At 36.4% G+C, this 121,896-nt stretch overlaps 4 protein-coding genes across 22 annotated transcripts; 2 read left to right on the forward strand and 2 right to left on the reverse strand.

Annotated features, from left to right (window-relative positions):
- The first annotated feature begins 6,281 nt into the window (after positions 1–6,281).
- EndoU (Endoribonuclease U-specific) lies at positions 6,282–15,134 on the forward strand. 3 transcript variants are annotated; one of them, XM_067779770.1, is made up of 6 exons: positions 6,282–6,433; positions 6,527–6,966; positions 7,048–7,219; positions 9,478–9,683; positions 9,762–9,994; positions 14,762–15,134. In XM_067779770.1, the coding sequence occupies exons 2-6, from the start codon at positions 6,843–6,845 to the stop codon at positions 14,999–15,001; spliced, it is 975 nt and encodes a 324-aa protein (XP_067635871.1). In that variant the 5' UTR covers positions 6,282–6,433; positions 6,527–6,842; the 3' UTR covers positions 15,002–15,134. The 3 variants fall into 3 exon arrangements, with proteins under 3 accessions (XP_067635871.1, XP_067635878.1, XP_067635863.1); XM_067779777.1 differs by having other exon boundaries at positions 6,360–6,426; XM_067779762.1 differs by lacking the exon at positions 6,282–6,433 and having other exon boundaries at positions 6,444–6,966.
- Positions 15,135–22,326: 7,192 nt separating this feature from the next.
- Positions 22,327–56,702, reverse strand: LOC137248977 (serologically defined colon cancer antigen 8 homolog). 10 transcript variants are annotated; one of them, XM_067780044.1, is made up of 9 exons: positions 56,247–56,702; positions 50,238–50,452; positions 49,987–50,180; positions 42,874–43,108; positions 39,288–40,733; positions 39,136–39,220; positions 35,169–35,286; positions 26,606–26,819; positions 22,327–23,992 (listed from the first exon to the last, which is right to left on the reverse strand). In XM_067780044.1, the coding sequence occupies exons 4-9, from the start codon at positions 43,096–43,098 to the stop codon at positions 22,562–22,564; spliced, it is 3,519 nt and encodes a 1,172-aa protein (XP_067636145.1). In that variant the 5' UTR covers positions 43,099–43,108; positions 49,987–50,180; positions 50,238–50,452; positions 56,247–56,702; the 3' UTR covers positions 22,327–22,561. The 10 variants fall into 10 exon arrangements, 8 of the variants coding, with proteins under 8 accessions (XP_067636145.1, XP_067636112.1, XP_067636119.1 ...); XM_067780011.1 differs by having other exon boundaries at positions 48,346–50,180; XM_067780018.1 differs by having other exon boundaries at positions 48,346–50,180; positions 56,619–56,680.
- A 5,050-nt stretch (positions 56,703–61,752) lies between these two features.
- Fbxl7 (F-box and leucine-rich repeat protein 7) lies at positions 61,753–120,998 on the forward strand. 8 transcript variants are annotated; one of them, XM_067779803.1, is made up of 7 exons: positions 61,753–62,437; positions 62,533–62,665; positions 75,464–75,689; positions 116,799–117,517; positions 117,619–118,455; positions 118,613–118,792; positions 119,102–120,998. In XM_067779803.1, exons 4-7 carry the CDS (start codon positions 116,851–116,853, stop codon positions 119,635–119,637), a joined length of 2,220 nt encoding a protein of 739 aa, XP_067635904.1. In that variant the 5' UTR covers positions 61,753–62,437; positions 62,533–62,665; positions 75,464–75,689; positions 116,799–116,850; the 3' UTR covers positions 119,638–120,998. The 8 variants fall into 8 exon arrangements, with proteins under 8 accessions (XP_067635904.1, XP_067635923.1, XP_067635933.1 ...); XM_067779822.1 differs by having other exon boundaries at positions 61,753–62,260; positions 62,325–62,665; XM_067779832.1 differs by having other exon boundaries at positions 61,753–61,993; positions 62,325–62,665.
- On the reverse strand, positions 114,369–116,426 carry LOC137248890 (putative leucine-rich repeat-containing protein DDB_G0290503). The gene is made up of 2 exons (XM_067779865.1): positions 116,207–116,426; positions 114,369–116,148 (listed from the first exon to the last, which is right to left on the reverse strand). The coding sequence occupies exon 2, from the start codon at positions 116,097–116,099 to the stop codon at positions 114,582–114,584; it is 1,518 nt and encodes a 505-aa protein (XP_067635966.1). The 5' UTR covers positions 116,100–116,148; positions 116,207–116,426; the 3' UTR covers positions 114,369–114,581.
- Positions 120,999–121,896: the final 898 nt, after the last annotated feature.

Consider the following 121,896-nt stretch of genomic DNA (forward strand, 5'->3'; position numbering starts at 1 on the left):
TATCAATCAGTTTGGTTATTAAGCCAGCTAGTTGCAAAGTATAAGTGTTATTGTGAAGTACTTTAATAAAGGCCATTTTTACATTATTCAATATTGCAGTTATTTATTCAACAATTTAGCGATACGAACGTTAGCAGAAGATTTCAAATAAGGGGAATTGCAGTAAATTCGTTACAATATTTTTATGGGAGTGTTATCTAAAAATTATCGATATGTTATCAAAAAGTTATGGACTCCTTACTGAATGCTTATCGATATATTTTAAAAAAAGGAAAAAAAATTCGGGGGCTTAAAGATTATTTATCGGAGAGTTAATATTTTTGTATCGGTATGGTATCGATTTCTTACCGAAAGGTATAGATTTGTTATAGGAGTGTTACCAATTTTAATAAACATAAACAAATTAAACTTCAATATAAAATCTATACCACAGGTGTAACCCATCGATAACAAGCCGATAAGAAACCAATACTAAGACGATGATAACAAATCGAAAACTCCATGGTAATAGCCTGCTATAAAAATACTATAATCTGATGATATCGGTTGTTACCGATAACAAGTCCGACACTTTTCTTTATGATACAGTTACCTTTAATTAGGATTAACGTCAATCCCTGGGCGAGCTCTAGTTAACTTCAAATTTTTAGTTTCCTAGCCATTCTCCTGTATTTTTACACATCTAACTTCGCTAGTAGTTGGTACTCACGTCTTCTTCTTCTGTCCCATTTGTCCCGAAAACAGCTTAATAGTTTACAAAATCAGGAAGCCGTTTAAAAAAATTATTAAGCTGTTTTTGAGATGATCCCTGAATAATCTGGAAATAATTCCGATATCCCCCGGGACATTTATATGGCTTAGTGGATAGATGCATCGGCGTTAACACCAGTGTGAAGTATGTATGGTGTAGATTGCGAACAGCTACCGAAAAGCCAGCTGATGAAGAAGTGAAATTCGGAAATATGTCCTAGTAACCATCGCCGTGTATATGTTTTGTAATTTTTCCCTAATATCAATGATTTCGAATACCTTAATATAAGGGATGTTTTTTACATCTTCTTTCTATAAATCTTATAAAATGAAGTCGCTAAATACCATGTATGCACATAACTTCAAACATAATGCTCCGATTTTAAAACGGGTTTTTGCATTTGAAAGCCTAGTACGTGAGATGGTACAGTTAATATGATTTGAAGGTATATATTATATTATATAGTAAAAAATCATAAAATGTTTGTTTACACAGCTATAACTCATAAACGGATGGACGGATTTAAAAAATTCTACTTTTCAGTAAAACTTTGAAATATTTACCTTCGATCTGCATCAAAAAAAAATACTTGATTCCTTTCTTATATCAGCCAAATTGTTTAAACAAAAGTAACATTTTCACAAAAAAGTGCGTATGTGTGGTTGTTCGCTGGGAATTGTGCGCGCTAATTGCTTTTGAGTGAGGCATGATGCGACCCATACATACGTACATATATAGCATTCGCTGCGTTACTTAACTTCGGGCGTAGGTTTATAGGTGTGTATGGAGTACATCACTACATTATATAAAACAAAGTCGCTTTTTCTGTCCCTATGTCCCTTTGAATGCTTAAACCTTTAAAATTACGCAACGGATTTTGATGCGCTTTTTTTAAATAGATAAAGAGTGATTGAAGAGGAAGGAACGGATGAACATATTTGGCTGAATATTGGTGCAGGGGTAGCTTAGAACCAGGAGACAGACATAGGATAATTTTTATCCCATTCTGGATAGGGTCTTGAGATCAAAACGTGGACCTGGGTAATCCTGGGACATGTTTGTACAATATAGGTATAAAATGTAAGCTGTTTATGAGTACTTTGATACGGGTTATTTTTCGTACCTGCGGGTAACTAGGGTCTCGAGATATAAGCGAAAACGTGGACGCGGGTACCCCTAGAATGTGTTTATAGAATATGGATAACGAATGAAAGCTGTTGATGAGTGCTTTAGTACCGGGTAAGTTTCATACCTATTTGTGACGAGGGTCTCGAGATATATGCAAAAACGTGGATCAGGGTAACACTAGGATGTGTGTTTACATTATGGGTATCAAATTGAAGCTGTGAATGTGTGCTTTAGTAAAGGGTAGTTTTCATACCTATTGGCGACTATGGTCTCGATATATAGGCCAAACGTGGACCCGGATACCCCTAGAATGTGTGTGTTATATGGATACCAAATGAAAGCTGTTGCTGAGAGCTTTAAAGCAATTTCCATTGTTATATTCGATTTGGTCGCATCAACCTGGCAAAACTGATAAACACGCATGCGAAGCCGAAATAAAGACATGAGTTAATAATACCCACATAACTATTTACATACGTCCTATTCGATTTGCCTGGTAATAAGAGATGAAGAAGAATGGGAAAGAGAAGAGAAAAGATTGAAGGAGACTGAGAAAGAGATAGAGTGAGACGAAGATAGAGATAGATGAAGCGGAAAGACGGAGGGAGGAGTGAATAAAAGGATTAAGAAAAAGTGAGGGGGGTGGGGCAGAGTTGGACGGAATTGGAATCGCTGATACTCATTCATTTTTCTCAACAAGCGTTTCCGTGAATTTGCAAAAAAAAAAATGTTTTTCGTGTCTTATTCCAGTTTTTCAGCGAAATCTCCGAGGAAGTCAGCGTTATGTAGCAATGATGTGCAGAAAGGTGCAGACCTCCTCTTTGCAGCAATATGCCGTTACTAATAATCTAGTGATTATTACTTTCAAGCAGCCGTTCAAGGTTAAAAAAAATTTCTTTTTTTGATCGTTTTTGGAAATGAATGAATTGAAATTTGAAGTTATGACGCATAATGTAATTGTAAGCAATTCGAGGAGGACATTTTCACACTGTTTTGCTATTAAAAGTTTGTGTTACATTCTGTCTTCTTGAAGTTGCATCAATAGTCGCCCATCATGACCTGAGCCCAGAAACCTTCATACCGCTTTTCGATAGTTCCAATGCCCTGGTAAATTCTTTCGCCTTGTTCGCCGCTCTCAGCTACCATATTCGGTGGTAAAAAGGCCAAATGACTATTGAGCAGGTGCATTTTCAGAGACATTTTGTAAAATATTAAAAATGTTTTTTTTAATAAATATTTTAATCCATGCAAGGTCAATCGGTTTCTCCATTCGCACAGCTTTCCGAAAGGTAAACTGTCCAACAAAAGCACGAAACTAATGCCGATTATCTAACAGGGCAGGGAAATATATGTATCAGAGGTTCAATGTCGCTCAAGCAGTAACGCATTTTACCGACTGGAGATATTTCTGTTCCCCGTAAAACGTTTATTTTGATTCAGCATATGAATCAAAATACAATAGACCTTTTTGTGTTTTTTACGATTTTGGTAACATTCCGTTGATATGGATTAAACCACAGCAATGCTTTATAATTTATTTCTGTGTAGGTGTAAAAAAAGAAAACCTTAACGTTACAAATTCAACATTTTTCGTCCGATTATTAGCTTGACTTGTTTGTTATAAAATTATTTAGAACTAAAAATTGCATGTATCGGACAGCAAACTTTTTTATCAATAATAAAACGTCGATAAATTTCAATAATTTAAATAGAGCTCAAAAAATTTAAAATTTTTAACTTTGAACGGACTCTGTGGAATTAATAGTCACAAGATTCCCAATAACGGCACAATGCTGTAAAGAGGAGGTCTGAATTTTTCTAATACATCATTGCTTCATAACATCAACTTCCCAGGAGATTTCGTTGAAAAACTGCTGAAATCGCGGAAACGCTTCTTGAGAAAAATAAATGAAACTGAAAATTTGTAAACTAGTGTTATTCAATTTATGGTCCACAAATCTATAATTTTGTAAATTCTTTTTATACCCAGCTATATTGTATAATAACTTTGATTGGATAACGGTTGGTTGTATAGATATAAAGGAATCGAGATAGATATAGACTTCCATATATCAAAATCATCAGGATCGAAAAAAAATTTGATTCAGCCATGTCCGTTCGTCCGTCCGTCCGTCTGCCCATTAACACGATAACTTGAGTAAATATTGAGATATCTTCACCAAATTTGGTACACGAGCTTATCTGGTTCCAGAATAGATTGGTATTGAAAATGAGCGAAATCGGATGATAACCACGCCCACTTTTTATATATATAACATTTTGGAAAACACAAAAAACCTGATTATTTAGTAAATAATACACCTGGAATGTTGAAATTTGACGTGTGGACTGATATTGTTGAGACTCCTGATAAAAATTTTAAAAATGTTTTTTAAATGGGTGTGGCACCGCCCACTTGTGATAAAATCAATTTTACAAATATTAATCAAAAACCAAAAATCGTTAAATCTATCGTAACAAAATTCGGGAGATAGTTTGCCTATACTATAAGGAATGCTTTAAAGAAAAATTAACGAAATCGGTTAAGCACCACGCCCACTTTTATATAAAAGATTTTTAAAAGGGTCGTGGACGAATAAAATAAGCTATATCTTAGCGAAAAATAGCTTTATGTCAATGGTATTTAATTTTCCAAGTGGATTTATAACAGTAAATGGGGAAAAACTTCAAATTTTAAAAAATGGGCGTGGCACCGGCCCTTTTATGACAAGCAATTTTCTATGTTTCGGGAGCCATAACTCGAAGAAAAATTAGCGGATCGTAATAAAGTTGGGTACACAAATTTTGTATCAATAGAATTTTACTTTCTAAATTGAGTTATAACATTAAATTGGAAAACTAAAATTATTGAAAATGGGTGTGGCACCATCCCTTTTTTGTCTGAGCAATTTTCAATGTTACGGGAGCCATAACTCGACGAAAATTTTGGTGCACATGTATACCTTTTAACAGGAAATATTTTCAGTAAAAATGGACTAAATCGGTTAAATCGCCTTCTTTTATATACAAGATTTTGTAAAAGAGCGTAGATGCAGGTAGTAAGCTATTTCTAATAAAATTTGGAAAATTTCGTTAATAACCCTGCCCTTTTGTTTGTAATAACACTTTTTAGTACAATGGAACTTGTTTGTTTATGTTTGTTGTTCTGTTATGTATTTATTTTAAAATACACACTAGGAAAATCCCTATATCTGAAGGAAAACTGCATTATTACCCGGTCAAGGTCATTGGCGTTACCCTCTGTATCATTTTTGTTCCTTTTAAACTAAAATTAGTTCAGAATAGAACCATATAAATATGTATTATCGCACAGCCTTGTAACACTACTAAGCACACAAATCAGACAACAACAGCATTTAAAGTGTACAGCTGGGTATGTAATGTTCGGTTTCACCCGAACTTACACTTCCTTACTTGTTATGTGTAACTTTTAGTTGTAGGAGCTGATTGATGTGCTATCTAAAAGACATAGTATTACTAGACAAAAAAGTTGAAATAAATAAATATGAAAAAGTCCATATAACAAAAATTAAAAATGTAAGTCGCGATAACCTCCGAAGAGATCTAAGGCCGAGCTTCCTAGATGTTTTGTGCCGACTCCAAACGGCATCTGCAAGGCAGATGACTTTTCACTGAGAGCTTTTCATGGCAGAAATACAACCGGAGCGCTTGCCAAACACTGCCGAGGGGCGACCCCGCTTAGAAAAATTGTCTTCTAATTGAAAAACCTTATTTCTAAAATTTTGATGTTGCTTTGCCCGGGGTGCGAACCCAGGGCATACGGTGAGGTATATCATATATGAAATAATTAAGATACTAGCCGAACCCGTGCGCACCTTGCGCAACAAATATAAATGTCTAATATCAAATATCAACAGAAATCAGCTGTTCTGCCAATCAATCATCTATCAATAAAAACAATGGCGCTTGCACTGCCATCTGGCGAATGTTAGCAACTGCCGATAATGCAGTGTTAGTTCTAATCAAATATTCACAATAGCGCCATAGTACAAATAGATATTTCTTTGTGTGCTCACAATCTTTTATTCTTAACAAATTATTTTAATAAAATATAGCTAAACAAAAGCACTACGACCAATAATGCCCAAAGCTCGCTAATAGCACGAATCTCTATCTTTACCACCAAAGCTTTATATATAGATTTGGAGCGAAAAAGGGACCTGCACATAAAAACAGCAATTTGAAATAATATATAAGATTTTTTTAAATTTGCTAAATTTATCAAAACGCTCACTGTGCATAGCTGAATATACAAATTATATATAAGGGTGAGAGAAATATTGACTGCAAGAAACAGCCATAAGTAAACATTAAGAGCAACATAAACAAGCCCCCAATGTAAATAAATACCCATAAAAAAGCATGCGTGTGCTGCCAGTTTATAATAACCATTCAACCATATGGTTGAATAAATGAATTTAATAATCATGGTTCTTGAATCAGTAAGCATTCAACACCAACATCGATCAGTCAACAGCAGTTGGGAGATGCATACAAGCCGTATGGCGTATGGTGAGTTTTCGAAAATTGAGATCACTGAAATTTTACATCCACCCGCCTTTGCATATGTAGTTCGTATGATTGGTCACAGTTTAATTTTTATAGTACTTCAGCATTTTCTCACTAAAGAATTGATATCAAAAATGAGTAGCACAATAACTCTCGCAGTTTAGTCATACTCTTCGCCAAAAGTATTTTGCTCACACTTTGGATATGATCATGGTGAGACGATAAACTGGAAATCAACATAGTTCTTCTCAGACAAAAGAAGATAACGCGAAACGGACGGAAGTATGATAAATTTGAGTATAAAAATGGAAATGTCAAAATTATTTATGTAGAATGCCAAAATAATACTTAATATACCAAAATAAAGAAGAAAATAACAAAATAAAATTTTAATCATAATAATCTCAAGACAATGGCTGAAATAAATTCAAATTGTTCCAGAAAAATATTCGATAAAGATAAATGTGAGAAAACGAAACGTTTTATATTGGTTGGTGTGTTGGTAGTGCTTGGTATTGTGGGATGGCATATCTACGGTGAGTGGAGCAGCAAATTTTGAAAACTAATCAAAAGATATATAAAATACCTATTTTGGTTTTATTTAATTAATTTCGCAGAATATTTCTATGCTACTAAGGATGGTGATAGTGAAACTTTTGTTGAACATGAAATTATTGATCTCACGACACGCCTATTCGTTGATGAAGTGCGTCAAAATAGTTATCAATTTGAGGCGAATTTTCAAGGCAAAACAAAATCATTTACGCGCGATGATCGTGCCGCACAGCCGTAAGTACATATGCATCAAGTGGTTGAACTGATCGAGTGGACTGTCTGTTGTAAAGGGTTTTACAAATGGGGGAGATTGAATTTTGACAGCTTAAATATGAAACTCTTCAAAAAAGCTGAAGTCAACCGATTAGAGGAGGTTTGGAATGCCTACAGCTCTAGCTTTAACAATTAATAAGGCTGCATCGGCACTGCAAAAAAAATCATGGGATCAGTACTGTGAAAAGTTCAAGTCAACAAATGAGATATCAAGAGATCGCAAAATACTTTTTGGTTCATATTTTGCTCCAAGTAGCATAAAGATGTACTTCAATTTGTTTTGAGTTTCCAATAAGGTGGATGGTTAATGCATATTTGAACGATTTTACGTCATTCATTATAGGAGTTGGTTTGGCAACTAACCGATTTTTGGTGTGTCATCTGCAGTGTCCGTTTTCCGTCCGGTGCAAAATTTTACAAAGAATGGCGGCGCACCCTTCCGATATACATGATGGCTCATGGACTGTTTCTAACCAAGAATCAGTATGCTAGAGATCACGCTTGTTCCCCGCGGCGGGATCAGATTGGGTCATATCGATCCTATTTCAAGCCGCTGGTGACAAATCGAATTTCATACAAGATTTGTATTAACCAGAAGCCTGAAGAAGTTAAGAGACAGTTGGCAGTTCCAATGAAGGCAAACTTCAACGAAGCCAAATACTATAGGCTAATAAGCGTTTCTTCCTTTACCTAAAAACATTGGAGAAACTTATTATCTGCATAGAAGGGACAACGTTGAACTCCGCCGTATGGACGCAGATCAATACTTATATAGGTAATCCGAATCGGTTAAAAGCAATGGCTACTGGTAGTTCACGAAGTACTCGAAACTCTCAGTGCAAAAGGGATCAGGGTATTCGCATACATCGACGACTTAGTGATAGTGACCCAGACTCAAATTCCCTCCAATGACCAGGCCTCGTTAACGTGTTCTATACAGCGTACATTCATCCATGTAAAAGTGTTTCACTCCACTCTCCCGAGAAGTTTCATTTGCTCACAAGAGAATATGAAAGTGTTGAAGCTAGCAAATGGTATATTTACCTGCTCACAGAAAACTACCGGGACTAGCATAAATGTGAAGCTATATTTGGCAATTTTCCACAATGCCATCCCTCACATAACGAAGCTTTATAACAGTCCATGCCTCAACCATCTTATCTAAATTGTATATCTGAATATATAGCATTGCATTCTTAAAGCTTTTAGCAATGAAAGCCATGTCAAGTGGGTTCTACTAAGCTAGCTCCACAAAAGTTCCGCAGCTTTTCCCGATCGTCTCCCTACAGTGGTATAAGGCGACCTAAGCCTTCTTATTTCTATCTTATACAGCAATGTTGGCCGATCCCGTGATTTTTTCGGAACAATATTTTCTGTGATTGTGACCTCTCAGTCACATCGGCTTTTAACCGTGACTGTGACTGAAAAAAAAAAAAACAAATTCCACGCCAACAGGAATCAGGTTTGGTGATCTTATACGACGGCATGACACTGCTAATACGCGCCCAAAAATACCAAGAGAGGTGTCAAAAGACGCGTATTGACCTCGGCAACAATAATCCGAAGGCGGAAGATAAACATTTTAGCTCGCTGAAAAAATATTAACGAAAAACCGAAACCGGTTTGGAGACCAAGACTATGTATATCCGCGCAAAACACTTATGTTCACAATTTTTTTTGTAGATATCATATAGAATTACCTCAGTTTTATATTTTTCCCAGCGGATTGTGTTGCGAATAATAAACTCTGCGTAATTTTTTGGGACATCTACTGTTATTCAGTCGCAGCCTAAATAACTTGCTCATTGTATTGGTTCATAGCATAGAAGCGATTTGTTCCTGTGATGAGAGCTACATATGTTTGATTCTGTGATTGGTAACGGGAAATAAATGCTGTCACAGGCAAACAGTGAAGAATATTCCTTGTAAGCAGGTGTACTGTGATATTTCAGTAGCTGTGACAAAATCACAGATACACGGATATTTGCCAACTCTATTATACAGCGTTTTGTTCACTATGCGATTGTAACCCGATGAGAAACTACCAGTGCAGCTCCCTAAAAGAAAGTCTGCCTGAAAGCGGGTACCTCGCAAAAAGAACTAGTCCGCATGACTCTATTCACCAAAAAACTATGTCTAATTAGAAGCCAAAAACTTGAAGGAAACTCTGCGGCCACGATTTAGTACTTGTACTCTATGCATTATCTTCCTTTCTACAGCCTGTTGAAAATCGACGATGTGCTCTTTTTAGCCAATTCCTCATCCACCATAACTTTGTTACGCCGTCTCTTTGACAATTATGTGCTTGATGTGCACGCAATCGAGGAGACTACCGATTCAGAGTTGCAGGAAGAAATGGAGTTTCTTAATGCAGTACTCAAAACATCGATTATGAAGCATACAATGAAATTTTTACAACAAAAAGGTAAGTTAAGGTACATATCACATTTTGATGGATCGGTTTTATGGTTGGTTTTTTTTTTTTTTGTAATTTCACTCTTAGGTCTCGTCACGTCTGATCATAAAGCTCAAGTACAATTGCTGAAGGATATTTGGTTTACGCAGTATTCACGTTTTAAGGGGCGTATGGGCAGCTCGGCCTTCGAACATGTTTTTCTTGCCGAATTACGTGAAGGGACAGTTTTGGGTTTACACAATTGGATTTACTTTCATGAGCAAGAAACTCAAGGCTTTTTAGACTATAAAGGCTACATTGATAAATTACAATTGGATAAGGTGTGTATTGAATTGGGCCAGTTTGTATGGCAGGCATTATTGCTGGGAAACATAATAAAATAAATTTAGTTCATCGGGGGTAAGAAGCTGACAACTTAGCAAAACGTTGGCTCATAATTATGAAGAGTTTCTTGCATCAAAGCACTTTATTGGTAAAACTTTAGCCTCATTTCCATTACAAGAAAGGATTGATTTTTATTGTTCTATTTTTTCACGATTGAATTCAAAAATTTTATTTTGTGGAGGGGATATGTTTTTATATCATGAAATGTGAGCTGATAGCCATAGCAGCTAATTGCTGTCTAAACTGCTAGTCTTAAAATTTATTTTAAGCCTAAATATATAATAATAATAATAATAATATATCATGAAATGACTATCGTCTAAAAAAATTAGAATTTTTTCCAAAAACCAAATTAAAAGTTAAAAAATGTGTTTAAAGTTTTTCGCAAATAGAATTCAGTTCTTGTCCTAAAAAATAAGCCGACTTTAAACTAATCATATTTAACCTAAAAATTGCTCACATTTTAACTTTTCATTTAACTTTGCTTTATTGTTTAAAAGTAAGGGTTTAGCTTAGACATATATTTTTGAACTAAAGTCCATAGGTCAATTCCACCTTTAATTCTGATTTAAAAAATGTAAATCAAATTTTAATTTCAACTTAAAAATTTAAGTCAAATTTTCATTTTTGCAGAAAAATATGAGTAAAAATTTTCTATTGATTTTTTAATTAAAGTCTAAGCTTAGTTCTATAAATATGAAAGAAAAGTTAATTCTTACTAATAATCTTGATTTTAAAATTTAATCTAACTTTTTTTTTCAAATTTAAAAATTTACTTTTTATTTAAAAAATCAAATCGCATATTAATTTTAGTTTGAGAATATAATTAATGAACTAAAAAAGAAGCCTAATTTTATGTTTTAATTTTGGCTTCAAAGTTTAAGTCAACGTTTCGTCTTAAAATTTGAAAACCAATATTTATTTTGACTAAAATACTAGAACCAAGTTTTGATTTACCCTTTAATTTTCTTAATAAATAAAATCCAACTTATAAACTTTTGTAATATAAAATAAATAAGTCAAATTTAAAATAAAATAAAACTGACAAATTAGAGAAGCCAAACTTGGATTTTTAGATTTTACCTTAAAAATTAAAGTTAAATTTTAATTTTTAAATTTCACTTTAATAACTAAATTTAAGTTTTTTTTTTCACTTCAAAACATAAGTCAAATTTTAATTTTGTTTTGTGGCCTTGAAAATTAAAAGACCATACCTTTCATATTTAGCTTTGAACTAAAGTTTAAGTCAATTTTTAGCTTTTATTTTGACTTTGACTTAAAATTTAAGGTTGAATGCAAATTTCGAATTAATAATAAAGCTCAATTTAAATTTTTTATTGTCTTGAACATCTTGGCTTACAAATTAGGCGTTAAGTTTAAACTTTGTTTTATCTTCCTTCAAAGTGATTATAAGAAAAAATTTTACTTATTTTCAGATCAAACACAAGAGTAGGATTTTTTTTTACGAAAATTAAAACTTGACTTCTAATATTTTAGTGAAAATTAAAAGTTGACTTCAAAGTCAAAATTAAAAGTAAAAAAAATACTTAGTTTAAGCTAAAAGATATAAGCTTGAAGTTATATCTTTTGCTTAAACTAAGTATTTTTTTTACTTTTAATTTTGACTTTGAAGTCAACTTTTAATTTTCACTAAAATATTAGAAGTCAAGTTTTAATTTTCGTAAAAAAAAATCCTACTCTTGTGTTTGATCTGAAAATAAGTTAAATTTTTCCTTATAATCATGACCCTAATATTAAAGTTAAGGTTTTGTTTTGACTCAAAAATAGAACTCAAGTTTTATTTTGGTCTAAAAAAATTTAAGTAATTTTCCACATTTAGTTTGGAACTATTATTCAACTTTGAACTTAAGAACCATTTGAAATAAAATTTCAACTTTGAGTTGAAAATGAAAATTGAATGCAGACCTGTTAAATAATGATTACTAATGGTAATGATTAGCCGTTCCATTGATTATTTTCTTTAAACGCAATTTAATGATTACTTGTCATCATTTTCTATTTTTAATGATTACTTTTCAATTGATTAAAAAAATAATCGAAAAAAATTATGATTTTTTACGATTATTGAAAAAAAAATCAAAAATAATCAAGAGTAATCAAAAATCAATCATAATTAAAAATTTAACAGGTCTGGTTGAAATAAAAATTCTCGTTTGTTGCATGCACGGAATAATTTCTACATACAAGTACATTTTTGGATGAAATATTAAATCGTAACCGCTTATCGAGGCAAATATATAAATGCACCATATAGGATAAGTATATACACGTGCATAATTTGCTACACTCATTATCAAAAATAATAACGTTATGGTTCATCCTTAAGTAAAGCCAATTTTGTTTTGTATACAAAAGCAATATATCCACTATTTTGGATTACGTTATGGCTATGGACTGATTGTTTTGTACATACCAGAACATTGGAGGATGTACCGGTATATCGTGAGAGCTTATGCTCATACAATAGGTATGAGTAATACTACTCAGGTTGATAGATTCACTTCCAACTGGAGCGATCCTCTAAGTTGTCATTCATCATCATGATTAGCTGTCTAACCGAAGGTTGTTATGTCCCAGATAAATTTATTAACAGATGTCCATGTACATTAGATTAAAGTGTCTTTTTATTTCTTTTTGAGATTCCCGGGCCCCTCCAAAGCCCGGGCTAAATGACACCCTCACCCCCCCCCCCCCCCCCCACTCCTCAAATAGCATTAAACTTTAAACAAGTTTTATTAATGAATGGTATAACGGAAATTATGCAAACTAACGGGTATGAACCGTTACAGGAAAGTTCGAATTTTTCTTTCAACAAAGCAGAAAAATAATTAAAAATAATCAAAAAAAATCAAAAAAAAAATCAAAAAAAATCAAAAAAAATCAAAAATAATCAAAAGTAATCAAAAGGGGCCTTTTTTGATTACTTTTGATTATTTTTGATTTTTTTGATTTTTTTTCAATAATCGGAAAAAATCATGATTTTTTTTGATTATTTTTTTTAATTAATTGAAAAGTAATCATTAAAAATAGCAAACAATTGCAAGTAATCATTAAATGGCGTTTAAAGAAAATAATCAATGGAACGGCTAATGATTACCATTAGTAATCATTATTTAACAGGTCTGCTTTCAACAAAGCGGAAAAAAAATCAAAAAAATAAATAAAAAAACAATAAAAAATAATCGAAAAAATCAAAAATAATCAAATGTAATCATTTTGATTACTTTTGATTATTTTAGATTTTTTTTTTTTTTGATTTTTTCAATAATCGGAAAAAATCATGATTTTTTTTTTTGATTTTTTTCTAATGGTAATCAATTAGTAATTGCTTTTTTCGGAAAACAACTGAAATAATCATTAGCCATTAAAATAGGCATCTAATTAATTGATTACTAATGCTAATTCAAATTTAACAGGTCTGATTGAATGTAAATTTACAAAATAACGTTCATATTTTAATCTTAAAAAAAAAAAAAAAATTTTAATCTTAGTTTATTATTTTATGTAATTAAAGTCGGCTTTAAACTTTAATTTGAACTTAAAACCAAAATAAATTAATATCTTAAAGCAAAAAATTTAAATTGAATTTTCACTTCAAAAATAAAAGTCAAATTTTAGTTCTCAATTTTCATGTTAAGAATTCATGTCAAATTTTCATTTTCACTTAAAATATAGAAGTAAAATGTTAATTTTGCTTTGTGGTATTAAAAAATAAAGTTCAACCAGATAAAGGTTTGAATTAAAAAACAAGTCAAATCTTTTTTTTTAATAAAAACGTTAACAACGGTACACGAGGAGCCTAAACTATGTTTTAATTTCTATTTTGCAGGCCAAAATAAGCTCAGCAATAAAATTTTATGAAAATTCAGAAGCGCTTTTTGAGAAAATTCGTTTTAGTGCTTTTACATAGTTTGTTTACCGCAATTTGTAGGTCTAGTCGAGTACATGAACCCTACGTACTTAGAATTTCCAATATACCCTCGAACTCTGGATTTGGGGCCAAAGCCCCCGTTTCATATGTTGATTCATATATTGGCTTATAACCTTATTTCTCTTTAGTCTTCGAACCAACAATGAATAATTTGTAAATTTATATGTAGAGTATATTTTCACTGTCAAACAATGCAATTAATGATACATGATGTTGCACTAACTAAAGTGCAGTTCTCTCGAAGAGCGGTTGGGGAATTTTCGTAAAATTTTATTTCTGAGCTTATTTTAACTCACAAAATAGGAATCTGGAAAAAAATGTCAGGGGGTGTGATATTGAATTAAAAAATCATAGTTCAGACATCCCGTGTGTGGTCATATTTCAAATTAAACATTGAAGTGAAATTTTAGTGCCAATTTAAATAAGCCTTAAACTTTTAATCTTGGTTTGATTTTTTCAAATAATAAAAGCCACTTTAATTTTGAACTAAAAAATTAATTAACTTTAATTTGGACGTTACAAATTAAACTAAATTCGGCTCTCAAATCAGAAAACCAATTTTAATTTTACCTAATTGCTTTTAATTTTTAAAAATAAATAAAATTTTAATTCTGTTTAGAACTGCTCTTTTATGAATTTATGGACCTTCTTGTTTGGAAAAGTCTTTAATTTTTCCGTAAATGCGCTTACACATTAAATTGATTTATATCATTTATTTTTAACACCTTATACAAATTTCCATCGTCAACAGAATAAATATGTGCTGGCTACACGTTTCTCATTTCATAATCATGATAAACCCTACAACACATTGTTCATTGGCACATCGCCCGAATTTGAACTAAGCGTTTACACTGTCTGCTTCCTATTGCACGTCGACGAGCCATGTCCGGTGCGGATGGGCCATGCGAAATTTAATATAAATACACAAGTTTGGAATTGGCGCGGCAGGAAAATTTTGGCATCTTCATATCCGTCCTGGGAAAATTGAATTTGAACAAAATGTAAAAGGAGCGAAAGGTCTTTAGCCCACAAGCGAACTTGGTACCTATAATATTATTTATTAATTTATTGCTAGTTTATAAATATTTCTATTTTTTTGTTTAAATAAAAATATATTTATCTTAATATATAAAAAACACGTGTCACACAATTAAGGCCAATGGACTCCTAAACTACTGAACCGATTTTGAATTTGTTTTGCACCCCCTGTGTAGTTTGATCTAACTTGAAATATAGGATAGGTGACTGGGTGACTAAGGTCTCGAGATATAGGCCAAAACATGGACCCGGGTACCTCTAGAGTGTGTTTATAGAATATGGATATCAAATGAAAGCTGTTGATGAGTGCTTTAGTAGAGGGAAATTTTCATACCCCTGGGTGACTCGGGTCTTGAGATATAGGCCAAAACGTGGTCCTGCGTACCCCTAGAATGTGTGCATAGAATATGGATATCAAATGAAAGCTGTGGATGAGTGCTTTAGCAGAGGGTAATTTCCATACCCCTGGGTGACTAGGGTCTCAAGATATAGGCCAAAACGTGGACCCGGGTACCCCTAGAATGTGTTTATAGAATGTGGATATCAAATGAAAGCTGTTGATGAGTGCTTTATTAGAGAGTCATTTTCATACCCCTGGGTGACTAGGGTCTCGAGATATAGGCCAAAACGTGGACCCGTGTACCCTAGAATGTGTTTATAGAATATTGATATCAAATGAAAGCTGTTGATGAGTTCTTTAGTAGAGGGTAATTTTCATACCCCTGGGTGACTAGGGTTCCGAGATATAGGCCAAAACGTGGACCCGGGTACCCCTAGAATGTGTTTAGAGAATGTGGGTATCAAATGAAAGCTGTTGATGGGTGCTTTATTAGAGGGTAATTTTCATACCCCTGGGTGACTAGGGTCTCGAGATATAGGCCAAAACGTGGACCCGTGTACCCCTAGAATGTGTTTATATAATATTGATATCAAATGAAAGCTGTTGATGAGTTCTTTAGTAGAGAGTAATTTTCATACCCCTGGGTGACTAGGTTCCCGAGATATAGGCCAAAACGTGGACCCGGGTACCCCTAGAATGTGTTTATAGAATGTTGATATCAAATGAAGGCTGTGAATGAGTGCTTTAGCAGAGGGTAATTTTCATACCCCTTGGTGACTGGGGTCTCGAGATATAGGCCAAAACGTGGACCCGGGTACCCCTAGAATGTGTTTAGAGAATGTGGATATCAACTGAAAGCTGTGAATGAGTGCTTTAGCAGAGGGTAATTTTCATACCCCTGGGTGACTAGGGTCCCGAGATATAGGCCAAAACGTGGACCCGGGTACCCCTAGAATGTGTTTAGAGAATGTGGATATCAAATGAAAGCTGTGAATGAGTGCTTTAGCAGAGTGTAATTTTCATACCCCTTGGTGACTGGGGTCTCGAGATATAGGCCAAAACGTGGACCCGGGTACCCCTAGAATGTGTTTATAGAATGTGGATATCAAATGAAGGCTGTGAATGAGTGCTTTAGCAGAGGGTAATTTTCATACCCCTGGGTGACTAGGGTCAAGAGATATAGGCCAAAACGTGGACCCGGGTACCCCTAGAATGTGTTTATATAATATGGATATCAAATGAAAGGTGTTGATGAGTGCTTTAGTACAGAGTAATATATTATCCAGAGACGGACTGTGACTGGGATTAGGACTAGGACTGGGACTGAGACTCGGATTGGGACTGGGACAGGGACTGGAATAAAATACATACCACCTTCTGGGACAGGCAATAATGGATGCAGACAAATGAGAAGAAATTGAGAGAAGAGAAAAGAGAAAAGAGAGAAGGAGAAGGAGGTTGAGAAAGAGATAAAATGAGACGAAGATGGAGATAGATGAAGCGAAAAAGACGGAGGGAGGAGTGAATAAAAGGATTAGGAATAAGTGAAGCGAGGGGGGAGGGCAGAGGCAGACGGAAAAAGCTTATTAAAATGTATGCAGGTTAGCCAAATTTAGGGCAGGACAACGTCTGCCGGGTCTTCTAGTAAATAAATATAATAATCGACCTATTTTAATAGAAAGTCGTAACTTAAAAGTTTTGTTAAAAAAGACGTGTCTCAGATATTTTGTTAATAATAGTTAATAAAGTCGTATCTAGGGACACTCAATAAAACGTTGTAATTGAAATTAAAACAAGTAAGGACGGGACTGTCTTCGGCTGTGCCGAAGACTTCATACCTTTCGTGAATGGGGCTGAACAATAATCTTATCCCGTTCGTAATCTCCAAATAATCGGATGTATAAGATAAGATATATATAGAGAACAGATGTACATACCTAAACGATTTTTAAGATAAATATAAAATAAAAAATGGCAAAAAACCCATATATCTGAACGATCGGTTGTATGGGATATATGTTATATATAGCTCCGATCGAAATGATTTTTTCATGAAATCTTCTATGATTGGAAATTAAGGGAGAAATTACCAAAAATCTTTCTATCTGAACGATCGGTTGTACGGGATATAACTATATATAGCTCCGATCAAAGTGATTTTTTTATGATATCTTCTATGATATATTAGAATATATATCACCGAGTTCAACGTTTATACTTTCTAAAATGCGGCAGGAATGGCCAAAATCGTCTTATCTGAACGATCGTTTGTATGGGAGATATATGTTATAGTGGTCCGATCCTACCGGATCCGACAAATGTCTTATATAATATTAAAATACATCCTTGTGCCAAATTTCATTGAGATATCTCAAAATTTGAGGGACTAGTTTGCGTTCAAATAGACATACGGACGGACAGATGGATGGACGGACGGACAGACGGACATCGCTATATCAACTCAGTTCGTCACCCTGCTCAATTCGGTATACTTAATGGTGAGTCTATCTTCTATATTTCTCAACGTTACAAACATCGGACCAAAGTTAATATACTGTAACGAATTTACTGCAAATCCTCTTATTTGCAACCTCTTGCTAAGTTCGAATCACTAAACTGTTGAATAAATAACTTCAATATTGAATAATGCAATAAAGGTCTTTATTAGACTACTTGAAAATAACACTTATAATTCGCAACTGATAGCTTGCTTAAACGAAACTGATTTTCAAAATAATACTGCTATTGCTCGCTAGATAGTATCTTAAATCCAACTGATTCTCGCGCCTCTACTGTTGCTGCCTTTTATAGTGTTTGGTTTCCTCGTTGACATTTCTAGACGGTACTGTTCTAGAATCTACTAGTTGGTTATCTGCTATAATTATAACTACAGATGTACGTGAATAGCTCTCATATGCGCGTGTATTTGTTAGCGATACTTCCACAATTATAATTGCATATCTCAGATAAGATATCTGCGTGTGTTTGTGCGTTGCTTATCCGCTGCGTGTACGTACATATGTGTAGAAATAATGATTGAATTATTGACGTGCATACAGTCACTGATTAGCATCGGCTTAGAGATGGCAGTACCCCTTAGTGTTGCTAATATTCGTAACAATACCATTTCATGTTCATGAAAGGTATAAAAATGTTGACAGAAGAGATATGAACCATGGTTTAATTATATGGTTGGCTCATCTCATTAGCTGATTTTATTTATTTCATTGCATGGTCGATGAGATTGTAAAAAGGAGATGGCAAACTCAAAGTGAAACCAACACATTGGCAACATTTTCTTACACATACAAAAACTGCTAAGTTTAATGTTTCATTCCATACCATTCGCACCAACACCAATACACAGTTTTTGACAATTTGAACAGACATAATTTGTTATTGTACAGATGAGCCAACCATATAATTGAACCATGGATATGAACTAAATTCCATTTAAATACTTTTTCAATTTTTGAACGACACAATGCCAAACTAAATTATGGAAGACGCATGAATGCACATATATTCTGGTTTACCAATTTATGTCTTTTGCGAGTTCAGAATAGGTAATAAATTAAGATAAACTCGAACAAAAAAATTATTTTTTCAGTTACAATTTTTTCTTGAGATACGACTTTATTAACGGCTTCGCTCAGATATGGCATTATTAACAAGTTAGGACCTTTATATTGGAATAGGTCGATATGTAGTTATTGCGGTCAAATTTGAACAAAGGTCATTGATTAACATCTGCGGTATGGGCCCTTGGTACAGATCAGATCGAAAACATTTTACTGACAAAAACTCTGCTGCCTGCAATCGCCGATTTCATATTCTGCAAAGTAACGCGAAAAGCAATTGTGTGTATGCTGCTATGCATGAACTTGAGTTGCTTGCAAAGCTTATACAGCTTTGCCAAATGACGATGAGCAACACCATCAGTTTCGTGAGAATTGGGAAGGATTCCACAGAGCAATTCATCACATACAATGGAAGACCTTCGCACCTACGTCGTTTCTTTTTTCGACTTATTTATTTTTTCAAAGTGGTCGACTCTTTTCCATCTTGAAATACCATAAAGCTCCAATAAATCACGCACGCGTTGTTGCGCGTCATTATTTTTCGAGGTGGTGCCACAATCGTGGCAACGCTCCACTTATATTTCCGGGTTCGTTGGAAACCTAGTATCTTCGCAAAAGATTCCTCTCAATAAACAGGTAAGGTAGCTGAGTTAAGTAATCCACATCTGTCTCATTCGTTAGTAACTTCTCGACCGCAATCTTCCCTTGAGGAACTGCTCGCGCTGTCTTCGTTCGGCAAAGGCATTTATGTGTCATCGCTTTCACAAGGTAAAGATCCGATTCCATTTTTGAACTTCGTGGAGTACAACATCTCGAACACTGTGGTTGAATGACGTGATTAATATGTTTGAGACAGCCAAGTAGCTTGGTGTAATTTTTTAATGTTAAAATCTGGTACAACACATGACCAAACTTGGCGCCGCAGCGATAAACCTCAATCCGTTCTTCTTCATGTTGCGGAAGAAAGGCTCTTCGAATCTTTTGTAGAATTTTATTGATGTTGATCGTATTTTTCCAGATATTAATCCATGACGCTTCCGAAATTAGCACCCTTAGGAAGAGATTTGATGGGACCACGCGCTCCTGTGGAACTTGAGGTCACCAGGGCCTTGACTGCTATCTAACTAGGATTCGCAACGGGTAGGTGATGTGTACATATAGGTTGAAGAAACTTTAAGTTTAGCTTGACACCCCTTGAGAGAATAACCCCTAAATCCCATTTCAATTCACCTCTTCAAGTCCACCTCACCAATCCAAGTTTTTGTCGAAGATTAATGTTGTATTGAAAAAATTCGCCTTGGTCCAGATTGCGGAGAGTAGCTCGTTTACGTCATGAATGACAGTACTATGTGGCGACGTTTTTTCCCACCGTTAAAACTTCCTTTCAATTGGCTTCAAAGCAAAATCTTTAAACGTTTACCATGGTCGTCAACAAAAAAAAATGGAGAGGCTTGTTCTGATGTTCATAAAAACTACAGCCCCTAGACCCTGCGTACAACGCATAGTAAGGATTAGAATATTATTACGTAATTACATAGTGTGCTGACTTATGACAGACGCCCGCTTGCAGGCGCACCTCATGGAGAGCAGACGCTGTAAACAACGATGAACCCTTAGCACGAATTGACACCTTGGAGGTTCTCTAACTTTAGGTCGTTACCCTAGGTGTCGTAGGGGGTAATTACTGCATTGCTTGCCAATGGTAAAACAATGTTGTTTAAATGGCTTAGGTTAGGTTAGTTTGAACTGGCCGGTCCATGAGGACCTCACATAGACTGAATAAGTCCGTAGTGTTACCAGAAATTTGTTTAACTACCAAACTGAAAAACCCTATCAAAAACCAGGACCTATGTTATAAAATAACTCCGTCCTCTTGGAAAATATTAGAAGCTTCCTAGGACTTAAGCCACTTGCTGCTTCTAGATCTGACAGTTGTATCACTCCTAATAGCTGGAGTCTTAGCCCGGCAAGTGCAGGGCACGAGCACAAAACGTGCTCTATCGTTTCCCCCTCCAACCCGCACTTCCTACATCTGCTATCACTGACCAAGCCTAATTTAAAGGCATGTGACGCCAGAAGGCAGTGTCCAGTCAGAATACCCGTCATGATTCTACAGTCCTCTGTTTTTAATGATAGAAGCAACTTTGTTAGTCTAAGGTTGTAGGACCTGCACATAATCTTCCACACTTTACAGCCCCGCGCTTGAACCCACATCTTTCCTGCTTGGTCGATCACGTGCACCTCTCGCCTTCGCTTAATTTCGCCCAGTCTAATTGGCACGTCTACGGATGCGCCCTTTTTAGCTAATTCATCCGCTTTTTCATTCCCATCTATTCCCATATGCCCTGGGACCCAATATAGATGTATGCTTCCCTTGTCCTGATTCTCTCCAGGGACTGCTTACACTCTAACACGCATTTAGATGTTGTGGTATGCGAGATTATTGCCTTAATTGCTTGACTGTCAATATAAAATTTAACACGATTGCAGCTTGGGCTATTTTCATCCAGGGTTTCCACTGCCTTGGTTACGGCTATTATTTCCGCTTGGAAAACGCTACAGTAATCCGGCAGCCTGTAGGAACTGTTTATTTCCGGATCAGCACAGTATACCGCAGACCCTACTCCTTCCACTACTTTGGAACCATCTGTGTACACATGTATCGCCTCGCTCGTCATTTGAGCACTCTTGCGCCAACCGTCCGCCAGTAAATGGCTTGAGTTTTGAACATTTTCCTTTCGTTTATTTCATTAGCCATTATATGGGCTCGAGATTTTCAATTGGGTAATGAAATATTTTAAAAACATAGAGTTTTTTTATCCCGAATCGAGATTTTTAACATGAAATGAGGTGGGTCAACATGAAGCCAATACTTCACTGACCAAGTGCTCAATCCCAATTAATATCTGTAGGGGTATCTCACAGCAAAATGAAGCTCTTTTCCTCAGAGCCACAAGTGCTCCGCCCTCATTAAATATATTCGAAGGTGTAACAAGTGCGTTGCTTCCCCTGTTCTTCTAAAACAAACATAAAATGATGTACAGTTAACTTTATTAAAATAAAAAATAAAATTAACAACTCGTCCTCCGAACCACCAAAACTTAGATACACATCTTCGGAGTATTGAAAGGAACAGATCCCCGGGATATTTATGGCCCGTTGGCTTAACGTCTCTAAGCGATTTGGGAAGAACAAGTGGGGGATGACTTAGTTCGGCATGTTTTGTTTCTGGACGATCTCAATGTCCCAGGGTGATTAACGCAAATCAAAGATGATGATGAAACATTTTGCTGCAGTATGACCATTTTTCAATCAAGTCTTAGTTGAAATTATTTAATTCGAATTAACAAAATTTATTTATTTGAATTTGTGGACTTAATTTTACAGTGTGTTCTATGCTTATGGAGTTATTCAAAATTCTATGCTTATGGAGTTATTCAAAATTAATTAATCTATTAAATATTATATTTGTAAATGCCATTACATCCAAAGCAGATTTATCTCAAACAATAATAAGTACACAACATTTTATACAATTTAGAAACATAATTGTGAATGACTAGCTGCACGACTTTTTTAAACCACTGTCTCATTCGCCATTTGTTGCCTTCTTTTGATTCGCCAATTCACTTTCACTATTCCCTTTTACTGCCAATTCCTCTGTTTCAGCTTGCTTCACCGGTATTCTTCGAATAGCAGTTTGTGCCGGTGATATGCTCATTTCAGAAATCGAATCAAATTCTCCTTCAGTACAAGAACCCGAACCAAATGAACGCATCAAACTTGGACTGCTTATGCTAAACTCTAATTCAAAAGGATCATAGAGCTCGCTGGCAGCACTCACATTACCCAATACCCAATCAGCGCAACTACTTTTTGGTTGCGGACGTGGTAGACTGTTGTGACAAATTGGATTTTCCTCCGCTGATTGGTCCGCTGCCACCGCCACCTCCTGACCCCATAACGCTACCGCCCGCTCTCGATTGATTTCGGCCTTCCGTTGTTGTGCGGTCAGCATTGCTCGTGGAGATTCCATTGGTAAATGGCGCAACATTCGTTGAGGTGACTGTTGCGGATCCTGCTGCTGCTGCGGAGATGTTACTACTTGCTGCCGCTTTTGTTGTTGGTGGTGATTTCTTTGCGCCGGCGCCATTGTTACTGCCGATTGTCGTCGAAGTTTTGTTGTTTTCACTTGCAGTTGGCGCTGTTGCTGATTCTTCAGTGGTAACCACTGTGGATGCTGCTGCTGGTTCGTATTGATAGGCGGACTGGTCGTAATCGGTTGCTGTGTAATTACCGTAGCCATCTCGCCCTCCTTCGCTTGTATCGTAGGCACTTTGTCGGCTAGGATCGTACTGTGCTTCACTTCCATACTGCTGCTGACTAACCTCGTATGCGGATTGATCATAGCCGGTAACATCGTACCCCCTTGTATCATATTGTTGTTGTCCATAACTTTCATATCCACCATAGTCGGCATTGTAGTCACTGCTAGTGACGTCAATGGGTGCGGCGGCGGCCATGTTCGGGTCGTTACTGCTGTTGTTTGGTATGTCTGTGGCTGTGACACCGCCAGTGGTGTACTCTGAGTTACTGTAGTCTTTGTGCTGGTACTCTTTGCCACCATAGTCTTTAGTATAGTCATATTCGGAGTTTGTTGGGTCTCCTGTTGTGATTCTGTTGCTGGTGCCGGTAATGCCATTGTTTGCACGCCGTTTTTCACCTTCTCCCAATTTGTCTTTGATATTTTCGTCATCGGGATCGTTGAGACTGTACTTGCTATTGTTGTAAGGAGATTTGTAGTCATTGAGTGTATCGCCAGTGGAATTGGTAGTGGTTGTGGTGGGTGTGGCGTCATTGTTGTTGGTGGTGGTGGGGATTCCATAAACGTCGTCGGTTGTACCAGCCGACTTGCCGAGTATCGACTCGTAATTGTAGACAGAGGGTTTCGTGTAGTCATCAGCAGCGGCACGTTTGGTGTCGGTTGAACCAAATGTGGACGGCTTGTAGTCGAGAGTGGCTGTCGAAAAAGAGATCATACCAACATTTTAATTTTATGATGAGTACCTCGGAGAAGTAGAATTAAATAAAAAAGAGATTTCTGTTTAAGAGATTTGTAAATGTGATATGGTTTTGGTAGAAAAAGTAGGAGATAGGTGAGAGATTTGAAAGTAAATTTTTTATTTATATAATTGTGTAATAGATCATGGTTAACCTTTCTAAGGGGCTAAATATCAACAACTGCATGCCTTATTTAATTGATAGGGAAAAACGATATGTGAGGGAGCGCCCGGGGGGCTTTAACAGAGATGGAGAACAAATACGACTACAGAGCAAAATAGGTAAAAGTGCCCTCTCACAGTATTGCATAGCTAACTACTTCATGATTAGATGCTTGATATGCGCCAACGAGGCAGGAGAAAATCGACGGCGCTTGGAAAAAACCAGAGCTTTGCCAGGAGCAAGCCTCGAAACTGCCACTGATGTGCGAAAGGGGGAAGGATGCACCGAAGCTGAATATCCTGGTTTTATGAGCTAAAACGATACAGTTCCAAGACCGTGAGACAGGTGAAGCACGACGGTATAATGTGCCGACTTAAAGCTGTAAAACAAATGGAGGAAGAAAGTTAGTACCTCGAGAGCTACAAATCGGTAAGTTGAGAAGTCTTTAGAATAACAAACTGTGAATGTGCTGGAGGAGGGCAAGCTACACAATGATTCCGCAAGTTTTACAAAGAAACATTCACCACAGTAAATTGGCGTCGAGCGAACTCCTCCTAATTCTTGAAAGTAGCTTATTTGAAGTTGCACTGATACAGCAGTTATGGCTCTCGTCTTGACTTAGCGCGCTCGATCACTACGCGTAATCTGAAGCCACGGTGTGAGGAACAGTAATGGCAGTGAAACTCCTGCAACATTGATGTTTTCCACTTGAAGCACACTGATGAGGTAACGGCTTTAACTATTGAGCGGCAGCATGGTAAGGCTCTTATTCTTGAATCCGGCCAAGTTCCACAAACCAGTTATCCTTTTCGACTCCTCTCGGGAAGAGGAAGGGCGACTTGAAATAGGAGCGGATGTGAGTAATATCCCGTCAAGCTCGGAGCATGGCAGAAAAAAATATGATTGGAAGGACCTGCTATGGAATCGTAACATACTATCCCGGATCGAAAACTATTTTCACTCAAGCGATAAAAATTAGGCTAATAATATGTTATGGATCTAGTGAGTACACGTTGTCCCTAGTTCATATATTTCAATAATCCGATACACCATTTCGGAGCTATTGTGTTAAAAAAAACCGCATTCGATCACGGATCGAATGCTACGATTCTGCCCCTGGATATCCTGTACTTCTCAGACCATGCGTAAATCAGTTCCAGCATGCCCTACAAATTTAATCGGTCCTGAAGAAATAACTGGTTTCAAAAAGTGACTGGTTAGACAAAAAAGTGTAAATGTGTATATTCAAGTGTATGTGTTGTAACGAATGTTAGCAGCACTGAGCGATGCTATCGTCTCTAAGCCGATGCTAAGCAGTGACGTGAATGCACATCAATAATTCAATCATTATGTATCTACATAAACGAAACAATAACTGCGTCTACATTTATGTACCATGTACGTATACGAGCAGCGGAGTCAATGCACAAACACATGCATATATCTGAGATAATCCTATAAGTATGCAATGAGAAAAACTATAAAATTGTGCAATTGTAGTCAGAAGTTTGAGAGCTGCTGGACTAGTAGATTCTGGAACGCCTAGAAGATGCGAAGGTTGAAATTAAAGAGTATAAAAGGCGGCAATTGTAGAGGCGCTGGAATTCAGTTTGATTTGAGTTGTCAAGAGTTTCGATTAAGACGATATCTAGCGAGCAATAGCAGTATTCTTTTGAAAGTCAGTTTCATTTAAGCTATCAGTTTGGTTATTAAGCCAGCTAATTGCAAAGTATAAGTGTTATTGTGAAATACTTTAATAAAGGCCATTTTTCCATTATTCAATATTGGAGTTATTTATTCTACAGTTTAGTGATACGAACTTAGCAAAAAGGCAAATAAGAGGATTTGCAAGCAAATTCGTTACAGTTTTAACTTCGGACATTAAACTAATTTTGTAAATGAGAGTAAAATAGCTGGTTCCAAAAAACGGACTATTTCAGAAAAGTAAGCAGACCCGCTAAAAGTTATTGATTCCATTATAATAACCGGCTGTTTAAAAGTATCCGATTCTAAAAAAGTAGCCGGTTCCAAAAACATTTCCGATTCCAAAATAGTGTAAAGGTGTAAATTGTGATATAAAAAACGCAGTCTAGGATTTACCTTTGCCGCTTGATAGATTACCGTAGGAAATCGGTGTGCTTTCCAATTTCGCCATACGTTCGCTATTGGTAATGCGATTGCTTAAATATTCTACGTTCGACTGCAAGGTTGATATTTCCATCCTTTGAAGTTAAATTTTAATTATAAAACAAATAGTGAAATCCAAACAGGAGAAAAGAAAAATAATATATAGAAAAAGAGCGTATTAAAGTGTACGTATAACGAAAAAAGGAGAGAAAGAAAAAGAGAAGAAAGAGAGGAAAGAGAAGAAAGGAAAATATTAGTTAATAATATGCCCCAAAACAATTACCTTATTTAAAATATATGTGCGCGCTGAAAAATGCTCTTCGCCTGCAGACTCGGCGGTATCACTGGAAGAAACAAATTTTCCACTCATCGGCCGCTTCATACTCGGCGGCTGCAGTTTGTCATGCGCCGCATGCAATTCCTTATAGCTCGTCCATATTTGTTTTAACCGATCCAAAAGCTTCTCATTCGTTTCGCGTAAGTGCTTACGCTCTTCGCTATATTCAGAAAACATTTAATTGGAAAATCAATAAAAACAAATTGTTCTAAATTAACACTCTAACCCCCCCCCCCCCCCCCCTTTATTCATAAAGAAGAAAATAAATTAATACAGCGTTTTTTCAGTTATAAGTGCTTTATAAATCTACTAAATTTTATATGAATAAGGGGGTGCGTCTGTAAGATTGGGAGAGCATTATTCATTCACTAATAGCGATTGAGAGCATTATTTACACTTTGCGTAAACTACTTTAAAAAATACTTTTCATCGAGCTCTGAGTGGAATATAACCTTAAATCAGCTGCCATCTCAGAACGTTTTTGAGAAACGCCTAGTAACGGACTATTAAATTTTTTTTAAATATGCGATATCTCAGAACTTTTTTAAACGCCGCCCTATTTCAGAATTCGCTTAAAGAATGCCACATTAGCGCTGCCAAATATTTATGTACGTAGGTAGCAGCGTTTTTAAAGCATCGACTGAATGGTCACCGAAAACCGATTGATGATGGCAATCAACGGAGTTGACAAATATTGATGTGCCTCTGATTTTTTCCAGCGACTGAAAGGAGTCGCTCTGATTGATTGACGTCGGCGGAATCTGCGCCGCTATCGCAATGACACTTTCTCGTCACAGAACCAAGTATGCGCGGTAATAAACCCACAGTAAGTGGCAACTTACTTCGACATCAAGCAATAAATTTCGACTGGATGGGATTTGTGATTACAATTTTCAGTAACCCTGATTGTGAACTGCGAGTTACACCGTACTGATATAGCGTGTTTTTTAAATAAGTCCTGAGAGAGCGCATTCGTTCCTCAACCGAATCTAGAGCTTTCGTCAAAAAGTATCCAATATACAGAGTTTTAAAGAAAATCCTGAGATAGAGCGCTTTTGTAACAATGTCTGAAACATAGGATGCTTTTTAATGAAACTTTGTTATAAGGCATTTTTGAGCAGCCGAGAGAGTGTAAATTCCACTTAGCTATCAATATATAAATCATACATAATAACCGGAGAATTTAAAAGCAGCAGAGTCAAAGTTATTGTTCCTTATTTGGATTTTCCAGATCTTCCAAATCCAAAACACCAAGCTGTAAATCGGGTATCTCAATATCATACTGTCTATCGTTTACTTCCTTATCCGCTGCTTTAATTACGTTTTCGCCATCAGTTTCCAGGGTAGTTATTGCTTTTTCATTCAATAATTGTGCTTTATTATTTTCTGTTGCACTTTCTTCTTTAACTCTCTTCTTCTCTCTAGCTGGCTTGGGTACTAAGCGCACGTTTACATCAACTTTTACCGGTGGACGCGCTTTCTTGTGTAGTGCGACATCTTCCTCTCTTAAGCATTCATGTAATACGCTACCACCTACTCTCTCAATCGCATACGACTCATCACGACGAAGCAGTTCTTCAAAATAAGTGCGTGGTTTGTAAGTGGACTGTGTTGAATTGTGAGCGCCTTCACTGGTTGTTTTCCCAACTTTTGTTGGCTTTACGACCTGTTCTTTTGTGTTTGCCTTGCTTTCAGTTTGCGCCGTCAAGTGCTCATCTTGACTTGGGCTCTGACATGTATGACATACGTTTCCAGGTAGTTGCGCTAGCGCCCCAAGCGTTTGATTCAAAACTAGATGCTGTTGCAGCCAAGGCAACGGCTCCGTTTTGCAGTGTTTAATGTGACAGCAAGCGGTGCGCTCGCACGCGTAAGGAGAGCAGATGGTATCAGGTGGTCGTGAAGGTTTGCAGCTGTTACAAAGTTTTAAACCCATATCAGGGCTGCTACAATGCTGACTGTGACTATGTGTGTGCATTGTGCTCTTTACTGATGCAGTGAAGCGTTCTTTAATTGAGTCGTGTTGCACTCTTGGTCCAGTAGGAGAGAGAGCGTTAGTATCGGGACTACTTAATTTGCTGCGCGCTCTACAAGTCGTGGTGGGTGTCGTTGTTATACGCGCGCTGGCTTGCGCCTCCCAGCTATAGCTCTGACAGTTTTTATTATATTTACTTGTACTGACAACAGTGTTTTTTGTTGTTGCACTCCTAGCTGCTTGCGACGTTTTTATACCTGCCACGTCTGTGTCTACTTCCCTTTTTTTAGCTTGTGCGCCTATATAGTTTACTGCAGTACCTAAAAAATATTTACTGTGATTGAATTTCGGTGCATGCTTTTCAGTGCTTTCTTGTTTGTTGCCATCGTTGCCATTATTTACACCACAACAACATTTACAATTCAAAGTTTCAATATGTGTGCAACTCGCTACGTGCTTTATGCGTTCTGTACAACCGTATGGAGTGCGGTAAACTGGACGTCGCCCGCAACAGACACTCTGACTAGACGCATTGCAATCTTCTACACTTGCACTGCGTTGCAAAAACTCTGATGGCGTGCGCTCCAAACGCGTGCCACGTTGTTGACGGCGATATGTGGACAACAACATCTGCGGCATTGGTGGCATTTTGGCTAATTCACGTTCAAGACGTTCGTTACTTCTTGTGATATTCATTAGTATATCTTCGTCACTGCCATAACGAGAATGATGCGCGTGCTTTCCATGTGTTGTTAGTGCTGTTGTGCTCGGTTTGTGTTCGCCTGTTGTTTCGGCTGGCTCTCTCTGTTTGAATTCAACAGCCGCGGTGCTGCTTTTAGGCGGCAAAACGTACGCGTTTTCGTTTGTGCGCGCTAACTGTGATTTTGGCGTGATTTTTGGTGTCGCGCCTGTCATTTCCGGCGTATGCGCCGCTGTTACTGTAGTAATCGCTTTTGTGGGTGGATGCGCTGTCATACTCGCCGCCCCTGTTGTCTGGATTGCTGGCTGTGTTGTTGCGTTTGGCACAAACCACGCGATACCGCTCGTTGTTGTTGTGGTTGTAGGTACGCATGGTGAAGTTTGTGTTAGGTGCGCACGGCTTGTTATTGATTGCATTGGAGTGCCCGTGTGCATATTTGTTGTGATAATGTGGTCTGTCCGAGTCGCTATTGCTGTTGTGACCATTGCTACTTTAGTGGGAGTGATTTATTAATAAAGGTAAGGTGGTTAAATTTTTGTGATCAACAGTTTGCAATGCAATGTATTTTTTTGTAATCGTTTTAATTTTTTATAAATTTTTGCATTTCATTACATATGCATATTTGTTTTTGTTTTCGTCAGTGTTTTTTCACAAGCGGCAGCAGTAAAAATAGATAAGAATGGTGAAAAATGACAACGCATTAATCCAGCGTGTTTCTAATTTTGTAGTTGTTGTGGTTTTTTGTAATTTTTCAATAAAATTTTGTGTTATGATTTGTTTTATCATATTTTTTTTTTTTTTGATATTTCGATTGTGTTGTGCAATGTTAGTTAACGGTATTTGCCATTTAGTGGGGCTCTGTATACCCTAGAGAGCCTTTGGGATATGCTTTTGACTTTTGCGATACAGTTAGCATAAATTAAATATTTCCATATTATTTCCATATCATAAATTCGAATAACTTAACACGAGATATTCGAAAATATTCAAATGAAGAATAAAGCGGTGTAAAGAAGAACGAAAATATGTATAACAGATCTATTAAATACTGATTATAAATCAGAGTGCGTTCTTTCAGAATGCATTTCAGAACTACATACCAAAAATAAAATGTTTTTTACTTTCTTTACAATTGGAGTAAAATATGGCTTAGCAGTGACTTTGGGACACTATCGACCTTTCCACTATTGAATGTGCTTAAATATATGGATTGGGAATAGTAAATTATAAAATTCGACGTAGGCTTAAGAAATTAGATATCTATCAGGTCGCTTGTATATATAATCGATTATTCCAGTCTTATAGCAACTTTTGTATCGATTTAAAAATGAATAGCTGGTGTTCGATATCATCACAGCATGTAATCGATTTTCCGATACTCACGGTTTCAAAACTTGATTCTCATATCCTAAAAAAAAATAGCTTATTGCAAAATTAATTTCCGAAAGTTGATCTGGTCATGGAATTTATTTTCTAGTTTCAAGGATACCAAGGAAGCAAAGTGCAAAGCAAGAGAGCTGCGGATAGCACGCAATAACTCCACAACGTCTTTGGAAACACTTTCGATGGTAACACAAGATGAATAAAGATCAGAAGCTAGAAAAGTTAGTTTGTAATAAGGAAGTATGTGGGGGTATTTCACAGAATTTTTCTTCTTCTAGAACACTCGTGATAGTCAAACATGAATATAACAGACCAGGCCTTGGAAAATTGTGAAGCGCAAAAAAATTATAACTGCGAAACAATTTTCAGCAATTCAACAATTTTTTGATCTGCATAGCACTCCTAATTTCTTACGTATAATTTCTGAAGTCGCAACGCCGAGACTCCGAAAATGCACTGTCTCTTGCATTTACCACTTTTCTAACTGTATTTCAATACAAAATCAAATTAATTAGAAAACCACAATTGCATTTCAGACAACAGAAACAGTTCAGAAAAACTCAAGTATAATCCAAACAAGTAAGGAAAGCTAAGTTCGGGTGAAACCGAACATTACATACTCATATGGGATCTTTGGAGACAAAATAAGGGAAAATCACCATTTAGCAAAATGAACCTAGGGTAACTCTGGAATGTGTGCTTATGAAATGGGTATCAAATGGAAGGTATTAAAGCGTATTTTAAAAGGAAGTGGGTCTTAGCTCTATAGGTGGACGCCTTTTCGAGATATCGCCATAAAGATGGACCAGGGGTGACTCTAGAATGTGTTTGTACGTTATAGGTGTCAATGAGTACTTTAAAAGGGAGTGGGCCTTAGTTCTACAGGTGGACGCCTTTTAGAGATATCGCCATAGAGGTGGACCAGGGGTGACTCCATAATGTGTTTGTACGATATGGGTATCAAATTTAAGTTATTAATGAGGGTTTTAAAATTGAGTGGCCCTAAGTTGAATATGTGGACCAGGGTGACCCCGAACATCATCTGTCGGGTATCGCTCATTTAATTATATATGTAATACCACGAGCAACCACGAACAGTATTCCTGCCATGATTCCAAGGGCTTTTGATTTCGCCCTGCAGAATTTTTTCATTTTCTTCTACTTAATATGGTAGGTGTCACACCCATTTTACAAAGTTTGGTATAGAATTAAGGCATTTTTCGAAATTTTCGATATCGAAAAAGTGGGCGTGGTCATAGTCGGATTTCGTTCATTTTTAATACCAAGATAAAGTGAGTTCAGATAAGTACGTGAACTAAGTTTAAAAAGACATATCGATTTTTGCTCAAGTTAACGTGTTAACGGTTGAGCGGAAGGACAGACGGTCTACTGTGTATAAAAACTGGGCGTGGCTTTAACCGATTTCGCCCATTTTCACAGAAAACAGTTACCATCATAGAATATATGTCCCTACCAAATTTCACAAGGATAGGTAAATTTTTGTTCGCCTTATGGCATTAAAAATATTCTATATAAATTAAATGAAAAAGGGTGGAGACACGCACATTTTGAAATTTTCTTTTATTTTTGTATTTTGTTGCACCATATCATTACTGGTGCTGAATGTTGGCGTAATTTACTTTTATACTGTAAAGATATTAAATTTTTGTTAAAATTTTACTTTAAAACAATTTTTTTTTAAGAGTGGGCGTGTTCGTCATCCGATTTTTTAATTCTTATTTAGAACACATATAGTAATAGCAGTAACGTTCCTGCCAAATTTTATCATGATATCTTCAACGACTGCCAAATTACAGCTTGCAAAACTTTTAAATTACCTTCTTTTAAAAGTGGGTGTGGCCACGCCCATTGCCCAAAATTTTACCAATCTTCTATTCTGCGTCATAAGGTCAACCCACCCACCAAGTTTCATCGCTTTATCCGTATTTGGTAATGAATTATCACACTTTTCGGTTTTTCGAAATTTTCGATATCGAAAAAGTGGGCGTGATTATAGTCCGATTTCGTTCATTTTAAACAGCGATCTGAGACGAGTATCCAGGAACTTACATGCCAAATTTCATTACGATACCTCAAAATTTACTCAAGTTATCGTGTTTACGGACGAACGGACATGAATTTCTTTTTTCGCCCAGATCATTTTGATATCATTTGATATATCTATCTCTATTAGTTTATGCCGTTACAGGGTACCGTTATGCGAACAAAATTAATATACTCTGTAAGCTCTGATCAGCTGAGTATAAAAATCTGAAATGTTTTTCAGAAAATACAATCGTATTTTAGGAAAGAAACATTTTGTAGAAAATTCTAACATCAATAAACTCAAGCAATAACTAATTTGTGACTATGATTCGTGTTGTGAAAAAGTTAATAAGTTTTTATTAAAATTTAAGGGGATGCTACTGTTCGAGAACTCGAACCTTCATCAACAGATCGGTGATATAAGCACATTAGGTGTGCTATCGATGACGTCGCATGTCATTCAAAAAGGATAGGGCCGAAAAAGGATGAAATGACTTTTAATAAAGTGTACGAATTTAGGCAACTTTTTGACAAATTAAGTGATTCGCTGTTTTTTTACATCTATATACATATGCACTTAAACTATATATGGACTGTCAAGTGCATAACTTTATCTACACTTATGAAACGGTTGCGCATAAAAATTAGTACTGCTAAATGTCAGTATGCATTATACTGAGTTACAACTAAAATGTGTCTATTCATTTTATCTTTATACTGTTTTCACACAGACGGTTTATTGAATAATAAAGGCAGTTTTCTACATTAAGACGCCTATTGAGCTCAATCTTCCCTACAAAATTCGAATCTATAATTATTTCATTAGTAGCTAATCGAATGCCTAATGAAGTCAAAAGCACAATGCAACTCTATTGGGAGCGTTCAATTTCTTAGTTTTTGGTGTATTCAGTGCTTAAAAATGTCATTTGTCAAAGTAAATGTCATTGTCTGCACAGCGTAACGATACAAGGCGGCCACATCGATCCGCTGATTATAACCTTTTTATTTGATTTGATACATCAACTTCCGGCGCAGTACGATTTTGACATTTGTCCATCGAATTTACAAAAACAAAGTACATGGAATTCTTATTTATGTATGTAGGTATGTCACCATGCTGCCACCTTGTATCGTTCCGCCATGATTGTCTGTCATATAGCATTGTCATTGTATTCGCTTGAGATTTCATCCTTCATACTAATCGAGCAGTTACTTCTGTGTGAAAGCAAAAAATTTACGATTTCATTAGAAGGTGGAATGAGATCATTAAGTTTCTGTGTGAAAACAGTATTACACTATTTTTCACTTCTATGACCGAAAAGTATGTGTGTGCACGATTCATCGCAACCGATTCAGATATATGTTATACACTATGTCCAACAGAGGTCGTGTCGTTTTTTTAAAAAAAAGTTCCTCCACATTGATACACATTTAACGAAAGCACTTTTCTTAAGGAGCGCGTAGCTTATGAAGCTAAGAAATATCTATATATAGTTCGATTTGGCTACCACCCCATACTTTATCGAACTGCACTTCCTTTATATTAGTTTCGTCTGTTGTTTTTCCGCCAATTTCCATACAAAATTTGAGAATTTTGGAATCCATTTTGAGTAACTTCCATGAGATCTATAGTCTTGAAACTTTGAGCAGACATCGGAATCCAAGAGAGGAAGAAAACTTTCCTAGGTGGTCCAATGGTCGTGAAATCTCTAAAAAAACATTCGAACTTTGAAATCTTGCTTTCGAGTCTCAGAGAGCTGAAAGTTTGAGCGAAGATTTGGGCTTTATTACGTTGAAATGTTTAGGATAAAAAAGATTTCCAGATGGGACAGATATCGAGATATTTAGAATCCATTTACAAAATAAGCAATCTTGCGACCGCTATTTGAGTAGCTTACTAGACTTAGATTCTTAAAACTAAGAACATACTCGTACTTCAGAACCCCTAAAGCGCGCTGACAATGAAGACTTAGCAAATCTTCGAAATCTGCGAAACTATGGCAGGTGTCTGAAAATTTCTATCCTCTTTTTCAAGGTAAATAATAATTTTGCAATTTTACCCGTTAGTAATAACTTGAATCTGCTTTGCATCACTGATTTCAAAGCTTCTGTGAATTGGCGTTATATTTCTAAATCTTTATACATCATTAATAACAATTTAAGCCTCAGTGCTCTAATAATTTCTAAATATTTAAAAAAAAAAAATCAAGCCTAATGCCATAGGCACCAAATCATGTCTGAGGAACATTAGTTCAAAGAAGTAGCAAGGTTAAGGCAAGGTCTGATTATTTTGTGTTTTCAGTTTGAATTAGTATAGTTATTTTTGTAATAAATACTTCTTTACACCATTTCAATTCCACATCTTTTCAACTTAAATTTATTTAAGAACAAATTTATTTCATATTTACTTGTGCTTCAATGTTGTGTCCTCAAGTTTACTCGTCAATATTTTGCATTCGCTGGTTAATTTATCCATGAGTTGCTTTTGAGTCTGTATCATATCCTCAAGTTCATTTATTGTTTCGGCTTTGAAACAAAATATAAAGTAAATATTAATTAAGTGCAAATAAACAAAGCAATAATTATTACATTACTCTACAATTAGTTAAAAGTGCATTTCATTTATTCGATATTAAACTACTAAAGCAAACTCATGGATAAACTATTGACTTACGCGAACAAATTTATTTAGCCTTTCCAAATTTTTGTTTATTACATAAAAATGTTAAATAATGAATTTAATTGAAAGAATTCAGTTTTAGCTTTTGCGATATAAAAAATTTTATAATTAGACAATCACAAAAGTCAAATCAATAGCTTACCCAAGTAGGATCTGCGTAGGTGTACATATAAAATAATTTGTGTGCGGTGGACTAACTACTTGAGATAATGGTAATAATTTGGGATTATCTATACCAGAGGGCGTCAGCTAATAAAACAATTATTGGCGCTCACTTCGTACATATTGTTATACTCTTTCGTTTAGTAGTCGTAGAGCAAGCGTCGCACATAGGTAGATTTTAGACATTTAGGCGGCCATAATTGAATTTCTAAAAGTTTCCACAATTACAAAAAAAAAAGCACTGCCACCGAGTAAGAATAGATAGGGGAACAATAATTCTACCCCTTCCCAACAATCGCATATCTGGCGTTAGCTCTCCAGTAACCGGAATTTAGCTATTTCTGAAACTCGTGTTATGGCTTTTTTATCCTATGTGAAATCGCACGTTTTAACGTGAATATTTTAAGTTTTAAGACAATTGAATTGAGTAATTGTAATGGATTCTGATATTTCAGGTAAATAATAACATTATTAATGTTGTTTGTGATTTTTAAAAGTTATAAATTGATAAAGAACCTATTTTATTTAGGATGTTAAAAAACATTTTTTTTTTTTTTTTTTTTTTTTGATTTTTGTTATGTTTCCAAGTACGTCCAAGTGAAAATTAGTTTTGAACATGGCACTCGGAACAATTAGCTTGCCAACTGCATTAAATTTAGCTGCAGATACTTGCAGATAGGGGGTTAGATAGAGGGTTTGATACACCCTTGTTGCTGTACAACATGAAAAATAACCGCACTGCGCAGAAATTTTTTTGTGTTACAAAGTGTAATATCTATTTTTTTAATACAACCGATTAATTACACAAATTATTATAATTTTTCATTTGTTAAACAGTTTTAAGAAGATATAGGCAATAAAATATTTTTGGCCGCCTAAATCTTGAAAATCTACCTAGATTTAGATTTCTAATTTTAGCAATGTATTACATTTTAATTGCTTGGTAGACTCATGCAATAAAACACTATAATAAAATAATTTAAAAAAAGTTTTTAAGTTAAACGTTTTTATTGAAAGCAATACTTACATGAAGTAATAATAATACGAAAAGCTAAAAAATAATTAGGTAGGTCCTAGGTACTAGTCATCACACTCCTTATCAATCTATGGCGTTGATCAGACAATTAATAAAAGCGTTGGGCGCGTGAAATTTCTAAAAATGTGACTGATTAAGGTTCAGTTAGTTTTACTTATGACTATCAGTAGAAATATGACGCGTCCAACGCTTTTATTTAATTATCTGATCAACGCCATAGATTGATAAGGAGTGTGATGACTAGTACCTAGGACCTACCTAATTATTTTTTAGCTTTTCGTATTATTATTACTTCATGTAAGTATTGTTTTCAATAAAACCGTTTAACTTAAACAATTTTTTTTAATTATTTTATTTTCAAGTTTTTAGTCTTTATTTAATTGCCTATTATTTCTCATTCTATTTAGTTCATTTAGTGACTCATTATTACAAGGACTCTTTCCTGACAATTCGTTACAACCTAAGTCCTCAATACATAATCCTTCCAAAGACTTTACTCGACTCTGCGCCACGTATTATTGCATTGTCATCGGGTTCTGAACTATATTCCAAGTTTCATGCTTGTAGCTTATCGGGAAGTTACTTAAATTTCAATTACAAGATTCGTTCACAACGGCCGTGCAGCCGTGCATGCGGCCATGCGGCCTGTCAACTCAAGCTAAATAAACCCGTTTAATAATTAATAAAAATAGCACACTTACGCTATATTTTTTGAGAATTAACAAATGTGCGCGCCTATGTCTTGCCTCGTTGCTCGTTAATCAACGACGAAACCACTACCACTACAATGATTACACTCTTATCAACAGAGTACCAATAATGGCTACGGTGGTTGAATTAAGCGCGGGGTTTTCAAATTTAAATAACTTCTCTTTATTAGACCAACAGATCACATCACAAATACAAAGCTACTTGTGCCATACCGTGTCTCTTGAGTCTACTACTCCTGCAACACTGGTTTGTACGGCTTCTATGGGCAGATAAAAAGCTGAGAGGCAGCCATCATCCACATTTGTTTAAAGAAGTGCTACCTCCAAATCCAAAGTTTATTTCCGTATCATCTAACATCTCCTGTACCTCTCTTAATTGATTAGTCGACATAATAACTTTAAATGTCCTATTTAGGATGGCGCGAAAGAATTGAAGGAACCTTCCTTCATCCCTTTATACAAGTCTAAACGAGAATTAAAGAAGAGCATGGCCGCTTCTAATCAGCTAGTGAAATATCTGAAATCCGTTCGAAGTTCATATTTGAAGCTGATGACTTGGGGACAATGCGGTCAAGTGCGCACTCCAACGCAAGCCCTGCAAAAATCGTTGGATCATGTGGTCCACTGGAGTACTTAGCATTATACTCCACTGTAATTCAGCATTGGACCAACTCATGTTTCTATACGAACATATTGTAAGCCGATCATTGCATGTTTTTAACGGTTGTAATCACTACACGATGTTTATTGGACTGTGGGTAATCCATGGATTACTCTGATGTAATGCGGAACTGGAATATATGGTCCAGTCTTAGGACATCGCAATGTTAATTGGACCGTACGTTTTGTATGAATTGTGGTTAATTTTGGAGCGTCTCTAGCCGTCATGACCATAGATATTATGTGACACAACCAACATGCAATATAATAAAAGCGACGGGCCTCCAGAGCCCTCCATTGATAAGCTGAGTATAAACAGATTTCTGCGTCACCCCGAAAATTGTTCGCATTGCTGTTGTTTTAATGGTAAAAGCGCTATTGATATGGGCAGTGCTTTTCCGGATCCGGTTCTAGCGCCATCACAATGGCCTGCATATTAAAATAGAGAATATGCAGTAGGCTGTTCAGTCCTTGGAGGTGACCCAATCACGGCATATTAACGAGCTATATGTTATTTTGGCGTAAGTCACCCAACGGGGTGGGACGTTAAGCGGGACGAAAGAGCACCTACCTAAAGTATTAAGCTCCGTAGCCACTGCATCGTCACCAGCTCATCCATCCCACCGGCTCCGCCACTTGTACGCTCTCCATTGTATCGCTATTTCCCTTCCAACTATGGCCGTTGCCATCATCTTCGCAGGTGAGAGGGCCGCATCAGTTGTTCGGCTACTCCTGCATTCCTTTGCCCAACTGTTTCCGACTACCGACCATCACACGTAGAAGTTCGCCCCTAACTGTTCCGTTTGGCGTGTACTGCTAAGCTATATCAACTCGTGTCGCTACCCACTATATAAGGAAAGCTTCTACCCTCCTAACCCATCAAACTATAAAGACTTTGGGTTTATTCGTTGGGGAGTTGGTGGGCCTCTATTAGATCCCTAATTGACTAAGTTCAAAATTAGACTTCGGCGCAACCTGCCTCTTAGGTCTTGCCATGAAATATATAAACGTTTTAAAATCAGTACTAAGAAGTGCGAAAATGTGATTTGTTCCGTGATCTAAAGCTTGACTGGTGCAAAGGGCTACAATAACATTACAAAAAATTAGACAAAAAGCAAAGGGCTCACCGTGCTTCTCCTGCATATCCGAAATACGTTTGTCCAAATCCTTTTTGGTGGGACGAATTTCATTTTTCATTTCACCATAAGCCAACTGAAAATTGGACAAAACAAAACAGTCAAATTTGACGAATGTGGGTAGATATAATCGAATCTTTTACCTCTTTCTCCAAGTTGGCGATCTCATCATTCAAGCGCAGGACTTCACGTTTGGAATGCAACAAATCGGCATCACCACGATCTAAACGCTGGCGTAGCGATGAAATTTCCGCTGTTAAACGCGTTGCCTCAGTTTTTGCCTCACGTGTCGCACGATCCAATTGCAGGCGCACAGAAGTGATTTCCTGCTCTAATGATTGCTTTTCTGCGTTCACCTGCGCCATATCGGCCAAAAATGTGTTACGATTCGAACGCAACTCCATTTTTAGCTCTTCAATTTGAGCATTTCGTCCCGAGAGATCACGTTTCAAATCATTGGCATAACGCTTTTCACGTTCCAAATCCAATTGCAGTTTGGCCACTTGCTCCCACTGGCTACTCAAATCGCCACCCAATTGATCTACTTGCGTATTATAACGTCGTTCGGCATTCGCACGTTCATCGGCTATACGACGCGCCATCTCGTGTTGCAGTTCACGTACCCGCTCGTGCTGCCGTTCGAGCTCTTCGCGCAAATGTTTCACTTCCAGTTCTGCTTGAGCCCGTTCCATTTGCACAAGATCATTGATGTAGCGTTTTGAGGAGACGCTTTGATATTGCTGTGATTTTGACTCATCCAAGAGCTTTTGTAGCTGCCGCACGCTTCCCTCGAGCGCATTTTTCTCCTGTTGTAAATGTTCGATTTGCTTGCGGTGTATATCACGGTTAGTGGAAGAGTTGTTGGCGACTGTGCTGGGCGTTGTGTGTGCTCCAGCTAGCACCAGTGGGTCAATGTGTGCCAATTTGTGTTTGAGTTCCTCATTTTCTATCTTGAAACGTTTTAGATCGATATTTGCTTGCATGAGATCTGCCTCGAGTTCGCTAATGCGTGCCTCGTAAACAATGTTGGGCGCTGAAGCATAACGTGGGGATTTTACCGAATTAGGTGTATCTTTCTTGTTACGCGTTGTCGTTGTAGACTTTTTCTTATTATTTAGCTGCTGTTCATCACTATCTGATGACGGACTTGTGGTAGGCATTGTCTTGTCGGCACCACTTAAAGCTGCAAGTTCGTTACGCGCAGTCTCTGTAAGGTATGTATTCTCGTTTATAACATCCTTGACTTTACCCAATAAATTGGATAACTCATTGCGGCAGTACTTGGACTCTTTTTCCAACTGTTCAATGTAATCCTCTTGCTTTTCAATGAAGTTGAAGATTTCGACAGGCGCATGAACACCATCAGCTTCAGGTTGCTGTTGTGGTTTGTTGGATGAATAATAATCCAATGGTGCGGTAACCGTAGTTGTACTTCCGGCGTAGGGCATTTGAAGTATTAAGTTTTCTTTGGAGGATGTGTAAGTGTTGAATGACGACTTCGGTTTGATACGAAAACCTGGAGATAAGCGTGACTTTTGAGCTGGCGATAAATATTTCGAAATATCCGAATAGACTGGACGTTCGATGACCTGTGGCAGGAGAGAAAAAATAGTCAAATTTTTAAGGGAAAACTTATTTTTAATATGATGAATCTGATCTCGCACATACAACCGTTATGTCTTATGTTTCTTTATCAAAGAAATCTCATCTCAAGGTACCCTTGGGATTCTTAAGTTTATACATATATCATAGCAAAAAGGAGTAAATATGTCCTATGAGAGTACTTAAATAAAACTATATCATTCTTCTACAAGGAAGGATCGATTGGAGCTCACTCAGAGATTTGACATCTCAGTTTCCATGCACGCATCATAATACACTGTCCCAGCAGTAAGAAATTTCATGGCAGCCCGTTTTCGAAAGCCCCAAAACTGAAGAATGTTAGGAGCTTCTCAAACACATAAACTCTCCGAGAAAATTAATAAACTGACGATGCATTTCCTGGCTTTGGCGTTAAAAGAGCGCTGACATCTATAGAAATATGAAAATCTATAGAAAGGGTGCACATACCAAATGCCAATGTATGCATCATATGCCCAGGGCCGCACTCATGTAGTCTGTCTTATTTACGTTCTAGTCATATGGCCAACAATGTGGAAGCTCCACCGGAAGAATTCAAGAGCCTGTTGGATGAAGAGGGGTGCAAATCACGTGACGACATTAATAATAGAAGTGAGTCCTTATTTTGGTATATAGGTACTCCAGTTATTGGCGGAAAGAGTAAGAGTAGAAAAGGAGCAACTTCGATAACAGTAACAAAAACTGCATATTGCGCTCTATTTTCTAAGATAAGGTCACTACACTTCTATTGAAACATAGCGCTCGAAGGAGTGTAACCCATGCTACTAAAGTTCTCAAAATAGATCTTTTCTCTGTTATTATTACCGAAATGTGTCAATGAGCAACGTACGGTATCTTCTCTTTTTCAGCACCTTAGGTACTAGAGGCCTTACTACTCAATATTAATAACCGCAATCTCGGTTAAACTTCTTCAGAATCGTCAAGAATCCCATCGGGGCTGAAAATAAATGTATTCAAAATATGTGACATAAACCTGAACCAATATCTGCTGCACCTTCATATTTGTGCAACTGCAACAGAACCTGCCTTTAGACTGAGATTGTTTGGATGCTGAAAAACCGAGCAGCATAACCACAGGGGTATTCAGACTACATTTCGCCCTCCTTGATATTTGACATTAACTCTGAGAAGCGGTTTCCCCTGGGGAAGAATTTGGCTACAGAATTCGTCTTGCTCTACCTAAAAAGTTGCAAAATGGCCTCCTCTTGGCAATATTCAAGTATATAACATCAAAGATGAAACATAGCAAAATCTGACAGAACACTGGTTTCAAATCTGCAATAAAAGGATACAGAGGCATACCTTAAAAAGTTTCTGATAGGCTGCGAACACCAAATAAAAAAGAGAAAAATCTTCTTAGTTGAACATCAAGTTGCTACGCAGATGTACCTACGGCCCAATTGCGCCATTTACAAAAATCGCCTTCTGTACTTAACGAAGTGAACTAGCGTAACATGCCCGAGAAATCCACGTTAAGGGGCTGGCAAAGTTGACATTATCATAACGCCATAGTCATAACCATATATTTGATTAGCCATATCAATTGGCATCGGTTAATGATGCCTTAACCTAAAATATGTGCCAAATTCATAAGAGTGAAGAAAATGCAAAAAATGACAAACAGATTCCAAAAAAAATAAGTCACTTAGTCGAAATGTATCCAAAACATAAAATATCCAAAAAGCTAATAAATTCACCAAATGAAATATTTGTAGGTTATGGATATGGCGAAAACCCAAAATCCAATTGGTTGTTATGGTATGGTTATGGCTATTACATTATGGTATGGCATCATTGACCAATTATATTGATTTCCATAAGTTTGGTTGGATCAGCTGTTTTACATGGATATAGATATAGCAAGTTTGAAACGAGCTTCACTTGGCACAGTCATACCTTAGCTTATGTAAAAGACTAAACTCTCACTCATTGAATTTAAACCAACAAGCAATTGAAGATTATTCCTTCTAACCCCAATAGATAGCAATCTAGGTAGAATCCTCCACAAAAAAAAAAATTCTAACTAATTAGAAAAGTTTCAGCTAACCTAAATGCAAAACTTTTTCACTAGGTTTCAGTTTTACTCACCGATAAATTATCTAAGTAGTTATCTATGGAATCCTCATTCATGTGCCGCATATACGTCACTGATGTACCACTTAAGCCGCCTGTACTACCAACCCCGCCTCCTCGGGGCGGGGCATATGATTCAGCCAACATTAATTTTAAACGGCTTACGGCCTCATTATACGCGTAGTTTGTATAATCCATTGGCTTAGATCTCTTATTGCTTACACTCTTTGAGGACTTCATTGGTATATTCCTGAGTAATGATTTTGCACACAAAACAAAAACACAAAATAAAAATGGCATTAAATTTTTTTCTTTGAAAGCATTAGTTATCACATTTTTGTTAGAATTATTTTTTTGTTATTTTGTTGTATTTTACTCCGCATTCGATTTTTGTGCAACACAGTACGCATTCTAAAAACAACAACTCAAATATTTAGTAAAGACAAGCACGACTAACTGCATTGTACTTTATAGCACCAAATAGATATGAGTGGTTGGAAATTCTTCCGCCCCTAACAATTTTACATCAAATACATTTTTACACCTTCTTCGTTGTTGTTAGGTTTTGTTTATTTTTATGTCCTGTTTTTTGTTGACTCGTTGCTATGACTATTTCTAGTTAGAAATGAACCTGTTTGTAAAACAAAAAAGCAAGTGTTTCGGTTTTTTTCGTTTTGGTGGTTGTTTTGCAATCAATTAGTTGGTCCAATTTATTTTTGGGTAGCCTTAATAAGACCTTTTGGTTACGTCTGAATGCATAAGTAGACCACTTTAGTTAGTATAGCAATGACATTTTGTGTGATGTTCTACGTATGAGTAGCTTACAATATTAAAACTATATACATATGTACATTAAAGTGGTATGGTGTGAAAATATTAGCCGTATTTTCCACTAGTTCCACTAAGTATTACAGCTCTTTCAATTCAAATGAAACTTTTTTCAAAACAAATTAAACTTTTTTCATTTCAAATGAAATATTTATTATTAAATAAATTATAAATTAAAAATTGCTTCAAATTAATGTTTTCATACATTTAAAGTAATGAGGGTAATCCGCGCTTAAACTCATACAAATAGACAGCATTTGTTAATTCGTTGTAGTTCTATAAATAGAACAAAAGCAACAACACCAAGTTTCTTTGAAACCGCCTTACCAACGCATAACTTTGATGACATACGAAGTATATCCAGTGCATAAAGAAAATATGCGAAGAAAGCAATTGGGATAAGGTTTACAACAACTAAGGCATGGCGTGGCTGAATGCGTTTGTAACACTTCAACGATCGTAGGAGTGCGGGTTCAAACCCAACTCCCGGGAGAAAAGGCTTTGAAGAGATTTACAAGGTATAATCGAAACAGCTGTCGCCCTGTCTGTCCTGATGTCACGTTGTTTAAATTTTTCCCAAATTATTAAATAAATTATAAATTAAAAATTGCTTCAAATAAATGTTTTCATTTAAAGCAATAAGGGTAATCCCCGCTTAAACTCATAGAAATATTTTTTGGTTTATGAGATTTACAGCTTTCGAAACTTGCTTTTACATCCAAAAACTATCAAAAGTGTATGTGTATGGTAGCTTTCTATATCGACTGTTGAGTGGAATATTATCTATATCCGAAAATTTTTGAAAAACAATCCAGTTCAGATTTTTTTTTTTTTTCAAAAACGCTTTATTCGAGCATGAATTCAATATATTTTGGCGTGATATAAAGCGCTTATGACAAAAACTTTCATATAGTGCGTTCTGTATCCAAATTCTGAGGTGAGGCGTTATTGAAACAAATTCTGAGATTTGTATTAGGGTTTGTGTTTAAGTGATTTTAATTTTAAACATTTTTCTTTCATGTGTTTCATTAACCATTGAGTGTACTTGTATTTTTATTAATTATTTAACTAGTAAGCGCCATATTCTGAGGACATAGATTAAAATTTGTATCCTCAATAAGGTAGCTCGTAATGCAGCCAATACCTAAATTAAATACATATAAGATGTAAAAGCTGCTTAGCTGCTCTGTTCTTCTACACGAACAAAAAAGTGTGGATCAAAAAATTGTCCTAGGTCAAAATTCATGAGATTCCGGCGGATACCCATAGCGTTTTCATGACGAATCATGCATATTTTTTATTCTTCGACTTTTTTCAAAAAAAAAAAAACAAAATAAACTGGCACCTGTTTTTATTGGCCATAAAGTTTGATGCAATTGATGGCCGCGTCAGAATGAAGTTTCTCATTTGGATTGATTATACATAATGAGAAGATTGCATGTATTGTTATGGAGAATGGTGAATCGAGCGACACTAGCGCCATCTGACATGAAAAAGTAATCAACTTATGATGCAAGCAAAGCACAAGAAGAAGAATTCGACATTTGCTTTGCCTCTAAGTGCTCTCACACTTTGTAAGTAACATTTTTTTCCTACTCGGTTATACTTTTCTAACATTTCTCACAATTAAAAACTGCATTTTAACAAAAGAATAGGAGAAAAAATGCGGTAGCAAGTTGTTTTGTCGTATAGTGATAATGTTTATAACCAGTGCTGTTCAACCCCTATAAACTTATAGCACTTTTGATTTTGTTTTGCCCTGAAGAACAGATACAAATTAACCCCTTGAAAATAAAAATAAAATTCATAGCACTGCCATATGCCCTCATATGTATGTATATAAAATAGATTCAATGAAAGTGCCTGAATTTCATATGAAAGTGCAAAGAAAAAGCACTTCCATATAAAGCCAAGGCACTTCGGTATGATATTGATTTTAACACTAACAAATTGACACCGAACAAATTTTCGAAAATATTGTAGTACTGACCAGTGAGAAAAATTTTAATTCAAAACTTATTCTTTAAGGGGACCATCAAAACTCTTTAAACAGTTATAATAAGAAAACCATTAAAAATTTTAAAAAGTTTCAGTGTACATATAATTTGGTATATGTATTATGATTTGCACTTCAATATCAACAATGCTTTGAGGAATTCTTCAACTGCTAAGTCTGAAGTTATTTTATATTTACAAACGCAACATTTTGCATAAAATGGCATACAGTTCACCAGAATAACAAATAGTAAAATTATAAAAAAAAACTACTCGCTATCCAAATCACAAATGCTTAGATATTTCTGATATGACATTATGCCCAGTTGACTTGACTGAAAGCTATTCGAGATTGAAATTCAAGAAAGAAACATTTCATTTTAAATATGATGTTTTCTATTTTTTTCTTTAATTTTGTGATAAAGTTGATGTAACTCTGACAGTCCTTCTAGTGAGTCAAAATACAGAGCTTGATTGATTTCCAGTGTCATTTTATTTACAGAATTGCAAAAGTTTCCTTTGATTCGAAAGAAGTTTCTTTTGACTTGAAAAAAGTTTCATTTGGCCTGCAAATGCTATATATATATGTGACCCGGCCTATGGAAAGGTGCCTTATAACTCAAACAAAGAAAAACTACTAAGAAACTGAAGAAATGCATTGTTTAACTTTAACAGCTGTTTCTCGCAATTTCTTTTTTGAGTCATGAGCCACCTTTTCATAGGCCGGGTCACATATATAGCTACTAGAATGCAATTTTTATAAATTTATTCATTGCTCAAGGAAAGCCAAAATTAATACAAAATTTGCGAACGTATATTAAAATAATAAAAAAAAAAATTGTAGAAATTCAAATCGGAAACTGAAAATTGTCAGCACCTTCCTTATTTTTTCCAAGTACACGTTCGCATAGTTACTAGCACTGTTATACGTCTGCAGATTTGCAGCTAGATTGGTTTGGCGAAGTCGTTAAGCTAACCATTCGTTTACAAATCTTAATTTGCATAGGTCAAAATTTTCGGCACAACTTTCGTACGAGGCCTCTATAGAGTAGGAAAACAATCGATAACCTTCAAACTTTAAACTTTATCGATAACACAGGTAATAAAAATTACAAAAGTTTAAATATCTGGTAAGTGATTAAATTTGTTTGTAGTTCTTGCAGATCTATGGATGACTGCAAATAAGGCTACACGTAAGTTACGAGTAAGGTTAAGTTAGGTTGAATTGGCAAGTCCATGAGCAACTCACAGAGACTGAATGAGTCCGTAGTGTTACCAGAAGTTTATTTTACGACCAAATTGAAAAACCCTATCAAAAACCATGATCTCTGTTATAAAATAACTCCGTCCTCTTGGCAAATACTAGAAGCTTTCTTGGACTTATGCCACTTGCTGTTTCTAGATCTGCCAGCTTTATCACTCCTAATAGCTGGAGTCCTATCCTGGCAAGCGCAGGGCACGAGCACAAAATGTGCTCGGTCCCTAGATAGAGCCCTCTACGCGATATTAAGCTGGCTGATTTTGCGTTAATTGACGCAGTTTACGGGATCGCTTTTCTTGTGGATTGGGCAAAGTACACTTCCAAGTTTCAATCTGAAATTCACGCATGCTCGGCGAGTATTTAGTCATTACCTGGCAGGGTGGAGAAGTGTTCTCTCCACAACTTAAGTACACTATATACGCCAGTCACTAGGACGCCATTATCGTTCCTGCAGGAATCTGCCCCGATCTTGAAACCTTCTGCCATTCGCGGGATTTTTCGTTAGCATTTTCAGACATTATTCCTCCTCGCACTCACGCCGTTCTGCTTCACGTTTGCGTAAATAATTTTTTTTTTTTTTCTAAATGAAACTATGCCAGCGTTTTCGAATATTTAGTTTGGAGTTCTCTGCACGTTTTGAGTTTAAAGCTTTGTATCCCACAGATTAAAGGCCGTTTATTATTGGCAATTTTTTCCCCACGGGTGTTTAAGATCTTTTTCTATACAAAGTATGAACAATTTTTGTTTTTTGTTGGAAGAAAATCTGAAACACTGTAATGTTTGGTAGACCTATAACTTGTACTTTGTTAGACAAAAATTGTTTGGAGTACAATACTTCAGATTAAAACAATTCAAAAAACTCTAAAAGAGTTCGAAAATTTCGTAAAATTTTCTTGAATTTTTTCGAAAACGTATTTGAGATTGGTTTGCATAGTTTCAATTAAAAAATTTATAAAGCTTTTTTCTTAAAACATCAAAAATAAAAAGAATAATTTGATTGACGAAATTAAAAAAAATGGCCACTGCCGTTTTTCCGCTCGCTGCTGTATCTATTTTTCTCAACCATTTTTCATAAATCTTAGATTTCAAATTACTTCAAAATATTTTTTCCACCTACGGTGTATTTCATTTTAATAAAGCCCAGCTTTTCAACACACAAAAAAGGATTTAAGCTGCTTGAAAAGAAGTTTTCAATTGGGAGCAAATAAATTTCAAAACTAAGTTTTAAAATACTTAGTCCACAGCAAATATTTAAAATAAGCTTTGAGCTTCGTGTTGCACCAAACCAAATTTTCAAATATGTATTTCATTAGTTTGTTGTCTGGAATTTTAGAATATTTGTTTCTAAATTATAAAATAAAATTCTGTATTTTTAAAATTAAAATATGAAGCTTCTCCAATACCGTATTTGTTTTATCCGTTGCCGTTTACCGCCAACGCGTGAGCTACACGCACTATCCTTATCCGAATTACCGTCGCACGATGAACGTCGCTGACGCGTTACGTGATCGCTGCTTAAGAGTTGAGCAACGTATGACTGACGTGCACCTTCACTCAAGTTGGCTAAGGTAGTGAAGAAACTTTCCGATTCCATCTTCAGCAATGCAATGTGTTGAAATTTATAACACCAACAACAGCAAAAAGTTTATTTGATATGTACATTTGGAGCGAGGAACAACTTTATTTTGTAAAAAGTTTTTCATAAACACACATACAAAATTGATATATATGTATGTGTATGCAATGTTGCGGTTTCAAGTTGGTGTTGATGTATGTGGCTTAATAATTTGACATGCAACGGATACCACAAAAGCACAAACACATACAACTAAAATGAATTGAGAAAATTTGCAATAAAGGAAAGGGAAATGACAGCAGGCATGCACTTCCTGGCTTCCGGTTGCGCAAATATTTGCAAAGAGCTAATGAAGACGCGAAAAGTTGCGAATGTATTGTGGTTGTCGGGTGAAATGCAAGGATTCACGATTTCCGTTTCGCGTTTACCGTTAATAAGCGCGTCAAAACCGTTATAATTGCGGTCGTTTAACCTTCTGGTTTATGTTGCATTAATTTTTTGTGTGGCAAAAGTTTATTTTTTAATTTGCTGAAATATTTTCCCAAACGCCCGTTTCGCTCTATTTTACGCCTCAAACTGAAATTGTTGAAGCACTGGTGGGCAGCTTTTATAGATTCGCCTTCTATCAATTGTTTACTTATGGCTGTTTGTGCGGGAGTATGGTTGCGATGGGACCCATAACTGTTAAATATATAGTACTAGGATGAAGCGACTTTTTGTTGTAATTGAAATTTGCATACAATTTAAGCAAATAATAGTAGTCGTGGTTTACTGCACCATCTACTGCAACTAACCCATAGCGCTAATTACAAGCTCGTTGGTTGATATTCACAGGTAATTGCTGCAGTGACTAGTGCTGTGATTGGGTATGTGAAACAGCAGATACTTTCACAGTCAGCAAGTCACGGCGATTACTTTGAAGCTGTTTCTTTTATTTACTGTCATCATTCGGTCGCTGTGACAAAATCACAGACCCCAACTCTAAACATTTTAGTAGGCTTCAGTTGGAGTTTGTGACCGATGTACATTGTTGCACTGATTGATGGTTGAACTGACTGGTTCGTAAGGATCTCACATGGGCAGCTGTTTCCTTGGAATTGGCTTCACACAGGTCATCAAACTTTGCATTTAGTGCTTTTGTAATTTTCCAAATTATTACCTGTTTCATAAATTTTTTTCGTATCAATTGTTGGGTAGCTTTGTCTCTGTAAGAATGAAAATTTGTCCTAAGTATTTACTATTTTTATCTACAAACTTTACACCTAAGCTATGCAATTTTTTTTTTAGTATGTTCCACCTTAATGTTTACACTAGTGGAGAAATTGTGGACCGGCTGGTTATTTGTAAGATTTTGGAGGCAAATTAGCAGCACAAAAGGAGATCAAACCTTCTCAACTGGTTTTCACATATCAGTGAGGAACTTATTTTCCTTCTGTTGGTAGCCTCAGGTTTCTGTGGGAATACTTACTGGCAACGTCTTCTTCCATTTGCATAACATTACGAAGTTATCCAATTGTTTCTTAAACCCTGCACTAGGTTCATAACTATGCAAGCTGTTAGCATCCCGAGAAGGGCTATCAATTTTCAGGAGAACTTTTGTGTCGAACACCATTAGCACCATCCCATCTCCTTTCGACATCGTCCATAATTCCGAAATATACACTGTGATGACAAGTGACTTATGGAGTATCATATTTGTTTGTTTAGAGAGGACGTTACCTTTCGATTTCCTCCTCAGTCCAAAGTAGCCGTTTTTGGTTCTAAATTTAATTTTGAAGCTGTCTGTGTTTTGGCTTTCAATGCTGATTCCCATTTAAACAAACAGGTTCCAGTTTATATCCGATTGATTCTTGTATGACAGATAATATCTCGTTATTTTCCCATTTACCGCAAGACTCTTTTTTTCCTCTATGCGCAATAGTTTAAACAGGTGCCTAGAAAAATAAGCAAGTGATAATTTTACTTCAAAAGGAAATACCAATTTATAGTATAAAGGTGGTCCTCGTAAATAAAATAAACGATTTTTTTTTTTTTTTCCGTTTTATTTAGCTCCTTTTTTTATATTTTATTATTTTTTTATTTTTCTTTTTCATTTTTTATATTATTTTTTATTACACTTTACTTTATTTTATTTAATTTTCTTTTATTAATATTTTTGAATTTTTTCTGGTTTCTTTTAATTTATTTTTATTAACTTAATTTTTATTCATTTTATTTTATTTTCTTTGTTTGTTTTATTCTACTTTATTTTAGTTTTATTAATTTTGTTTTATTTTCTTTAACTTACTTTCCGTAGTTCAATTTTATTTTGTTTTGTTTTTTTTTTTGTTTTTATCTTATTTGATTTGATTTTATTTACTTTAACTTAATTAAGTTTTTTGAATTTTTTTGTTATAATTTTTTTTTTTTTTTTTCAATTTATTTTATTCTGTTTAATTTTTTTGTATTTTATTATGCTTTTTTTTATTTAATTGTCCGTATTATTTTGCCGCCAGTGTACAAGAATTTGCCCTGAAAAACGGTTATAAAGTCTAGGCATTCTCGACCCGAAAGAGGGCATGTATGTAATTTGAAGATTTTTATGGATATCGTACCATGTTGTACTGAAAACTATAAACAACAAAAACAATAACAGACCAGTAATACTTCTAAACATAATGTGAACATTAAAGCATAAACATTTGCCTATGGAAGGTTTATTTAGACCAGTGTTGGAGCTTAGAGGGGAGAAAATATATTAACAAAAAACTATAATATAAATCAATTGCTAAATATGATTTCCTGTGTGCTCATTATTGAATCCGTACAATTTTTGTAGTACACAATGTTAAAAACAAAAGTTTAAATTTCAATCTGCTCGAAAATTCCAAAAGAATGCCTGCACTTATCTTTGTCTAACAGTTTGCTTTTCCTACCTAATGGCGGTACTTCGACCATAGTATGTAAAGCAAACCCTAACCCGATGCGAAATGTAAGCATATCGTCCATGTTTAGTCGTCAATATACTTTAACCCACCCCGAAGACCTACTTAACCATTATACCCATGGCTTTATATTACAATTAACATGCAACATTTGCACAAATTTTTCATTCACAAGTTTGATCAATACTTGTGGCTTAATAGGTATCTTCGACAACAATGACAGCTTTTGTTGCTTTCAACTGTTTTCTTCTTTTACTATAAACGGTGTTTTCAATAGAATTTTGGCGGTAGGAATTTCTAAAATAATTTTTTATATTTGTTTTAATGATGTGGTAATTTGAGTGCAATAAACTTCATCTACAAATACATTTGCACTAACTTTTATGTACATATGTTCGTGTTTGTGTGCGTAAGTTACATGCCGCTTTGAGTGGTTCGCTAAAAATAAAAGAAGTATTTAAAAAAAAAAAATAAAAAATGTTAACAAATGTTGTACATCCCTCATACATACTTCATGTAAACATATTCGTAAATTATTTAAATTTTAGTTGCCGAGAAATTGACTAAAAGCATAATTTCTCAGCACAAACGTTGTTCTTGCACTAGAAACTTTTCTTGGGCTTTTAGTGCGCTCATTGATAAATGCTTTGATCAGAAAGAGAAAACTTTGGGATGAAATGTCATGTATGTTGTTTTTTATATGTGTTATTTGTTTTCATCAAACTTTAGGTCTTCTCTTCTTAATATACATTTTTCTTCCCGACTTTGGAATTACACTTGACACCCGCCCTGTTGTAAGATTCGACCACGTAGTCGCAGTATTTTTTGCGGTAACAACAATCAGTTCAAAAAACTTATCGCCATAAATTAAAAACATTTTGCATCGCATTAGATTCCACAAACTTTGTGAAGCGAAATCGACATACATCCATACATTGAGTGTACTAGGCCCTGAAATCTAATTTTATTTAAGTTTCCATATTCAGATGTCTTCGCAGGGTGCGACGAAGTCTCTTAGCAAGGAACTGGGAGATGTCGAAAAAAATTTCCCTGTCTGATCATCGCATGATCCTATTCGTTATAGACTGGGAAATTAAACCACTGCACAGAAGTTCAAAACGAACATATTGGAGTCGGGCATCCATGAGGCAGTATCATAAAGCCTTAGCTGCAAAGTAACCCTAGCGAGTATATTGACAGTTCATCTAGCCCACGGAGGACTCAGCAAGTTTTAGAAAGATCTTAGCCAAAAATCATTCGAATAAGACCTTGTTCAAGCTCGCTGATGGAACATCGAAAGAAGCTGATATGTGTATCTCCTTTCACTACCCCGTGAATGCAGTGCAAACAACTAAAACGGAGAAATTAGGATTTTGTGGCCAATAAATATCTTCTCGTCATACAAATGACCAAGCGTAAATGGGATGCTACCCATTATCATGCTCAAAAAAGACTCAAAATTGTAAGGAACTAAGAGAAATATTCACTGTATATATTCGTTGTTTTGTCCTCGTTAAGGAAAACAAGGGTATTTTCATGCTAATGTCGGAAAGAAGGAGACTTGTGTTGCCAAAGATTTCTGGCCGATAAATCTCACATATGAATAATTTGAAGGGAATACGATTCCAGCTAATAAAGACATACAAATCTACATGCACCCACGGCTACAAGATCTACTTAGGTGTGGGGGCTGAAATCCATTCGCATCTTCTACAGCTTTCTATGTCATTCAAACTGCAGTCATACCGTAATATGTCCTCGTGATTTGGCAAGCCTGAAAATCTCTAGAGATCAGGAATATGAACGGCAAGATATGCTCATAGCCATGCAAAAACAAGGCGCCAACGGAGTTATACACTAGTTCAAAGCTAGTAAGAACAAGCAGGCACGCTGAGTTAACCGATACTCTAGAAATGTGCCATATCTGGCTTCAGGTCATAGGGGAGTCGAGAAAATGAGATGCCTGATGAGCTGGGATGTTGGGGCTCGGTGGAAGGAAATTATTACTCCCAGGCGCAGGCAAGAGCGACTTTCGAAATTTTTACGTGAAAATTGCGAGGGAAAAGTGGAGGAGAAGGGGAATCGCTACCTTATAAGGTCATAAGCGGAAAGCCATCTTCATTATCTTGAATACATTTTGAGGTATCTTATTGAAAATTGGTTAAAGGTTCACAAGATTAAGTAATTTCAAAATTAAAGGTTTCATTGATTACTCTTAAAGAACCAGTCTCATTTCATGAATATATTTGCGACTAGTGCCGCACCCATCCTTAACTAATGCACTTCGTTGCACGTGTTCATACATATGTAATACACTGACCAGCACAAAATTCCCAATACACATAAGCATATACATACTAACTTATGTGTATGGATCTTATCTTTGTTGTTGTTGAGCAAAATGTCTCAAAGCTATGAGTTCACATGAAATTTTGCGGTCCAATCACACTACAACTCGATCGAGAGCATTGATCAATCGGTTGTTAAGCGGCGCATTCCAATGATTCGAAACGTGCTTATGTCTTTCAACGAGAAAATAACTGCAACGTGTGCACACATACTTAAATATACCAAAAAAAAATTTACAACTTATAAAGGGCTTATATTAATATGTCCTTAGGCGTATGGTGAATTGAACTTACTTAATTAGCACTTAACCATTTAAATGGTCATGGCCGTCCAACAAGGCGCACCAGCTGCTTCTTCTCTGGCTTAACTGGCGCCATTTGGTCACACCAAGGGGATCGTTTTCCATCCGGTCTTTCCAGAGGACTGGGAGCCGCTTTGTTCCTCTGACTCTATGGGCGGGTTCCGATAAAAATACTTTCTTAGCCGGAGCATCAACTTTCAATCGCATAACATGGCCTAACCCGCTAGTGCAGCTCATCATTAAATCGTCTTTAACTTTTCCCCCGAATACTCCCGGAGCCACCTCATCTAATGTTACATGGTCCATGCTTCAGCACCATACAGCAGGACGGGTACGATAAGTGACTCTTAGAGCATGATTTTTGTTTGCCGAGAGAGTACTTTACTTTTCACCTAGACCAAAGTAGTATTTATTGGCAAAACTGCTTCTTCGCTGGTGTTTATAACTCATAATATTGTTTGTGTTAATGATGCTTCCCAGATAAACAAAGTCTTTTATTGTTTCGAAATTATGGCTGCCAGCAGCGGTAGTCAAAGCGCAGATGCGCTGACTTCTTGCTCGATGACAGCAAGTACTTCGTTTTGTCCTCTTTCATCATCAAAATCATCTTTTCCGCTGCTTTTTCCAGTTTGGAGTAAGCAGAACTGACGGCTGGGGTGTCAAGGCCTATTATATCAATGTCATCAGCATCTGCCAGCAATTGCACATTTTATAAATTATTGTTGCAGAGTGGTTAAGTTCTGCAGCTGGTATAATTTTTTTCAGCATCAAATTAAAAAAATTACACGATATGCATTCAGCCTATCTGAAACCTCGTTTATTTTCGAACGGCTCGCAGAGGTCTTTTCAATTTGACTAAGCAGGGCTCATCGCCCTGAGCGGTTCATCGCTGTCTCCACCAGAGAGCAAATAAGTGTTACTCTCTGAACATTGGTTATAAGGTCGCCGGTTTCGTTCTTACAAGAGTTTGCCCCGGACTTAAAACCTTCCGTCTGTAGCAAAATTTGTGTGTAAAATTTGCTGGCGTTATTCCTGGTGGCTAGCAGCTCATGCTCCCGGCACTCACGCTTTTCTGCCTCTGCTATTTTCTACTTGTAAAAGCGCTTCGCTTCCCTTTCACCTCGTGGTAATGTTCACACACTCTTTTTTTTTAGGCTCGCTTTTAAGGTACCTCTGTAGGCAGCGTTTTTCATTCCAGTTGCAACGCGGCGTTCTTCCTCGTACCAATTGAATGCACTACTCTACTGATTTTTTTTTTCTGATTACTAAGACTAAGACGATAATGGAGACGGACGCGGCGACGAAGACCGATTTTGCGATGGATGTGGAGGCCGCGATGAAGACTGGGATGAAAAAAGTGATATGGTGACAGAGACGGGGTGGAGATTGAGACGTAGATAGAGACGATCGTGAGGACGGAGACTAAGAGGGAGGTGATGACGAAGATGGAGATGGAGACGGACATGTATGCGGTGACAGAGACGAGGACGAAACATCGAAAGATTATCGGATAAGTAGCCTTCCAATCAACTAAACCGATATTTTGTATTCCTGGGTATTGGATAGTAAATTGATGAATCGCGTTATCCTTGAGCTTGGTATAAGCTTTCGTCGAAACATCCCACAATTTCCTCTAATGGCACCCCCTTGCATAAGCACCGTATATTTGTTAGGTTTGTGAAAGAATTATGTGCTTTAGAACTTCATTAGTTAGAGTTACAGTAACGGTTACAGTTGTGGCTGCAGTTACGGTTAAGGTTACAGTTACTCTTACTTCTACGACTACAGTTATGGTTAATTGTACAGTTACAATTAAATTTACATTTATGGTTACAATTACAGTTACGGTTACAGTTACAGTTAAGGTTACGGTTACAGATGCGTTAGCGGTTACGGTTAGAGGAAGGATTTTGAATCTGCGCTAGATTCTAAAGGTGATAAGAAATACAAGCATCAGCGGCGCTGATTTATTGCTTACGATACACGATTTGCTGGTTGGTAGCACATATGCATACATATGAACAGCACATTCACGCACAACATTACATTCGATGCCTGTAAGTGGATCCTATCATAATTTCTGTTAACACAAACACTAAAAAAAAGAGACTAAATATTTTGAAGGCATGCTCGAAGCAAATAAAAAAAACATACGTGCATATACACGTAGATGCAGCAATAAAACCTTTAAACAACAATAAAACCAGTAAGGTATTTAACTGCTGGCTGCTGGTCAACAACGATTGCGTTTGTATTTTCATTTACTTATTGTTCTTTCTTTCCTTTAACTCCATTCTCGCTTCAGCATTTATTATTATTTGCTCCATTACAGTTGCTTGTTGTTGTGTTATACGTTATATGTACGGTGTTGCATTTGTTGTTGCCATTCCAATGTTACAGCCCTGAGGGCTCTCTCAGTCAACTAACAGTAGTGGTGAGTGGTTGGTTGGCAAATATTCGGTTTATTTGTTTTGTTGTTATAATTTTTTGTTTTTTATCTTTCTGCTTGAAGTGAACAAAGTTTACCCGAAGAAAAACTACGAGCAGACTGCAATCTTGTGGTCAGCAGCCATCGTTTTATCCATTCATTTAAACGTTGAAGGAATTTCGAGCTCGATCAACCATAATCATTCTTATGTGCACTACTAAAGCGAACTTCTGATTCATTGATTTATATATTGTCTTCTACCTAACAGCACTTTGTGGTTTGAAGTTCGATACAACTTAGATTCGGGCTATGTAAGCTGAGTCTTGGCTGGTTTGTGTGATGCATTATTGTTGTAGCAACAGAATGGAGACACAAATACATGTGTTTAAAATATGCTTCTGGTTTGACTCTTTAAATGTTTCATACCAATTTTTGGGGTCCTAGCATAGTCAAAATAACGCAGCCGTGGAGCTAGCCTTGGTTGGTACAACAATATTCTTAATAATTTTTGTTGGTGACGTCATTTTCCTCAGGATTTGAACTTCTTATCGTCGGTGCAAAAGGCCTAAACCAACACCTGGTCGTTAGGAAATAATGGAGAATGGAGGTTTGTTGGTACGTTAAGCTGCATGTTGAGGTGTGTCAGCTTAACAGAATTCACTCCCTGCTCTCCACAAATATTTGCTCTCTACAAATTTGCTGCTTTTTTATCATTCACTCTTATTGTATTTCACATTCAAGTTTGTGCCTGGTTTTACCAGTTTTTAACTGAAGATATATCTGTAAATCTTCAATAACATTGAGAGCAACAGTGGGAGTCACTTTCCACATCTTAAAACGTTCATAAAATCGAAAATATTTGCAGTCCCTATTTCTGATAATCTACCAAGGTTTTACAAAAAAGTGTTTTGCGACGAATCTTAGACTTCAGTTTCAGCTTGATCTGTGCACTTACACAAAAAGTAGACAGGAGTCTCTTTGGCAGTTACGTTTTTACAACTTTTTTAGATGCCTTATGTGAAATACTCATCTTTTTCGCATCCGTAACTAAAGCCAAGGACTGGTGCCCATTATAAGTTTATTTATGTAGGTCCTAGATCTAATTAGTAAACTTTTCCTGATGTAGGTCTTGAAATTGCACACCTCGTGGTGCTCTTCCACTTTTGCTAAGTTTTATTCACGTAAAAATTTCGAGTTTCTTCTCTGCTGGAACTCAGTTCTGCCCTCATTTCCCTCCGCTAGGCATCTACCTTCCAGCTCATCAGCCATCCCATTTACTTCGATTCAACTTTGACCTTGAATCCAGATAATGAATATTTCTAGAGTGCCCGTTAACGCAACCACCAGTTACTTGCATGCACCCACTAGCTTTGAGCTATTTATATTTCTGCTTGACCGTCAGAAAACGTACCTATGTAATCTTTCCAATTATATTCCGGACCTCGAAAGATTTGCAGGCCATCGAATTGCCAAAGCTTCCGCTTTAAGCAGACAACAATATGATTGCAGTTTGAATGATGTAGAAATTTCCATAGAATGTGCATAGATTCCGCTCCACACTCCTGAGTCCGTCCAGGAGCCATCAGTGTAACTGTACCCCTCAACCAATAAGTGCTGCCCGTAAACCGCAGTTTGTGGGGATAATAATCTCTTTCGCCAATTAAAGTTACCCCAAAATTAAATTAAACATACTGATATGCGTCCATATTCCCTATGTCTCAGTGCAATTTGTGCCGACATAAAAAGGCAGGTGGTTTTTACTTCTTCGTGAAGAGTAGTAGATCCGGATACAGCCAAATTCCGCATCCCTGTGTAGACCTCGTTTGTTTTTCCGACATATTTTATGATTTCACTCATCACGGAAGGAAAATGTCCCGCAATCAGTATCCCCACATTGCTAGGGTATCATTTATAGTAACGAGATTTAGCAGCACCGCATCTTGTGATGTGCATCTACATGTCTCTGCTAACTAGCTACATGTCTGTCCTCCTAGCACAGGTGATATCTCGCTGTTAGGAAGAAGGCACGTGATCCAATTCCTTATTGGTTCTTCCACCCCTGCCTTATCGAGGGCTGATTCTATCGCGTCAGCTTTAACTTTGTTTCCCCCTCAAGTGCGAAATAGGGAAATCTCGTCAAGAAATTCCCTGATGTATACATCAAATAAGCAAAGATTTTTGGCCACCCCTGACGGAGTGACGGATGCCAGAGTATGGCTGTAACAAATACTGGCAATGCACATTCCTTTTCCAACGATTTTTGAGTCTTCTTCAGAATGAGTTTTCATGCAGAAAATATCATCTGCCCAAGCGAGTTTATCTTCTGCACAAAAATGTCTCTACGCTCTCGAAAGGCGCCTATTGGGAGGCATTCGTTGAATAAGCTCCTGAGATTCGACTTTGGGTCGCCAGAAATAACTACAAAATGTTACCCTAAAAAAAAAAGCCTGATTGGCGTACAGAGTCAGCTCTTGGTAAGATTTTGATTATTTCTTCTAAATAATTTCGGAACGAGTCTGAATACATTCGCCCAGGTTCTATAATTCGCTTAAGGAAAGGGGTTTAGATTATGTCCGCGGCTTGGTCTTACCCGTCGTAAAAGGCAACTTTAAGGGGCGATTTATGTATAACGCAATGAGTCATTTTTTCACGTGTGAACTTTGGATCCTATCATATAAGGGCTTTCGTTCACTTCAGTGAATGCCTTTATGAAATTTTTGATATTATATAGTGGTGATTGCGATGCAAAATGTCACGGCGTCATACATAATCTGGTCCTAAGACTATGGCTCATTCAATTCATGAGTGGTGTATCAGTCGCAAAGGAGCAATGTGAACACGTACATCACTTGCACGACCTTATCACGGCCGTTATTAAAAACTGTACTCGTGGGGAACAGGGAAAGCGGGTGTGATCTGTTTATAGTGTACCATAAATACATCCTGGCGGCCGCCGTGGTGAGATGGTAGCGTGCCCTACTACCACATCGAAGATCATGGGCAAAGCAACATCATTTATAAACAAGTTTTTTCAATTAGAAGAAAACTTTTCTAAACGGAATCGCCCCTCGGCAGTGTTTGGTATGCTCTCAGTGAAATTCATCTGCCTCGCAGATGCCGTTCGAAGGTTGGCATAAAACAAGTAGGTCCCACCCCGCCAATTCGTAGGAAAAATTAAAAGGAGTACGACGCAAATAGGAAGAGAAGCTTGGCCTAAAATCTCTTCTTAGGTTATGGCGCCTTAAATTTATTTTTTATTTTATAGGTAGTTGTATACGGGTTCCAAATCCTGCCTTGGTCTACACCACATAGTACGCGTAACACGGGACTGTGGTTTCAACTCGCATGCGAGGGGGTTAAATTTTGTATAAGTCGACAATAAAGCATACTCAATGGAGCTATGCAGTCTCTTTTCCGCTGAAGTTGAAAATAGAGCATACTTTTAGGAGTAGAGCGTTCTCTTCGTTCGAAAGTTGAAAAACAAGTTTTCTCTTGGTTCATCTACAAGGGCTAAACGGCCTATTTACCTATTCTAATCTAAACATAAATTGTTCAATGATTCTTTTGCGGAAATACAAAGAAAAGGTTGATCACATTCCTTAATTGTAACCCTTTTGGTTATAACTGACCTATATCGGCTAGTCAGATGGCTATCGTTTGTGGATATAAGAGTTATAAGAGTGGATTTATACTCCCTCTTCTTTTTGGAATATTTAAAGCTGCGTTAGGCTTCTCCGAATCGGATGTGTGTTGAATACGATTTGTAGATGAGCTTTTCAGTGGTATTCTCGGGCGGGCATTTCATACAATCCAATAGAAAAGGTTGTAATCACATCCCTTTATTGTGATGCGGTAATCTGGTTTGGCACCGTGAGGTTCAGCCTTGCATGGCAGGTGCTCACATTAAATATGTACATTATGTTCGGGAAATTTTTCTAAAACGGTTGCGACTTTTAGGAGGCTTCACCGGCGATTTTTAAATGTTCTCAGCAAACATTTTCTGCAGATTTATATTTATTGAAGACATAGTCCTAACAAATAAATGTCTTTCTTCAGAATCTAAATTATTTACCACTAACTTAATGATTTGAAAATAGATAATAAAATTTAAATACTGTAGAACCGCGAAAAAGTTAACTCTCGAGAAAGTTAATCGCTCGGCTAAGTTGACCGAGTTTGAGCGTCCACGTAGCGCTCTAAAAAGTTAATTATTGGTTAAGTTTTCTGAGGTTTTTTTTTTAATTCAAAAGTTTGTTTGGCAATAAAAACAAGTGCGGGTATTCCCTTATTTCTGTGTTATTGTCAAAGGTGGGTGGTGTTGACGACATTGAAAATTGAAACGACGTTCGAATTACGGAAAATGACGAAGATTGCAATATTTCCGATAATGATAACGAAGAATCAGCTATCGAGCAAGATATTCAACAACAGAAAGTGAGTTTTTCGGAAGCAGTTGGATGCACCAATACCTTCATATAGTTGTATGAGAACAATAATGATACAAATCAGATCTTATTAATATGTGGGCGAAAATTGTCAAAAGCTATTACACAAAAGAAGAAGAAAACAAATCTCGGCTGCTTCTTTAAACCAGCTCTTACAAATTAATAAGTACATATCGACGTGCCATACCAAAAGTAACACTTACAAAATTTTTTACATAGGATTTCTTTGTTAAAATATTTTAAAGTGTAACTTTTCATATGGCACGTCGATATTTACAATGTGAATAAATTAATATGTATGTATGTTCTGTGAACTTGAAATCAGCCAGTACAAATTAAATAATTTTATGCTCTGTAATGATTAAAACTAAGTCATTTAAATAAATCCAATGTGGTATATCCCAAAAAATTTGTTTATTACTGCATTTTTTCAAATTTGAAAACCGCTTGGAAAAGTTAATATTTCGGAAAACTAAAATACCCTTGGGACATTTGGGTTAACTTTTTCGCGATTCTATTGTATATAAAATTAAAATATACATATGAAAAGCTTAGCAAGTTTGTTTCTTAAGTCTTTCGTTCACATATATACAAAGAATTCTTTGGGATTATGAAAAATCATAGGAAACTTTTTTAACTTGCAATAACTTAACTAACATTTATTTAACAACAATGTAAGCAACTGATCGAACATGTTCGTAGCACTCAAATATTTTTCTCTTGACTTTAACAGCATCAACATTCACTTCTGCAAGACAGTTTCGTTTTACCTGTGTGTGAGCGCGTAGTTGTTGAGCGGTCCGAACCTGGTGCGACAAGAAACAATGGTTTACAAATTTGTTAACAATAGTGTAACGAGTATGTGTATGTGTGTGTGAATACAACCTGCAAAAAAAAGTGGAAAAATATTTTGCTACGAAGTGATTGCGTGTTGCGCTGTAAATTCGTAAAAAAAAATGATGTTTAAAATGCAAAAATCAAAATAATTATACACTACAACAAGAATAAACAAAATATTTTAAGCAAATGTAAGTGGTAATACTTAAAAAATGCACGAAATATGAATTAGCTTGCAACAATAAAGAAAAAGTAGTAGTACAAAAAGTAAAAGAGAAAAAATTATGTACGTAAGTGCCAAAGGCAATGGAAGAATAATGTATAGAGGAGAACCAAAGATAAAAGCATAGACTGCGATGGAAGTAGCAACAAAACGAATAACAGCAAATACATCGCACGATCGCACGAAGTCAATAATGTGAAGTGATTGTTATGCATGTATGCAATGTAGTGCGTATGTATGTGTGTGATTGTGGATTATAAATATTAAGCTGTGAATGTGTATGTTATTTTTTTTTCCAGTTATTGTGTTTGCGCATATTTTACTTTGGTCTACTGCGGCGACTGCGTGGAGAAAATATTCAAATGAGAACAAAGTTGTTGTAACCACACAATTACAACAACAAAAACACAAGGTGTGCTACAACAAGATATATAATTTGTGAAGTGAATTTTAAAGTCCTAACTTGAAATGTATACTAACAAATTTTTCCTTTCAATATATTTCAAGATAAAAAAGTGCATATCGCTACACAAAAATTTACGAAAGTTGCATTTTTATAGAAAATATAGCCTAAGAAAACCAGTTACGTGTTAAAATGTATTGACACCATTTACGCTGATATATATATGAGTAAATAAAGGTACATAAATGTATCTTTGCATTTTTCGATTAATTTTTAAGTTTTTTAAAATTTTATTTTATTAGTTTTATAAAATATCTCATGCAACAGATTTAAAAAAAAAAAATAATTAATTTCTTTATATCAGTGTTTCAAATCAATAGAAATACATAGCGCGCTTCTGTATCAGCAGTGTAAAATATCAAACAACTCAAGCCTGCTGCATTTTTATGGCTTCTGTGTAGAAGCTATCACCAATAGAGCAATGGAGGAATTTTTCAAAAAAGTTTTTTTTATTTTTGTGTTGTGTCACATAAAATAGAATGTTCTAGAGTAGTTCCTCGAACGAAATAGTTTACCTTCGTAGACATCGTTTAACAATATCCAGTCTGGGACCTTCGAAAGGGTTGTGATGGAACCACAATATGGTGAAAAAGTCTATTGAATCATGCGTACTGGATGTCTAATCTAGCAAAAGGGAACTAATTATTCCTTCAATGACATATACATTGTTAGTCGCGCGCTTTTTCGCACCTGTTCCCATTTTCATACAAAAAAAATTATACAGACGATTTAAGCCCTACGTCTGTTAAATTTTTATACATCGAAATTTCTGTCCCTACCAGATGAAGTAAACATTGTTTGCCATGCAGACAGCTGCCCTATAATGCTGACGAGCCTAAACTTTTCAAGGTATGCCCTTAAATAAACTGATAATTTATTCCGGAACTATTTTTAATCAATTTGAATCCATTTTATTCCAAGTCTGAGGCATTTTGGAACGGTTTCGTGGTCATTCAATTCAGGCTTGTTTTGGTACTGTTTCAGTATAGTTTCGGAGTCATTGTAGCACTATTTGGGAATCATTTCGGTATTTTTTTTTAGAACCGAATGTGATTATTTCCTTACTCGTTATCGATATCGTATCGATTTGCTAAATTGATTTGTTATCGAAAAAATTTCAAATTATTATTGAAAAATTTCATTTTGTTATAGAAAAATTATCGATTTAGATTTGGTAACCAAAAGTTATAAACATCGATTTGTTATCGAAATAATATACATTTTTATCGTGAAGTTATCGATTTTTTTCGATAATAAATTGATATTGTTTCAATAATACGTCGATATTTTTTTCGATAAGATAACTTCTCCATAACAAATCGAAATGAATAAACCGATAACGCGTCGATAATTTACCAATAAATCAATAACAAGCAGCCACTTACCCGAAATCATCTCGAAAAGCCTCCGAAATGATATTAAACAATCTCATAACAGTCTCAAAGTAGTGTCGATATAATCCCGGAAGATTTGCGAAATTATCCCGAAATGGTTTCTAACTCGTTTCAAAATTATCTTCAAGTAATATCTAAACCAATTCCGGAAAAATCCAAAATAATCCCGAAATCATCTCATAATAGTTCCGGACTGATTCCAATATTACCACAAAAACGTCTCGAAATTTTCCCCGAACAGTCCAGCAATGATTTCAAAATGATTCTGGAAACAGTCTCAGCATAACCGAAAAAATATACTATAGGAACGTATAATGATTTTTCTGGTTTTAATTTTGAGGAACATCATTTATTTTAAATCCCTAACAATAATATAATATCAAGTTTAAAATATGTCAATTCTAACAGATAAGATGAGTGATTTACCATTCCCGAAACATGTTTTGGTCGCAAAATAACAGTTTTAAAAAACTTTATGCATGTTACTAGGGGATATATCGCCCTGTGTTACCTTCACCCTGCTCCGTTGCGGTGTGTTATGATCGCCTCCTTATGATCGTTGCATGCGTCATCTGAGTCCACAATACAGACAGCTCGGATCTTCAACCTTACTCATTATGTAGAGATATTTCCGGCGGCCACTGTGGTGTGATGGTAGCGTGCTCCGCCTACCATACCGGATGCTCTGGGTTCAAACCCCGGGCAAAGCAACATCAAAAATTTTAGAAATAAGGTTTTTCAATTAGAAGAAAATTTTTCTAAGCGGGGTCGCCCCTCGGCCGTGTTTGGCAAGCGCTCCGGTTGTATTTATGCCATGAAAAGCTCTCAGTGAAAACTCATCTGCCTTGCAGATGCCGTTCGGAGTCGGCATAAAAGCATGTAGGTCCCGTCCGGCCAATTTGTAGGGAAAATCAAGAGGAGCACGACGCAAATTGGAAGAGAAGCTCGGCCTTAGATCTCTTCGGAGGTTATCGCGCCTTGCATTTATTTTATTTATTTTTATTAATTTCCGGAAGGAGCCGTGCCCAGTGAAAAACTTCATCAGGTAGGAATCGACTTCACCATGTGGCCGCTACAAAAATTGCGGCAGCTTGGGAATCAGTTATATATATATATATATCGCTTATTTCATTCATCCACGGCCCTTTTAAAAATCTTTTATATAAAAGGGGGCGTGGTTCTTAGGCGATTTCTGTAATTTTTCTTCGAAGCATTCTTTACGATAAAGGCAACCTCTCTGTCGAATTTTGTTATGATAGGTTTAACGGCTTTTGAGATATGATTAATAATATTTGTAAACTTGATTTTATCACAGGTCGACGGTGCCACGCCCATATTCAACAAGTTTTTCAAATTTTATCAAGAGTCTCAATATCAGTTCAACCATCAAATTTCAACATTCTTGGTGTATTATTTACTTAATAATCAGGTTCTTTGTGTTTTCCAACATACTAAATGTATAAAAAGTGGGCGTGGTTATCATCCGATTTCGCTCACTTCAAATAGCAATGAGAGATAAATGCCAAGAAATACATGTACCAAACTTCAAAAGATATCTCAATATTTACTCAAGTCATTGTGTGCATCAATTCCTTTTTTCATGCTGAGCATTTAGATATATGGAAGTCTATATTTATCTCGATTCATTTATGCCGCAACGATCAACCGTTATGTTACCAAAGTTAATGTACTCTGTGTGCAAAGCGCACCGCTACCACGTCAGTAGTGGCAGTCAAATTTAGTTAAATACTATAAAGTTATTGCAAACTTTTTTAAGGTTAAACCTTAAGCAAAAGTGGGCGTGGTCTTTAACCGATTTTGGTTCCAGATAAAACCCGTATTGCTCAAGTTATCGTGTTAATAAAATTTTTTTGTAATCTTGTTTTTTTTTCGATACTGACGATTTTGACATATCTATCTATAGCCTATATCTATCTCGATTCCTTTATACCTGTACAACCAACCGTTATCCAATCAAAGTTAACATACTCTGTTGCAAAGCGCGCCGAGTATAAAAATATCGCAGCTTATATTAAGTTTCATAAATTTTATATTGCTAACATACGCATAAGCAGCAATATGTTATGTTCGACTTTATTTGAAATTCAAAATTTTTCACTCATGCATACAGCGCTAGAAAACTATCGCCACTTTATGCTTCAAAAAATAATTCAAGCAGCCACTAATTCGATGATATATTATAGCACTGCTTAGTTTACTGAAATAAATTCATTCAACCAAACAACAGTATAAAACAACAACACTGTGAATATATTAAAAATGTGTTTATGTTTTATAAATTTGTATTGTATGAAGTTTTTTGTAAGTGCGGCCATGTTGTTGGTTGTAAATTATCCGCCAACGCTTGTAAAAGTCAAAGTTGAAATTTGAAATGTTTTTTTACTCGTGTTTGTTTGTGTACTTGCGGTGATTTGTGATTGTTTTAGCACTTACTGTTGTTCGTCCATTTGTTGGGCGATTTGTAGTGAATAGTTTGTTGTATGTACCTGACGATAAAACGTTGATTGCTGCAATAAAATTCCCCTATTATTTATAGCTTAAGACGATAACCTAATAGGGAAAAGCAATTCGATTTGCAAATCTAACAGTGACTGCTTCCTAGCAAAAAAAAACAAACAAAAAACAAAAAATAACCATCTCTAAGGAAAAACGTGCATTGAATGATAAGAAGTGAAGCAAAGGTCTAAGTTCGTGTGTAAAATTAATATATACCCAGTTGTTAACATTGAAGTAATACTGTTCTGAGATAAAAAAAGCATTAAGAGGGAAAAGATATGTGGACTAGAGCGTATCACGGTGCATTAAAAAATATTTTTAAAAAATTCGAATCCCTTTAAAAACAATAAATTTGGAGTTTACCTTCTCATTCCCGCTACAGAAGGCTGCAAATAATTTTTCTACACCATACTTGACATTTTTCTTTTTCTTTTATTTTCCTCTTGCATTACAAGCGTAAAATTTCCAGGGCGAAGAGAACCTCATGGAAAACTTTCCATACGGACATAGAGTGCTCCAGCGAAACAGCACGGTTGAAAAAAGTCATAGCAAGGGGAAATATAGTCCAGGGACTAATAAAGAAAGATAACGGGGAATGGTCACGTAATAGTGAGGAACCCCTTGAGGTGCTTTCCCATCGTGAGACGGTTTAGAAGAGCCAGCAGACGTCACTCAAACTTCGATCACGGAGCGGGCAGTACCAGGCTTGGTGACCGATATCAAGATCGAATGGGCAGTGAAGACGTTTTCTAAGTTTAAAGCGCAGGGCCCAGATGGTATACTCCCGGCCATGCTACAAGTTTCAAGTAGGGCGGTCGTGGAATGGCTTAAAATAATATTGGATGGGCGCATAAGGTTGAATCATGTACCACGCTCTTGGAGAACTGTTCGTGTAGCTTTCCTACCAAAGGCGGGAAAGATCGGTCACGTGTATGCCAAAGATTATAGACCCATTAGCTTAACATCATTTCTGCTCAAAACCTTTGAGAGGCTGATAGATGTGTACATAAAGTCCAACGTGGATGAAAAGCTGCTCTCCACAACACAGCATGCACACACTAAAGGCAAGTTGGTAGACACCGCATTGCATAGGGTGGTAATAAGCATAGAGAAATCCCTGGAATATAAGCAATATGTTCTTGGAGTCTTCTTGGACACTGCCGGGGCTTTCAATAATGTTTCTAAATGGGCGACTATGGATGGTCTTAATTACATTAAAGTACATCCAGGCTTAACCAGATGGATCGGCTGCATGTTAAATTGCAGGAAGATTATATCACAATGGGGATTGTACGAGGCCACGAAAACAGTTGACAGAGGCACGCCGCAGGGAGGGGTGCTATCACCTCTGCTATGGGCGCTGGTCATCAACCAACTGCTCAGGCGATTCGATGAGGGACCCGTAAAACTTAAGGCTTACGCAGATGACATTTCAATTGTCATAAGTGGAAAGTGCCTTCCAAGGATTAGTTCTTTGATGGATCGGGTGCTTCGGGATATTCATACCAAGCCATCTAGTGTCGGGTTGAAAGTCAATGCGGAGAAGACGGATATGGTCTTGTTTAAAAAGAGGTACAAGGCCCAAATTGGACCAGACCTTAATTAGGAGGGGTGACCTTACAGGAGAAACCTTGCACAAAATACCTAGGAATCATCCTAGACAGTAAGCTCTCATGGAAGCTCAACTTGGAGGGGAGGGTGAAGAAGGCTTCAACGGCACTTTATGCATGTAAAAGAATGCTGGGGTGTACATGTGGCTTATCGCTCTCTCTTCTCTTTGGATTTTTACAGCGATTTTAAGCCCTATTCAATACTATGGAGTTCTTGTTTGGTGGAAAGCCACACAAAAAACAACATACCTCAAAAAATTAGAGGGCGTATGCAGACAATCGATGCTTAGCATTGCGGGAGTCCTAAAAAGAACCCCGACGGCTGCACTGTATGCCATTCTGCACATTCCGCCTGTAGACCTGGTAGCAAAGAACATAGCATTAATAACTGCAACCAGGCTCGGTGCCTCGGGGCAGCTTGAGCGCCGGCCATATGGCCATAGTAGTATAGCGTCATCAAACACAAGACGAACTTACTACCTGATTCATTATCTGCGCTTCGAGGGAGATCTTAAGGCCACAATAGAGGTGGACGGTTGGCACAAGCGTGCGCAAATGGCGGACGAGGCGATACATGTGTACACAGATGGTTCCAAAGTAGTGGAAGGAGTATGGTCTGCGGTATACCGTAACAAAAGCAGTATACACCTGGAAGAGAATAGCTTAAGCTGCAACCGTGTTAACTTTTATATAGACAGTCAAGCAGCAATTAAAGCAATAATCTCGCATAGCACAGCATCTAAATGCGAGTTAGAGTGCAAATAGTCTCTGAAGAGAATCGGGACAGGGAGAAGCATACATCTATATTGGGTCCCAGGGCATATGGGAATATGTGGGAATGAAAAAGCGGATGAACTAGCTAAAAAGAGCGCATCCCTTGAAGCTAGCTCCATAGACGTCCCAATTAGACTGGGCGAGATTAAGCGAAGGCGAGAGGTGCACATGATCGACCAAGCGGGAAAGGCGTTGGTTCAAGCGCGGGGCTGTAAAGTGTCGAAGATTATGTGTAGGTCTTACAACCTTAGACTAACAAAGTTGCTTCTATCATTAAAAAAAAGGGGACTGTAAACTCATGACGGGTATTCTGCCTGAACGCTACCTTCTGGCGTCACATGCCTTTAAATTAGGCTTGGTCAGTGATAGCAGATGTAGGAAGTGCGGCCTGGAGGACGAAACGATCGCGCACGTTTTGTGCTCATGCCATGTACTTACCAGGCTAAGAATTCAGTTATTAGAAGTGATACAGCTGTCAGATCTAGAAGCAGCAAGTGGGTTACGTCCTAGGAAGCTTTTAGTATTTGCCAAGAGAACGGAGTTATTTTATAACATAGGTCCTGGTTTTTGATAGGGGTTTTCAGTTTGGTTGTTAAAACAAACTTCTGGTAACACTACGGACTCAATCAGTCTATGTGAGGTCCTCAGGGACCGGCCAGTTCAACCTAACCTAACATTCCTCTTGCGTTGCTGTTTCATTCCGTATTCCATTTCGCTTTACTTTTGTTTTAGTTTCGTTCCGCCACTATGTGGTAAGGTATTCTTTCGGTTTAGTGCCGATTCAATTTTATTTCCATTTCATTTATATTTAAATTTTGTTACAATCTTGTTTCGTATATACTGCGTTCACTTTTCTGCAATACTTTCGTTTCGTTCTCATTTTTGTACTTTATTTTGCTTTCGTCCCGTTAAGCTTATAATCGCTCCATTTTTATTAAATTTCTTATTTTCGTGTCAGTGAAATTTATTGGATTTTATGTCTATAGCAGTGTAGCAGCCGTCAAATATCGGGCAAACGAAACATATGGTCCCGTGCCTTAGTTTCGAAAGTGATCTTGGGGCCAAAATTAAGCCGGGTACGAAAGTTGACTGTGTCGATCCAGAAATAACTAGATGCTACAGGTTACCAGATTGTTGCAGCGTCTTTCAGGCGGAAATTAGAGCCGTGAAGAAAGCAGAAGAAACTGTGGGGAAAGCGTGCTTAAGCTGCCGTCGCCACAATATATGCAAATATTGATAGTCAGGCGGCGATTAAGGCAATAATCTTACACTGTGCTTCATTAAGAAGTGCTCTGGAGTACAAGGAGGCACTGGAAAAACTTCGCTCATGCCGGCTCATAGCAACACTTTGAAAATGGACCTCTTAAGGCTCACGATAGGCATACTAACTGGGCACTGCTTTCTAGAGTCACATGCTTATTAGTTAAGCCTCATCAGTAACAGCAGATGTAGGAAATGCGAGCTGCAGGAAGAAATGGTTGAGCACATTCTGTGTTCGTGTCCTGCGCTCGCCAGGTCAGGGATCCAGTTATTGGGGACCGCAGAGTTGCCAGATCTCGAGGCAGTAATTAAGCTAGGTACTAAAAAACTTCTAGTATTCGCCAAGTGGGCGGACTTATTCTATAACATAAGTCCTGGTACCTGATTGGGGTTCTTCCGTTTGGTCGTCTAACAAATGCTGGTAACAATATGGATACATTCAGTCTAAGTGAGGTCTTTATTGTTCGGCCGGTTCAACTTCACCTTATTCATTCTTCTTTATTGGTCGCCCCTCGGCAGTGTTTGGCAAGCGCTCCGAGTGTATTTCTGCCATGAAAAGCTCTCAGTGAAAACTCATCTGCCTTGCAGATGCCGTTCGGAGTCAGCATAAGATATTTAGGTCCTGTCCGGCCAATTTGTAAGGAAAATCAAGAGGAGCACGACGCAAATTGGAAGAGAAGCTCGGCCTTAGATCTCTTCAGAGGTTATCGCGCCTTATGTTTATTTCTTTTTTTTTATTGTTTTGCTGTTCGTTTATTTTTCTTTCAAATTTTGTTGCTTTTGAAGCAATGATGAAAAAGCAAATCTGTAGCCAATATCAATAATAGAACAAGAATGAAATCCACACTCATAGTTACTTCTATAAAAATAAATTGTATGTTGCTTCTGCTTTACCTACCTTATTCGCCGAATATTGCACATTTGAAAATTAACGTTTGTGCATATTTTTTGGTCAATAAATACCTTGCAAAAATCATGCGACCAATCCCTAAAAAGAGTGGTCGCCGATTGATCTCTTTTGTATACATTCGGGCATAATTTATATCCTCTGCCGCGTTCTAAGAAACCTTAAAAAAAAAACAACAAAACGAGTAAAATAAAAAAATATTTGAGGAAAATGCGGAGCCCTATACCGAACCTAAATGACTAGAACCATATGTTCTATTATCGTCGATCCATATCTTTTGGAATGAGTTGGCAACTAAATAATTTTTTACTTATTATTATTGCATTTAAAATGTACAATTATGAAAACTAACACTTTTTGATATGAAAAGGGGTTAGTCTTCATTCGTTTCCATATTGCTACAAAGGAAATTGGTCCAATCTTACGTACCCATTTGGCGTACAATTAATCTCTTCATAGGACATGCTAAAACAAAATGGAACAGTTTAATGCATACAAAGAGATCAAAACTGTAATTAATGGCATACTCCATTGCGCCTCATCCCGGATCCATGCTAGACTAATCGCATTTTTTGCAGGGTAGCTCTACTTCTGTTTACTCATTTGTGTAGTTTTAGTTATTCAATTATGTTTCACCCTACACAGCAACACGCCAGAAAATTTGGTCACCGCTAATTTCTAATTGGAAATTTGAACATTTTATGCCTTCTTACATATATCCTAATTGATACAAACAGTTATTGTTATTGTTGTTCTTGCATAGAGTTTTGCTATTATACATATGCGTATATTATATTTTGTTACTTTCGTTGTTGTCATTGTTTTAGTATAGCAGTTATTTTTTTTTTGTGATCGTGGTTCCTTTTTTGTCGTTCTTGTTTTTATTATAACAATTTACTACGTAACTTTGACGACTTTTGGATCAACCCCAAAATGGCTCAACCACAACCACAACCGCTTGGAACGTATTTTTCGTTTACGGAAATGTGTGCAACAGTCGAAACGAAAGAAAAAAATTCGATAGTAGCGCTCCCTAATTTAAACAAATACATTTTATAGAAACAGACCAATTCTTTTCTTTTTTTCTTTAAATTGGTATGTTATTTTTTGTTGCTTTTTGATAATTTTTGGTAATTCAAATATTTTTTAAATATTTCTGTTTTGTACTTTTATGCTTTTTAAATTTTTGTTTTCAGCTTGTTTTAATTTTTGTTTTTTTTTTTTTAATTTAATTTTTTAAGTTTTTTACAAATTTTTTTTTAACTTGTGCTGTTATGGTTTTTATCTTAATGTGATCTTTTGATCATTTTTTTTTTTTACATTATTGTAGTTTTTTTATTACTTTCTAAATTTTTTTCTAATTTCATAGTTATTTATTTCGTCTTATTTATTTCTATTTTTTTATTTAAATTTTTTTTATTTCTTTTTTTTTATTTTATAATTTTATTAATAGCAATAAATACTGCCAATTTTTATGCATTTTTGTTTTTAAACTTTTTAAATCCCTGTATTTATCTTAATAATATTAAAAATAATCAGGAAAAAGCAGAAAGTATGCATTTTTTGTATTTTCTGATCATTTTAAACTGTTGTTGTTCTTATTTATATTTTTTGGTTAAGTGTTCCTTTTTATGTTTTGTTCAGTTTGGTTTTTAATTTTTTTTTTTTTTGTCTAATTTTTTATTTATATTTTTAGCTTTTTTGATTTTGTTAAACTGCTTACTTTCAAGTTTTTTTGGCTATTCTTAGTTTTTCAATTTTTTAAAATTATAAGTTTTCTGTGATTACACTGGTTTACAGCCGAAATGCACCAGAGACGTCATTATAAAACTCCTATGTAAAATCACCCACTGATTTCGAAAATGAAGGTTATTTTTAATACTATGGTAATGTTTTTGAGATATTTACGAATAACGGTTTAAAAAAAAATAAAAATTGGGTCCACTTAATCATATATATCTCAAAAACGAATTGAGCAATTCCAAAACGGGTTGAACCTTTTAAAAGGTAAAAAAATTTTCTATAAACTGCGTATACAACACTTTTTGCTGGGCCTTCAAATTCAAAGATAACGTACAATCATTACGGATTTTTTGCATTTTTTTGTAAAAATATAAAAAAATTTGTACTTTGCGTGGAAGGATCTCGAAAACTTTTTACTTTTTTGCAGATTAGTATTTTTCCCTCTAAACTCCGTTTTATTGCAAAAAATTAAGCTTTCATTCAACAAAATCGATGGACTAATACAAAAGTTATAAGCATTCATGTAAATATTCCCATTTAATACTTAAGTACCCTACTGGTACATATGTGTTAATATTGGCTAACTAACTGATATATGAATTGCTCAATTCGTTCTTGAGATATATATGATTAAGTGGACCCAATTTTTATTTTTTATTTTTTTAACCGTTATTCGTAAATATCTCAAAAACGTTACCATAGAATTAAAAATAACCTTGATTTTCGAAATAGGGGGTGATTTTACATAGAAATTTCATAATGGCGTCTCTGGTGCAGAAAAAAAATTGGAATTTGTGATTCAGTGTTATTATTGCAATATTTTTTTATTTTTTTTTTTTTATTTTGCCTTTGTTATTTTTAATTTTTATTTTGCCTTTGTTTTACTGATTTTTTGGTTTTTTATTTTAGTTTATTTTTATATTGTTATTATTGTTTATATTATTTTCGTTGTTTGTTTTTAATTTAAGACTTTTTTTTTATTATTTCCGTGTTTTTTTTTCTTGTTAGTTTGTCAAGTGCAAAATAAAAAACTAAAAAATATTAATTTTTTTCCAAGCGAAAATAAAACCCAAAAGTAATTACTAAAATATTATTTTTATAATAAAACATATAATTGTTGTTGCATTGGAGTTAAGCTTTATACATGGCAATCGGATTCTTAATTTATGTTTTTTATAGTAAAGTTCTGCATAAAATAGTATTAAGCTCTAGAGACAGGACTAGACTGTTTTACCAGTTGTTTTACTGAGGAAACTAATTCCAATATAACGCTTAATTAAAAAAAATTTTGCCTACCATTATTTTCTTGTAATGTCGACATCTCTTCTTTGCTTGACATTCGCCTAGCAAAAATTACAAAAAAAAAACTATAAAAAACTATAAATATATAAATGTCTCATACACATGCAACTCCATTGCCAACCATTACAAATCGCCTGCATATACATACATACTATGTATGTGTACCTGTAACTGTTTGTCTCCACTAAGCACTCGTAAAGAAGTGAAGTGGAATTCTTTTGGACTTTTACGTACGCTTTTAATTGCCTTTTTTCTCATTTTTGTGTGTACGCGTATCATTGGTATTTTACTGGTTGGCGGCGTCAACAGCGGCAGCAACTTATTGGAATGTTGTCGCTGCCAGTTATATTGCATTTTGCTTTGCTGTTGCTTTTCTGTTGCTAGTCATAAATAGAATGCTGCTGTTCGGTTCCTTACTTTTAGTTTTTCTTATTTTATTAATCGTTAACTTTTTCTACCCCACATTCTCATCGAATCTCGCGCTTTTAGCTCTACTTTTTTCATGTTGATTTTTTTTTTTTTGATAACCATCAAAACTATTCACTTCAATAAATAAACTTAGCGGTATATTGTTTTACAAAATTAAAATTTTTTACGTGTTAAATTGACTTTTAGGAAATCAATCCGCTGAAAATTTACGAAAACGATGAAAGGCACGAAGACAAAACAAAAATATAAATTGGCATGTGAAAAACAGACCGAAGCAAAGACATCTAACATTGCGAATCAAATTTTTGGATAGTACAAAAGCGAATTCATTTCAACCCGACACCAAGATCAACTTATTTTTTTCGCCATGGCTTAAACCAATTTTAAACAGAGGTTTAATTAATGCCTTTATTGAACTCACTCTTCCATACAGAATCAAAATTCTTAATTTTACCATTATTGCTAATTGAATGCCTAATGCGGCTCAAAATCTAGTCTGGTTTGTTTGGTATTTCAAGTTTTATTGTCAATATAAAATCAATGAAAATCAAAAATAAAGTATTGAAAAAAAAATAAAGGTAAAAACATAAAAAATGCAAAATTGTATTTATGCAGCAAAAACAATATGGATTTTTTAAAAATTGGCACAAACCTCTTAAGGTGCACAAAAAACTGAAAAAACGAAGGGAATTTGATTTACGACTCACACAATCACACTACTTGCCGCTTCAGTATTGAATTCTTACTCGTTCGTAGTCATGATTTGCGTAGTGCAAACAATTTTACTAACTTTTATTTTAAGTAGCTATCTTTGTAAAGCTGATTGTAAGATTTTTTTAAAGAAAGTTGCCACCCAATAGGTTCACTAGTGCCCGAAATTACTTTTTTCCGAAATTGAGGACTTTCATTTACTTATAACATATATACATTACATATTACCTCTTTTTATTTATTTTTATTTTTTTTTTTTTTTTTTTTTTTTTTTGAAAGACCAACTACACAACAATTATCAATCAGTTTTATCATATTTTTCTTTCAGATCTATCCAATTTAGGAGTGCAGTGGTATTTTGCCTAGAAAAAGTTATATCGATAAAATTGAAAAGTCAGCGCACGGAAAAAGTGGTTCGAGTAAAAATAGTGCTGTAAAAGCTCAGTTTCGAGAAATTTTAAAGTAACTCGCTAAATAGCTGTATCAGTAGGAAGAAGCACAGCGTCAACAACTATAATTTGATTTAGCCTCCTTTTATACAGTATGTAGATCAGGTAAGACATTGTAACTCGTAATATATTATATACAGGACTTTTAAAAATTAGTTATGTAGCAAATTTTCGAAGAATATTTGAACTAGCAAATAACTTAACCAAAACCACCACCACAAAACGGCGCCCCCCGTGGCCGAAAATCCTGTATTTTCTATAAGAAAAAAGTTTTTCTAAGATGGTACGTACCCCGTCAATGATTTGGCAAGCACTCCAAGTATATTTCGACCTTGAAAAGCTTCGCAGTGAAAAATCATCTGCCCTGTAGATGCAGTTCGGAGTGGACATTAAACAGGTACGTCTCGTTCCGCCAATTTGGAAGACAAATTAAAGGAGCACGACGCAAATTTGAAGAGAAGCTCGGCCAGAAATTTCTTCGGGGGTTATCGCGCTTTACTTTATTTTTAATACAAAAAAGAAAAAACTAACTATGTTCATATCCACTAATACATAAATAGTTTTGTTCACTGCAAACTGGAAAACAAAGCGGAAAAGATGGGCTTGATGTTGGACGAGAGCAAAATGAATTTCTGTCATCGAGCAAAGAGTCAGCGCGTTGCGCCTTGGTAACCACGCTACTGTTGGCAGTCATAATTTCGAAATAGCAAAAGAGTTTCTTTTATTGGTTAACACAAACAACAGCGTTAGCTCTGAATGTATAAGTGGGCAATTGAAAACTAAAGTCCTTTCTCGGCAGATGAAATCATGACCTACAATTCATTTGTCGTACCCGTCCTGCTATAATGTGCTGCAATATGGAACATGACAACATCATATGAAGCAGATCTGGGAGTGTTCGAGAGAAAAGTTGTCGAAAAATTTACGTACCCCTACGTGGTGACGAAGGCGAGTACCGAAAAAGATTTAATGATGAGCTGTACGAGCTTTACGCAGACATCAGCATAGTCTAGCGAATTAAAACACAACGGGTACGCTGGTTAGGCCATGTGATGCGAATGAATGATGATGCTCCAGCTAAGAAAGTATTTTTATCGGAAACCGCCTATGGCAGAAGAATAAGAGGGCGGCTCCCACTTCGCTTGAAGAACCAAGGGGAAAATGACTTAAATTCCCTTGGTGTGGCGCCAGTTAGCAGAACGAAATCTTCGCGTGATATTCTTATTAACTTATCGTTATATAATTTAATTTACAAATTCCAACTATTAATTTAGCTTCGTTACATCTTTAGTCGTCAAATGTAAGGTATAGAACTAGGGGTATTGAACGATTTAGGGTTGTTTTACGATTTGAGGATGCACTGATTGATTTATTCACAAGCTACTGTTGAACAGAGCTCTCGTATGTCTCGTGGTTGGCTAGTGATTGCCTGCGCATTAAGCTTGGCCGTCCTGGTCAGAAAAAAGCTCCTAGCACCCTGTGTAACATTTGGAAGGATTAGCCGGACATTATGACCAGTGTCACTGGAACTGTCTTTAAACCCTGCTCTAATAAATTTCATTAAATTTTTTTATTTATTAATGCTCTGAATGATTCTGGAAAGGAAGCTATCCCGGAAATCCAAAGTGCAAAAAGGGCTGAAAAAACTTTATTAGTCTTATACTGCGCAGAATTGCCATTGACAGGATCAGGCTTCCCCAGATGTACGTAAAGTCTGGAAGCTGGTAGGCTTCAACTTTCTTTTGGCAAGACAGATTGCTGTGAGCCAATAATTGTTCCCAATGCTATGTTCAAAATGCTCTATAGTGAAAGGGATTCGGAACTCATTTTAGGCATTTATTTGGCGAAACTTTTTTTGATACGTGCTCGAAAAGCTGTTCCGAGCTCTGGCAGTTGAGGAATTGATAAATTACTTCAAATACAAAATAAATTGCGGTATTGAGCTCAAAAGCGATCCGATGACCGTAGTCTTGCTTCCGATCGCTATGAACTATTTTGTAGTAACTGGAACCTGGTTCCTGGGGCATGGCATGGACCAATTCAAACGACCACTCGACCCGATATATTAGGATGCAGCGGTAGCATTGTCAAAACTGAAATTCTTTATTTTCTGAAAATTTCTCTAGAATTAGTCAAACCGTTCGCCTTGTAGCCCGCAATAACAAAATTGTATTTCTAACTCTTGTTTCATCGCAAATAAAGTTATCTAAATATCGCATAACGCAAGTGGTAGCAATTCTTTTGCAATGAATTTAGCGATCACAATTATATGAAACGAATAAAATATCAATTTCGGCGTGGGTGTGGAACCGCATTCTCTAGACTGAAACTAAAATTTGCACACACGCAGTTTGGTGAGAAAAAAATTTAAATTGAAATCTGCGCATAACTGAGGCATGAACTCACTTTTAAGCTACGGATTTGAGGCAATGCAACAAAATTTAAATTAGAAATTAGCAAAGGCAATACAAAAAAGAAAAATAAATGGCCGGCGTTGACAATGTCAATACAACACAATAAAAACCAACCCAAAACTGGCAAATCAAATAAACAAAGAGACAACGCAGCAGGCAGTCGGGTAGCTGGGAAGCCAATGAACCAAGCATCCAGCAGTTAACAATGAGCACCAAAGTTGATGTCATATTCATGACAATTTAATAAAAATATCGTGCCATTTGATCATACCAAGTGACAAATAGCAAACAAAAGTACTTATGCAAAAAACTTAAATAGTGGGGCTAATCCTACTTAGGTACATACATTCGTACATACATATTTAGTATGAGGATTTATAAGAAAAAATAAAAATATTTATCATTTTGAAAATCTATCACGTCAGATAACTCTGAAGTTTTTTAATAGATATTTTGTGGTATCCGCTTGTCTGTACAGTTTGCGCTACATACATAGACAATTTCCTAGACCGATTTCTATAGCTTTACATAAATTAACTCTACGAATCATGGCTAAAATACCCTAACATAACATAGATATTGTAACTCTCGCGCCTCTACTGTCGCCTTTTTATACTGTCTGATTTCCTCGTTGCATACTTCGAGGCTTTTCCATTCCAGAACTTACTAGTTAGTTATCAGCTACAAAATCACCAGCCAAAACTATGTTTATCGCTTCTCATATTCGCGTGAGTAATACTTGCCCAAATTATTGCCCTCTCTTGTGAGCACCTCAGATAAGATATATGCATGTGTTTGTGCGTTGCTTCTCCATGCGTGTACTTATGTACATATGTGTAGACATAATTATTGATTCGTTTATGTAGATACATAATGATTGATTTATAGATGTGCATGCAAGTCATTGCTTAGCATCGCTTAGAGATGACAGTACCCCTTAGTGTTGCTAATATTCGTTACACTGCTCTCCACCTAAGTCTGATCGTCCCGATCAGACAAATCTCTCGATATAAACCGCTGCTAGCCTCTCCAAATGAACCACCCTTCTATTTCGTGGTTTTCCATTTGCTTGTATGCGTTAGATGACATCACTGATCCTCTTCACAACTCTCTTCGGGCCTTCCCAACTGCACCGGGATTTGGATGAACACGCTTTCGCCGGTGAGGGTTATATAGCGGTACCAAATCTCCCTCCAAGAAACCTTCCGAATTAAAGTTCTTGTCATGCTAGTGTTTGATCTTACTACTCATTACCCTGGGCCGTTCCCTCACACTCTGTTGTTTGGCCAATGAACTACTTCGCAGAGCTTGCGCTTGACGGATTGGCTTCGCATAATCAGTATCGTTCCCACGTTTCACAACATTAGTGCCTCCGGTTTGAAACTACCCTCGCATTCTTTCTGCGAAATTCGTTTCTTCGTTTTTGTGCGTCCATTAAGTTTTGTCAATGCCAGTGTTTCTCTCGCAGGTACTTTTGATTTTGCTTTATTTGGCCCATTCGATCTATCAACCTTTGCTTTTGACTTTCGTGGTCTTTGTCGAGTTTTTTCCACCAGTACTCGATTACTACTGAATCATTTCTGCAAACTGAAGTTAAGTGGTATATCCTGGTTCTTGAAAAGCATCACCCTTCTCTGCATATCGGTCTTAATGTCATGGTCAACCAAGACGTCCACTCCCAATATGACTTCGTCAACGAACTCCGCCACAATGAATTTGTGTACAACTGTGACCTTTCCAATCAAGACTTCACATACCACTTCTCACTGGACTTGGTTATACTCGCCAGTGACAGTACGCAACCTTGCTCCAGGTAACGTTTTTACTCTCCTGTTGACCAAGTCAGATCGAATTAAGAAATGAGATGCGCCCGTATCTACAGTCAGTACACGTTCTTTGCCATCCACATTCCTTCTGATGGTAAGACTCCTCGATTTTCTATCAATTTGTGACATAGATATCACAGGACATTCAATAGCTGGAGCTAGCTCTCGATCTCTACATCTTACTCGCTCTTGCTCATCCCCTCCAGCTTTGTTATTAAGACCACCCATGCTGTTGAAACCACTAGGATTAAGATCGCAGTGACGTACAATGTGACCGAGCTTCCCGCATTTGAAGCATTTTATAACTTTTTCACTCCGCTTTTGCGATCCTTTCAGCGCCTCCAATATTTTGCCTACCCACTCTGGCCTTTCTACTTCCGCACGGCGTGCTTTGAAAGCTGGCTTACACAGAAGCGACGCTGTTTCCTGAATCAGAGCATGTGATACCGTTTCTGCGAATGTTGGCTTTGGGTTTGCGTATGTAGCTCGCTTTGTTTCGACGTCCCGTATGCCATTTATAAAGCTCTCAATCTTTACCCTTTCAGTGTATTCCACGGGTGCGTCCGCATTCGCTAACAACATCCGACGCAAACTCTTGCAATGTCTCACCCGGCTTCTGGCAGCGGTTCAGTAACTCCATTTGGTATATCTGTCTCCTATGCTCAGTTCCGTTTCGTCTCTCTAGAGCATCCATCAATGCTTTATAACAGTTCCGTTCGCCCTCTGGAATGGTTTGTAAAATCTCAGCTGCAGGCCCTTTCAATGCCATGCACAGTGCAGCAACTTTATCTTCAGCATTCCAGTTGTTCACTCTGCGTTCTTCTCAAACCGTAGCTTAAAGACCTGAAAAGGAACAGAACTGTCAAAAGATGATGCTTTACCTTTGGATTACTCGCTGAAACTGATGAGCGATTTATTTGCAACTCCTATGTACGACCTCTCAAAGCTTCTATCCTGGCATCCATTCTGTCCTCGAGCTGTACAATTCTTGTATTCTGTGCTTCTAATTGCGAAGACATTTTTGCCACCTGCAATGATAAGCGCTCCTCTTGTGCTTCCATCTTGGATGTAATCTGTGTCGACATTTCTGAAATACGCGTTTCTTGTGCTTTCAACTGCTCATCCAACTGAGATGTCATATATGTCTTCTGATCTTCAAGTTGAGTTTCCATCTTAGATGTTATACGGTTCTCCTGGGATTCTAGTTGGGATGACATATATGTCTTCTGTTCTTCCAGTTCAGATGACATTTGCGACGACATTGATGCTACCGTCGATGTTTGTGCAGATATTGCAGCTAAATCATGTTCAAGTCTGTGCTGGTAACTGTCTGCGATGTTTCATTTTTCTCTTCAATTTTTGTTGTCTCGTCGACATCAAGATGAAAGACATACTCTTCCACGTTAATTCCTTCTGCTTCCATTGCCTCTCGTAGCCGTTCCTGAAGTTCGAGTTTAATGCCGGTTGTATTCAATCCACGGCTCTCCAACTCCTTCTTTAGTTGCTGGATCTTCAATTCACTGAACTTTGCCATGTCCTTGTGTCCTCTGGAATTTATTCAACAATCCCACTTCTGACACCAATTTTAACGAATTTACTTGCAAATCCTCTTATTTGCACTAAACTGTTGAGTAAATAACTCCAATATTTAATAATGCAAAATGGGCTTTATTAAAGTACTTCACAATAAATAACTATACTATTGCCCGACAGATTGCGTGCTTCATCAAAACTGACTGATAGCTTCAATGAAACTAAACTCTCGCGCCTCTACTGTCACCTTTTTATACTGCCTGATTTCCTCGTTGCATACTTCTAGGCTTTTCCATTCCAGAACTTACTAGTTAGTTATCAGCTACAAAATCACCAGCCACAACTATGTTTATTGCTTCTCATATGCGCGTGAATAATACTTGCACAAATTATAGCCCTCTCTTTTGAGCACCTCAAATAAGATATATGCATGTGTTTGTGCGTTGCTTCTCCCTGCGTGTACTTACATATGTTTAGACATAATTATTGATTCGCTTATGTAGATACATAATGATTGATTTATGGATGTGCATGCAAGTCACTCCTTAGCATCGCTTAGAGATGACAGTACCCCTTAGTGTTGCTAATATTCGTTACAATATAATATGATATCTGCAGCTGTACACAAAATAGCATAGCACGGCATTATTTAACGTAACATAACAGTGCATTGCATTATATAGCTCAAAGCAACATAACATTGCATAATATAATATAAAATAACATAACAGACCATAATATATAATAACATAACATAGCATAGCATTATGTCCAATGGAGAGACCAATTGTACTTCTTTGCAGGACCTTTTTCTATTCTCCTTCATACCCTTGTGGGTACAGTTCGACAAGTCCTCTGGGATAATCTGACAGATCCTCTGCGTACCCCTGCGGGTTTTGTTGCACTGTAGGAAAATTAAAATAAAAAATTCTACGATAAAGGAGCATATCACACTTTAGTGTTAATAGTGAACTAAGTCAAAAACCTCAACTTTTGAAGCTATGCATCGGGCTCTCTAGTTCAATACCTACTGATCTGTATACTCTATTCAATATTACTTCCACTACTCACCGAGAGAGGGCTTGGTACTAATAAAACATATTCCCTAAACATTGTGATTTTTTGAGTTGATCGCTGTTTTGATCTAGGTTTGCGATATGTTCCGCGTATTTTTGGTACGATATAAGTCTCTGCATTTTTCTTACATAATTCGTTTCATTTGCATTAAAATCATACTTTATTTTACTCAATTCGTTGCCGTTTTTCCTATGATTATATGAAATGGCTACATAAATTTCAAACTGACAAATATCAGCTGTACCCAAAAGGGATTATAGTGGATGAAATACGCCCCTAATATTCTGATAAAGATTAAAACTAACTATTTTACTTTTGGGATCGTCGCAAACAATAACTTTATTTTTGAACTATGTGTACTTAATTAAAAATTAATTAGCGGGACAAGCTCATATTGCTTTATATAATTGTTGTTTTTGTTCATAATAGAGAAAAACTACAAAATTTACACACGGCGTTGGTAAAAAGGTCATGATCCTGAATTTCACTTCTTCATCTGCTAACTTTGCAGGAGCTAAGTGTTGAACTTGAAATCTCCAATATGCATACTTCATACTGGTGTTAAGGTATCTGCATCTGCTCTGTACACTCAGCCATATAAATGTCCCACTGCATGCATTGTAAATTGTCTCTAAGTATTGCGATTTTTGTTTCTATTCCTTTTATACACGATGGTTACCAACGCCCTGTGTAAATTTTGTATTTTTTTCTCAATAACAATATGTTCAATAATAATAATATTTATGATATTAGCAAAATATATTAACAAAAGAAAATCATTATGAATGCTGTATAAATTCAGTTTCAAACAAAAGACTTAAGACACAAACGCGTTCTGCTATTATCTTTACTTTTCTATTAAAGAAATATCATAGCAATATCATGTTGTGTACATATATACATATATTTGCATAAATATACAATCTCACTTTAACTTACAGCAAAGAGGAAATAAAAATTTATTTTTTTATTGTCATAGCAAATCTTTTAACAAAACGGTAGCTAACCAAGCATCTAATTACTATTTGCTATTGATGTTTATACGCTTTGTACGTTATAGAATTTAAATTATTATACTCAGCGTGCTTTGCACATAGGATGCCGATATAATTTAAACTACGACCGTTCAATTCAATAGTAAATTTTATTCTCATTTTTTCAGTTTTCATTTTTTCAAATTCAAAAGTACAACTCGTTTACATATTTTTTTCAACGAGTCACGTACACTTATTTCCCTTTCAAAAATATGTAACGAGTTCAACAAGTGTATGCCCTTTCGAAAACATTCATACAAAACATAAATATTTTATAAATTGAAAATATACGTAATTACATACATTTAAATATTTTACATAAACATAAACATAAAAATATTTTGGAAAAAGTTATCTTCATTATTGATTATTTGAAACAAAGCTTTCTGCTTTAAATATAAACCCAAAAAGTGTAACACAGTACATGTATATACAAGTATTCATGCTACAATATAGACCTCCATATATGTATGTATCAAAATCATTAGTATCGAAAAAATATTTGATTAAGCCATGTCTGTCCGTCTATCCACCGTTAACACGATAACTTGAGCAAATATTTAGATATCTTCACCAAATACGAGCTTATCTGGACTCAGAATAGATTAGTATTGTAAATAAGCGAAATTGGACAATAATCACGCCCACTTTTTCAATATCGAAAATTTACAAAAATGGAAAAAATTAGATAAATCAAAAACGAATACCGCTAAGCTAATGAAATTTTTTAAGTGGATTTGTTTTATGACGCAAAACATAAAATCCAAAAAATTTTGTAATATGGGCGTGGCATTACTCACAATTAAAAATAAAAATCTAAGGCGCGATAACCTCCGAAGAGCTTTTAGGCCGAGCCTCTCTTCCAGTTTTCGTCGTGCTCCTTTTTAATTTTTCCTACAAATTGGCGGAACGGGCGCTACTTGATTTATGCCGACTCCGAACGGCATCATGGCAGAAATACACTCGTAGCGCTTGCCAAATACTGCCGAGCGGCGACCCCGCTTAGAAAAATGTTCTTCTAATTTAAAAAACTTGTTTTTAAAATTTTGATGTTGCTTTGCCCGGAGCATGAACCCAGGATTTTCGATGTGGTAGGCGGAGCACGCTACCATCACACCACGACGGCCGCCATTACCCACATTTAGAAGAAGAAAATTTAGAAGTTTGACAAGCCGTAAATCAAAAGCCGTTAAAGATATTACATTGAAATTTGGCAGAAAGACTATCCTTGCCAAATTATATACATAGACTGAGTGAAGATAAACAAAATCGTTTAAAGACAACGCCCACTTTTTCTAAAGGTCTAACCTTAACAAAATTTGCAATAACTCTATGGTATTTAACTGCATTTGGCTGATATTCTACCTCAGTAGTGGTATGGTTGAGCTAAGAACTAAACTTAAACAAATTTTTAAAATGGGCCTGACCCGCCCCTTTTTTTTTATTCTTTCCAAAATACTTTTCATTCCATAAGTCGAACAAAAATCGCACAATCCGAACGAAATTTGGCATGAACATTTGGTTGGTAGGTACAATTGTTTTCTCTGTGTGAAATCGCCTGAAAGCCACTCCTACTTTTTATGCGCGCTTTGCACACGGAGTATATTAACTTTGGTAACATAACGGTTGATCGTTGCGGCATAAACGAATCGAGATAAAATAGACTTCCATATATCAAAATGCTCAGGATGAAGGAAGGAATTGATTTAGCCATGTCCGTTCGTCTGTCTGTCTGTGCACATGATAATTTTAGTAAATATTGAGATATCTTATAGAAGTTTGGTACATGGATTCTTTGGCACTCATCTCTCATCGATATTTAAAATGAGCGTAATCGGATGATAACCTAACATCAAATTTCAACATTCTACGTGTATTAAGGCTGTTTGCGAGTTGACCTAAATTTCTACCTAAATAGAGAAAAAACCTAAATCACTGGAAACGGTCGGTAAAAGGCAATGCAAAATAAAAATTTAGAATTTTTTGAGCATACTTTTCAACCTAAATTCAAATGTCAAATTTCAAAAACAAAAATATTGATCTTTCAATATTGTATATGCAAATAAATTGCTCTTGTCCATTCAATTTAAGTAAATCACAAATCATAGAGCGATGATCCCTGCTGCGATTAAGTTCCGATCGGTTGTACGTGATGGTGAGCTCAATTTTGTTCAAGCTGATGTTGTCGACACAAGAATTGGATTCTTCTCAAATACGGACCGCAATCTTATCATATTTGGCCAAGTGCACTTATTGGCCTAAATAAGTTATTGGAGGCGTACCAACATCACAGCATTGAATTCGAGATTGTGGAAAAGGTCATTGTGCACGTGCTCCACTATGTCCGAAAAAAGCTTTATCAAATGGAGCCACTGCATTTTCTTGTACTGCTATCTTGGGATAGGTACTCACCGCGAACCCTAATTGACCTCTGTTTTTTTAAGCGTGAAAACGCTTCAAAAATATCAAATTTCCCGTATTTTTATTATTTTTTTGCACAAATAAACAATTTAGGTTTTCAAATCAACTCGCACAGTTTTGACAGCTTTTTCCTAAATTATTGCAGTGCTGGAAAGTCCCAGTGGAATATTAGTTTAGGTACCTAAAATTTAGGCGAACTCGCACCCAGCCAAAGTAAATAATTCACCTAGAATGTTAAAATTTTATGGTTGGACTGCTATTGAGACTCTTGAAAATTTTTGAAAACCTTTTTGAAAATGGGCGTAACAGCGCCCACTTGTGATAAAATAAAGTTTACAAATTTTATTATTTTTTGACTAAGCAATTTTTTATGATTCGGGAGCCATAACTCGAAGAAAAATTAACATATCCTAATAAAATTGGGTAAATATATTATCCTTATAACAGGAAATATTTCCAATAAAAATTGATGGGATCGGTAAAAAACACTTTTATATAAAGGGTCGTGACTAGAATAATAAGCTATATTTTAGCGAGCAATAGTTTTGTATCAATGATATTTCAATATTAAGTTTTATTGTTAGAAGGAAATTGGGAGAATTTTAAATGGGCGGTGCCACGCCCCTATTACAATCAAGCATTACACAACATTTCTAGTAATTTATCTCAAATGAACTGTACAATTGAAACTCACGCGGAGTATATAATATTCGGTTACACTCGGGCTTAGATACCCTTATTTGTTTTTATATAAATAACTCACGATTTACTTTTACGTTTTTCACATTGGCCAACAATTTTCTGGTTGGCGTTAATGTTAAACGGGTAATAATAATAAATACCACAGACGACAATGACGGCACTTAGATTTTGCTGTGGGCGGGCGCCACTACGCCGGCAAGAAGAAAAATAAAAATAAAAATAAAAACAAGTAAATGCATCTCCTCACTAAATAAAACAATCCAGCAAAAAAAATTTAGTCTTGTATAAGACTTACATATATCATTTCATATGTCCAAAAGGCTTATGACATCATGCCTTAAATCTATAAAGAATATTAGTTGTATGACGTATTCCTTATAATACACTTTACTTTTCTGTACTTATGTCATCAGACCTAAAATTTAGCTGAAAGATAACGTTATGTGTTATGTGCCTTATAAGATGAGGCTTACATAAGTATTTTTTATAAGATACACTATTTGCTGTATTAGACCCTTTTATAACCAACTCGAAATCAAGATTATATAAGACATTAAAATAGGATATACATTGAGTACAAGAAATAAAAATATATTCAGCTCAATTCTAAACGAAAATTCCGTGCGAGTTTTTTCCCTTCTCCCATTCCTCGTATTCTAAATAAAAATTCGTTGTGAGTTTTTTCACTTCTCCCTTTCCTCCTATTCTGAACAATGTTCGAAAAAGCGGAAACCGGTTATGGGAGAAAAGTAGGTATTATGAATGTGAGGGAGAGGGAGATTTCTCTGCCATTTCATAGGAGTTTTTTCATTTGTTAAATTTAAGGGAATGCATCAAAATAGTTAAAGGAAATTGGTTATTTTAAGAAAGAACACTTATTTGTACGAATTTGTGCTAAAATATGTATTTACATTCTACCACACTATTCTCACTGTTAATACAACAACAACAACAACCACAATATTCTTTATTTTAAGTCGAAAAGTATATCATAAGCAACGGAAGAGATCTTCGCATATTTGATGCAGCCATCCAGAAATAGGGCAAGGATTTTTTAAGAAGGCTTAAATAGATTTTGGCATATGGCGAAAGGGGAACTCAACTCGACTTGGCCGCCAGAAAATTGCTTTGCAGAATGAATGCAGGCAACTCCGGCGGATTGGTGTTATCCCGTCGTCTTCTTCTTCTTATGCTCCTCTGTTGATGTTGCTGTGACACCAATTCATTACTCATTTCAGTGAATGCCACATGAAATGCAATAATGTGCATTGTTTATACCTTATTTTTTAATTTCAAACAAATTGGCAACAATAATTAAACTTTACAATTTTTTAAGAAATAAGAAATAAGAAATGCGCAACGAAATTTCAATTGACAAAACAGCTGACTTCGAAAATTCGAAATTCCTATTCCCCAATTATTCTTCTCCCTAGGAGAAAAGAATTGGAGGAGTTTTTCAGCGGGAATAAGAAAATCCGCCAGAATAAAATACCGCGAGAATATTTAGAATTGGTCTGATTATATGTTTTATGAGGAGAGCTTACGATTTCTCGAACATGGTCGAGAAGAGATTTCGCGCGAGTCTCGCCTTCTCGCGAGATTCTCGAATCTCGAATTACTCGTAAGGCTCGCGAGCTTCTCGACATTCAACTTAATCGATCCATTGGCTGTTTTATATAGAGCTTAAGATTTCTTCTGGAGCACAAGCCAAAAGGTCCGCAAAACCACAAGTAAAAAACTCGGAAATGTGTAGAATATTGCCAAAGCAGCGACTGAATTGAAAGTCGAGAAGATCGCAAGTATTACGAGTACTTCGAGAGTCGAGAATTTCGCGAGAAGCCGTGCTCTTGATGTCTCGTTGAAAAATAAAAAATTGCGAACAAAATTATATGTATAATAAATATGTTTTGAGCTAAATGTCATTGAAGCAATATAATCAACAAAAAAGTCACAAGTAAAAAAAGCCAAGTGTATAAATACTGTCCATACAGCGATTAAGTAAGAATGTGGACAAGCTCGCGAGATTTACGAGTACTTCGAGACACGAGAATCTCGCGAGAAGTCGAGTTCTCGATTTCACGGATCCCGAAAATCTCGCTTTTGTTCGAGAAGGAATCGTAAGCTCTATTTATGAGTCAGGTAGAACAAGGAATAGTAAGCGATATTACAACCTTATTATAAGTCTTATTGCACATATAGAAGCAGGATTTCGTAGGAATTATAATCGTTCACGTTACGACACAAGTAACATTAAAAAGACCTTTTGAAAGTGTTTTTTAAATGTGGTCACTCGTCGATAATGGTTCGGCCTCTAGGCTGGTCAGTGTTTATCGTTCTCTTCAAAAACTTATTTGCCAGATGTCAATTGGAGTCCCCGTGAAATACTTTTCTCTCGCCAATATGTAGGAAAGATAGTAAAGCAGCAAAGCAAAAACTTGAAATATATATAGCTGTTCAGACGGCGAAAGATGTAGGATTTACGTCTGTAAGAGATTTTGTGAAACGATAATAAGTAGATTTACTTATTGAAACAAGTTTTGTCAGCGCACTAATTTATCAAATAAAAAGAAAATCCAGTTTCCTTAGAAATATTACGAAAATTTATCGACTCTAGTTAAGTTTTGTTTAACAGATAACCCGTTTAAGTTTGCGCAACGTTTATTTTCTATTTTTATTTACCTTAAGGATAATGCTTATTTGTAGCGTAAACAATTCTAAAAAAGTGTTATTATAAGGCGTATGCTGTACTTATTTACCTTATTCTAAATTCCTTATTGCTTACAACAACTTATGCCAGTTTTTGTTGGGAACTGCTTATACTTACACATATACAACATAGTTATGTATATAATTTTACCAAATGTATGCTTTATTTGTGTTTAATTTGAAATAATCATAAAATTGTTATAATTAATAATCTCTAAAATTTTACAACAACTTACCGGCAAGATCGAGTCAGATACAAAGCGATAAGCAAATTAAGTGGCGCTTCGAGTTTAAAAAAATATAATACTTGAATAATGAGAAAATAACAATAAACAATTGAATGGTATGGATGGATGGGCATCAGCTTACCTCAATGATTATTAAAATCGAGAGTAATTTATTTCACAAATCATGGTTTCCCATGAAACTCTTAGTGACATCGTTCAAATGCCTTTAATTGCGAACATCTTTCTTTCGTTTGTTACATTAGCAATTGAGTTTAAGTTTTTAACAAAGGGGGTTTCGCACAAAATGGGGAAGCTATTCCCTCGACTACAAATGCTCTCCCCCCAACTTAATATGATAGTCTTTTTTTTACAGGGGGTTTTTCACAACAAATTTAGGAAGCATTTACCGCAGAGTCACAAGTGCTCACCCTCAATTAAATACATTCCAACGTATGACATACATTTCTTGTTCTTCGAAAAGAAGAGACAAAAGTTAAATTATTTACAGTCCACTAAAGTAATAAATAATAAAATGAAGAAAAAATTACCACTCGTCCTCCAAACCACCAAAGCTTAAGTTGCCGTGATACAACAGTGTGATATCCTGTTGTGGCCTCTTCGAATTTTTTTCTTTACTTCTCTTTTATTTGCTGCCATTAATTTCTGTAGGTTAAATTGATATTTATCGATTCTCTATTCTTATAGGTATTTTTCAATTTTTATCGATTCCATTATCGATTTTCTGATAAATTTTTTTCTTTACTTTCGATTTTTGTCGATTTTCTATTATTTTAAGAAATATGTTTCGATTTTCCGATATCGGCTCCCGATTATTTAACAAATTTTTAATAATTAATTATGTTACTGTCGATTTTTTACTATATTGCTTTCTTAAAAAATATAACGCCTACTTCCTTATTATCATTTATAACTTATTATAAACATTTCCATGCTCCCTTTAGAATAAAATCGAAACAAAAAATAAATTACAATAACACAAAATAAAATAAAATAAAAAAAATAAAAAAATGAAATAAAACAATATCAAACAAATAAATTTAAAATAAAACAAAAAACAAAATAAAGTAAGTAAAATGGAAGGGTTGGCTATACATTAAGGGGGCATTTCAAAAATTTTTTTTAGTAAATTTAGTTATTTTGCACATTTTTTTATACCTTTCATGAACATGATGATCCGATGTTTGTAACGTTGAGAAATATAGAAGATAGACTCACCATTAAGTATACCGAATTGATCAGGGCAACGAACTGAGTTGATATAGCCATGTCCGTCTGTCCGTCCGTCCGTCTGTATGTTTGAACGCAAACTAGTTCCTCAAGTTTTGAGATATCTCAATGAAATTTGGCACAAGGATGTATTTTTGTATTATATTAGACATTTGTCGGATCCGGTCGGATCGGACCACTATAACATATATCTCCCATACAACCGATCGTTCAGATAAGACGATTTTGGTCATTCCTGCCGCAATTTAGAAAGTATAAACGTAAAACTCGGTGATATATATTCTAATATATCATAGAAGATATCCTGAAAAAATCACTTTGATCGGAGCTATATATAGTTATATCCCATACAACCGATTGTTCAGATAGAAAGATATTTGGCCATTTCTCCCTTAATTTAGAAAGTATAAACGTGAAACTCGGTGATATATATTTTAATATATCAAAGAAGATTTTCTGAAAAAATCACTTTGATCGGAGCTATATATAGTATATATCCCATGCAACCGATCGTTCAGATAGAAAGATTTTTGGCCATTTCTCCCTTAGTTTCCAATATAAAAACGTGAAACTTGGTCATATATATTCTAAATATCATAAAAGATTTCCTGTAAAAATCATTTGGATCGGAGCTATATATAACATATATCCCATACAACCGATCGTTCAGATAAGGGTGTTTTTTGCCATTTTTTTATATTTATCTTAAAATCGTTTAGGTATGTACATCTGTTCACTATATATTTCTTATCTTATACAGCTCATTATTTGGAGATTACGAATGGGATGAGATTATTGTTCAGCCCCATTCATGAAAGGTATGAAATCTTCGGCACAGCCGAAGACAGTCCCGTCCTAACTTGTTTTTTTTTTTTTTTTTTAATTTTAAAGGGACATAACGCCAGCCGAGAGAGAGAAATAACCACCATTTTAATATGTTTAAATTTACGTATTGTTATTTATTACGTATAGTTTAATAAGTTATTTGTTTACTTTCCGAGAATACAGATGTTGTTGGTAGTACTAACGAATGAAAAAGGAAAACGGACCTTTTTAAGTCAACTCTTGTATTTATTTCACAAAATATAACAGAAAATTTTCGCCTATGGCGCTTTTTTTTTAACAAATTTAGTTATTTTACAGGAATTTTTTAATTTTCAAAAGGACAAAAAAACTGTTAACTTTTCATTTAATTATTATTCAAAGCAATTTTTATCTACACACTCGAAAGTGTTCCTTTTTTTCGAATTTTTTTTTTTTTTTTTTTTGTAAGAAAGCATAAAATTTTATTAGACGCTATTTGACCCCATCTGCAAATTATGTGTAATAAGCTTTCATCTTTAATCAGTCACTTCAAGTCGTTTTGTCTTGGTCTTACTTATTTTACGCTCGAACTCAACTTACCACAGTCTCACCTTGACACGAGACAATTAAATAGCTTTTTAAAGCACTTCTTTTCTGTACATTTTTATTGCTTTCCTTATGGCTTTTAAGACTTTATGATTCCGCCTTTATGTTATACGATTTGTTGGGTGTTTATTATATTTCATTGTAGTGCTAAAGTTTAGTTTTAGTTCATGTTGCTTTTTTGTTGTAATTCATAAAGTTCTTGCAATCTGTGTGGGCTCAATCATTATGTTCAGTGTTGCCGTTGGGGCGGCTTTAGTCGTAATTTGGCCCTTGCTGAAGGCCAATCCCCCAGATACCGACTTTTTTAAAATATGCAACATTTGAGCCTTTTTGAAAATGTTGGCGACGATTGACCCGTTTGCTAAGCATTTCGCATGGATAAGTGAATACAAGTATACTTATAATGAAATAATCAATGTAAGGAATGAATTTGTATTTAACCCTCATTATTACTCTGCAGGTACGTTATAAAAAAAAGCGTACGGAGGATTTGGATTCCTCTTCGGACGTAGCCGCGGGCACTTCCCTACAAAAATCGCGAGTACTCCATGCATGCATGTATGGCGTACTTGCTATGGACCAACCGATTGCTCCAAAATTAACCACAATTCATACACAAAATATGGTCCAATTAACATTACGATGTCCTAGGACTGGACCATATACTCCAGCTCCGCATTACATCAGAGTAATCCATGGAGTACCCACAGTCCAATAAACATCGTGTAGTGATTACAATCGTTAAAAACGAGCAATTATCGGCTTACAATATGTTCGTGTAGAAACATGAGTTGGTCCATTGCTGCATTACAGTGGAGTATAATGGTAAGTACTCCAGTGGACCACATGATCCAACGATTTTTGCAGGGTTCATGTAGAAACATGAGTTGGTCCATTGCTGCATTACAGTGGAGTATAATGGTAACTACTCCAGTGGACCACATAATCCAACGATTTTTGCAGGGTTGTTCAGAAACCAGTGCAGATTTTGTCTCTGATTCAGCTGTGGAACTATGTTCATATTCAAAGAAACCAAAACAAAAACAGCGAAAATTTGTAAAGGTGTGAGAATCTACGTTTAGTTGGCTCAAGTTGCATGCAGACACGAGGCGGCTGATTTGCATGATATGCACACAGCTCCTCATGAATCAAAAAAATCATTTAAAACGCCACTAGAGCACTAAAAAGCATTGAAGAAACATAAAGGATATAAGTGAAGCTCAAAAAATGCAAATGAAACAATGTTTAGCCAGTGAAATAAAATGGCAAAAAGTGTGGCCCCTTTTTTTTAGTATGCCCCTTTTCTGTGCGACTTTTTGAAAATTTTCAATGGCAACACTGATTATGTCATGAGTATATTTATTGCTTGAAGTAAAAATGTGAAAATGTCAGTTCAAGTTTAAAATTTTTGGCATCTAACTCCAAACTGTGCGTAAATAAAAGCTTAAGTTGTACTTAATTGTATGACTCAATCTTTCGTAGGTTGTTGTGCAAACTTAGATAATTTTTCAGCACTAAGATGTTTACACACTCTAATAACAAGCATATTTTTGCACTTTCATACATACATATGTATTAAAGTATATGCATGAATGTATGTATACTTTTAAGTACACATTTACATATGTTTTGTAACCATTTTACTTGAGCACGCATGCTTGCAGTGACACCACTTAAGTACTCGTAAGTATGTAGGAAGTGACTTCATCGTCAACTCAATACACACATATGTAACTACTTCTAAGTACAAACATATGTTTACAAGTTTGATGGGAAATTAATATGAAAAACAATTTCACTAGCACATTTCTAGTGCATATACATTTACGTAGCTGTGTTAATAGCGTGTCGATATTTTGCATGCCTGTCAGATTAATGCGGCAGTTACTCACGAACGTACGTACCAAAAACGTGTCAGCTGACACGACCTATCTTATGAGTGTACAATGTAAACGAAAACTCACCGACGTGCAACGCCCGTACGTACGTAGCCCGGAACGTAGAAATCAAAACAATTTGGATTTTTTCCGTAAGAACGTGTCAGCTGATCGTTCTCTCACTAGACAGAGTTGCCTAGTAAACATTTGTGCGCTAATTTTTGACCGTTTGCAATTTTATGCAAAAACACCTAATTAAAGTTTGAAAAATTGTGAAAATAATTCGAAATAATTATGTAAAAGTGCTGATTATAAATATGTTATCTATTTGTACTTATTTAATATTAAATTGGAAAAAGTTGATGTTTCCATAAGCATGCATGCAAACTGGCCAATGGCAACAGTGCTTTGTTGTAAACAATACACACACAAATATGTTATGTACATGTACACAGACGCATACATTGATTCCTACGGGCTTGAGAGTTCTGTCAAACGTGCTTCGTACGACAAACGTCCGTACGTACGGCACACGTCGGTGGGTAACTGCCGCATAAGCCCGTTTTTTTTAGCGTGACTAGAGTTCGGGCGCTTACGCGATGAGCAGCAAAATTTTATGTTATCGTAGGTACAAAGTAGCAAGGTTAGTCAGGTCTAGTCAACGTTAATTAGAGTTTAAACTCGCACTGAAAAAACAGGCATTAGTATTTTCATAATTACACATATTTGTAAACTAAATTGACCTATGATGGTAATCTTAAAAACAAAAAGCCGTGAGTACCAAGTACTCGTGCAGTTCGATGTGTAAACATAGATATGTAGGTGCGTCTAGAAAATTAAAATTTTAAGGAGAGCTCGTTAAGGGGTGACAAGTGCAACAGACATCACTTTACCAGAAACAAATAGTTTCTGGCTCTTTGAGAAGAGCTTCGTCTGCTTCTTTTAGGTAATAGCCGATACCGAAAAGTTATTGTTTTATTATCGGCTTATTATCGATAGCGAATTACTATGATAATTATCAGTTTGGTTTAATATCAGCAGGTTAACGACAAGTCACAGCTTTATCAAAATCGATGATACAGGTGACTGAAGTTTTGTCAGTATCTGGTTATAACAAACCGATGATTAGCCGATAAAAAATCGATAACACGCCGATAACAACACTCTGATAAGAAATATATAACTTTTCCATATTAAACCGAGATCTTTTTGAAAACAAGTCGAAAACTTTTCATAAAAAATCAATAACACTCCGATACCAAACAGCGATTTGGCAAACACTCCGAGTGTATTTCTGACATGAAAAGCTTCTCAGGGAAAATTCATCTGCCTCGCAGATGGCATTCGGAGTCAGCATAAAACATGTAAGTCCCGTTCGCGCCGTTTTATAGAAAAGAAATTAAAAAGGAGCACGACGCAAATTGGAAGAGAAGCTCGACCTAAAATCCCTTCGTAGGTTATCGCGCATTGCATTTATTTATTTTTAACAAATCGATAACTTTTTGATTACATATCTATAATTTTTAGATAACAATGTTTGGATAATATATCGATAACTTTTCATCAACAAACCAATGACTCGTCGATAAAAAATGTATAACTTATTGACAATCTGTTCTATTGATAGCAAATTGATAACTCCTCTATACCTCATCTATAAAACACATATAACAATCCTATAACATGTCGATAAGAAATGGATAACATACCCGTCGATACAAACCGTTAACAACTTCGATAAGAAACGATAACGATTTGCCTTGCATTTATTTTCTGTCTGATTTCTCTTATATTAACTCTACCACGTACATTAATTCCACATTGTATTGACTACGCTGACGCTTTCATTCTGTATTCCCCCATATAGCATACCAATACTACATACTACCACTAAACACATATTCCATATTTCACCATAAGTATGGTTAGCACTTCCAAAAATATTTCGTACGGGTACGCTATGATTCTGGTATCCCCCTCCCACCCACGTGAGCAACGATGGTTACACATTATCGTCCTCGTCACGTATCAAAGGCTTTCGTTGTTGTTGAAGGCCTTGGGGAGTGTTATTGAGTTGATGGTCATTTGCCGGATGCAAATCCGATACGTTCCGGTACCAAGCCCGACTATCTTTTTTTTTTTTTTTTTTTGCGGGGAGGCTGAAAAATGCCTAATGCACCATAATTGCTGCCGTCGCAGCAACCGTGTGTCCGTAGACTAAAAAACAGCCCCGATCTGGTCGCCCACCCCGGCACCACTTTCGCATTACTTCAGGGTGGCGTTCCATATTTCTCATTTTTTAAGAGCCTACGGTTGTCCCTGCGTCCAGGTTCCCGCTATTTGCTCTGAGTGTCCATTTAATCGCCACTGCTTCGCATGGGCATTTCTCTGCGCTCCCTCTCAGCATCCATCAGGCGTGTCATTACTATAAATGCCATTTTGCTCACTGCAGTCCAGCATTCTTTCCTGTTGCACATATGTGAAACTAAATTTCTCGTGGTAGGTTCCTCCCCAAAGACTCCATGCAAGGTGAGTCTTTCTTCGTGGAAACGGGTGCAGTAGAACATGACGTGTTCTGCGTTTTCTAACTCTGTGGTACACATTGGGCAATGAGGATCTTCCTCATATCTTCCTGACTATCTCTGGAACGTTTTCTTATGACCACATGCGACCTTCAAGGCCATAAAGCCTTCCCACCCTCTAGAACCATGAGGAGTTCGGGGTCGCCAGAGCCTCGGCTGTTAATGAAACAGGATTCGCAACGGATAGGTGAGGTTCACAATTGGGTTTGGAGAGGCTATATATTGCACTGGCAACCTGAAAGGGCTGCGTTATACAAACCCCTTGAATCCGGTATTTTAGTCGCCTCTTACGGAAGGCATACCTACCGCGGGTATATTCTAACCCCCTAACCCGCTGGGGTATCAAAGGCTTTCGTCTTATCTATCCCTGTGGGACTATGATTCACTACCGTGGAACTATCCATTCTTCGGTATCATTTGAGTTGCATGTTTCAAATTCTTCTACTGCTTTTTGATATGCATTTATAATCAAATTGATTTGCAGTCAAGGATTGCTCTGATTATTTGATTGTAATAAAATTTGATTGTTCTTCTGTTATTGTAACAATGCAAATGATTGTAGGCAATTTGTTTGCAATAAATTAGAGACGCAATCAAATGCTATGATTGCAATCATTAAATATGCAATAATTTGGAACGTGGATATTTCATCTGCTAATATTTGTAGATTGTAATTTTTGTACACTCAACGGTTGTGAGCAAAAATTTATTGCAAATCAATAATCACAAGTGATTGTAGACTGTAATTGTTTAAGAAAAGAGATAAAATAAAAAAGAATTAAATGTATAAAATCTAATGTGATTGCAAAATTTCTAATACTTTGTGATTGCGTTCAAATTTTATTGCAATATAGTGCTGCGTCGCCTGCATAGAATTAAAGGGATAAAGGCAAGCTTTAAAATCAACTGCTCAGTCTTTGACGGGATAGTTTGAGGATACTTTCCGGCTAACTGAAAAAGAAGATTTCTTGAGAACACCTCCGGGTCGCATTCTGCCGAATATGTATGTATGCACTCAATTCAAGCAAATGTAGTACGAATGTAAAAAAAATTCAGCTAAATATTAATTGATTACACAATTCACCTTAAAACGCCTCCGATATTTGTAAACACTAAAGCGCCAAATACACGACACGAACATTTCCGCGAACATTCCGCAATCTTGTTCGCAGCTTTGTCCATACACCATACGAACTTTTGGCCGAACATTTAAAAATTTTTTATTTTCCATTTTACTTTTCCGCGCACGTCTGTTCCGTTCAGAAATTACTACGATTATGAGCTATTTCGCCATACACGCACGATTGATTTGATTTTTGGCGAACATTTGCGCGAACTGGCAAACACCACCATACACGACAGAAAAGGTCGCAGAAACATGACATAACGGGAATGTTTGCGGAAATGTTCGTGTCATGTATTTGGCGCTTAACAGAAGCACACCCAAACATCGGCGACAATGATGTTTAAATTCGTACATTATCTTTATAAGTCTAGCATTCAATCAGTCGATGTGCGACGCATGCGCACAATAAAGACAAAGCTGAAGCTAAAAATGCTACATTTGTCTCGACTTTGCTTTTGACACAAATACTATTTATGGTACAAATGTTTTTACGTTTGTGTGTATGTTTGTGAAGTATGTACAATATTGACTGGTTTCTTTATTAAATTTTTTTAATTTATACTTTTTTTATTTATTTATGCAGTAATATATAATATGACACACACATTCTGCATATATGAGAACTTTACGGAAATAGTTCAAGGAAAAGAAGGATGCTGCTTATAGAGCCACGCTGCGTACGGGCGCGTAATATTGGAGCTTTATTGCCAGGATATATAGATGGGATAAAAAACGCCTACTTAGAAGGAAAATACGTGAAGCAAAACCGCGTGAGCGGGAAGCGAAAAGAAGCTGCTATGTCCAAATTTAAGTTGGGAAGGATCTCTCCGAGTCATTTGAAACCAAACGTGGTTTCAGACAAGGCGTCTCCTTGCGACGACTTTAACGCGATTTCTTTAACATAATACGGGAGAAGATAATTCTTTCTTTTGAAGACTGTTTTTTTATGATATAGGGATTGCTTTCGGGACTATTTAATGACTATATCACGTTCATTTCGGAACTATGTAGTTTGTGATTGTTGCGTGATAACTTCGGAATTATACACGGGTTCATTTCGGCACTATTTTGGGACTTTTTTCAGGGGAACTTGGAAATTATTCTATATCGAGATCATTGCAGCACCTATCGGAATTGGTTTAGCGATTAAGGCACCTTCGGGAAAATAACAAGATCATTTCGAGATTATCTTAGGGATCAATTCAGGACAATTAAATACTCATTTAGGGATTATTCTGGCTAGTTTGTTAGTTTTTTAGGATATTTTGAAAGTGTTAGTTTCCATATCACACTTCCATATAGGAATGTAACACTAAATTGTTGTTTTACAAATAAAAGAAACTACTCTGACCTATGTATATTTATAACTCTATCTATTTTGCAAGGCATAAAATAAGAAATTAAATACCAACAACAAACAAATCTTAGCATTGGTGCATCTCAATTGATTACCTTTTAACCGAATTGTTATTTAGATTTCACCTTTTTTATTGTTACTGAATGGTTTCCAATTTTGAGTTGCTATATCTGCAATTTTTTGTTTTTGTTTTATTTTATATGGCATTGGAATGTGAATTCGTGCAGCTGGTTTGCACATTTCTGCCAGAATTATCATCACCTGGAATTCAAATTGAACATTGCGATGACGAATGCTTTTGGAGCGCTATGTATAGCCAAAAAAAAAATTTATGTAAGCTGTTGAAATCCTCGAGGAAATACTCTTTTTTTTTTATTAAGATCATTTTTAGCAATGACTAACCGCTTAGCTTGTGGTGTTGGTGGTCGGTCATGTGATTGGTTCGACTGATTGGCACAATTTCTTCTTTTTTTTTTTTCGCAATTCGTTGGAGTTTTCTTCTTAGCTTTAGATTCTGCTGCTTTTGCAATTGATTGAGCAACTTTATTCTAGTTTTATTATTATTCTTATGAATGATTTACTACTTGCTGATGACAGCAATTAACTGGTCGCCTAAAAATTATTGCATACGAATTTTATTGTTCTTTGAAAGATTAATCTGGTTTTTATATTTGAAATTTAAATGTTAAAGTTTATTTCATCTCATTTTCATTTCATTTATTCGGAAAAAAAAATACATTAGTACAATAAGACAAATTGTCTTTTGTAGTACAACAAACATAATTCATATAATTCATTTAAATAAATAAATAAAAGATGCTAGAAAACAAGCATATCAAAAACAATACTACAAAACTTTAAATTTTTAATTTTTTAAATTTTGGTTAAATTAGATTAAGATAAGATAAAAATAAAACAAATGCCCAGTTTAAGTTTGTTGACTAGAAAAATAACTGAAAATAATATGTTTGTAGTTGCTTTGGTTTACATTATTCCTGATTGCAGCTGGGATAGAGTTCCAAATACGTACGGTGTTGACGAAAAACAGCCTTGTCGAAGCAACGAAGTTAAAGTTAGGCACAACTAGATTACTCGTCCTGGGAGACCTAGTGAATGTCAATTTCTCAAAAAGATATGCTGGTGATTTTGTGACAATCAAGCGGTACAAAAAAATCACACTTCTAGCTTTTTGGTAGTCAAATATGTTACATCCTAATAGCTTGGACCTCCAAGCCGAAATATGATCAAATTTTCGTAACCCGAAAACGTAACGAGTTACATGATTAAAGGCGACCTCAACTTTGTGTGCAGAACATGAGTCCAACTTGTTATAAACGAGCTCTGAATAGTTTATTATTGGCAAAAGAAGCTGTAGGGCCAGTTTTCTTCTAATATGCGGAGGTGTGAAAGGTGCAGATTGCCTAAGATTGCGCAAAGTGGTATACACTTTACCCATGACTGTATTGATGTGGTCTTCACAAGTTAGATTAGAGTTGATAACGAAACCCAAATTTTTAGTTCTAGAAACAATTTGTAAAGCCGTGCTTCCAATGTATATTGGTGAGGCAAGGGCATCAACGGACCTATTCTTCGAAATGGGCAAAATGAACGATTTAGTTGCATTAAGGCAGAGACCATTATTATTGGCCCAGCTCTGTACTGACAATAAATCATTATTTACTTTAAGACAGAGGTTGGCTACGTCCGTGAAACTACCAGACAAATATAATTGTATGTCATCTGCATATGCGTGCATTTTCATGTGCTGACAAACCGAAAAGATATCGTTTACGAAGATACTGAATAACAAAGGTCCAAGAATGGAACCCTGCGGAACACCTCGGGGTAGGTGTTTGGTCCCCGAAATTTCGCAACCAGTATTAACAAGTTGTGATCTTCCTGTTAAGTAACTCTCCATTACCATCAAAGCACTGTAGGCAAATCCAAAATATGTTTTAAGTTTATAAGAAAGTAACGCATGGTCAACAGAATCAAAAGCTTTAGAAAAATCTAATAGACAAAGCAGAGTTAGTTGGTTTTTATCAAAAGGTATGCGTATGTCATCAAGAATTTTAAGTAGTGCCGTTGTACAACTATGCTTGGCTCTAAAGCCCGATTGGTGTGGTGATAAGAGGTTATTTCTAGAAATGTGCAAAATTATTTGCTCTGCTAGCAGCCTTTCAAAAACTTTCGACAGCGCGGGCAATATGCTAATGGGTCGATAATCACGGACCGAGTTTGCAAGCCGTTTCTTCGGGACGGGTCTTACCATAGCACATTTCCACGATTCAGGAAACCGAGAAGTTGTGATGCAATGGTTGATGATGTGTGTGAAGGTACTCAGTATAAATGGTAGAATAATTTTTACAAATTTTATTGGTATACCATCAACCCCGATGGCATTGGATTTAACTTTAAGTAAACACCTTACCACGTCGCATTCGGATACCGCCCTGAACTCAAAATTTTCTCCACAGTAGCGCCCATAAGCATTTGGAAAAGGCGCAGTAGGATTTACAGCAGGACTACTCACAAACGCATCATTAAGGGTGTCAGCATTTAGTTCGCATACATGTTTGTCCCTTCCATATACTCGCAAGCTTTTTAGATTACGCCAAAGAGTTTTTTTTATTTGCTGGTATGATTACTATTTTCTTCAATTCTTTAAAATACTCTATGATGGTTTAAAAAAAGGAATGTTCATTCAGGAATTTATTAAGGGTCCCACGCATCCTAGGAACCGCTATTTATACCTTTCATTTAATGAAATGGTATATTAAATTTGTCACGAATCTCAGAATTGTAAGTCTTTAAAGGAGAAGAGATAGACCCACCAATAAGTTTGCCGAATTGATCAGAATTACGACCTGAGTTGATTTAGCCATATTCCCTCTGTCTGTTTGAGCGCAAACTAGTACCTCAATTTTTGAGAGATGTTGATAAAATTTGCTCGTATGTCTGTTTTGGTGTCCGTTTACACATTTGTCGGAACTAACCGGATTGAACCACAATAGCATACAACCGATTTTTCAGAAAAGAGATTTTTTTCATATCTTCTTCAACCCAGCCAGCATTTTTTGAAAATTTTGATCAAAAAATATTTAAATATCATACCCCAAGATGATTAAAAACGCTCAAAATTAAAAGCATTTTCTGTTCGAAAATTTACGTAACGTCGGGAGAAAAATGTACCATAAATATGATTATTCTTGAATAATCATTTATGATTCATATTTCGAAACGGTTTTTATTCATATTTGATATCATTGTAAAATTGAGCTTTAATTGTTTTAGAGTAATATTTGACTGCTTTTCACAGCAATTTTCTGATCATATTCGTGAACATATTTCAATCGTTTTGGTTGAGATTTTTGAATCATTTTTGAATGCGATTATGATGCATTTATTCTTCATATCTCATTCAAAATAAGATACTACATAATACTTTTATTTCATCATGGGAAGAACGCATGCAGAAGTGAGCTATTTGAACCACAGGTCACTCGCCAACAAACTTGGCCGATATACACCTGCGACTACAAGATCCAATATCAGCTGTGATCGTCAATATCTTAAAATACGATACGGTACGGGATGTTGAAGACATATCCAGGTACATATGTCAAGAGAGTGTCACTTACCTGGTCAAATAGCTCACAACTTTTATATTGTCCAACTATTATATATTTTCTGGGAAGCCGAAGGTGTAGAAATGGTTGGGGAAATTTTCGGGCACGAGCAGCATTTGCATTGCATTGTCTTGAAGAATGTCTTAAAAAAAAATTTTATATACATATTTTTTCTGAACTTCATGATTGAAAAAATGTGCGTATGTGAAAAAAATAAGATTTTCAATAAAAAGTAAAAATTTAACAAGTATAAAACTCATTATTCAGTCAACAAATATAGTCAGAAAAGATTCAGAAATGTGAATTAAAAATGATTATAAATTTTTGATCACCTAAAGTAAACACCTTTGATTCAAATATGATTCCAAAATGTCATTTGAAAACTATATTCAGTTTTTGATCATCAAAGGTAAGCATATTTGATTATTTCTTTTGTTCAATTGTATCATAACTTATTATTTAGTCAGAAAGAGTAATCAAATTGTATTTATATGTAGGGAAATTTAAAATTTAATCGTCTAAATTCTGAGTGGAAATTTATCAGATAGAAGCTTCAAACTTCACTAAATATTTATTTATTTATTTATTTATTTATTTATTTGTTTAAGTCTATGAATTTGAATCCTTACAGACTATGATACAATGAAAATTTAAAAAATACTTATGCCTAAAACTAATCGGTGTACCTAGAAAGCAGACTTCAAAATATTCATAAATTCAGCCCTTTGAATAGAAAAATCAAGAGCAGCGGAGTTACTTATTGAGTTAAGCTCCCGAATAGAACGCGTATTGGGAGCATTACCAGCGTAATTCGTTCTGAAATAATCGTAATAAAATGGAAAGAAATTTCTGAGAGATCTCTGGGGAACATTAAATCGAATCCTTTCCAGCAAATATGGGCAATCAATGTAGCCATTAATAATATTATACATGAATGACAAGCACAGTATAGATCTACGATTTTCCAAAGCCTTAAGGCTTAAAAGTAAAAGTCGCGCAGAGTAGGAAGCAATCGGCTCCGAAAAGTTTAACGACCGAAGGGCATATTTAAGAAAAATTTTTTGAATTCTCTCAATTCTACAAATGGCCGTTTGGGTGCTTGGTCTCCAAATAAAGACAGCATATTCAAGATGAGATCTCACGTATGACGTGTAGAACAGCTTAAAGGTATAGGGGTCTTAAAATTTTTAGGCATTGCGCCGTACAAATCCGAGCATAAAATATGCTTTCGATGTTACGTAGTTAATGTGATTAATGAAGGAAAACCTTTGGTCGAAAACGACACCCAAGTCTTTAATCTCATCAACACATTGAAGTTCATAGATATACTGTATTTTGTAGACAAAATGTTAATTTATTTTGAATAAATAATTTGGAAGCATTTATGCGTATTTAAAGAGAGATAGGAATTCAGGCACCATTGGTGAAGCTTATTTACATCATCCTGCAGCTTTATGGCATCTTCTGGCGATTTAATAGCTGAGAATATTTTTAAGTCATCTGCATAAAGTAGACATTTTGCAAACGAAAAAAAAAAACTGCTGATGTCATTAATAAATAATATACATAAAATTGGGCCTAGTATACTTCCCTGGGGAATGCCGGAAGTCGCAACAAACAGACTAGACATTTTCCCATCAATGGTAACAACGTAGTGTCTATTACTTAAATAAGAACGTATCCACAAAAGAAACGTTGCGTGAAAACCGAGACAGCTTAGTTTTTTTTATCAGAACTGTGTGAGGAACTCTATCAAAAGCTTTGGAAAAGTCAGTGTAAATGCAATCAACTTGTAGTCCAGCAAAGAAAGACTCTACACAGTATTCGCTAAAAACAGCAAGATTTGAAACCGTAGACCTATTAGCAACAAACCCGTGCTGGTGGGGGGATATAAGGGATTTAACAGCAAAACTCAACTTGGCGTTCACAACATGCTCAAATATTTTAGAGATAGTGGACAGCTTACATATACTTACATATAGCATCCACATTGTTGTCTGCACACTTAGTGTGAGGATTACCGATCTTGGTTTAGTTTATGCTGGCAAGCCCGGCGAATTTGGTCTGCCCTAGCTTTGACCTATCTGCATAACATTTAAGCAGGTTTTACCACTTGCTCCCCCGTTTACCCTCTCTGCCCTTTTACTGATCTTTTTCCCTCTTCCCTGTGTCTTTCTCTTTTTCTGCGTTTTTTCTCCCTCTCCATCTTTTCCCTCACGTCTTTTACGCTCCATCTCTCTCTGTCTTTGTCGAACTCTATCTCTTTCTCCTTCCCTCTTTTCTCCTCTCTATATTTCTTTTTGTTCTTCTCCATCCCTTTTTCCCACTCCCAATCCCACCCCAAATCTGATTCCCAGTTCCAGTTCCAGTCTCACTTCCAGTTCCAATCCAATCCCAGTCCCAGTCTCAGTGCCACTCCCAGTCCCGGTCATAACCCTGTTTTTGTCCATGACCCAGTCTCAGTCTCAGTGCCACTCCCAGTCCCATTCATAACCCAGTTTTAGTCCATGACCCAGTCCCAGTCGGTCCCTGATCAAATTCCCATGTCCTCTTCCCGAAAAAAAAAAATTATTGTAAGTACTAATCTAGGCAAAGCGCTACCTACAAATATACAAAATTGTAGGCAAATCGAACGGTGAATAGAATTTGTTCGGTGTTCAAATTTGATTGAAATCGGTTATGTAGCTTGGGAGGATATCGCGGATAAACAAAGAGACACGAAATTTATATATACATATATTAAGATTTATCGAAAATGTCGCTGATTATTCGGAAATAACGAATGTGATAAGATTATTGCTCAGCGCCATTCATGAAAGGTACGAAGTCAGTCCCGTCCTTAATTGTTTTAAATTATTTTTTAATCCTTAACACTCTGAATATATTGACAATACAATGGCTGAAAGGCGGACGGCGCTACAACATCCTTCCTTTCCTCCCCATGAGATAAGTTTTCTAGATCGGTAAAACTCTGAGTCTCCTAGATCTACACCCCAACTTTTGGGTAAGAAGATCGAATAGATCGAGGTGCAGCGGCAATCGGCTGGAGGCTGATATAAGATCGTCGCATGTCTGACTATTATCACAGTGGCTCAGATTAATCTACATCATGCTAACATTGCCTCCGAAAACTGTTTGGACTTTCTGAGAAATGCAGACATTGATATCTGCCAAGTGTAGGAAGCGTGGGTCGGGCGGTCAAAGATTATATGGCTGTAGATCAATATTTGCGTCACTTATGGAGATGGTAAACAGAGGGCATGTGATCTTAGGTAATGACCTTGCAGAAACTGTGTAAGCATATCTGACAGAGATACTGTTAAACGTTTTCTGCGTAAATTCCCAGATTTAGCTGGGTCTAACATTCTGACTCATCAGTAGCTTTATCTGGTTGTAGCATACATCTGTTTCACCATCAGTAGGTTTAGGCGCGTTTTATTGCACTGTAACGGCTCCTTTATAGGTCACAGTCATTCTTCCTACCTAAAAATGTATCTGTTAGTGATGCCTGCTGATCCCGTTTGATAATAGAAAACAAGAGAGCTGGTGATGTAATCTATTGCGAACTGCGTTGTATACTAAGAGAAAAGGCCAAGGAAATAATAAGAGCGTCCTATGTTAGTTAGTTGTTCATGGTGAATGTGATGGCTGTGCAACTCTGGTAAATTACAGCTTACCCTTGTGCTGCCAAATTACATTTATCCCAGTTTTTGTGTAATTTTGCAAGTCGTGTAAAAAAGAATGTGCCCATAGAAGTGTATGTTCTATGGTGTTTTCACTCTTTTTGTCATGCTCGCTTACAGAAGATTACGACTACACCTGCAATTGTACTTTAAAACATTCTATTACTTGTCTGGCTTCTACTACTTTGTGCATCTTCTACATTCTAAGTATTTGTTGACCCATTTTTATGTTTACGCCAATGTGATTTCTTGACATTCAAATACCGTTTTAATCACTGTCATTACTTTTTACAGTTTAAAGCCATCTACCAAGAACTTTACCATTGTTGTAATCATTTGCTGTTTGTTGTTTTATTACTGTACGAGAATTCCTTTTGAAGTATATTTATTATGTGCGCTTGTCTAAGCACTCCCACACTTGTTGAGCTTCATAAGGCTAAACCATTTATTATAATTTAAATAAATACATACGCATTCGATACACACACACACACACACACACACACACATGAAACAATACTTATGTATGTAGACAAGCAAGATGTGAAGTCAATATTTTCTCGCATAATCAGCTCTTGGAATTTGATGTTGATATATTTTTAGAGAAAAAGAAAAAGTTAAAATCAAAGCTGGAATTCAGAAAGCAAATACGGAGGACAGCGTTCGGACTTGAAAATGTTAGCAAGTTGTAAAGCTTCTAGAAAATTGGGATAGATTTTTAACCTGTATATTTTTAATCAAAGAAATTTAGCATCTTTTTCTATATTTAGGTACGTAGGACTTTACATTCTCCATTACTATCCCGACAAGGTATGCGCTGCCACTGGGGTTATCTATAAAAGGTTGCCACCTATTTGAAATAACATAAAAATGGATAACAAAAGATATTCTGAGTATTTCAATAGAAATATTACTAAACAGAATTGCCAACTAACTGTTTACCCGCTAGTATATCAAACCGATTTGGAAAAAAATTTCATATACATGGGTAGATGTGTAATAATCCGAATTGAAAGCTCTTTCACATAGGTCCCTGCAAAAACCGTTAGACCATGTGGTCCACTGGAGTACTTACCATTATAATCCACTGTAATGCAGCAATGAACCAACTCATGTTTCTACACGAACATATTGTAAGCCGATCATTGCTCGTTTTTAACGATTGTAATCACTACACGATGTTTATTGGACTGTGGGTACTCCATGATTACTCTGATGTAATGCGGAACTGGAGTATATGGTCCAGTCCTAGGACATCGCAATGTTAATTGGACCATATTTTTTTGTATGGATTGTGGTTAATTTTGGAGCACTCGGTTGGTCCATAGCGAGTACTCCATACATGCATGCATGGAGTACTCACGATTTTTGTAGGGGTGTTGATGTTTGAGTTTTTTTAACAACGTTGCCACCTATTTGAATTTTTTTAAGTAGGGTTGCCACCTGGTCCTATTCTTATTATTTATTTATTTAATAATCCGCTGTTATCGCAGAAATGATCATGGCGGCCGCCGTGGTGTGGTGGTAGCGTGCTCCGCCTACCACTCCAAGATCCTGGGTTCAAATCCCACGCAAAGCAACACCAAAAATTTAGAAAAAAGTGTTTTTCAATTTTAAAAATCCGTTTTCAAGCGGGGTCGCCCTTATGCAGTGATTTGGCAAATACTACCAGTGTATTTCTGCCATGAAAAGCTTCTCAGTGAAAACTTATCTTCCTTGCAGATACCGGTTGGAGTCGGCGTAAAACATGTAGGTCCATCCCACCAATTTGTAGGAAAAATCATAAGGAGCACAACGAAATTGGAAGAGAAGCTTGAGGTATCAAGCGAAATATATTTCATGTCGTATATCAAAAAAAAAACTGTTTATGGTTTGCTGGACCATAACCATAAGATTTAAAATTGGTCCAAACAAACTTTTTAATTGGAGTTTCCGCCTAGAGTTCCCATCTCACCCGATAACATTTACTCCTTTATACATTTGGTAATCCGCCTATCACACAGTATGCCCTGGGTTCACACCCCGGGCAAAGCAATATCAAAATTTTAGAAATAAGGTTTTTCAATTAGAAGAAAATTTTTCTAAGCGGGTCGCCCCTCGGCAGTGTTTGGCAAGCGCTCCGAGTGTATTTCCATAAAAAGCTCTCAGTGAAAGCTCATCTGCCTTGAAGATGCCGTTCGGAGTCGGCATAAAACATTTAAGTCCCGTCCGGCCAATTTGTAGGGAAAATCAAGAGGAGCACGACGCAAATTGGAAGAGAAGCTCGGCCTAAAATCTCTTCGGAGGTTATCGCGGCTTACATTTATTAATTTTTTTATTTAATCCGTCAAAAACAGCACCACCGACTTGGATGCGATTTCATGCATGGATAGTGTATTACATTCTAAGTTTTCCTGCGTGCGTGTTGTACCGCAATATGTCTTTAGTCTATTTGACATTTGTATTGGAACCAAACGAAACGTATTTCACCTATTTAATAGCAGTATTTTTAGATGGGCCAACCGTCCAGTAGTAGAAGTCCGAACACCGACGGAGATATGCGCGCTTATGCGTATTTAATTTAAGAGATTATCGATTACATACATACTATGTGCGAAAACTAAAAACTGTTATTGAGTTACGAGCTGGAGCAGAACTGTACTCAAAGCATCTGAGGGTAAATCCGTCATACCGGATTCCTAGCTATTGCATTGTCACATAGACAGACCACTTAGTGACATTAGAATCCAACTTGATAAAGACGGATATCGTGCTGAACTGTCGAAACTTGCTGGCGCCTATATGGCATCTTATCATCTTCCTATACTGGGTCCTGTGTACAGGCATATGGAATGGAATGAATTTGCATGAGGTGCCCAAGAAAGGTTCCTACGCTCCGTATGATCGCAACTGGGCTGTCTCCTGAGGAAACCCAATTAACAAGAAATAAGTTCAACGGACCAACCGCGATGACTGCGCGGTCTCGAGGTTCTTATGGCCATGTTTGGATAAGAAAGAATTGAGCTTCCTTATCAAACCAAAGAAATCTGCAGTGAGGGGACTTATGAGTGTTATTACAGGCCATTGCGCTATAGCATCAAAACTCAGACGATGGCGCATACCGGCAAACTCCAGCTTCAGAAGCTTTTAAGATGAGGAGGAAAATGCGTTGGGTCATCACTTTCTCTTCCGATGTCCAGGACTGTAGACAAGACGAATCAGATATCTGAACGCGAGGTTTTTCGACAGTCTTCCAGAAGTTATGAAGATTGCTCTTTCGCCACTGCTTTAGTTCATCAGAAAAAGCACGGGGTTCCTTGAGGACTACTAGGTGGTTATCTGGGTGAACCAATGTGGCGCCACTCGGCACTCTCTGAGGGCATTCACAGTGGACAAAAACGTAACCTAACTGAGTTACAATTATAAGAAATTGTTTTTGATATAAAAATTTGTTAACTTATCCTGGTTTCTACAGCCTGTTTCAGGGCCAACGAGACAATAAAAGATAAAACTATAAAATAATTAAAGTAATGATTGAGTATATGCCAGAAATTTATGATAAACGAAGTATTGGATGCGCTCAATGTATTTGAACTACACCACTTTGGTACTAATGATTTTCCTACAGGGTATCTACATATGTATATACATACATAAATGAGTGCGGGTGTTCCAAAACCTCAAACTTCTATTTTACCGTGAATGTAACCTAATTCCACACTCACAAAATTTGTGTGCTGCCAAAATTTCTTATTTGACACAACAATAAAAAGCAGAATAAAATTAATAAAGAGTTCAAAATGTATCTGCTTACCAATAACTTAGAGGGCTCATACATCTACGATATATTTTCTATTTATTTTAAATAAAATTTTTGTGCACATACATCAACATAGTTGATTATTTAGGTATTTGTGTATAAGTAGATACTCTTTAGTTTTATCATTGTTTTTCTTTTTAACGAACGTTAATCAAAACAATGCCAACATTCCACGCCTAAACAATCATACGCACTCTCATGCCTTGCTTATGCATTAGACCATTTAAAAAAATTTATTTACGATAAATATGTATTTCTTCAGCGACCTATCAGTTCAAAATTGCACGGCTAAGCAGTTGCTGATAAGAATTAAATTTAAACTCATATATCCCCTGAAGAAGATCTCCGTAGGAGGTTGAAATATATCGGGAAAAACAAAAAAACCTTGTGTTTTTCTAATACACTTGACCTTGAGCCAGTTTTTACAAATTATGTTCTATAAAATTTATTTTATTTATATGAATTAAGCGGAGATTGCCCTCATTGCTTTTAAATGTATGAAAACATTTATTTGAAGCAATTTTTAATTTATTTAATAACTTCGGAAAAATGGTTGGCTCATCTCTACAAAAACAAAATATGTTGGTTCAGATTGTCAAAATCGGCGTGTTGGTGTTGGTGCGAATGGTATGGAATGGAAACATAAAACTTAGCAGTGTTTTTGTATGTTGTAAGAAAATGTTGCCAATGTGTTGGTTTCATTTTGAGTTTGTCATCTCCTTTTGACAATCTCATCGACCATGCAATGAAATAAATAAAATCAGTTGATGAGATGAGCCAATCATATAATTGAGCCATGGGAAAATTTTTACTTTTTTAATTTAAAACTTAAACAACGTGTCATTTTTTTTTTTTTTCATTTTATTTCCAAAAAAGCATAACGGCCGGTAACTCCTATCCCAGCATACCTTTAAAAAATACAAATTGTAGGTCCATATCCGCTAAACTGGTTAGGATTTAGAAAAGCAGCCACCACCTATTACGGCCCTCGTAAACTTTCATTTGATATCCATATAGTAAAAACAGATTTTCATCCCATTTACTAGAGTTCTCATATTTTCCGATATCTTAGAGACTAGTAAATACTTCGAAATGAGTGATCCTTTAACCGGATCTACTGAAAATGAGAAGAGTTAATGTCAACGTTGTGCCTATTTGGTGAAAATAAAAATATGTTCCTTGAGAACGGTCTAATGTTCACCATGCTTTCTACTTGATACTTGTTGATACTTTACTGCAGGGATGCACCTTAACGTTAAGCTAATCGTTTATCAAAAAATTTCCACCGTTTCCGTTGAAACACTTCGAAATATTATCGATAAAGAAATTATCAAGATAAATTGTATCTCGTTTTTAACCGAAACGAAAAGCTTTCGTTTACGTTAAAAACGTTAACAAAAACGTGATACTTTATGTTTGAATTGTGCTGGCAATGCTATAGCCATGGTGAAGCCGTAAGGTGGTAACAACGAGGGCACATACACACACAAACTCCATGTAATTTGTTTGTGTAATTCGTTGGTGGTAATGTCAAAAATACTCTGAGAAATGTTCGTACTGTCAAAATTCATGAGAAAAGTTGCAATCAGCTTGGCGAATGCTTTCACCTTTAATGGCTCCGCCATCAATCAGCTTTGCCAGCATAGTTTTAAATTAATAATCAACATAAACGATTTGATTTCGTTTTGATATGGCAGAAAACGAAACGAAATCATTTCGCTAATTTGACGTTTTTAACGTTAATAAACGAAACGAAATGACTTTGTTCCGTTTACTAACGTTAATTATCGTAACGAAATGATATCGGTTCGTTGGTTAAGCATGCCTGCTTTACTGCTATGACTTGTTGACGCGCTTTTGTTGCACTTTTGCCTAACCTGTTGTTTGGTGTTTGAATAGGATTCGAGGTATTTTCTTAACATTAGTTTTTTGGTATATACATATATGTACAGTAGCAAACAGAAAAATAGCAGTGCTGAATTTCGGAAATTAAATTCCTCTTTTACTTTCGATACTTTTTTAAGAAAAGGCGTTTATGAAGTTTGTAACTAAAACTATGCAAACTTATCACAAAACCGCTTTCGGAAAAATTTCGAACTTTTTATTTGGAGTTCTTTGATTTTTTTTGGGTATGCAGTTTTTTAGCCCAATCAATTTAAATCTAACGAAATTTAAGTCTAGCTGTTAAAAGTCTATAAAAATTCACACTGGTTTTTGAGAATTTTTTTCAGAACGATGTTTAGATTTTCTTCCGTAAAAAAAGAAACTTTAATTCATGGCGAAGAAGACGGGTAGCAACACGAAAAGGTTGGGAGTAGAAAGACAGAGCACGGATAAAGCGGAGTAGAAATGGGATTGGAAAAGAAGTGGAAATCTAAAATAAAGAGGGAAGGGAAAGTAAAAATAAAAAGCTGAAATGTTAAAGAAATGAAAGCGGTAAGGAAGAGAGAAGCTAAAGAGAACGAGGGAGAGAGCAAGAAAAAGGGTTGTTTGGTTGGTTGGTTGCTGTATTTTGGTTGAAGTGAATGGATGATGCGTCTCGACGACCTTCGCAGAAACTCGCAATGCCCCTGTTTTTGTAAGCTCGTCTGCTTTCTCGTCTCACTCAATGCTGACAACTTTACACGATGTCAAGGGGGAGTTAAGCGCCATTAATGCTGCTTGGCTGTCTGAGAAAATGCATACCACACAGCCTCTCACCGAATCATCTGACAGGAGCATACAAACCCTATCTATACCTAGAACTTCCATTTGGAAGATACTATTTAAAATGTGATAAATCTTGAAAAGTTGTTTTCTTAATTCATTGTTAATTTATAAGGACCAATATTCCATTTTGCACACATCGTCTAAAGACACCTTGTGGCCAATTTAACTTTTAAATGCAAATTAAAAGTAAATTAGACATGCCGGACTGTATATTTGTTCCGAATAATGTATATGTGGGACGTCACCTTTAAAAAAAAAGATGTTGAACAGTTAAAATACTGACTTGAGCGAGTCTTTTACGAGTTTAGTCACCACTTGTTTTCAAACCCTGTCTGCCCTCCAGTTCCTTCTTGAGGAGAACTTCACCCTATGACTTCTGTCAAAACTTAGCGCTGGCGTGTAATAATCTGACGACGAAGTCACATCGGGAAAATTTCTGAGGATACCACTGTGACCACACCTCGAGTGCTAACAGTCAGTCTCTCGAAGTATTACTGCCAAACAAGTTGCAGTTGGCTTTGGAGTAAACTTAGTGCGTCAGTTGGACACACCCTAGTTCACCTGTTACTCGGAAAGCTGTTCGCTGTACTCTATTCATTCTTTTGATATTATGTCGTTTGCCCATGGCCGGCCTCCATATGTTAGTATGGATCTGAAAAGGGCAGTATATAACCACATCACAAGTTTGGATTTTATACCGCAGTTTTTTCTGACAATTCTCTTGCGAATGCAAACAAAAAACTCCCATCGATTGCGCTTGGTATTTATTTCGCTCACTAAATTTTGTATATCTCAATTTTCTACCTATCCTACGACGAGCAGATTTCAAAATAATCACTAAATAACATGATGGAATAATAAAGGTGATGTCAACAACATAAGCTCACTTTTTCGGCAGCTCTAAATGCCAGTATTTACGTGTATTTCAAAAGTAATAAATTTGGATTGCTTAATTTTTCGTACAAGTTCTTCAAATAAATTAGTTTTCTGCAAAATTGTGCCTATATTCTGCTAGGGAATACAAAGTTACGTTAACCTTTTTGGCTAAACAATTCTAGTAACGGCTTATGTAGTTATATTTCTAAACGTATAATAAAAATCTACTACGATCGTAGTAGAACTCAAAGTCAGTTCTGTATGATAGACAACCCTCTAAATTATGCATGCCGAACTTGTCAAAATAAGGAAAACGTCAACGGTATAAGAACACCTGAATATTAATTTCATCATGCTAAATAGTTCCTATAATAAAAACTGCCGTTCTATGTTAAGAGAACATTGAGAAAACTGTCACATCATATCTCGGCATCCAGTACGAAAGAGAACTATCTCAGATTTTTTTTAATAAACGCCCGATCTCATAATTTTTTGAAAAAAAAAAAATAAATAAAAATAATAATAGGAAATTGTGTAAGATCGGAATTCGATCGTGTCTGGATTAAGAACGATTGGAATTTTGTCGTGTCACGAATATGATTGGCAGAAAGTTGGTTCTATCTGGATTAAGAATTCTGGAATTCTGTATTTCCTAATTTTCTGGATTTCCTGTAACTCTTGATTTTTTAAGTGGGGATCATTTTACGCCCTCTGCTGATTTACAGAGCGCTGGTTACAATTTTTGCACCCTAAAGTAGTGCTTAGCAATAATAATCATTTGTGATCCAATCATCATCTGGCAGACAATCAGGTAAACCCGCTGCTCTCCGCATAGTTTCATAATACTCCTTTCGTTTTTGTTCTGCAATTTTATTTGCCTCATATTGTTTGTCCTTTTGTTGCTTCTCACATTCCTGGCATTCGATTAATAATTTCAAAAGCCTTTGAAAATCACTTATCTCCTCTACCTTTTCCGGTTTTATTGACTTTTTACTAACAGATCTTGACAAAGTAGGCTTTTGCGCTTCCGGTTCTATTAGGTTATCTACAATGCTATTCATTATAAGCAAACTCGAAAAAGACGTTTCTAGATCACTTTGTCGTAAGGAAACACCCCAATATTCTTCAAGCAGAGAGAATTCGCTTTTTACATGATCTATATTACGCTTTTCTTTGTCATAACGTTTTCCTTTTTTAGTGCTTCCACTTGAACTCTTTACACTATCAGTCGTATTACGCTTACTACTTATTATACTATCATTTGTATTAGGTCTTTCATTAATTTGGCTTCTGGTTTTGTTTAGTTCCGTTTGTACTTCCCCTTCTTTTTTATTATTTTTACTATTCGTTTGTGAGATGTTATTATGTGCACTTTTCTGTTTACTTTCATTGCTACTTTTACGTTTTTTCTTTTCGCTTTTATCTGATCCTGCAGTTTGCGAGCTCTTTCTATTTTGCTCTATCCCGTTACTGTTTCCTTTTCCAATATTTATTTTACTCTCTTTTGCATTAACTAATGTTCCATACGCTCGGCCTCTACTCTTTGCTAATTTATCTTCTACAATGAAAATCATATTACTGGGAGCAGCAGATATTAAATTAATATCTTCTGCGCGGTGTTTACTTTCTACTCCTCCCATAAGTACCGAGTTAGGACTTGTTTGTAACTTTTGTTTTTGAATTACATTGTTATTTGGCGGTTTGTCAATTGTTGGTATATTAATATTGAGTGAAGATTGTTTTCTAATTCCTGCATTCACGAGCCAAGGATTGGCTTTTTTTCGTACTGCAGCGTAAGTTGCTGTGAACTGCGAACGCTGATCTAAGGTTTCATTAAATCCACCACGAAATCGTTTCTCCTGTAATCTATTATCCGATGTATGACCTTTGGTTGTGTCATCTTTTTGCTTCTGTTCCAGCATTGGTCTTGTTTCACTGTTATGCTTTGATGATTTTAATGAAACGTTACCAACCAATCGTATTAAATCTTCTAGTATCACAATTTTTTCCACAGTTTTGTTGTGTCTAGAAACTGTTTTAGTTAAAGTTATTGAAAGCCATTCTATCTCTTTCGCCAATTCTATTTGCTCCGATCGTAAGAGATTGCGCAACTTCTGCAGTTCTAACAATTCACTTACTTTATTAGATATAACTTCCTGCATCTTAAAGTTCGATTTGACCAGCATATCTTGGCTTAATTGATTTGGACTGGAAGTTAGATTTCCAATATGTGGATCGAAAAGTGTTGAGGTAGACCCTGTTGGCCTCTCTTGCTGCATAGGTTTTAGGCGCCCTTCGCTGGTTTTTATGAGCACATCTTCTGCTGCTCTTCTTCGTTGAGCAGATGAAATATTAGCATTTTTTTGGGTAATCTGTTTCGTCATACCTAAATTAGGCTCCTTCTCCGATCCTTCTTGCTTTTCGCTTAAAGATTGACAACTAAGATATTTCCATTTTTTATCGGCATTTCGTTCTGCATTCTTTTGTACCAGCACTGTAGATTGTAGTCCGATATAAGGATATCGCTTTCTTTGTAATGGATGTATTTTCAGATGTAGGCGCCGGTTTAAAGGATAACGCATTGTTATTCGTTTTTTAGTGATTTTCTTAAATTTCGAGTCAAAATAATTATGTAAAAATGACAAATTTTGTAAGTAAAAGATAATTTTTTTATTTGATATCGATTGGTATCAAGAGATCTTAACACAATTTATTATTTGGGGGATATTTATTGGAAACCGTTAAGTATTAATGAATTAAGTCTATTTTCAAGAGGTGGGCTATTTTTTCAACCATTCTCTGCTTTAACGCTTTCGCACATTCACGATTTACTTTCACTTCACCTTCTCTTTTCTTCTTCTTATCCTTATTGGTGTCCTTATTGCTCCTATCCGTATCCTTATTACTAGTTTTTTGAAAATCCATTTGTTCTGATAGAAATACTTAAAAACTTTAAAAATGTTGTTTCATTTTTACAGTTCCACGAATTCCAATTCCCATTTGAAGAAATCTCCTGCCGGCACAACTAGCATGTCGCATCAGACCGTAAGACGGGCGCCAGCGCCCACCAGCCTAGAATGTCCGCTTGCATCACTAGGACGCAATAGTAGCACAGTTATCGATTCGCTAACAGGACGCCATCAACCGCCATATCATCATCCGCTCAGCTCAAGTCCACTCGATCCACAAGTTTATCAAATGTCACGTAAATCACCTGACCTCAGCATAGATGCCGACGACATTATCTATACACCATCCTCTTCGCAACAAGGTGATGCCGTCGATGGGTTAGTTGACAATTTGGTTAATATTGAACAAGATCCAGAGTCGTCGTCTGCTGTTGCTGCATCAGTACTCACAGCGGCTACACAGCGCAACAAGCATGCCTATCCTGAAATGTTTCAGTTACCGCGCAGTGGTTCGCATGGTAGTAGCTCCTCGACGACAGCCGGGCGCATATCTAGACATCAAGGTGGACGTTGCAGTGTACCGACTGTGCCGCCTACAGGCATGGGAAATATAGGTGGTAGTGCGCGGAATGCGCCATACTTTTTGGAAAAGAAAATGGATGCGCTGTATTTGGGTAATGCGACGCGTGCACTACCGCTAGGCTCCGAGGCAAGTCATTTTCAAAATGAACGTTACTTTCTAGAGGATGGCCTGCGTAATATATGCAATTACAATAACGGAACAGGAGGTGAGAGTTAAAAATGTTGTGTATTTCACGTAGTGTCCGCACCGGATATTCGGTTGGAGTCAAGTTTCTAGCCTCAATTTCCTTTTTTTTTCTTCCTACAGATGCTCACTACTTACGTCATCGTACCTCCAGTCCCAGCGAAACTAGTGGATCCGATCGTTACCTGCTCAATCGTACTGGCTCACCAACAGATGTGTTTAGTTCATCGAATAATTTGGAAAATTTTTCCAATTCGGGTAACAACACAAATTCATCAAATCTTGCGCTGGATCAACGCTTTCATCATACCAAAGTGAAAAGTCTATCCGATGGTCTATGCAATATTGGACGCTTTTCACCTAGTCTAGATCAAGGTTATGCCACGCTTGTTTCGCCATCGCCTACAGGTCATCATTCGAATACAATAACAACACATAGCATAGTACATCATCCGCCACCATCGCCAACTACGCTCACGACGGTGACGCGTACGTCACGACACGACAATGCTGCGCCACCCCCATGGAATAAGAAAACCTTTCGATCAGGACCACTCTTCGATCGTTTACCCGATGAGGTAGTGTTGAAGATTTTCAATTGGTTCGATAGTTGCGAACTATGCATTTTGGCGCGTGTTTGTCGACGTTTCGATCAACTTGCTTGGCGTCCGGTGTTATGGAAACAAATATCGCTGAAGGGTGAACATTTGAACGGCGATAAGACATTGAAAATGATTTTCCGGCAGTTATGTGGTCAAACTTGCAATGGTTCGTGTCCGGAAGTGGAACGTGTTATGCTTTCGGAGGGTTGTCGCATATCAGATAAAGGTTTACAACTCTTAACGCGCCGTTGTCCAGAGCTAACGCATTTGCAGCTGCAGACATGCGTGCAGGTTTCAAATCAGGCACTTATGGATGTGCTTACGAAGTGTTCCAATTTACAGCATCTCGATGTGACGGGTAAGTGAATTTTGTTGTTGTAACAACTGTGGAAATGTGGGCCTGTGGTACTAGCCCATGCAGCAGGTACGCTTTGTTTGACCTCTTCAACCTCTTCAACTCTTTTTTTAAGCGCCTAAGCAAATTTTGTAACTATTTCTTTGTATTTCTTTTACAGGTTGCAGTCAGGTGGTGAGCATAAGCACGCATCCTAACTTAGAACAACCCCGTCGTTTACTCTTGCAATATTTAGATCTTACGGATTGTTTGAGCTTAGATGATGTCGGCCTGAAGATCATTGTGAAAAATTGTCCTCAATTGATTTATCTTTATTTGAGACGTTGTATCAAAATTACAGGTGAGCATTCTATCAGGCGATTTGCATAAAAAGTGAGCTTTGGCTTAGTTAGGTTTGACTTCTATATCTATGTATGAGAGATGTGCTTTTATATCAGGCAACGGGCACCATTCATAAAAAGCGAGCTTTTGCTCCGACTCCAATTTTAAAATAAAAGATCGCTTGCTTAGTTTTTGCTACACAAACTGAATACCCTCATTTTTCTCATATAACCGAGTCTAAGCAAAAGCTGAATTTTTATGCATCAGACCCAAAGCCATTCTTCTCACCAACACACAATAATCTCCATCTACTCTCTTGTACTTTCAGATGCTGGCTTAAAATTTGTGCCAAGTTTTTGTATAGCTCTCAAAGAGCTCAGCATATCCGATTGTACGAGTATCACCGATTTTGGGCTTTATGAACTCGCTAAACTAGGTGCTGTACTCCGTTATCTTTCGGTTGCGAAATGTGATCGCGTCTCCGATGCTGGCCTAAAAGTGATTGCACGTCGTTGCTACAAATTGCGTTATTTGAATACGCGCGGCTGTGAAGCTGTGAGCGATGATTCTATTACGGTATTGGCTCATTCCTGTCCACGTCTTCGCGCCCTTGATATTGGCAAGTGCGATGTAAGTGATGCCGGCTTACGAGCGCTCGCCGAAAGCTGTCCGAATTTAAAGAAGCTCAGTTTGCGGAATTGTGATATGATAACAGATCGTGGTGTGCAGTGTATCGCGTATTATTGTCGTGGTCTGCAACAATTGAATATACAGGATTGTCAAATATCAATCGAAGGCTATAGAGCAGTGAAGAAGTATTGCAAACGTTGTGTTATAGAACATACTAATCCGGGATTTTGTTAAAGGAGTAGAAGTTCAAAATGCACAAAAGATCAAGTACAAGTTTCACTCAAATGGGTTATTTAGCAGATCCAGAAAAAATGGGACTATCATTTTATACCAGCTCCATCCTACTTCGTTAGAATTGGGTTAGGTGAGGTAATCGCTGATCAGTTAATAGACAACTCATTTCGGCACTGGCTTCAAATTGTTAAGAAAACTGATGAGTGGTAACAAAAAAGTTACGAATAAAACACACATTTTTTTCGGGTTGGAGGAAAAATGCCTGCCCAAGGCACCATAACTGCCGCCGAAGCAGCAAAAGTGTGTCTGTGGACTAAAAACACCCCTCTTGGAATCGGCGCCCATTCAGCGACCGCGTCCTATATTGAATTTTTCCTCCGGAGTGGCAAATATATTCCGACCAAGATATATACCCACTCATTCTTGCAAAAGCTGTACAGATTACCACAAAAAGACTGAATGATTGCTGGTCGCTAGTAGCTAACATTGCTTCCGCTACCTAGGATATCAGAACGCACTGCATAGTTTCCGATTAAGACTCTAATTACTATTGATAAATGAAAGTTATTCAACTTAATAGTTATAGTAATAGTTCCGCCTTGCACCTGAAGTCGACAACTCGCCATATTGACCTGTTGTTGTTGTAGCAGTGCTTCGCCCAATCCAATAGATGCGATCGATCACAAATTGTCATCAATGTCCTCTAACGGGTGTCACAAGGAAGGGTGCACCATAATGAGAGGGATGTTAGAGGCGTTGGTTCCACAATACAGTTGAAGAGATGATTGGTGTCATGTGGTAATGAGCGTTTCTTTATCTTTACCCCAAGTACTGCCAGCAAAAGATTTGAGGTTTTATTGGGGCGCTGGATTTTCGGTACAATTGCGGCTGCATGCTCACCAAAATGTAGATCCTGATCGAACGTCACACCCAAGATTTTGGGGTGAAAGACAGTCGACATTTGGGATGTCCATGTTGTAAATAAGGTCGCCGCTGATTTAGTCGGTGATAATGTCAGGTTTCGCGAGGCGATTGACCTCGTAAGAGGTTGTGTCGCCACAGCGCTTGCTTAGCTGATTCTAGGCCCATTTGTCCAGTATAAGAGAGCAAGTGGGAAGCGGAATCCCAAAGTCAGTCCGAAAGTGCCTGTTCCCAATTAATTTGTATCAAAAAGTAGTTCATTGGCACTGTTGATTAAGTCAAGCAATACATTGATCTCACGGTGGCAGAGATAAGCGTTTTCATAGCTCCCTGGCTAACTGGGAATATACTAAGTTTCCTAATAGCAACGCCCTCCGCTTAGAAGACCATACAGTGATCGGGCAGCCTAGATTCTAGGCTTGCACCGAGCAGGTCTAAGTCACTCGGGCGCTTCCCAAGGCAGTCGGTTCTATGTACCGGAGCGACTCGGGATTTTTCCCGACCAAGGACTGTCATTTCAGTGTAACCCCATTTAATTTGTTTCGTCCCTCCCACAAATTGTCATCCTCCCAGCAGCTCCTCGCAGCAGGACTGCTCCATATTCTCTTGCTCCGGGAAGGTATCGAATCCAATCCGGGTCCGTCTCCTGACCTCGGTCCTGAGAAATGGTTTTGCTGCATCTGCCGGAAAAGAATCTTTTTAGGACGGTCATACTCTGTTCAGTGTGTCTCGTGTAAGGGATGGTTGCATCGGACAGGTTGTTCTGGGCTTGATTCCAAAACCCGACGTCCACGTAACTTTTATAAATCTTTTGTGGCTCCTTGCTGTTCACGCCCAAGGGCGTCCCGTAGTCTACGTCTAAGCGCCCCCCCATTACCTTCCAGCAGCCCCGCTGCTCAGCAAGCCACAACAAGTACCCGCTGCTGCTCGCGCCTTACGGCGCCAACAACTCAAACAGCTGCTACCACTCATAACTACAATCTTCGTAGTAGAGTCGGAAGCAATGCTGAGCAACAGCCCCTGCCCCCGTCTTCTCCCCCCCTCTTTTCCGGCAGCAATCGTGTAGGTCAGGGAAACAGACTCTTAGTCCCTACCTCCGTTTGCACCGTTTGCCAGCACAGAATATATATGTTTGCGACATCCGCCCAATGCAGCTCCTGCCTCGGGTGGTGCCACTTTCCTAGATGTTCTGGTCTCCGCGACGGCAACCCCTCGGCGGGTTTCATCGCGCCATGTTGCCAGGTCGCAAACCCAAATCATCTGGGTACCCCAATGCTTGCCCAAGGACGCCCAGTCCCAGGGCCACAACAGCAATTGCGTCCTGGCCTTCCTGAACCC

The sequence above is a fragment of the Eurosta solidaginis genome, chromosome 1 (genome assembly GCF_040869045.1).
Source record: "Eurosta solidaginis isolate ZX-2024a chromosome 1, ASM4086904v1, whole genome shotgun sequence".
NCBI lineage: Eukaryota > Metazoa > Arthropoda > Insecta > Diptera > Tephritidae > Eurosta > Eurosta solidaginis.

Excerpts from the sequence above, each read along its gene's own strand:
- EndoU (XM_067779770.1), top strand. The coding sequence starts at position 6,843 with ATGGCTGAAATAAATTCAAATTGTTCCAGAAAAATATTCGATAAAGAT. Across the intron at positions 9,684-9,761 it reads GAAATTTTTACAACAAAAAG|GTCTCGTCACGTCTGATCAT; the intron begins GTAAGTTAAGGT and ends TTTCACTCTTAG. Across the intron at positions 9,995-14,761 it reads ATAAATTACAATTGGATAAG|AATAAATATGTGCTGGCTAC; the intron begins GTGTGTATTGAA and ends CATCGTCAACAG.
- LOC137248977 (XM_067780011.1), bottom strand. The coding sequence starts at position 48,536 with ATGGAATCGGAAAGTTTCTTCACTACCTTAGCCAACTTGAGTGAAGGT. Across the intron at positions 40,734-42,873 it reads ACTACTTAGATAATTTATCG|GTCATCGAACGTCCAGTCTA; the intron begins GTGAGTAAAACT and ends CTCCTGCCACAG. Across the intron at positions 26,820-35,168 it reads GACACAACATTGAAGCACAA|CGAAGAGCGTAAGCACTTAC; the intron begins GTAAATATGAAA and ends TTCTGAATATAG.
- LOC137248890 (XM_067779865.1), bottom strand. The coding sequence starts at position 116,099 with ATGCAGCAAGAGAGGCCAACAGGGTCTACCTCAACACTTTTCGATCCA.
- Fbxl7 (XM_067779793.1), top strand. The coding sequence starts at position 116,851 with ATGTCGCATCAGACCGTAAGACGGGCGCCAGCGCCCACCAGCCTAGAA. Across the intron at positions 117,518-117,618 it reads TTACAATAACGGAACAGGAG|ATGCTCACTACTTACGTCAT; the intron begins GTGAGAGTTAAA and ends TTCTTCCTACAG. Across the intron at positions 118,793-119,101 it reads ACGTTGTATCAAAATTACAG|ATGCTGGCTTAAAATTTGTG; the intron begins GTGAGCATTCTA and ends TTGTACTTTCAG.